This window comes from Ochotona princeps, chromosome 33, assembly GCF_030435755.1.
Source record: "Ochotona princeps isolate mOchPri1 chromosome 33, mOchPri1.hap1, whole genome shotgun sequence".
In the NCBI taxonomy this organism is placed as follows: Eukaryota; Metazoa; Chordata; class Mammalia; order Lagomorpha; family Ochotonidae; genus Ochotona; species Ochotona princeps.
In genome coordinates, this window is record NC_080864.1 from 2,504,911 (window position 1) to 2,639,687 (window position 134,777).

Genomic DNA, 134,777 nt, shown 5'->3' on the forward strand with positions numbered 1-134,777 from the left:
CTGTTGGGCAGCGGTTAATCTGGGTGGAGTTCCCTGGGTGTGTTCATTTTATGAAAGTGTTTGCAGCGACAGCACGCCAAGCGGGCCTGCTTGCAGCTCATGCAAGGGCCCCAGCTCCAGTTATAATAATAATAATAATAATAATAATAATAATAATAATAATAAATGAAGTAAAGAAGAGGCCATGCATTACCAGATGATTAATAATGCTAATTGAGACACAAGTACCTTCTAGTCAACTACTTTTGGTGGTTCCTGCTAGAGTTGGTGGGAGAGCTTGTAAAAAAAAAAGTATATATATATATATATATATATATATATATATATATATATAGTGGGCTGATTTTACACACTTGATCTTAGCCAAAAGGCCGAGAAGCAATGTGGACTGATTTTGAAGGGGAAAAAAAAAAAACCAACCCAAACCTGGAAGAGCTGTGTTCCAGGAGACCCGGCAGCCCGTCCCCACGTAGCACACCCGCAGACGGAAGTGTAGCCAGAGGGGGTGCCCATCTTAGGAGGGGAGCAGGACATTCCTGGCCACTTTACACGTTGCTGTCAACATCTGGAAAGCCACATCGCAGCTGTTGTCCCGCCCCCAGCTGCCACCTCTCCCCCCCCACACACACCCTTTTCTTTTTTTTTCCTCTGACACACTTAAATTTCTTGTACTCTTGCCATCCCTAACTTCAGTTCCCTACCTTGTTCAAACTTTTTTTGTTTTTTCTTTTTGCAGCCGTGTTCAAATCGAGCTGTTGAGGAGTCAGGGATGGTGTACGTGTGTGTGTGTGTGTGTGTGAATTATGTATCTTATCATGTGACAGCGTGCATTTGCACCAGGATTGATCTGAACAGGCCCAAGGATCGTCGGTCAAGGCCCTCCTCTCCCCTTCCCTTCTCTGTCTCCCCCCACACACACACACCTCACCGCCACCCCTACACCCAGACAGCGTGCTCTCGCTGGCTCGCCTACTAGCCAGGGGAGGTGGCCGTCCCTCGGCAGCCCTCTGCCCAGCTCCCTCCTCCGCTGCTCCTGCTCTGCTCCTCCCGGGGCAGGTACCGACACAGCTTCGCTCTCCTCCTCCTGGGGCCCTTCTGCCCACGGGGCTGTTTTTGTTTTCTGTTCGCCCCCCAAAAATATTTGAACCAAAAAGCCTCTCTTTTTTTTCCTCCACCCACAGCACAGTGAAAGGGCTAGTGAACCGTAATTCAACACAGCCAGGGCGCCTCTTTTCTTCCCTGGCATTAATTAACTCAAGTTCGTTACGACGTTGGGTCTGTCCCCCACAGTTTTCCCTTGTGTGTGCTGAATCGGGTCATAGGGGGAGATTTCCCCGTGCAAACAGTTTGTGTTGGAGCCTGTAGGACGCGGGAGGGGGAGAAGAAGGAGAGAAAGAAAAGGGACCAGCCGGGAGAGCTGGGCTCGGCCCCGAGGGGTGGGCACAACCCTGGGCTGCCCAGGGTGCCCCGTGCCAGCCTCCCCTCAGCAGGGGCCAGGTACTGGAGAAATGAGGATTCTCAGGTTTCCTTGGCAATGATCCTGATAATAAAATAGTTGCAGGGAGCAAACCATTTGGAGAGTTTGGGGGAAAAAAAATAGATGTATATATGCTGCCTTCTTCCAACTTCTAGAAGCACACGTTTTTGGGGAGTGTGCTTGCCCAGGTTGGGTCCCTAGCTGCCCCTGTGCCCACCCCCCACCGAACCCTTGAACAATAAAATGATCAAATAATTTAATTTTTTTTTTTTTTTTTTTTTTTTTTTTTTTAGAAAGAAGAAGTGGCAGAAAAAAAGTAATGCAGGCCCTGGGTTCTGGCTATTGCTGTGAATATTCCAGGAACCAGGGTGTGCAGGCCTGGCTGGAGTAGAGGGGCACTGTGTGTGTGTGTGTGTGTGTGTGGGAGAGAGAGAGAGAGAGAAACACCCCCACCTCTTTCCCGAGGAGCCCAATCCAGCCCCTACTGCCTGCCTGAAAGCCTTAAGCAGGGCATTTACCTCTGGGGCCTCTGCAGTGGGCATGGGGACAACCTGATATTGGTAGAATGTGCTGGCCTCCGGGTGCCCAGGGCTTCTCCAGCAACTCTTGAAGGGAAAGTTGACCGCTCACCTGAGGGGTTCCTTCCCTCCCCTAGGCCTTAGCTGACCAGGTGGGTGAGGCTGATCCCGCTGGCACTTCCCGCGTCCTGTGTGTGTGCGTGTGTGTGTGTGTGTGTGTGTGTGTGTGTCCCATAGCAAGTCGCACCCCGCACTCTGGCCTGAGGAAGTTTCAAGCTAAATAATGATTTAAAAACTAGGGGTTTTTGGTTTCCCATTTCCCCGTAGAGGATGAGCCGAGAGCAAACAGTTTCCAGGCGCTCCGGAGAGAGAATAGCGCGCCTTCCCCTGTACCCCGGTGCCTACCCTGTTTCATTCCGTGCCAAGAGGGTGAGGGGAGATGTGCCTGGAGCAGAGGCACGTTTGGAGCCAGAACGAGGCTGCCTGTTGGCCCGGTCCCAGGCCACCACTCCCGGGGTTTTGTCGTCAGGAAGAGAAAAGGCTGAGGAAAGCCAAGGGAGGGTGGGGAGGTGGTATGGGGCCTGCCTTTCGCACAGGCCTTGTCCTAGACTCAGTGCCACTGGGGCAGGATGCGGAGGAGCGAGGACAGCCGACACCCGTCAGGCGGTAGCTGGGAAGACGACACCCGTCAGGCGGTAGCTGGGAAGACGCCGCCCTGCACGCTGGCCGCCTCTCCCTGAGCAGAGCAAACAGGCCCAAGGCAGCCAAAAACCCGCTTTGTCCAAACTCTCCGGGCCTGCCTGCAGAGTGCATTTTCCGGTTCCCATGCCTGGCATTTCCACACTCTTGGATGGTTTGACTCGAGCTGCCTGTCCTGGGAGAGAGGGGAGGCCTCACCCACCCATGGGATCAGCTGCCCGGCTCCCTCCCTGTCGCCCGGTGCTGCTCCGGCTGGCTGCGGTGTCCCTGGCCTGCCCGTGGGACCCGTGGGCTCAGATCGGAGCATGCTATCTCTCTCTCTCTCTCTCTGGGAGGCCTCATGCTGCAGCCTTTAATTTAATTTTATTATTATTTTTTTTTAATCTTAGACCAAGTCTGAATTATTAAATGCCAGGAATAAGGGGGAACCAAGGGTGGGGGGCTTGGTGGCCATTTTTACACTCTGCTTTTTTTTTTTTTAAGTTCCCCCAGTGCAATAGGGGCCTCAAATGACACAGTGTAGGCCTTAAAACCTGCAGAAGTTAATAGAGAGTTTTTTTTTTTTTCTGTTAAGGTAAAGAAAACTCCCGACAGTGTCCTAGTCTTGGAACAGCGACTCCTTGTACTTCTTAGAGATTTGGCCATTTGCAGGTACACAGGCCAGCTGCGAAACCTGTTTCGGGTTGGGACGTGGACTCTACTTCCTTGCAGGATTTGTTTCACGCTGTGCACGTGAGCAAGGAAGACCCTCTTCACGGATGTTTTCTTGTTTGCTCTCCCAAGAACTCCACGAAGGAAATGCCATGGGGGGGGGACCATGTTTCGCGCGGACTTTTGGAAAACCACACATTGCGTGTTCTCACTGTAACAGTGTTTGGTTATCTCAGCTGGAACGTGTGCGCGCGCCCCTACCCCAGGGTTCTTGCCATTCGTCTTTGCTTCCCCCTTTGCACCCCTCCCTGGCCCCCTCCTCCTCACCCCTGCATCCAGGTCCTCCTCCTTTGCAATTAACCCCCCCCTTGATGCACTTGAGATGTGGTTTTTTGCTCACTCTCTGTTTCTCTTGGGGACCTGCCTCCTGTCAGGGGCTGAGGGGCGCGGGGTGGTGGGGGGACACGTTCTTCCACAGCAGCCTGAAACCTTCACAAGTATTTATTATTTCAGAAATGTTTCAGTAAAAACTTTTTTTTTTTGAAACCAGATTTTATTCATTCTTAACAATAAAAGAAAGACCTCTTTCTTTCACAACGACTGGGGAAAAAAATTCCTTTCTGCAAATCAAAAGGCCGACTGAATTTTTAGGACTCTGGATTGGGGGGAGCACACCTTCCGACCCCCCACCCCCCTTTCCTCTGCCCTGTTCAGTTCAGCTCAGTCTGCCCCAGCCCAGACACTGGCCAACCACTCTCTCCTGCACAAGCCGGCAGAAGCCCCCCTGGGGTTGGGGTTGGGTTTCCAGTGTACCCCCCCACGCACAGCAGGGTGCAGAGCCCGGAGGTGGAGGGCAGCCTGGGACAGGTAATCTTCCAACTCATTTTAACAAAAGGGGGACAGTCCCTTTTGTCTGGGGCTCCAGGAGGGGCGTGTCTGGCCTGCAGGCTCCCACCAGTGGCATTCAGGCTGAGGGGGCCGGGGGAGCTGGCTGTGGGGTGGAGGGTGGTTCTAGTGGAACCCGGGCATTTTCTCTGTGTGAGCCCTCAAGACTTCTGCAACCCCCCACCCCCCCATTTCTTAAGGATTTAGAATACTCTGGCCGGACCTGGGCCTTACCGAATGGCCTTCTGCTGGGAGACAGCCCCCCTGCCCCAGGTAGCGGGCTGAAGGCAGAGGCCGCCTGAGGCTTCTCCACCCACCTTCAAGGCTATGGCCACAGGCCCGAGAAGGACAATTGACTGGGTGTTTGCTCTGGAGGGGAGCCCCTGAGGGCCCAAGGAGAGACACACCCTCCATCCACCCTGCCTCCCACCACTGGGTGCCGGCCTTCAGTTTTAGGTCCCCGGCCCCCCTGTACCTTCCAGCTCCACCGCCCCAGACACTGACCCCATGGGCCCTGTAGTTGAGTACCCACACCCCCTTTCTGTCCCACCCCAACAACAGCACTGCAGTTCTTGGAAGAAACCAGCCAGGATTCCCCAGGAGGCTCCCGTCGGGCGCTTCCCACTCCACGTGGGATAAATTTAGATTTAGGATAAACGTGAACACCAGAGCAACCACCCCAACACCAAGTGCAAAGTCACTCGTGGTTGGTATGGCCTCTCCTTGACTTTGGAAAGTCTGGTCGCCTCCTCGTGGGGCAGAGGGCAAGGGGCAGAGGGCAAGGGTTTGGTGGTTCAAGTTGCCAGGCCAACTGCCATCCTTGGATCCTTGGCCGACAACACCCAAGCCGATTATGAACCAGACGTGAATTATTGAACACCACCCGGAGTCCTGTCCCTGGTGACTCCCGCCTCTCGCCAGCTCGCTCTCTCTCTCTCTCTCTCTCTCTCTCTCTGTCCTCTCTTTCTCTCTGTGTCATCAGCCCTGAGCAAACTCCTTTCATTGAAGACAACCGTTCAGGGATGCTGGGCACAGACAGCAAGGGTGTGTGTGAGTGTGTGTGTGTGTGTGGTTGACTTCCTCTGTTGTCTGGTCTGTGCCAGCCCAGGGGCGGCACATCCCAGGGTCCTAAAGGCCAAGGGGCAGAGAGGGGCATGGAGACCAGCTGAGGGCTGCGCCTGGGGTGGCTACGGGAAGGCTTCCAGGCGGGACCAGGTGTGTTTCTAAACTGCCTACTGCTCCTCTAAGGCCTAAGAGGAGACGGGCTGCTCAGAGGCCATTCCTGGGGGGAGAGACCCTCCCAGGGGCTCCCCTGCAGGGACTGGATCTCCCACTCCCCACCTTCTCCCCAGGACTCTGCTGGATGCACCCCCTCCCCAACTTCCCTGATATCTCCTTTGACCCAGGTGTACTTTGCGCTGTGTGCACGCATTTTGGGCCCTCCAGTCCGAACTGATCTGGAGGGTGAGCTTAGGAAACTCAAGTGGCTCTTGAGTGGACTGGGGCATATGCCGGGAAAGTAAAGCGTCTGGCAGGTGGCGGGGGACGCGTGGGTGACACCCGTTGGCCCTGCCTGGGAGCAGTGTCCCTTCTCTCGTGGCTTCTCCCCAGAGCTGGCTGTTTGTGGTTGTGCCTTGTAGGCTTGTCAGTGGAGTGCTGTGACAAGGGGCTATTTTAATAAACTGTTGCAGTTTCCCGAGCTGCCTTGGGCTGGCATCCCTCCTCACCGCTAATGGAGCGTGCGTGGCTGGGTGTGGGCCGAGGGAGGCGGCCAGGCTTTGGGCTCAGGCTGGCTGGGGAGCTGGGGAGAGCGGGTCTAGGGTTCGAACGGTCCCCCTCCCCACAACCCCACCCTCACCGCCCTGAGCCTGCTAGTGGCCAGACCTGGGGGATGGCGCAGCAACGCTTGGGGCCCTGCCCTGGAAGTGTGGCTGGCACCAACACTTTCCAGGCTCGCTTTCTTCTTTCTATTCATAGCCCCTAGCCGATGTGTGTGTGTGTGTGCGCGCGCGCGTGGGGGGGACGGGGAGGAAGACTCGCACTCGCCGCTGTGTGTTCCTCGCGGGAAGAGCACCCGGACAAGGGAGAGTGTGCCGGCTGGAGAGAAAGACGCGCGGAGGGAAGGCGCTGCGCAGCTGCCTTCCCCAAGGCCTCTGGGCTCCCGCCCCACCAGCCCTCCCCAGTCAGGCCTTTATTGATTTATTTTTCTGGCTTGCAAAAGAAAAAAAAATAACAGATATATATATATATATATATATATATATCCATGTCTTCCTTGATCCGGGTCTCCCTCCCTCCACCCCCGCCCCTCCACCACCAAACACACACACACACACACACACAGAGCCCCCAAATTTGTTGGGTGGCTGCTGCCAAATGGACTCGAGTGGGAGCCTGGAATGAAAAATTCATAACTGCTGGACTTTGCTTGTTCATTAGACGTGAACTTGTCGATTGGGCAAATTGTTTTTGGTCTCCAACTGCCGGGGGCTCTCCCCACCCTCCCGGCTCACCCGGTCCCTCCTCCCCCGACGCAGCCATTGGCTGTCGGGAGAGCGTCTCTTTGCCAAAGAGGAGGATCTTCCTCTCCACAGGCGCGCTCTCTCTCCTCCTCCTCCTTCCTTCTCTCTGGCTCTCTCTCTCTCTCTTTCTCTCTTCTTACCTCCCTCCTTCTTTCTCTCTCCCTCTCTTCCCCTCCTTTCTACTGACTTGGCACGAGCAAGTCGACGGGGACGCAGCATGAAAGGAGAGAGAGAGTTTGAAAGAGAGAAACGAGCAACAAAACCCCCAAACCCAGCCAGCACCGAGTGCGCACGCACACACACTCACACACATGTGCACTCTCCTCCCACCCCCCCACCATCCACGTCCTCTCTGGATCTTCCCTCCCCCCCACCCCGCTCTGCCTTCCCTCCCTCCCTCGCTGGCTCGCGCTCTCTCTCTCTCTCTCTCTCTCTCTCTCTCTCTCTTTTGCACGCCTCTGCCAGCAACGGTCTGCAGCCGGTCAGAACTCGCCCTCGTCCTCTGGAACCGCGCGCTCCCCCTCTCCCCGCGATTGGGCCAAGTTCAGAGCCTGGCGGCGCGGCTGCCAAAGCCCAAAGCCTTTTTCATTCAGCTGCGCCTCTTCCCTCCCTCTCCGGGCTTTTGTTTTTGTTTTTGTTTTGTATTGGGGTGGGGTAGGGTGTCTGTTGCGGTTTGTGTGTGTGTGTGTGTGTGTGTGTGTTGGAAGGAGTGGTGGTGGGGGCCAGAGACGTGGAGAGCGGCAGCCGTGGTGGCGGGAGGTTGGCTTGCATTTTTAAATTTTTGCATTTTTTTTAAACTGGAAAAGGATGCATAGAAATTGAAAAAAAAAAGCGATTTAGGGGGTTGTTGTCTTTTGTTTACCTGGTGTCATTGGTGGCCAGCACACTCCGCTTTTCTGCTGCCCCTGACTTTTATTTTTTGCTCCTTTTCCAAAAAAAGGGGGGGTGTAGAAATATATATATTAATTTCCCCCTTCTGTGCAGTGGAGCATCGTGGGGTGGGGAGGGGAAGGGGGATGGGTTTGAGTATCCACTCAAGCCCAGCCCCTATTCCTCAGAACACCAATAATAACCCCCTTTAAAACATTTACCTTCCTCCCTGCTCCTCCTCCTCCCCTCCCCCACCCGCCCCCCAACTTACAACTCCGCTGAGAGCCGACTCTCAGAACCGGGCGTTGGGCCTTGCTGGGTGCTTCAGATCAATGGTAATTATTCCATTTTTTCCAGTTTTATTTTTTGTAAACAGAGATCAATTATTATTTTTAAAACTTCAAAGAAGCAAACAAGCCAAAAAAAAAAAAAAAAAAGGAGAGAGAAAAGAAAAGAAAAAGAAAAAAAAAAAAAAAGCTGAGAGCCCAGCCCTCCATCACCTGACTGAGTAGGAATGAGGGTGAAGGGGTCGTGGGTGGGAGGCTGGGGAAGGGGCCGCAAGACCCCCACGCTGCTTTGAAGCCCCGCTGTGGCCGAGACCACCACCTTGTTTGTGCTAACCAGAAGTGCTCAACATTTCCCTCGGCGTGGAGAGTAGAGCCGAGAGCTCATATTTAGGATTTAGATCTGATCAAGAAATACTGGGGTGGGTGTTCCAACTGGATCCGGAGAAGAGCAAAAATGCAAACAGCCTGGGGAGGAGAAAAGGCAGATCCGTTTCCTCGCTCGTTCGCTTGCTCCTTCTCGCTCACTCACTCGCTCGCTGGCTCGCGGATGTCATTTTCTGTCTTCTTGGAGGTGGCCGGTGTCGGGCCTCCAGGCGGCACCCTGCGCGCCCTGTGCGCGCGTCCGCCGGCGTCTCCAAGAGTGGACGCTGCGCCCAGGGCGAGCTGACACGAGTCCACGGCTCTGGCAGAACATGGAGATGTTATGGGCGCCACGGAGCCTGGCGGGGGATACCAGCAGCGTGTGCGTGTATGTGTGTCTGTGTGCGTGAGAGAGAGAGAGGAGAGAGAGAGAGGGGAGAGAGAGAGAGAGAATAGGTGTGTGGACAGGCTGCGGGTGGCTCTCTGTGGCTGCTGAGGCTGAGGTGGGAGCAAGTGGCTGGCGACCCCACTTTTGTAAAAACAATCGACAGAGGAAATTGTTGGGTGGGGGCGGGAGGGAGGAGGAGGAGAAGGCGGTTTTCGGCGTGCCCCCCTCTAACGCTGCCTTTCTCTGTCCTCCCCTCCTCCCGTCCTCCCGCGCCCCGCATGCTCCCGGCTTGCCGCCTGCAGGATGAGTTCCACCCGTTCATCGAGGCGCTGCTGCCGCACGTCCGCGCCTTCTCCTACACCTGGTTCAACCTGCAGGCGCGAAAGCGCAAGTACTTCAAGAAACACGAGAAGCGGATGTCCAAGGATGAAGAGCGCGCGGTGAAGGACGAGCTGCTGGGCGAGAAGCCCGAGATCAAGCAGAAGTGGGCATCCCGGCTGTTGGCCAAGCTGCGCAAGGACATCCGGCCCGAATTCCGCGAGGACTTCGTGCTGACCATCACGGGCAAGAAGCCCCCCTGCTGCGTGCTCTCCAACCCCGACCAGAAGGGCAAGATCCGGCGGATTGACTGCCTGCGTCAGGCCGACAAGGTGTGGCGGCTGGACCTGGTCATGGTGATTTTGTTTAAGGGCATCCCCCTGGAAAGTACTGACGGGGAGCGGCTCTACAAGTCGCCCCAGTGCTCGAACCCCGGCCTGTGCGTGCAGCCACATCACATTGGAGTCACAATCAAAGAACTGGATCTTTACTTGGCTTACTTTGTCCACACTCCGGGTAGGTCACTCTTCACCTCCTCCCCGCCCCGCCCCCACCCGCACCCGTCCCTCATTTTGTTTGTTTCTTTGGGCTGTTCTTTAACTCTGAAAGACATCACACCAGGGACCGAACCACCCACCGAATGTGGTCTGGGCGCCCCCTCTTCCCCCACCCCTCCCCAGCTGCGCCGGCCACGTCGCCCCCTCGGTGTGTCTCTGTGGTTTTGAAGGCCTGGTCCCATCAGCAGTGCCTGTTTCGGGTCTCGGGAGAGGCCAAGGATGTCCCCACATTCACCCTGCTGGTAGTGAGAGTTGGACAGAACCCCCCTCTCCATCCTTCACAGCTCTGACTTAAGGGCAGGGGGGTGTCTGAGGAAGTGCTGGGGCAGGCGCTGGCCACCGTCACTTGTCCTCCAGCCCCAGGAAAAAGTGGATTTGGCAGAAGGCGGGTGGGCGGGAGTGGCACAGTTTCGTTGGAGAGTGGGGTGATGTGAACCCGGAGAAGGAGATCTAGACCGAATGAATGAATGGGAGGAAGGAGTGTGTGTGTGTGTGGGGGGTGTTCCGTAGGCACCTTCTTGGGGCTCAGGTGCTCCCTGGGGGAGCCATTCTGGCTTGAGGGGGCTTGCCTGTGGTCTGAGAGTGTGCAGAAAGCACAGACAGGCAGAAAACAAATCCATCTCCTAGCGGAGAGAGTGGAAACCAGCACAGGGATTCTTTGAACTCCTGCTGGCACCTCGATTTCCCCCCACGCACCCACAGGGGAAGAAGCAAGGTCCCAGGCCTGGCCCACACAGTAAGGTTTGCCCGGCCCGGGCAAGGCCAGAGCAGGAGCGGCAGCAGCAGTTGCTGTGGAAGAGGCCTCAAACAAACAGACCAACAAACCAACTCGGAGATGGCCTTTTGTGCTCCGAGTCCGGGAAGCTTTCCCCAGCCGCAGCCTGCGTTTTTTGGGGTGAAGTTGTTTTCCTCTCGATATTTTCTTTCTTGTTCTCCCCCTCCCCTAATCCTTTCCCCTTTTCATAATTTCTTTTCCGTTTTTGTTTTCTTACAAATTGAAACAGAGATGGCTGGTTAATTTTTAGCCTCCACTCAGCTACGCCCAATTTACTGCCGCCTTTGAAACCTAACCGGGCGGGACTCTGATTAAGCAAGGCACAAGTGTGTTTACATTGCGCCTAACCAACTCGTAATGACAGGGCTACCAAACCTTTCTCTCGCCCTCGCTCTCTTTCTCTGCCTGTTGTTATTTTTTTTTTTTTTCCTTTCTCTTTCCAGTTTCCAGCTCCCCCCGCCCCCGTTCATTTCCCTTCTTCCTCTCTTTATGCGAATGTGAGAGCATGTGGCTTCATTTCCACTCTGGAGGACTTTCTGAGCGAGCCAGGGAGGGAGAGAGCTGGGTACCCGCTGTGGGTCTTCCTTCATGTTAGAAAGAAAGAAAGAAAGAAAGAGAGAGAGAGAAAGAAAGAAAAGAAAACCCTCAAGCAAATGTTGAGGTCCCCCAGCCCCCTCACCCCGCAACACGCTAGCGCTTGGCCCCTTACTGGATTGGGCAAAGTTGAGAGGGATGACATGCCTGGATCCAGACAGAAACTTCAGAGAGTGAAATCCCAGTGGGGACCGAGAGCTGCGGGCAGGAGGAGGTGTGTGGGACCTCCCTCCTGGCCCCTCATTCTCTCTGGCCTTCTCATTCTGGACTAGTTGTGCTGTCCGAGCACAAGTCCCTGGGCAGCCCCCAGCCCCCCAACCCTTGCGCTGGTTTTACTGCCCCCATGGGTCTTGCTAGGCCCTTACACCCAGCCCCAGTGTAAGGGGGGGGCATGACCATTGCAACTCTTTCAAAAGGGCCAAACGTCAGCCACTCCCCTTCCCTTGGGCTTGACTTTTTTTTTTTCTTTTGTCCCTTTCCTGTTTTAGAAGAGCCCAACTAAAATGTGTGTGTGTGTGTATATATATATATATATATTACATAATATGCACACCCCTCATTTTGTACCTAGCCGTCCGGAGTGGGGGTACACAGGCTGAGCTAGAGGGGACGGATGACCTGGGAAGATCCTGGGACCCTCCTAGCCCCTGCTAGGGGTGCTGCACCTGCTCCTTGGAGAGCGGGCAACCCAAGAACACCTAAGGCAAAAATGAACACTCCTGTTCATCTCTCTCTCTCTCTTGATCTTTGTAGTTGAGCTGTTTCCCTGGCCTCTTTTATTCGAGGTCAGATTCTTGATGGCTGCCAGCACAGGGCTAAGGTTAGGGTAAGGTGTGGTGACGAACAGTACTGTTTCCTGGCCAGCCTCCGGGCTGCCCAGCCTGCCCAGGCCCATGTCAGGGGAAGCAGGTCCCTTTGCTCCCTGCCTCCCCTGCCCCGCTCCCAGCCGATGAGGTCACTTTCCCGGGAATATGAGTGAATTGATAGCCTATCACATAGAGCTGAGGCCGAGTGTCCGCGTCATGTTCTCCGTGGTCCAGGATGTAGGCTCTGAGCATGCTTTCCTGGACAGAAATGAGCAAGAAGGTGCAGGAGTCATCTTGGAGTTGCTTCTTGCCTCTCAGAGCTGGGCCAGGATGGTGGTGGTAGGGAGCCTACTTAGAGACATGCAGGGGGCAGGTGCAACCTCCTCCCCGGGTCATCACATGGGATAGCGGGGAAGTCTCCTGTGGCATGGCCTTCCTCCAGAGCTGCCGCTGGGTGGAAGAGCTGGGAGCCAGGCTCAGTGAGGGGCTGCTTGGGCTTGCTGAGGGGTTTCTCCCTTGCCTTAGAACTGGGCTGAGCTCTTAAGTGCCAGATTTGATGACAGTCAGTTTGGCCTGTGGGTAAGCATGGGGGGTGGGCATGGCTGTGTTCCCAGGATCCAGTGCAGCCTGTGACCCCTGCGAACCCCTGTTGTATCCCAGATGCTGTAACAGCTGTGAGGGAAGGAAAGGATGTCGGGGTGCCGTGCTCCCGGAATATGGGGCTCCAGATACCGCCACCCTGCTGGCCGGAAGTCGGCCTGGATTCAGGAGTGGGGAGGAATCAGGGAAGGGCAGAGTCCTGAGCGGGGTGGCGGGCTCTGTGTCCTGACCGTGTCCCCAGGGCAGGTAGCCAGGGCCAGGGTGGATGGAGGAGGCCCCTGTCTGTGTGAGGCCCAGCTGGTACTCCCGTGTACTGCCCACCTGTCTCCATGGTGTCCACAGTTCCACAAAGACAACCCACTGCTGACACTGGCTTCCAGGAAGCCTGGCCGTAGCTGTCAGCTTCTCCTGTTCCCGTCCCCCTCCACGGTCCTGCAGTGTGGACCCACAAAGGCCAGGGGCTTGGGTGGCATCAATTCCTTTACGTAAGCTCAGCCCAAGATGGAGCTTAATGCAGAGAGGGAAGCCTGGCGGTGCACCCCTGCCAGCACCAGCCAGCCCTGACTCGGGGCTCTTGTGGCATTTCCGATCCTTCTCCACTGTCCACCCAGCTTGTTGGGTTTCCCTCCTCAAACAGTTCTGAATGCAAGGACTCTGGGAAAACTGACCCAGCACGGTGCCATCGCTCTGCTGGAAAAGTAGCCAGTGTGTTCCAGTCGGGGACCCAGGCGGGCCATCTGCGTGTCTCCTGGGCTGGCCATCTCTGCCTGGCAGTGCGATTTGTTCCCATCCTCTCGGGTCTTGGCAGTGGCTTTTTTTTTGCAGCTGTTGAAGGAATGGGTCGTCGGCCTTTGCGCGTGGACTCTGCCTGTCCAACTCGGGTCCTGGCTTTGCAGCCACGGCCCTCCCTGCCGTAGGCTTAGCACCTATGGGTGCTGTGCTTGGGCCTTTTCAAGCAGGAGGCCTTCCTGGAGCGGAAGCGCCGCCTGATTTTAAGTTTAATCTCCCTCCCAGAGTCTGGGATTTTGTGTGAATGCCGCCGGCTGTGGGGTGCCAAGGAGGGCTCCTCACCCAGGAGTTCCCAGGAACAGATCAGGGTGGTAGTGTTGCCATCACATTCCTGGATACCCAGCCTGTTGGTGGCTCTGCTGAGTGTTGGGGAGGGACCCCAGGAATGCCAGCTGGCCTCTCGGGACCCACCATGCCATATGCCCCCCTTGCCACTTAACCTTGTCATCTCATTTTCAAGGTCCTGAAATGCTACCACTGGTCCCTGTCTCTTCGGGACAGCGCCATCTGGTGCCAGGGCTGACAGAAGCCACAGGGCCCCATCGCTGGATTATCTTGTCACCCACCAGCCCTTTAGCACAGGATAGAAGTGATGGTGCTGTGCTCAAAAGTCAGCTCTGCTTGTAAGATTTCTTGCGCTTGTCCGGCTTAGAGGGGCTGCCCGAGGAGGGGCTGACATAGCATTGGCCCGCGGGGATGGCAGCTGTTGGAATGGCATGAGTATCTATTTCTCTGACACCTTTATCTCATGGTCTTGTTTCTAATCTTAGAGTTCAGCCCAGATGAAGGCTGATGTTTCTAGAACTTGGCAGTTCTGCCTCCCTGCGCCACGCATCCCACCGAGGGTGGACACACTGCCCTGCAGGCTGCCATTGCCCTCAAATGTGGTGTCTGTTGCTCCTGCCGTTTAAACTATCACTCCCTAAAGGCCCCTTGGTCCCCCATAAATTAAGCAGAGAGACCCTAAGCCTGATGGGACCCCATCAGCCCCGTGGTGACTTAGTCACGTGTGGGGTTTGGGAGAAAATGACAATGGCGGGCTCCTGGTTCCGAACTGCTGGCAATCCCAGCCCAGCAGACCAAGTGTGCGGCCACACACCCTTGTGCCACACAGGGCCATCTCTTACTGAGTTGGGGACTGCCTGGCTCTGCGTGGCATGGAAGGACAGCTGGGTTCATGTGCAGGCCTCAGGGGTGTGGCCCCAAAGAGGAGAGCAGAAATCTCCAGACCACGCTCTGAGCCTGAAGTTACTCCATCTGCTTTTGTGTGGGGCGCCATCCGTGTAGCCTGCTGCGCACAGGGTCTCAGCTGAGCGCATCCCATGTGGCTGAGGTGGAGACGGGAGCACAGGGCCCAAAAGGACTCACCCCTTCTCTGAGCTCTCCCAGAGCCAGCTGGGGGGCGGGGATCTGGACATGGGCCTGATAGCCAGCGGTGCTCAGTCCCTTGCCCGGAGCACATGGTCATTGGGCAGCCGGAGGCATGGTTTACCTTGGCATGGCCAAGGGCTGGGAGGATGGACTTGATTGCTAAGAGGCCCCGGGGTGCTTCTGGTGCAGGCCCGGGACTTCTGGAGCATCCATGCGAAGGATAGGGCTTCACATGTGCCCAGCAGGCTTTGGGCTAAGGCCTGGGGACGACCAGCCTGTGAGCCGTGCTGGGCGGGAGGGAGGGTTTGGCAGGGTTGCAGCCATGGCGGCAACTTACACCGGGGCTGGGAAAGCGGGGCAGGGCCCTGGTCAGCCTCCCCCCTAGCATGGCCAAACCCCAGGGGCCCCTCTAAGGAAGTGCAGGTCAGGGGGGCCGGCCAGGCCAGCGCCATAGTTCCCCTGCCTTCTGGCGTCCTGCAACAGCTGGACGGAGAGGGCACGGTGGAGTGTTCCCCACCCCTCTTTCTCTTTGCCCAGGCCGTCCTGCCTCCCCCCCCCCAGGAGCTGCCACGCTTCAGTTATTTTATCCTTCAGTGTCCGATTCAGAAGTCTTTTCAAAGGCCCCAGCCGTGTCAGCGCGGTGCTCACACAAAAGGCCTCTTTGATTTCTTGTTTGTTTTCATTTGCCAGCGGAGGGGGAGGGGGCAGGGGAGAAAAAGCGCCTAAGTTCTGGAAATTTGTATTTGGGTTGCTTCATTCTCAAAGGGGCTGGCCCCTGGGGTACGCCTTTCTGCCTTGGGGGCTCAGGGGGCTGCCAGGGCCTTCTAGGGGGAAAGGACCAGGATTGACTGGGATGGGGGGAGGGTGGGAAGTACCCCAGACATGACATGATGGGGCAGGGGCGGAGAGTGTGGGTATGGGATTCAGGATACAGCTCGCGAGTCACCCCTCAGTCTGCTGGGCCCCAGGGTGGGAAGGGTTAGGTTGGAGTGTAACTGCTGGGGTACAAATGTCCCGAGTGTCTGGCGCTAAGGGACGTTGCCCTGTTGGTCGTGTCCGCTGCTGACTTGGCATAGCTGAGGGTTTGAATGGTTAGTCTCTTTTCTGTCCCAGAGTCCCTGAGGGTCTTGTTAGCATCTGTGCATCTCATAGGTTTAGTGTCTCGGGATGCAGCCTGGGGCCTCCCACTCGGGGGGAAGGAGAGAGGGACCAGGCGTCCTGCTGGGGAGCCAGGTCCAGAGGGTCCAGGGAGTGGGGGAGTTGGAGCCAGAAGGAGCAGGGTGGGGCTTGCCCAGAGCAGCCCCCGAGGGGGTGTCCCCTGTGTACCAGCGAGAAGGGGGCTGCCTGCTTGGCTTGGTGCCCCCATGGCAGCCTGAAGCCTGGGCAGGTGGTTACTGGCCTCAGCCCACTGGGTGAGGGGTACTCCCAGGGCCTGCTTGGCAGACGGGAGGAGGAGGCTGGGGGCGCTGAGAGATAGATAAATATAGCTGATGGCATTTCTGATGATAGGTTTTTCTTGGCACTGAGGGCACCCTGGAACACAGTAAGACAAACGCCCGGCCCTGCAGGCCGCCGCCGCCGCCATTTTAAGCGGGTTTGAGCCGAAGGGTTTTGGCATTGGAACAGGGTCCCTGGAGGCGGAGGGGCTCCGGTGAGGAGGGTGGGTTGGACTGGTCTTGGCCCTTGGGTGCCTGGCTTACCTACTTTGTGTGGCTGTCTCACCTTGATTTTTCTGACCTCCCCGGGGATTTTTAAGGTTTTGATGACATGAGGCGGGGTGGGAGCTGCCCATGATGAGCCTGTATCCCAGTGGCTTGTCCACGCTGGCTGCCCTGGCCAGCAGGTGGGAGATGCTGTGCTGGCTTCTCATCTCCATGTCTTGGTGATGCCGTGGCACGGACAGGGCCTTCCGCGCTGCTTTTTAAGGGGACAGCCGGGAAATGAAGGCCGTACCTGCCTGTCCCAGTCCCCCGACAACTTCTCCCTGTGTTGATGGAGGAGGGAGACATTTAACCTCATTTTCCCATTGAAGGCCCAGCGGGGCTTTCACTCTGGGCTAAGCCTTCTTGTATACAAACACTGCGAGTTTTCAGGGTGTAAGCCCATGCCGTGGCCGTGTGTGGGTTTATGTTCAAGTGCCATGAGGCAGGGTCCACACGGGTGATGTGGGAAAAGTCAAATGGGATCCAGGGGCCTTCCTGGAGCACCACCTGCTGGAACTTCTGCCTTGAAAGTCAGGGTGAGGAATTCACTTTTAACCTCCCAGTGGTTCAGTAGTGGTTCAGGGGCAGGGCGGGTCTTGGGTCTTGCTGCTTCTGGCTTCCTCACCCAGACAGCAGGTCTCAGGTGGCTGGGCAGCTCAGAGGAGAGGCCTCCTGGTCCCTGCCGGAGCCAGTCCCCTCCTCTGTGCTCGCTGTCTGTAGGAGAGGTTGGAGCCTCTGGCTCAGCTCAAGGGCTCCCCCAGCCGCTGAGTGGATGGGGCGGAAACCCAGCGGGAACCTGGCCTGGCACTGGCCCTGGCTGGCCTGCCTCTCCCAGCCAGCCTCAGATCCCCAGCTCGGCTTGCAGAGGCTAGCATAGATGGGCCAGAGCTGGGTCGACTGGGCTGCAGCTGGGGCGGCTTCCTGTCGTCCCTCCCCATGGGCGCGGGCTGTGCGCGCAGGTAGATTTGGGAAGCTGGGTTTCTTCCGGGAGCCCCACCCCCACCCCAGCCCAGCCCTGCTCTGTCACGCCTTTTTCCTGGGTGTCTGCTGGGAAATGCAATTTGAAATAAAAATGAATGTAATTATCCTAATTAACCAGATGATTGCTGGAGGTTTTGCCACGAGCTGCGATTCGCCGCCTTTTGTGCTCCTTCCCGCAGTCTTTGCTCAGTTCCTTTCTTCAAGTTTGACAACTTTAGGGCTGTGTGTACAGAAACTTCTTCAGCCGGCGGGCTCAGGGAAGATGGGGTGGCTGGCAGGATGGGAGAGCCGTGGCCTCACCGCTGACACCCGGCATGCAAGGGGACGCTCCGGGCTACCGTGGGCCCATCAGCAGCGTCCCTGGCCTCCACCCAGCAGCTGCCAGTTGCAGCTCACTCCCCCAAGGTGTGCCAACCCTCCAGGTGGGCCCTAGGGGACAGCATTGCCCAGCAGCTTGGAAGCCATGGGCTGTAGACAAAAGGCCGCCTGTTCCCAGCCCTCACTGCTCCTGCAGCCTCGGAGGCCTCCCTGACTCTTCTCCTTGGGCCACAGCCTCCGAGCCCTGGCCATCCCCCTCGACAGCTGGACCCTGGGCTGCAGGAACCCAGCCCGTGCTCCTGAATCCTTGCCAGCCCGTGCTGCAAGACCCCTGGGACCTGGTCAGGCCGGCCCCAGGGCGGAGAGCTTTTGTGCCTACAGGGCGGGATGCAGAGATCAGACATACAGTGCGACTTCACTCAAAACACACACTTGATTCTTTTTCTTTTCTTTTTAAAAATTATAATAGTCGGACACACTGTTTATAGAAATTCAAATAATTTGACCAGTTCCACAGAACACCTCCCCTCCCCGCCAGCCGGAGACAGTGTCCCCTCACAGCCCCCTCACCATTTTAATCAGTCCACAAGTCCTGCTTGAAGAGCAGAGCCGCGTGCTGAGCTCATCAGATCGGCAGCATCCCGGCTGCCCACCAACCCAAGTGCAGGAATCTCCCAAGGGAATGCTTTCCACTTGTCCTTCCCGAGAGAAGATCGACCCACAGAGCGTGCATGGGCGTCCATGCAGCCAGGCCCATGCTCGAGGCATTCCTCCTGCCCGTGTGACCGGACCACAGGCAGCCACACCTGGGTCTGGCCGGAACCCTTACTGCCAAGGGGCTGATGCCACCCGGAAGTCTCAGCTTGCCTGTGCCTGGCTTGACTTAAGACACTAGCCCCTGGGACTGGCTTCCTGTCTGTCTTGGAGTGGGAGGGTGCCCTTGCAAGGTTGGGGGAGACCACAGCTCTGCTCTGTGGACGTCCCACGTCTGTGGCAGATTAAAGAGATGGCAGTGATAAGAGCTCCTTCGCTAGACGTGGGCTGGGGAAGTGAGAACCCCAGAAGGGCAAAGAGAAGGAATCCCCAAGGACTCGGCTGGCTGGGCGTGCCCAGTGGGGAGGGCTGGAACAGGGTGACACCTGGTGACTCTTTGGGACAAGGCAGAGCTGCACAGAGCAAGGTCAGGAGGTCCTCCCCCCCCAGGTGACCTGCAGGAGGTCAGGCTAGCAGAGCCCTCAGGGAGTACATCCTTGACTGTGGGTGATACCCCCATTAGCGTGTAATTATTATATAATGGGCGTTATTGCATAATGGCAGTTATATAACAGGTGGCCCAGAATACAAGACAGAGGGTGTAATAAGTGTATATCCTCTGGCTATAAATAGCCACCCGGCCCCACAGCGAATCTGTGGCCACACCAGAGCCACCTTATAAATACCCACACGGGCTATAAATTTCTGAGCAGTGACGTCGGCGGGCATGGCACCTAGTTAGGGGGTGGTGGGAGGGACTGGCGGACCCCACCCAACCACATGACATCATTGTTTCCTTAGTAACAGGAATACGCCCCAGGGGACCAGCCGAAGAGCAGACTTTCAAGGGAGGAGACACACGGATGCAAGGCCTGGAGGAGGCGGGTGGGTGCTGAGCCAGAGGTGGGGGGCTGCCAGGGGCAGGGTCCCCTGGCTGGGAAGACAAGCTATCCGTTCTCCAACTGTCCACCCACTGTCCAGCAGCCAGTGCCAGCCCTGGCTACCTCTCAGAGACAACAGGGATGCTAAATGGTCTGCCCTGTCCTCTCCGCCCCCCACATCACCACGGGGTGACTTCCCCCGGGGCCTTGGGGCCACTCGCTGAAGGGGAGTTACATGTAGACAGATCCGAACTCTGTTCCCTTTTGCTTAGGTCCTCCCCAGGGCGCGGTCACTTCCCCAAGCCAGGAGTTTGAGGCCAGTTTTATTCCGTCTTAGTAACGCAAGAAATATGTGAGCGATCCCGTGTGGGTCTCGGAGAACTGTGCCCGGGAGAGGCCGGGGAGGCATTGGTAACACGTTAAGGCCCAGAGAAGCTGCCGGGTGCACTGCTGTGGTCTTCAGGCACACGAGGGGTCGCTTTGTTTGTTTGTCTAGTCTGTACAGAAGGAAATTTGCTTTGTTGGCGGGACTTTGTTGGACATTTGAAAGGTGGCTGGGCCACTGGCTCATCCCAGTTTGTCCAGGAGTTGCCCAGTTTTTGCGCTGAAAAGTCCCTGGTCCCCCAGAAGCGGGCTCGGCTACACGCCCCTAGAATGTCGGTGAACATCCGACCGACAAAGTTCAGTTGTCACAGTAGCAGGATGCTGTTGGTGTTGCCTTGGGAGAGTTTGGTGCTCAGGACGGGCCCCCAAGGACAAGGCATGTCACCGTGGGGCAGAGGGAGAGCTGCCTGCGTGCCCTCCACAGGCACAGAGCCACCAGCCGCCTTACAGGCTTTCTCCCAGTCCTGTCCCCGACGCTTTGCCAGGTGCTGTGGTGTGATCTGGGGCCTCACGGCCTCTCATGGAAGGCTACAGGTGAGCGGGCATGGATGCAGCCTCTTCGGGGCAGCCAGACCCCACTGCAGCCTTCCACGTACTAAAAAAAAAAAAAAAATCTTACAATAGAAAAGTGATCCAACATCTGCATCATTGTCCCCAGAGAGCAGGACCTGCCGCCACCCCTGTCCTTCAGACCAGCTCCTCCCACATGGACCCCGACAAGCTGAGAGTCCCAGTCCTGGGTCACGCAGCCAGAGGGACCGCACGGGTGACCCGGACAGTGTGGGCATGGAAAGCAGCATCTGCTGGATTCTCTCTGGTGTGTGGCATCTGCCAGGTCTGGGCGCCACGCTCTGTGATGTCACTTGTGGAAGACTGTATGCTACCCAGCATCCAAGAAATGTAGTCTCAGGCATGGAGTACACATGGTTCCTTTGCCCCTGCGCTTAGCACCTCTTTAGTTTATTACCTGGCCACTGCTGACTTTGTAGCCTCTGGGCCTTACCACATGCGGACCATGGCCAACTGGGTCATGGTTCATGCTGGTTTAGGCCCGGCCCACAGAGGGTGGCCAGGGTGGTGGCGGTGCCATGAGCTGGCCTGCCCTGGGGACTGGGCAGAGGCGGTGATGGGTTCTATGAGCTGGGCTGTCGATCTGCTGCGTGTGCACTTATGTGTAGAACCGAACGTTTCAGTTTGGTTTGGGTTGCAGCTAGCTAATGAGCACGCATAGGGAGGCAGGGGCCGGGGGCCTGCAGGCAGGGCCCTGCTAGCTGTGCCAAGGGTGTTGGGGGGGGGGACTCTGTAGAGAAAAATATGACTTCAGACAGAGGGGCCGCTGCTCCCCCGGGGGCAGCCACCCAGGGAGAGAGCCTCAGGAGGGGTAGATTTGTCTTATTGATGATATTGTGGCTTATAAAGTGGGCCCGGCACACAGATCTCTGGGCGCCGTCTCAAATATCTGTATTTCTTTTAACTTTAACACCATGTGTGCATGCTTGCGTGTGCACACGTACACGGTCTGTTCAAGCCATTGTGCCGGCCATGCGGGACAGCGACGGAGAACTCCACCAAAACCACCCTCTAATGTTAGCTTTGGTAACCTAGAGTCATTAATATCATTACTCAAATGCCAGCCTGGCTTGGCAAGGCCCCTTGGATCTTGCCGCTTTCCGACAAAGCGCTCTGGCTGCAGTATGTGGCTGGGCAAGCGGGACCTGTACCGCACTGGCTGTCCCCAAGATCGGGAGGCCCCCACGTGCCCCCGGCAGCCTCCTCTGAGCTCCCTCTCCACGGGGGACACAGGACCTTCCCACAGTGGCCAGTCTTGCTTCGATGTGCCCTGTTACGACATAGCACCTCTGGTGTGTCTGCTGTAGGTGCGGGCAGTCTAACTGGGGGAGGAGGCCCCGTGTCTGGTGTCTGTGTGAGTTGGCCCTGGGCTTGGCGGGCCCCACCCCAGCGTTTGACACTAGCATCTCAGAGCAGCCAGGGTTATGTTTTATCTCACTTTGTGTCTGTCCCCTGCTCAGCTCTGTCGCCCCGTTCTGAATACTGAACTGCTTCCGATGGGAGGCAGTCGGCAGCCCGTCCCGGGCAGAATGAACAGGCCTGCAGGGTGGTGTGAAAACCACAAGAAGGTGGGCTGACGGTGTGCTCTGAGGGTGGGCGTGATGATGGGAGAATCTTGAGAGCTGAGGGGCGGTAGAAGCTTCCAGAACATGAGGAGAGCGTGGCAGGCGATGATAGGCTGTGGATTGATGGGTTGAAAGAGACTTGGTTTCTCGAAAATATATTTTTTTTCCTCCTTTACGTGAATGAGCTGTCAGGAAAATGGAAAAAGAACCGCTCTCATCTCTTCACCACACCCCCCATGCCCCTTGCCACCCACTTCTTGTGACAAGGGTGGCCACTGCTCAGCCACGCTTTGTCTCCCTGGTTTTCCCTGCCAGACGTCATCTTGGCAGGGCCTCCTCCCGTCTGGCCATGCAGTACAGTCTCGAAGGGCAACGTGCCCTGCACACGAGGCCTTGGGGGCAGCCAGGCATACAGGGACGGTCTCCTCCTATCAGGCCCTCTGGCCACTAGCCGGGGAGATACCCTGCTTCCTGGGGGCCCCCGAGACCCAGCCTCCTGGGTCGAAGGTGATACAGGTCTCTGACTGGCTGGCACGTGTGCCCCCAGCTCTGGTGGCTGGATTTGGTTATTAACAATGAGTGATTAAAGGGAGAAGATTCGCTTCTCTGATCCAACCACCAAATCGGTCCCGCCTCCCCGGTCCCCTTCGAACCCTTCAGGCTGTTCCTCTACCCTAAGACTGCCCAGCTGGGCCGCGTCTTCCCCTCCCACCTGGCCCCGCACCCTCTCCCTTTGAGATCCTATTCCCTTCCAGTGTTCCCCTCTTGTTCCCCTCAATCCTTGCTTTGGGGACCTACTTCTCAGAGGGTCGCCTGGGCTGGGAACCCTGAAGAGGTGTGTGGCCCAGGAGAGCAGGGGCCAGGACCGCGTCCCCACAGGCCCTCATCTCCCCGCTGCTTTGAAAAGGTGTCTTTCTAATCCAGAGACTTGCGTACCTGAATCCTAAAAGCATCTTATCAGTCTGAAGTCTAGAGAGGAAAACTAACATCCTGATACTAGAAATGCCATGGAACTATGGATGTTGAAGCCTGTACTGTGGTTTTACAGCTATTCATGCCTTGGGTGCCCATTTGATACTTGAAGCTAACAGGATACGGCTCTCAGGATGTCACACCGCTGTGTCGGGCCTGAAGTTTCCCAAAAGCTGGTTTTTAATGGGTTAGCATCTTTTCTTATTAGCCATATTACCCTCAATTCTCAGGGTTTTTTTTTTTTTTTTTTCTGATGCCTTTTGGAAATGAGAGATCTCCTTTGAATACAGACATGATGGGGGTATATCATGAACACAGCAGGCTTCTTAACCCGCTGCCTGAGCCTGTCGCCTGAGGTGACCGCACGCCTCCCCTCTACCTGCAATGATGCCAATGCCTCGGAGTTGCGAGTGATTCTCCCGGGGAACGCGGCCCAAGCTTCAGAGCTCCGGTTCCCATCTTGCAGTGGAGTTGTAGGTTCCAAGGATACATGTGGTGTGGAAGGCCAACACTGGGCCCTGGACCTGCCACCTCAGGACCTAGAAGGGTCTGTCATCCGTTTCTATCACCATGTTGCGGCAGGGCCTTCCCTTTCCGGGCGCAGGTGTGCGAGTCCTGTTCTCGGATAAGCGCCAGCTCCGGTGACAGAAGTGTGCTAATGACAGGCGGGCTGGCGGGCAGCTCACGCTTGCTCTCCCGCACCTTCCAAACAGGCCCTCTCCCTGGCCTCTACAAAGCCAGCCGGCTGGCTGCTAGAAGCAGGGACAGAGAGAAAGACCCTCAGGGCTTGGAGGGTGGGGGTGTGGGGGGGGAAGCTGCCCATGCCATCCAAAGAGCAACAGCGCCCCCAGCACCCTGCAAGGTGGCAGCCCAGGTGCTCTATGCCTGGGGGCTCCCGAGGAAGCAGGTGCTGCCAACCCTGCAGTCAGCCGCTGGCCCCCCGGGGCCACCTTCCAGGTCCCAAGAGGAGGCCTTGGAAGCCCCTGCTCTGGGCTGCGGACTCTGATCTTACCCACAGACACCCCTGTTCTTGCCTGTACCCAAGGCAGTGCCCCTGCAAGCCATGCAGCCCCCTTGGGCTCACACGCACACACATTATTTTGCTTCAAAATCAGGCCTCCTGCACCTTTCTTCCTACTTCTTCTTTTTTAAAAAAATTCATTATTTTTTTTTTATTGGAAAGTCAGATTTACAGAGTGAAAGAGAGAAGGAGAGACAGATCTTCCATCTACTGGTTCACTTTCCAAGTAGCTGCAAAGGCCGGAGCTGCGCCGATTTGAAGCCAGGAGCCTCTTCCGGGTCTCCTATGCGGGTGCAGGGTCCCAAGGCTTTGAGTGGTCCTTGACTGCTTACCCAGGCCACAAGCAGGGAGCTGGGAGGGAGGTAGAGTAGCCAGGACTTGAACCAGTGCCCATATGGGATCCTGGGCATGCAAGATGAGGACTTTAACTTTCTCCCTCCTCCCTAGCCTAGGCTAACTGTAAGGTGCTGGGCATCTAGCGCCTTTTGAGCCACATCTGTCTGACCCATCACTTGAATGTCCCCAAACGCCACAGGGCGGGGGCCACCACAAGACCCGAGGCCAAGCAGGAAACCCATCGCGGGCAGCATGCCTGTGCCTAGGAAGCTTTGGTGTCTTCTTTGCTCTGTGCTCACTTAGCCTGAGGCAACCCACGGGTGTCTGCGTGAGTGTCTCGGGTGTTGGCATCCAGGGGCAGGTCTGCGGTGGGGGTGCTTAGATGCCAGCGGGAGTCACACTCCGACAGGAACTCCTTGAGTCGTGAGGTTCAGATGCTTGCTTCTCTCCCGAAGACATGGAAACCCGAAACCCAGGGAGACTGGTGAGCTGCCCAGGCGCGGCTGCTCTGTCCCCCAACCCCCTGCCTCGGCAGCTGCTAGCTGCTCGCCCAGCCGGGTCCACCTCCCCTCCCTGTGCCGGCAAGTTGGTGGAGGAGAGAGGGGAGCACTTTGTGGGAAGTGTCAGGCCCTTCCCCGCCTGCCTGCTCCGCAGCTGAGCAGTTCCTCTCCCGGGTTCTTTGTGAACCTGCCTCGCTATTAATCTACCTGTTAGTAAAAGAGATTACAATTGCGGTAATTACAGGGCGCAGTGTCTCCAGTCAGGAGCTCCGCTGAGTGAGAGGCAAGAGTGGGGGGAGCCCAGCCCCGCAGGAAGCTACTATTTAAAGCTCTGTGTGACAACAGTCCTGGGTGGGGATGGGGGAATGCGGGGAGGGTGCCCGCCAGGCCTGGGGGGAGTGGGGTGAAAGAGTGGGGACCCACCAGGGACACATCTGTAGGCCTGAGGACACCTTGAAGCTGGCCGCCCTGGAGGCCCGGGGCACCGGGCTGAGGCCCTAAGAACCTCTGGCTTGCAGGTGCTGAGTGCAGACAACCTAGTGGCCCTTGTAAGAGTGGGACAGTGGCTCCCTTCTGAGGGAGCTCTGCAGCCGCTGTTGCTGTGTGTGCCCCTCACCTCACCCCCCCCATACATATACACCCTTGTAATCAGAGAACACACGGGCGGGTCTGCCCCCAGGAGACATCTGGTCTGATGGGAACCTGGTGTTTGATTGTTGCTGTGGGGTGTGGGGGGGTGCTCCTGGCACTTGGGGGATGGAAGTGGGGGAGGGGTGCGTTACACAGGGCATCCGCCCCCCACCATGTCCATGTCCTTCCGTTGGGGTGGAAAACACTGTAGCCTGCATGACGCGGGGTGTGAAGACCCCAGCTCAGGGTGCCGGGAGGTCTGTCACTGACATGGGGGATTGGGGGGTGCAGGCAAGGCGAACAGTCCCTTGGGGTGCACCCTAAAGGCTGGCCAAGACCAGGGTCACCATCCCAGCCCCACCCCAGCCCCATCACCACCTTTGCTGGCAGGTTCCTTTTATGGGTAGCGAGGGTTGAGCCCAGCACTGGAGGGCTTGCCCAGTGAGGGGCTTTGAGTCCTTCCCTGTGTTGGGGGGACGCAGCTTGGACCCTCGCGTGGGAACAACAGGGAGGAAGGGATGGGTGCAGGAATGGGAAGGACCAGTCCTTTTTGAGCCCCTCCCATAAGGGCCCAGCCACCACCGTGCTTCCACTGTGAGAAGAGGAGCTGGCTGGGGCGCAGGCCTGGCGCTGGGGAGCTCACCCCTCAGCAGCCACCATATCTCCTGTTCTGTTTCCAGCTTTGGGTACAAAGTGCCCCCATGAGAGTACTGGCCTCAGGACAGCAGGCGCGGGTGCAGGGCCAGCCTGGGGGGCCTCCTTGGGGGTCTCGGCAGCCCTGGGGCCAGGTGTCTGCCTCGTGTCTGCAGACAAAGCCCCTTGCCTTGGAGCCGGAGCCCCAGAGGTCTGTGGTTCCACACTGAGTCCCTCACAGCAGAGTCGCTTTGGGCTCTCCCTTTTTTTTGCTCTGACAGCTCCAACCTTATAATTTTACCTTCTCTCGTCTGGTATATACTTCTTTTTCTCCCCTTTTGTCTGGCTGAGGCTTTTGCTGCTCATAACTGGAGACCCCGTTTTGGAGGGATCGCACCTGACAAGGGCGGGGAGGAGTTCCTGTCAAACACGGGCAGGTTGATGTTCTGTTAGCTGAGATGTCTGCAAACAGGCTTCTCGGTGCGCCTTTCTACGTGCGTGTGTGTGCAGTGTGTGTGTGTGTGCAGTGTGTGTGTGTGAACGCGGGAGCGGAGATCAAGAGAAGAGAGGGACAGGGTAGTTTTGGGGGCCTCCGGGGACATGGCCTTAACCTCACAGCCTGTTGAGCAGAGGACCCCAGGGCCCGGAGCCTTTAAGGGGTTATGAAGCTGTTGCCCTCCCAGGCATCTTAACTGGTCAGTTCAATCCTGACCTTGACCTTGCTATGTCTAGGACTCGTGTGAAGCCCTCAGAGGGTCGGGGTCCTGCCCAGCATGGACTGGCTGGCGTTACAGTCCGTCTCTTCCAGGAGCAATGGGAGGCCCCCCGTCTCCCTCCTTAAAGATGCTCCTCGGAGAGGCCCCCCATTTTTTCGGAAAGACTCTGTTAAGCTCCTGGTGGCCCATTTACCCCAGGATTGGATCCCGCAGCAAGCTTACTAAAAACACGGTCTGTTTGATTTTTTTTTTTTTTTTTTTTTTTTTTTTTGCTTAAACTTGGCCACATCCGTTCCCCGAGCTGCTGCCGCCGCCTCCTTCCCAGGCCGTGGCATGCTCTGTCTTCGAGCTGCTCCCCCAGCCGCCGCCCACCCTGGATCCATTTTGAGCTGCTCTGCCCAGGCCCCGATAGAAAATGTCGGCTCTGACTGCACCATGCCCGCAAACAAAGGTGCAGGAGGATTTTTGGCTGCTTCGTCCAGGAAATAAATTCCTCCCCGGTGCCAGAAACCATTGAGTGGTGCCATGTGTTAAAGCTCCAGGACCCAGAGCCGCGGACGGGCAGTGTTACTGTGGGAGCGAGGGCCCTGCTTCCCGGGCACCCCGCATGCCTCTAGGGTTGGGGCACCTGAGGACCTCCCCCTGCCTACCTCTCCTTGCCCAGGCCATGACAGGTCCCTGGGGCAGGAGAGGACGGCCCCTCTGTGCCCCGCTGTGGCGTTCTTGCTTCGTTGTGTCCAGGTTGTCTTTGCTAAGTCTATCATTCGTTCTGCCTGGTGAGGTCAAGGTTGGCTTCCCTGGGACTTGCACACACACACACACACACACACACACACACACACACATCCTCTGCAGCTTATCTTCCTGTGCTCGCCCGCCATCAGCTGGGTCTCAGCGAAGCCTGGTAGCCCCACAAACTAGGCACTGTCTGTGTCCCACCTCCACCCTGGCCTCCCCCACTGGGGGACAGCAGCAGCCCCGGGGCCTGCCCCGCATCTCTTGCTACCTGTAAGAGACCTCTTCCCCGCTCTCACCCCCATCCCCGTCCCATGCTGCCTCTGCACCCCGGGCACCTGAGGGTCCCTCACAGCCGAACCACAAGTCGCAGTCCCTGCCTTGACGCCAGCCCCCATCTTTCCTGACCTATCGACGGCATTCAACTCACAGAACAAAGCCTACTCACTTGTATTTTTTTAAACCTTTATCTGTGTATTTATTTATTTCGAGAGAGAGAGAGAGATTGCATCCCCTGGTTTCACTCTGTAAATACTCGCAACAGCCAGGGCTGAGCCAGGCCCCAGCCAGAAGGCTCGAGCTCCCTCTGGGTTTCCCACGCCGGTGGCAGGGGCCCAAGCACTTGGGCCATCGCTGATTGCCACTCCAGGCACAGTAACAGCTAGCCGAGGCGGAAGTGAGGCCGCCAGGCTGGGAGTGGGTGCCCTTCTCCACACTGCCAGAGTCCCGGTAGCAGCTTAATGTGCTACGCCACCACATGTGCTCCAAATTCACTGTTTTTTTTTTTTTCAAGTGTGCAATTCAGTGGCATTTGGTGCGTTTACAATGTTGTGCAAACCTCCCCACTCTGTAGTTCCAGAATGCTTTTATCACCTCAAAAAGAAACCCCAGGCATCGCAGCGGTTCACCCCAGTTTCCCATTCTGCCCGGCTCCTGGAAGCCACTGCTCACAGCGCCTGTGGCCCCCGGAACGCAGCTGACTTGGGTTCTCCAGGCCCGAGTGGGCGCCACATTCCTCCTTGAGGCGGAGTAGCAGCATCCCGCTGCCCGCAGGGACCGCCCTGGTCTGCTGACCCACGGTCTCCCCCTTGGCTGGGCTTCTGTGCACACAGCTCTCCATTCTGTAGGGTGTCACTTCTGTCCCCCCCCATCCACCCAGGGCTTTCATGTGGTCCAGCCAGAGGCACCTGCCAGAGGTGGTACGCTCTGATCCTTCCATCCTCACATCTGTTTTCCCCACTACACCCCAGGACTGGTTGTTGTAGCAACCAGAGCCCTGGCCGCCCATGCTGCTCACGCTGTCCCTGCGATGCTAGTGCCCCCATGTCTTGCCTGCTGCCCCCTCGCTTCTCTTCCCTGGGGCAGCCTCTCGTCCCCCCAGCTGGTCCTACGCACCCAGGATCAGGCAGCTCCCCTGAGTCCATGTCTGTGTGGAGCTGACAGCCAGTAGGTGCCAGGCACCTGTCACATCAACTTGAAGGCATGTGACAGCACGCCTGTCACTGGTCTGTGTGTGACCCACCCTGGGGTCCTGCAGACACCTGCAGGGTGAGCCTGCTTTTGTGGTCGCCCCGCCCCCGGCCTGAATTCAGCTCTCAGTGAATGGGACTTGGGGGGACGGTGCTCCAGCATGATTCTGAGGTAACCCACACCCCTTTCAGCCGAGCAGGTGACCTGTGGCTACAGACAGCTGGGAGGCTCTCTGGCCTCAGGGGACACGTGGCCTGCTCCTGTGGCTGAGCAGGCAGCAGACAGAGAACCTGGCTGTTTTTCCCATCCAGACGGACCACCTGGAGGTGGCAGCAGGTGGCAGCAGGCAGGTCCCAGGGTGGCACCTCAGTGGAGAGAGACCAGACTGAGTGGTACCCTGCACAGCTCTGGGGTGGAGGGGCAGTGTGGGTGTTTGCAGTGGTGCCCCCTCCATTGGCCCTACTCATGACCATGTTCTGCCAGGTGGCCCGGGCAGGGGAGCCCGGGGAGGGGCGGCAGGGGTGCGTCCAGGAGCTGGCCAGCGTGCACTCTGGTGTGAGAGGTGGAGAGAGGATAGGGGTGTCAAGGTCGGTGTGCTGCCACAGCCCACCCTGCCCCCCAGGTTCTCCCTGCTTCTCCAGTGCAGATCCCAGCTCTAGCACAGCTCTAGCTCTGGCACAGCTGCCCACACCCAGGCCCTGAGCTTGGACAGGTTTGGGGAGAAGACAGCAGTCCCTGGCCAGGCCCTCCTCCTCTTCCTCCCTCCTCCCTCCTCCGCCCTGCCGCCTCCTCTCCCTGGGCCTCTTCCCCACGTGGCTCATTACAGCCCCAGTTGTTCAGGTCCCGACCTCAAGAGTCTTTCCTATTGACCCCTGACCAGCGATACTAATCTGTGTCAACAGGCCCCAGGGGTTAAAGAAACACAACCGGCTAGTGCCGCCTTAGCAGGTGCTTGGAGGGGGCGGGGTGGCTCCCGGAGCAGTGGCTGGCTGGCTGGCTGGCTGGGCCAGGCGGGAGGGAGTCCTCCGCTGCTGCCACCCCCTCGCCCCCGCTGCCACCAAGCCTGCCTCCCAGCTCCCCCTTCGCTGCTTGCTGGCTTCAGCCTTCCTCTGTAGAGCTCCCTGCTGCTGGCTGCTGCTGCCTGCTTCACTCCGCCACCACTTCCTCTGTTTCTCTGCTCTCTACTCTTACCTACAGGGTTGGGGACCAAATGCCACCTGGCATCCAGTAGTAGCTCCTGGCCACCCTCACGGCCCCTGAACAGCGGTCCTCACCCAACCGGAGTCCCCTGGAGGACTTGGTGCCGTAGGCAACCCCCCCACCCCACCCCAAGGATACTGATTCTCTGTCGCTTGACAACCCCACCCCCGCCACACACACACACACACACACACACACACACACACACACACACACATCGCTAGCCTCAAGGGCTGGGGAGGGCTCAGATGAGAGCCATGCAGGTGGGCACCCTAGGAGCCCCACTGTACGTCTCTGGGAATCTGAGAGGGAGTATGCTGGCCCTGGCTTGGCTGGAGCCACTTGCGTGAAAGCGTGGCCTGCAGAGGGTGACAATTGCAAGGGTTCTCTGACAAGGCCCTTTCTTGGGGTACCAGAGAGCCGCTGCCCACACCTTCAACCTCGTCGCAGCTCAGGCTGCAACTTAGCCCCACTAGGCGTGGATGACACTGGCCATGCTTGCATCCTGCTCGAAGTGGGACTGCTCACAGCACCAAGCCAGCTTCTCTCCCTACTCAGGGCTGGCCTGGGCAGCCTTCGGCTCCTTCCCGGGCCCCACGGCCACAAGCCCCCACGCCACAGGGCGCTCTCACACTTGGGGGTCAGTCGTGGCTCGGAAGGAGCTGGCTCTGGGTTGTGTTGGCGGGGGTCCTTGCAAGGCCTGGAGTCCTGGTACATCTGATAGTGCTTTAGGGGAGGGCTTCCCCCCCATAGTTCCAGGAAACCCAGTTGGGCATCAGGCCGGCTTGGGGGTGCCCTTAGGTGCGCCCGCCTTCTCCAAGTTCTCTGCTCTGGTCTGACTTTGCTCTATCCCTCCCCCCTGCAGCTCTCCGTGCCGCCCCCCCCCCCCCGTTCCTTTTTCCTTTTGGCTGCAGCTCCCTGGCAGGGTTGTGGAGCAATAGACAAACTCTCCAAAAAAAATTTTTTTCTAAGTTTCCCAAACTTTTCCAGATGCCAAGAAGGGGCCATAGAAATCCTTCCATCGCATAGCAAGTCACAGGAGGGAGGCTGTTCCAAGGCCCTTTCGGTTCAAGGCAGAGAAGGACAGCTGGCCTGGGCCCTTGGATAGCCCACCCTGGGGTGGGGGTGGGGGGGTCCAAGAGTTGGCCTCCTCACTACCCCCGCCACCACTCCCAGCCAGCAGGGGTGGGAGCAGCGGGCCGAGAGGAGTGATCGTGGGGGCTTCTGGGAGCCTCTGGGACCCCCACCCCTCCACCACCAGCTGAGCTGAGACAGTGGGGAGCCTGAGTCTAAGAGCACCCCTCCCCTAGAGCCTGGAACCTAACAGGAGACCCTCACTGGGCTGCCTGCAATGTTGGGGCTGTGGGGCTGTGGGGGGTAGGGTGGGAGAGTAGTGGGTGGGAGGTGATGGTGTGTGTGGGGGGACATGAAGGAGATGTGAGAGTGTGTGTATAGTGGGGGGATCCAGGGGGGATCCTCCCTAGCAGCCCCCAGTCCCACCTCTGTGGCTGTCCATCCACTCCCTGGACACCTCCTAAAACAAAGGCCTCTTTGTGGTCCTGCCCACTGGCCCTTTGCCAGCTGAATTCTTTGCGTGTTTCCTGAGCTCAAATCCCAGCTCCGTGGTCAGCTCCTCCCCCACCCAGCCTGCGGCAGGCCTGACTCCTGGTGGCCCAGCACAGCCCCATTTCCTACCCTGCCTGGGCTCACCCACAGTTGCCAGGTCTCTTGTGGATGGATCCTGATTTGGCGCTTACCTGTAACACCGGAGGTGGTGGTGGTGATGGGTAACAACCGCCTGATGAAGCCGTTGGGTGTGTTAGACGCACCCAGGCGCTGCGTGCCTTGCATGAGGGGGCCACCAGGGACCAGTGTGGCTCCCACACTGGAGGTGATCTCATGCATCTGAGGGGTTCAGGGGTTCTTCAGAGCCTGGGGTGGGTCATTTCCTGTCAGTGTTGTGTGTCCCAGTAATGGGGCCGGGATGGGGCCTGGGCCCGGGGACCTGGTAGCTCTGGTCCACTTGCCTGTTACTCTGTTTCTTCTGCAACAACAGCCAATTGGGGTAAGGGGTGCTGCTCTCCCAGCTAGGGCCCCCCAGGAGGGGCGAGTTCAGACTTCCAGGGGAAGAAGATTCTAGAATGTCTGCCAGCAAATGCACACCCTTTAAGAGTCCCACAATCATAGAGGCATAAGTCCTCCTGAAGCCCCAGGTCACCCCTCTGCCTGCTCCATCACCTCCCCCAACATCCTCCCCACCTCCTTGTGAAAAAATGTTCATAATTTGGAAAGAAAAGGAGCTTTTTACAAGCTGGCGGCTCCGGGGGAACTTTCCATCAGTTCTTTCTGGCCTCGTGATGGGTGGGGCCCACTTTCCCTCCCCGCTACCCCACTCCTGCTGTCCTCCTAACGTCCCTTCCCAGCCCCAGTAGACACGCACCTCCTTTTGGGAGACCTCTGGCTGGGGGGTCGCGAGGTCCTGTCTCTGGAACCCCCTCAAGCCTGCCCCTCGCATCTCCCCAACCAGGATCGCCCCGTCCAGATTGTCACTTGCACTTCCAGCTTCCCAAACTCTGAACCCAGAGCAGGCCCTGCAGGCTGTCCTCCCTGGGGCCTGCTCCGCACTCTGCTTGCTTAGTGTGGGGGGGTTCCCCAGAGCCTCAGGACCTGGGGGTGGGACAGCAGCCTCTGGGGAGGGAGCGTGAGGTGCTGAGCTCACCACCTTGGCATCTACAGCACCCCCCCTCTGGTGCAAGGGCCGGCCACACTCCTGCCAGCGCCTCACTCCCTAATAGTTTTTTAAGTCCAACCACATGTGTCTGCGGAGGATCCGCCCCTCCCGGGGCCTGGATCCCCCTCTCCACCACCCTTTCCCTTGGCTGAGACCACCCTCCACTTGGAGAGCCTTGGGGCTGGGGGAGGGGGCTGTCTCCTGAGAGCCCCATCTGTTTGCCCCAGGCTCAGCTGAACTGGAATGAAGCGGGCTTGTGCTGCGGGGCTCAGAGGGCTCCTGCACAGTGTTGTTAGAGGTTAGCCCTGACCTTGGGCTAGGCTCCCCGGCCCCCCTGGCTTCTGCCCTGCACCCCCCCACACGGTCTTCTGGGACCCTCTCTCTGGGTGTGGAGTCCTGATTACACGCCTGCCTTGCTCCCTGGCTCAGTCAGCTGGGCTCTGAACCAGCGCCTGTCTTGGTGGTGCACCTGACCTCGCCTCCACCGGGGTGACCCCAGGATTGCCCCCTGGGCTCAGTACACTTGCAACTCCCCGTGCGTGTGAGTGGTCGTGGCGAGGCCTGTGGGGTGCTTTGCAAGGGTGGGGGAGCCAGAGCTGAGACCCAATGGGCAAGCTGACTTGGGGTCCTAATGAGAAAATTGCTCCCAGCCTAGTAGCCCTGCTCTGCGGCTGAAATTGCATCCAGCCCCAGCCAGCGTGCTGCCACTGCCACCACAGGCCCCGCCCTTTAGGAGGAGGTGGGGCAGGGGTGGAGCGAGCAAGCCGGACTTGTGCAGGACTCGGTACCCCCCACACACACACATACACCTTGGAGGGCTTCTTCTGCCTCGCGGGGAGTAGGGGTATGTGTGAGCTGCAGGGTTAGGCGCAGTTCAGAACCCACTGCTGGGTCCCTGGAAGACAGAGGAGCTGGAAGCATCGCCTTCCTTGCATTTGTACCCGGCTCTGCTGCACACTTGGAGCATCCACTGCATACAGAGGGGCTGGGGCAAGCTGGGCCCACCTGCTGGGCAGCGGGAACCTGAACTGGTATTCAGCATCACAGTCCCCCTGTATGCTTGCACCCTTTGCCTATCCAGAAGCCCTATACCCTAGCCAAGCGCCCCACTGAGGCAGAGTTTGGGGGCTGGGTGGCGTGATGGATCAGGGTTGTGCCTGCCTCCACAATAGGTCAGCCCAGGACCCACACCCCTACAGAGCTGGTATCCCTTAGTCTCCCCTTTCGTGTTGCTAGCTCACTCGAGCCTCTGAGCAGAACCAAGGACAGAATTTGTGCCGCCCACGGCATACACGAAAGACGCAGGGCCTCTGGTTAGTTAAGAATTTCAGGATGACAGTGACCAAGGCTGTGAAGCTGTCCCTGCCTAGCCCTGCGCCACCCCCAGTGGGCCGGGAAGCTGGCTCCCTGTGACGGAGACCTGGAGAAACTTCTGGCTGACCTGGGACCCTGTTCTCTGGTTAGCCTGACCCTCCAAGATGACCGGAGACCACCGTGCTGGGGGTACAGGCTCCTGGGGAGGACGCAAAAGGAGAGGGCACCATTTTGTTGTTGACGACAGGACGCTACTGGTTCACTTTCCAGTGCAGGAGGAGTCCGGGCATTCAACCTGAGTCTCCCACGTGGATCTCAGGCGCCCTGTCACTTAGCCATCACGTCCCTACTGCCTCCCTGGCTCAGCGAGAGCAGCAAGTTGCCACCGCCGACAATAGCTGAAGCAGAGCAAGCAACCCAGAAGGGGTCCTGTGTTAAGTCCTTGGCGGTCTTCTCTGAACCAATGCCACCCCTGAGCCGATCTTAAGTGCATAGAGAACCCCTGGGTACCCTGAGGTGGGTGCACAGGAGGCTAGGCGGGAGGGGACAGGTTCTGCTGTCTGTGTGGAGTTGGGGCAAGCAGAGTGCTCAGAGGGAGGGGAAAAAGGCAGGGACAAGGAAAGCACCCCATTGTCATCCCCAAATTACTGCCTGGGATGGCAGCGAAGGAGGCGGAAAGCCGACATTGTTTACTTAATTAAAAGTAAACAGCAATTTGCCGCTGCCAGCCTCCCATTAGCTGTGCGCAGAGCCCTCCACGCAAGCCGGAGATTGGCTTTTTGCTCCCACGGAGCCCCACAGCCAGCTCCTGCTGCCCCAGCCCCAGCTCCCGGGGGACCTGGGCCTTCCCCGCTGCTGCCCTCCAGGCTGAGAGGCAGGCCAACGAGAGAGATAGAGAAAAAAGAAATGCCCAGTGGTGTCTCAGAGCCTCGTGGATCAGCAGAAGAGAAGCTGGCATTGGGTGGGCACCGTGAATAACAAGACAGCCCCGGGGTGGCACTGTTGGGCCTGGCGGTGGTGAGCAAGGCAGCGCAAGCAGGGCAGGGGACTTTGGCCTCTGGAGTCAGATGCCACCGAGCTGGGCTGGGGTGAGGGGGGTGGACAGCAGGAAGGCATCCTATTCCCTCCCCCACCAAGGCCACCCCTCCCCCCTCAGCACTACCTGGGGGCCCCCCTCGGCTCTCTCTCCCCACCTGTGCCTTTTTCCCTTGTAGCAGCTTATAAATGTCCTTATTCCATCTTTTTGGCCCTGCTCCCAGAAGGGGGCTTTTCAGGGCTCCTGGAGCGCCGGGGACGGAGGTGAGCTCTGAGGCCTGAGCGGGGAGGGACATGTGCTCATCCACATTGAGGTGGCTTGAGCCTGGGCTGAGCTGAGGACACCCCCCCACACACACACACATACAGCAGCCCCTTTTCCAGGCCCAGGGACCTGTCACTGTGCACCCCCCCAGCATCCCCCATACCAGGGATGGCTGCAGGCTCTGGAACATTCCAAGAGCTCAACAAGGACTGGAATTTAGGCCTGAAGGAGCAGAGGAGAGGAGAGGCCGGGCAAGGTGTACTACGCAGCTTGTCACCTGGGGCCCAGTATAGGTCTGTGTCCTTTTGGTGGAGGTGGGCAGGGTGCAGCTGGCACTATTGTGGGCCCAGTCCCGGGGTTCCACTGCCCCAGAGCCACTGGGCTCTGACTGGGCGCACCCCTGGGAGACCTAACCTCCTGCCATCCATCCTGCACTATGAGGACCCACTCGTTTGTGGCAGGCACACATGCACGCTCCCACGTCTGGCAGGTCCCAGGCCTCGGGGGTCTCACGTGCACGCGTACACAGAAAAATTGGAGCCGTCTGTCCGGCGCATAATTGAATTAAGGGCCTGGAGTTTGGCAGTACATCGCGTATCCGAGCTGCAGCTCCTCTGATAGGCTGCCTGCGATTCCAGCTGCTGCTCCTAGCTCCTCTCCTGGGGCCCTGCCCCCTTTTTCCAGCTCCAAGGCTGACCTGGGCCTGGGGGCGGGTGCCCCTGATACCTGCTCCCCCTCCCTCCCTCTCACCCCCTGGCTGACTAGCTACTGCTGGTAGCAGGCTGGGGTCCCCAGGGGGTCGGGGGGAGAAAGGCCCCCCTCTCCAGAAGACCTGGGACTGCCTGAGCCAGAGTTGGCCAGGCTTCCAGGCCAAAGCACAGACTATGAGACGATAGGGCTTGGTGGGGGGTGGGAGGTTGGGGTTCCCTACGGGTGGCAACAAGATGCCATCCCTCCCCCTTCTCCCTTAGGGCCCCGGGTATGGCACGGATGGCGGTGCCAGCCTCTGCCAGCCACCACCATCTGTTAGAAGCCCCCAACCCTTTATTCCTGGAGCCAGACAAGCAGTTCTGTCCTCCCGTCCTCGGGATCTGGAGGGGTGAGCTCAGGTCTGGTTGTCCTCTGAGGGCAGCCCCAGCTCAGAGCCCAGGGGAAGGGGGAGCAGCAGCAGGAACAGGGAGGGGTGTGCCAGCCTTGCCTGCCAGGGCACCAGCTGCCAGCACTACATGTCCTCTGACACCTACTGTGTGCAGGATCTACCCTTGTCCCTTCCCGCCTCCCCCCGCCCGCCATCCACAGCTTTGGAGAAACCTGGAAATTCTATGAATGGCTGGCAGTGTGGGCATTGTACCTACCAAGGCAGGTACCCGCAGGGGAACCTGGGGGAGGAGGGTGGAGGGTGGGAAAAGGGACTCAGCTACCCCCTTACCCTGGGGCAGAGAACTGGGGGGCCAGGAAAGCTGCCCAACCCTGTGAAACTCACTGCCCAGGGTCAGGGGAGTGGGGGGCGGGCCTCACCTCGGCTAACCTCGGGGCAGAACAAAGGGGCCTTTCTCCACACAGGCCGCAGGCCGGGGAGGGTGTGCCCGCCCGCCGGCTGCCGCTGCCCCTGCAGAGTGCAAGGGTTTTTTTTCTTCCCACCCCCCTTCCTGACTTTTCTTCATTTCTTTCTGGTTCCTAATCACTGCCTTTTAGCCTCAAGTTCTTTTGGCAGGAGGGAGAGGTAGAGGCGATCTTTCTTCTCCAGTATTTATCAAGTGCAGAAACAAAATTTGACAGCGTCCCCAGCGTGGGAAGAATATTTGTGGGGGTCTCCAGGACACGATGCCACACACTCCCCCACGCCTCGTGTGGAGGGGAGAGCTCCCTCCTAACGGGGTCTCTCTGAATTACAACCCACCCGCTCCGCGCCCCAGCTCTGCACCTGGCAGGCGCCCCACCTCTTGCTCTCTCCTCGCAAGCTGTTCCTAATCAAACCCAACGGGGAAGCTGAGCCCTCCCAGCACATCACGGGGTGTGCTTGGCAGGGGCTGCAACGGCACTCCGCTGCCTCGGGCAGCTCCTTGCCCGATGCCCAGCCCGGGGTCCAAGCCGCCAGGTCCTTGTCCTTTTTCGTGGTGGGTGTGCAGGGGTAACCCCAACCCCTTGGAGCTCCTGGGCCCGGCTGCCCGCGCGCCATGCCGCAGCCCTCCGAGGGCAGCTAGTGTTAACTCGCTGCGCCACCTAGCCGCGGCGCCGGAGAGTGCGCGCTGGCCGCTGGGCACTGGCCTCTGGCCACAGTCCGCTGGCCCCAGGCCGTCTCCCGCCCCAGCTCCTTTTGCTGGTCAGGACGTTAGGAATGGGGGAATCTGACACCTGCCAGGCAGGAGGATAGATATAATTCTGTCCATCGTGTCTGCAAATATTGGTCATCCTTATATATGCTGGGCACTTTACAGTGTGTGAAATATTCTCATCTTTTATGAAAATGTCTGAACTACCAGGTCACCTCTCACCAAGAGGTGGCAGAGACACACTGGGCTCCATTGGCAGAGGTCTACGAGGTCATGTCCAGGCCATGGTGGTTTTGTCTGGGCCCTCCAGGAGGCCATCTGTGTGACCCAGCCCTGCCCTGGCTCCCAGGGCTCCTGGTGGGAAATTTGAAGTCTAGGGTTCAAATTCCTCACGCCCCGTGTGGACAGACAGCTGTGGGTGGCGGCTGCCTCGGAGCCCGCCTTTGGAGAGAACGCTCCTGTCCCTTCCTCTGGGCGGTCCAGCACCCAGTTAGGAGGCCAGCGTGCCCGGGCCTGTGCCCCGATCCCTGTTGAGCTGGCAGGTTTAGCTGTGTGTGGGGCGTGGGTGTTGAGTGCTGGGCCTGTGACAAAGGCGTTTTCTCCTCACTGGGCAAGGTGCCAGCTAAGTGGGACTTCCCTCCGCCGGGTGGCTGGCCAGTGGATAAAAGGACGAGGCTCCGAGGTCTCTTCCTGGAGGTGACCCAGCCCCACAGAAACCTTTTTCCTCCCTGGAGATGACGACTCAGGGGGTGCTCTGGGGGTGGCCCAGCTGTGACCCTGGTAGGAGCAGGGTCTCCCTGAAGCAGTTGATTGTCCCTGGGGGGGGGTGGGGGAGGAAGCACCTTCCAGGTCAAGGGCAATTCCCTCAGGGCTGAGGGAGTTAGAGCACCTGGGGCTGGCAGGCAGGTGGCTTCTGCCTTACTCATGCAGGTGGGAGAGTCAGTGGGCTTCCTGGGCAGCGAGAGGCAGGGGCGAATGGAAACAGGTGAAGCTACAAGCGTGGCGACCGATGCTCCCGGCCAACCCTGTCCCGTCTTCACCTCTTGCCGAGGGCTGGGAGGCAGTAACCTGCTCTGAGGGGGGAGCCTCTTCCCGCCCCCCGTTTCATCTAGTCGAATGTTCCTTCCTCCTCCCTTCCCCACAAGCAGAGGGGAAGCTATGCGGGGCTCTGCTGGGCCGCCCAGGCCGTAACGCAAGCAAAGCTTTTCCAACCTTTTTTTTATTTTTAAGGAATGTTTTTCCCCCTGCCCAGTTTCTGTCCCCCCAAAAGAGAACTCCACTCCTGTGCCTTGCCGGCCCCTCTGCTCCCCTTCCTGTCTGCCCGATTCAGAGCTGTCTGTATTTGAACCACTTTGCTGTGGCCCGCAACCCCCTCCTTTGGCATGCCTCGTCTCCTTTTTGTCTATCACCCCTACTCCTTCCTTCCCCCAAACTCCTGCGTGTCCCAGGCATGCCCCCCAAGTGGCGTGGCCCCCACAGCCCCTTGTCCACCCCATCTCATACCAGGTTGGGATGGGAGCCTGGAGGAGGACTCATTAGACCAAGGGCAAGTGTATTTGGGGGCTGGGGGGTTGGGTGATGCACAGCTTTGGGAGGTGGGGATGCTATTAATAGCAGCGAAAGCAGCTGGGGGTTGGGGACGGATGTCTGGCCTGCCTGGCTGGCCTGGGCAGCTCCGCGGGCCAGAAAGGGCAGTGCTGGAAATAGAGGGAGTGGGGGTGGGGGCACCAGGAACTGAGAGGTGTCCTGTGTTGTCAGCTTGTCATCAGATTGGGGCAGGAGACAGAAGCTTCAGGAGCTGGGGCTGTGGGGAGTTGCCTGGGCCCCCCACCATCATACAACTCCTGACCCCGTTGGCTGTAGCTGCCAGCCAAGGCGCGACCCCCACCAGTGCTGCCAGGTGAAATGCCCTGCTGTAGTGGACCAGCACCTGTGTGCCTGGCATCTGCCGCAGTCCACTCCCAGGGCTGGCCTGGGCCCCTCGGGGTCCTGGGGCATAGATGCTGTCTCTCCTGTTTTTATCCCCACTCACACTCCGCTGGCCATTGCACACCCAGGCCCTAACTCCCTGTCTACTCTGTGGACCCCGAGGGTCCACCTCGGGCAAGACCCCACATTCTGCAACCACAGATGGAGAGCGCACTCCTGCCGCTAGGAAGCTGGGGAACCTCGGCCTCACTGGTGTGGGTAGGGGTATGAAGCTCACCTAGGATGGGGGATGCTGTGAGGCCCACGCCCAGCCCCAGCCTGGCCCTGATCGAGCATTCTGCATGCATTTCCAGTCTCTTCCTGCCCCTGGGATGCCGACAAGTAGTGTACTGTTCATCCGCAGGTGGTCACTGGGCCAGTGGGTTCTGAGGCACGGACATGTCAGGGTGCAGAGACCCGGGCATTGTCACTGTTGGCCACCCCCTCCTCTTTCCACCTCCTGTTTGCTTTGGAATCTCTGCAGCCCTAAGAGACACAGAGCAGGGGAGGGACCGAGGGGGGCACCCCTCCACCTCCCTGGGGCCCTGCCCCTCCTTCAGCACTGGCATGGGGTCACCTCTGGTTCCTGTCTGCTGGGCTCTGCTGGCGATTCCTAACTATAGACACCCCTGAGGCACCTGGGACAGCCCCCAGGTCCTGCTGCTAGGCCTGCACAGCTCCCAGCCTTGGGTAGGTCAGCAGGAGCCCAGAGGCCCAATGGCATAGTCTGGCACTGCTGTGGCCGGGGTCTCACCTGTGAACTGCCAGGGCAGGCTGGGAACAGACAATGGGGCCTTGCCCTCCCTCCGTCCACATGTACCAGGGACATGGCGCTCCTCTCTCCTGTTCCTGGCGGCTTCTGGTCACTCCCTGGGGAAATGGGACTGTGTGCTCAGGTCCTGCCCGCCTTCCGGCTTCTGCTGCTGCTGCTCTGGGCCCAGTTTCTATCTTCAGCCATCCTCCCTGGGTTTCAAGCAGGTGGTGGGTCACACGTGCCTGGGAGAGCTCCCTGCAGGGCCCGGCTGTGATGGGTTCAGGCACACACGCCCGTCCGTGTGTGAGGAAGGTAACCGGTGCCTGGGGACTGGACGGCATGGGCTGGGGGGGTTCCATCTACCTCCATTGCAGGGTGGGGGTGGTCTTCTCCATCCGGACACTGTCTGGGACTGAAGCTTTTAAGAAGAGACCTATACCTGGTCTTCCGCCCTCCTGGGTGCCGGGGCATCCCAAAGTGGCTGTGTAGCTCTAGTAGAGTTGCACATGGAAGATGAACTGTCACATCCCAGTGCTGGCCCTGGCTGGGTGGCGTCCCCATGACCTAATCACTGGGTCCCCTCTCTCATTGTCTGCCCTTGAGCTCGGGCCCCAGACGCCATCCGTTCCTCTTCCCCTACCGCTCAGCCCCTCTGCCAGCACTCCCTTCTCGGAGCAGGTGTCTCAAGTCCCAGCTTGCAGACTCTGGAAGGCAGGACACATGTCTTCTGGCCCATCCCACCTCCCACCCACAGCTTCAGGGCTGTGCTGTCGGGCCAGCCTCTAGCTTCCAGGCCATGCCAGTGTCGAGGGATGACAGAGGAAGGAACAAGCCTCAGGAGGTGCCCAGGGTGAGGCTGGCGGCGGCCCTGGGGCGTGGAGGGATTTACAAAGCAAGGGCCCGGAAGCCCCTGGGCCTGGGCCCAGCCCCGCCTTCCTCTGCCCTCTATATGCCCCGTGTTCCCAAGGACAGCCTCCGTCCCCCCGAGTGCCCTGCTTGCTCAGGCAAGGCGAGCCCCTCTATGAGCCCCCGTCCGTCCGTCCGTCCGTCTGCCGCTCCCCCTTTTCGGGGTGTCTCGGATTCGCAGACTTGGGTTTCAGGAGGCAACAATGGCTGTATTCTCCAGCTCTGATTGCCACAGGCCCAGCCTGTGGTTCCCTTCGAGATAGAGTTTCCTGTGCCTTGGCCGCTCCGGAATCCCAGCGGAGGGGGGCCGGTACTGGGGAGGGCCAGAGTGTCCCCTCCCAGGAGAAGACGCTGTGACTGCCACAGGCGCCCACACCTGTCTGTGGGGCTCTTGCCAACCGCCACTGCCCCTCAAGCCAGTCAGTTAAAGCCTGCAGTTAGAGGGGCTCCTCTCTGGGGGCCGCGGAGGTCCCCCCTCTCCTCCTTCTCTTCCTCCTCCTCCTCCTCGCTTCGCCTTCTCCTAGAAGGCCTGGTGACACTCCCAAGTGCTCCCAGGGCCAGGCGCCTCGCACAGCCCCCAGAGTGGGCAAAGTCGGAGGGGTTGCCCAGCTGCAGACCCTTGGCAGAGCAAGTTTATTGCGAGTGGGAGCCCGGGCAGTGTTGGCTGCAAGGAACAGACATTCCTCCCTTACCTAGTGGGAGCCATAAATTTCCCCACCTGTAACTGGGGGGGAGGAATACACACACACGCACGCACATATACATACATACACTCAAGTGTGCGCTTCACCCAGGTTTGGGTATCGTGCCAGGGGCTCGTCCTGGCAGCAGAGCGTGCCCTCCAGGATCAGAAGAGGCCGTGTCCCACACACTCATGCACGCAAACAAAGTGAGGGAGAAAAGATGGGCCAGCAGGAGCGAGGGCAGGACCGAGAGAGGGCAGCCGAGCTGCTGGAGCCAGACTCAGGGCTCTGTGCTGGGCATGGCCCAGAACCCCAGCCGAGCCAAGTCCCATGGCAAAGGCCGAGCCACAGTCCAGGTTTGCCACCTGTAGGAATCTACCCCACGGCCCGGACGCCCATGCCCAGGAGGAGTGGGTAGCTCCAGGATCCCTGGGGCCATAGGCACCACCGGCCAGACCCCAAAGCACCTAGAATGAGCCTTTCCTTCCCTGCCAACCTGGCCCAAGGAAGGACTTAGACATAAGCCCATCCAGGGCAGCCATAGGGCATGATGACTGCGCCACATGGAGACACTGTCCGGCCTCAGCTTGAGGTGACGCCACTCCCCCCTTAGTCCAGTCACCATTCACTCCAGGAACCCAGCAAAGGGGGGAGGGGATGGCAGCCTCCGGAGAGAGGTGCCAGGTAGGGGCTGCAGTTGCTTTGCCAGTTTCCATCAGGGTGGCTCTGAGCCGAGGCGGGTGCGGTTAGAGCCTCCACATCTCTGGCCATTACGCTGCAGAGAGAGGCTGCCAGGAGACGTGGCCCCAGCGGGGAGACAGGCTAGCAGGGAGACAGCCTCAGGGTGCGGGCAGGCAGCAAAAGGATAAGACACAGCCCCGCACCTGCCTGCCTGTGGCAGCCAGCGCCATCCCTGCCCCTCCACTGGCCTGCAGGCCACCAGCTGGCCCATTGTCCCCAGTGAGCGCGTACACACACACACACACACACACACGCACTGGAGCAGCTCCTTCATGCACACCGCGGCACAGCCTGCCAAGGGGGCTGGCCACACCGGGCCTTGAGGCAAGGAGGGCAGAAGGGGGTGGCCGAGAGCCGAAGCGCACAGGCCAAGCAGAGGCCCAGCCGGGTCCAGGAGGCTGCCCTCCACCTGCAGCTGGAGCAGGGAGCCCCCCACCCCATGTGCTGCCGCCGGTCCCCTCCCGTGCTGTTGGCAGTGGGCAGCGCAGGGCCTGTGAGCAGGAGATAAAGAGTTCAGGCAGAGGGGTTTTTCTCACTAACTGTGGATTTGTGTGTTTGTTCAGCTGGTGGCTGTGATAAGCCCCACTTTGCCAGATAAAAGCCAGGCAGTCACGAGGCGGGGCCTGCCGGGGTTGGGTTTCTCCCGCTGTCCCGATCCTGATCTCTGGGTGAGCCTGAGCCCCCCAGGGGGTCAAGGAGCACCCATAGAGGACCCAGCGCCTCTGCCCCCCCCACCCCAGTGGTGGCAACCCCAGAGTGTGGGCACACTGTCGCACTGCTGACCATGCCTCTGTGTGGGCAGGACATGTCCGCAGCCTCCCCCGAGGGCCTGGGTCGCGGTGGCCTGCGTGGTCCCTGCGGCCTCCAGCTTAGAACCACCAGCCTCCTTCCCAGTATGTCCACAGTCACCAGGTCCATACGGTCCCAAGGTGCCGCCTGCCCGCAGTCTGCTGGGGCAGGGGACCCACTGTCGCTGAGCTAGCCAGCTGAGATCCAGGTCCAGCCGCCTTGTCACAGAGCCGGGGTGTCCCCAGGCCCAAGGCCTCGGCCCTCCTAGGGCCTTGCTCTACCAGCAGTGTGCCGGGGACTACGGGAGATCATGCCGGCCACAGGGCTGTCCTCTGCTTCCCCACCCCTTGCCCCACGCTCCGACCCCAGCCTGGGTCCAGATTTGCAGTGTGTCTGCCTTTTGTCCTGGTGCTAAGCTGAGCACGGCGGGGGCCGCGGGTCGAGGGGGGGAGGACAGCTTTGTGGGACTGCTGGCTGCGGCCGCCAGCCATAAAATGGCTGCCAAGGTCTAAAATGGCTGCCAGCAGCGCCAGGAGCAGCGCCTGGAGGCGCGTGGCAGCGGGCCTGGCCTGCGGGAGACGCCCTCAGCTGCTCGCTCCTCTGCACCGCGCGTGCGGGGCGGCCGGCACTGTCCTTTCGGAGTGGTGGCCTGGGTGAGAAGGGGTCCTGTCCGTTGCGCCCCCCCACCCCGGAGGAGCCCCATTTGTCTCCTCTGCTTTGGCCACTGGCATATCTCCATGCCTGGCACCTTTATGGTCCTAGGCATGTGCACCTGGCTTGACTCATACACACACACACACACACACACACACACACACACACACACACTGAGCCCCCGTTCGTGGCCTTTCACAGTGGCCAGACCTCCTGCCCGCTCTCCCCAATCCCCAGCTGGCCAGGTGTGGAGAGCATGGTGGAGACTAATGCCGTCTGTAGCAGAAACTCCCACCTCCTGGGCAGCAGGACCAGGGCCAAGTCCCTGGAGACACACCAACAGGAGCTCAAATCAAACCCCGGGGGCTAGGGATGGACTGAGGCAGTATAGTGACAAGTTAGGACTGGAGAGGCCACTGTCCCAAGGTGCGCGCACACACACACACACACACACACCTGTCCCAAGGTACAGATACGCCATTCCTGAGGGTACACACACACTCACACCCGGAATCGGGATCTCCCTCAACAACACATTCTGCTTGGTCTGTTTTCTTGATTTGCTACAACTCCCTTCATTCTGTTTCTCTCACATTTATGTCATGAACGCGCCAGAGGACAGGAGAGCAAGACCCGGAACCTTTGCCTCGTGTGCCTGCCGCTCTGGGGGGCAGATCACAGCCACAGGGCCGGTACTGCCAACCTCAGACATGGCGGGCCCTCGGCTGAGCCCCTGGGTGGTGGGCAAGACCCAGGAGGCAGGGCCAGCCTGGCCAGCTAGCACTCAGGCGCCCAGGTTTTCAGAAGTCATCCCCAAAGTTGTTCCCCTACACCCCTGCGAGCAGCTGAGTCTTTACCGAGTGCAACCTTCTTCCTGCTCCACTGCCTGTCCCGGCCTCCTCCGCCTGCCCCCTCCCTACACCCGCCACCTTCTCGCCAGCTGTCGTGCCCAGGCAGGCATTCTGGAGGTCTCTGTGGTGCCCCTGGCACACAAAGCTTTGAGGACCCCCAGGGGCGGGGGCGGGGAGGGACAAGGGGGCTTTCCCAAGCTCTCGGAATGCTTCACACGGGCTCCTCCACCCTGCCCCCAGCGCTCTGCCAGCTCCTGGCGCACAATGGGCCCTTGTCTCAGGACTCCCTGCGAGTAGCTGTGCCACTAGGGCATGAGACGGCCCAGACAGGCGGGCACAGGGCGGGTGGCGGCAGCAGGGCAGGGCCCCTCCCCCTCCTCCCACCCCAGGCTTGCCAGGCGCTGCCTGCAAGCAGGAAGGTAAGGCAGGAGGAGGAGGGGCCCACGAGGTAACTTCCCACTGAAGGTGACGGAGCAGAGACGCCCCCCCGCGCCCCAGCACCCATCCCAACTGTACATGACGCTAGTCTGTTGCTGGCATCTTTGCCCGGGCATATTCATTTGCTCCTGACATTTGTGGGTCTGGAGAGATGGACTTTGGTGGTCCCAGCCCAAATCCTGGCAGGTGGCTGAGTAGCTGGGAGACCTGGTGGCCCCCAGAGCCCGGGCAGCCTTGTGGTCCATGCACATGGGAGGCCTTGATCTTGACCCAGCCTTCACTTTTGTGTCTCCTGCAGAATCCGGACAATCAGACAGTTCCAACCAGCAAGGAGACGCGGACATCAAACCACTGCCCAATGGTCAGTGCCTTTGCCCGCTACCCTCCAACCAGAGGCGGCCATGGGCATGGGATGGGATGCGGGGGGAAGGTGGAGATTAGGAGGAGCAGGTGGAAAACCCCTTCTCCTATTCATGACCCTTTTCCTTTTGCAGGGCACTTAAGTTTCCAGGACTGCTTCGTGACTTCCGGGGTCTGGAATGTGACAGAGCTGGTGAGAGTGTCACAGAGTAAGTGAGAGGCCTCCTGGCCGGCCGGGGTCCCTCAGAAGGAAGTGGGACTCAAGGGAGAGGCCTCCTGGCTGGCCGGGGTCACACGGAAGGAGGTGGGACTCAGAGCTGCTGCGCCGCCCGGGGAGGGAGCCCCCAGGGCAGACAGAATCCAGAGCTGGGTGGACTGGCCCACCTCTGAACTTCACTGTTTAAGAGGAAAGAAAGAAAAGAGAGGAGGGGGGGAAGGAGGAAGGGAAAGAAAGCAAGCAAGAAAGAACGGGAGGAAGGGAGGGAGGAAGGAAAGTCGCTGGCCATCACAGCCAGAGGTCTCCAGAGCAGCCCAGCTGCTCCCATCCCCGGGACACTTCCCCCCCATCCCCACACCCCTTCCAGACCTCACCAGCACCTCTCATTTTTCTCAGCTCCTGTTGCGACCGCATCAGGGCCCAACTTCTCGCTGGCGGACCTGGAGAGCCCCAGCTACTACAACATAAACCAGGTGACCCTGGGGCGGCGGTCCATCACCTCCCCTCCTTCCACCAGGTGAGCCTCAGCGCCGCCCCCCCAGCCCAGGCACCTGCCCCCCTCACACACACACACCTACTGGGTGGCACTGGCTCAGAGGTGGCCTGAGCCCACGGTGCACCTGCTGGGCCCAGCCACCCCTAGTGCTGCTAGCTTTGTGTGGTCACGCACACGGCTTGGCATGGGAAACAGAGGCTCTGCAAAGCTGACGGTGGGCGGGGGGAATGGGCGCTGACATCTGAGCCCAGGCACTCAGAGGGTCGTTTGGCCAGGGGTACAGGTGGCTGGAAGAGGCAAGTAGAGAGGTCTGGTGGTGAGGAAGCTCTCAGACTGCATCCTGGACCCGGTGAGGGCAGCCAAGGGTCCTGAGCAGGGCAGGGGGTTCTAGAAAGCTCCTTCCAGCAGCACCATGCACACGCACGGGCAGCTCAGGAGGGCTTTTCTCCCAGCTTGAAGGAGAGAAGGGCATGGTGCTGACATTGGTTAGGGGAGGTGTGGAGAGCGAGGGACGGAGCCGAGGGGTGCTTGGGCAGGTGGAGACGGGTCACGCCTGGTCAGGGGAGGGTCAGATCCTGTCATGTTTTCTAACCCTTGGGCATCTATGTTGACTGTGAGGTTCAGGTGGGAATTCCGCCCCACTCTTGGCCATGGGCAGTGTGGGGGACCCTGGTATCAGGGGCTGGGGGAGAAGGTGCAGCTTAGAAACCTTCTGTCTCCATGGGATGGCCTGGGCCTGGCCTCCCAGGGGTCTTCAGGGAGCTCCTGGAAGGCTGTTGTGGATAGCCCACGAAGCTTGAAGGGCTCTGGGCACCCCTGACCTCCTCTCCTTCACCTTCCCTTCCAGCACCACCAAGCGCCCCAAGTCCATCGATGACAGTGAAATGGAGAGCCCTGTCGATGACGTGTTCTATCCTGGGACAGGCCGCTCCCCGGCGGCTGGCAGCAGCCAGTCCAGTGGGTGGCCCAACGATGTGGATGCAGGTACGGCTGTTGCCACGTGCTGACCCAGGCAGTGGGGTGGCTGGAGCCTCCCACTGGCTTGCTGCTGTCGGGTGGTGCGCCCCATCTGTCCATCCGTCCATTCATCTCTCATCTCCCAATGTTCCCCATGAGTGCAGACTGAGCTGGGGGAACAGGCAGCTCAGGTGAAGGGCTGGGCCCTGGGAGTGGCCCATACGAGACAGAGGGACCAGCAAATGGCTATCTTTGCCCTGCCCTCCCGTCCTCCACTCTCCCAGTCTGGGCACCAAAGACATTTGGGGCCTCGCTCTTGGGCAAGTCCTGTCCCCTGGGGGATGCTGAGCACTCAGCCCTGGTCTCTACCTACCCCCACCAGGCGCCAGGGGCTGACCTCTCACCCTCAGCCTTGATGACCAAGGTTGACTTGGACACTGCCAAATGTTGCCAGGGAGGACCAGCCTTGGGGACTGACCCAGCTTTGAAGAAAGGCTGAGAGTCCAGTGAGGAGCGGGCATAATTGTGCCCTGACCAGGGGAGCGGGGGGCTCTTCCTAGGCCTCTCTAAACACTTCCTTTCTGCCCACCCACCCATCTCCACCTCCCACTATGACAGGTGTGGGCAGACTGGACAGCCCTGTGGGAAGAGAGTACGGGATGCGTGTGCCTGGGTGTGAGCCCGAGAGGGTGGCAGCACCAGGCTTCTGCCTGTGTGTACCCCTCAGCTATGGGGGTATTGGGCCCACGCTTGGCAGATGCGCACAGTGTGTCTGCTGGGAACAGGGAGTCAGACTTGAGGGCGCCTCATCTGACGTTTTCCAGATGTGCAGATGTCCTGTCTACGGGAAGGGCCAGGTAGACAAGCAGTGGGGGTGGGAGGAGCGCTGCATGCTCTCGCGTTACCCCAGGATGAAGGCAGGCCCTCCAGCTGCTGCTGGGAGCAGGAGGAGGACTCACCTCCAGGCCCACACTGAGGAAGTAGACCCCACAGCTCCCAGCAGAGACCCCCGCCCCCGCCAGCAGCACAATGCCTGGTGTGGCTCTGAGGCACCTCCTCTCAGGGTCTCCTCTTCGTGGCAGCAGGGACCTGGGTTGGTGTGGTCCTCAGGCCTCAGTCCGGGGGACCCCTTTCTGCAGTGACAGCCACCAGGCTGCCCCGAGGGCTGAAGCTGCCCCTGGCTAGACCTAACTGCTAAAGATCCCTCCTCGCCTGGGCGCCCGCGCACGCTCACGCTCCTCTCTTGGCTGTCTGCTCTTGCACCTGCCATCTCTGCTCCTTCCAGCAGTCCCGCCACGCACGGCCCCCACAAGTCCTCCTGCAGCTCCCCGCCCCCGCCTCCCCCTCCTCCCGGTCCCTCGCTCCCCTCCCCCCACGCTCGCCCTGTGTGCCGTTTCCCTGGGCTGCGACAAATCGCCAATTAAGCAGCCCAGCTGCAGGATGAGGAACAGCTGGGAAGGCACCGTGCGGGCCGCGGGGACAGCTGTGCACAGCTGGTGGGGCACTCCCCCCTCCCCACCGTGCCAGCTATCAGGTGGCACCCAGCTGCTGCCAGATAACACCTCTGCTGGCACGGGGAGTTCGCCATTCTCCCACCTCTTCCCTCCACCGAGAGGATGGCTCCTGTTTCTCTGCAGCCTCTCTCCCAGCCCACCCCAACACCCCCACACTGACTCCATTTGTCCCTTAAGGAGGGCTGCTCCAAGGAGGTCTGCCTTGATACCACCTCACCGTCCCTGAGGGAAGCTCACCATGGGACCTTGGGTGGGCCCAGCCTCTCGTGGACCCTGGGCCCACCAGGCCGAGGTGACTTTGGCTGGCGATGGGTCTCCTATCAGGTGTCTTCCAGGCCCCTCCCATCCCGTGGCAGCCTCCAGGACCCTGCTCTTCTTGGGCAGCCTGTCCCTGCAGCCCATGGCTGTACTGTGCTTCCCAGGAGAGCACCCTGGCTTCAGGCTGCCAGAACCTCTCACAGCAGCAGCTCAGGGCACCCAGTGCAGGCCCAGCCTGTCCCTCCAGGCATGCCCCTCCCACCCACACCATCCCATCCCCGAGCTGGCTCCCTGGTGGGGGGGAAGAGGAGACCCTTCCTGCATTGCTCCCCCTGCAAACCCCCTTCCCTACTGTACACACCTCCCCACCTCACCCCCGGGGCAGCCACTGCCCACCTGCCCACCCGCATACAGGGCCTGCGCACCAAAAGGGGGCAGGAGGGCTGGCCTGTGGAGGCAGGGGTGGCTGGGGAGGGGGGGTGCCTAGGAACTAAAGACTAAGCTGCTGGCTTCGCGCCACCACCATCACCACCCCCGTCCCACCCCTGCTACCGCCAGAGCTGGGCTAAACCCGCCCTGTGTTGCTGCTTCCACCCCCAGGCCCGGCTTCTCTTAAGAAGTCAGGAAAATTGGATTTCTGTGGCGCCCTCTCCTCTCAGGGCAACTCCCCGCGCATGGCTTTCACCCACCACCCGCTGCCTGTGCTTGCTGGCGTCAGACCAGGTGAGCCATGGGGGGCCTCCGGAGGGGGGCAGGCGGGGAGGACAGGCAGCCTGAGCTCCCCACCCCCCACAAACCCAGGAGGCCGCGCGTGCAGTAGCAGCGGCCTGGCATGGAGTGGCGCCCCCCCCACAAAAAAAAAAAAAACTTCCTGCCACACACTCACTCATGGAGGGCCAAGCCTTGCCCACACCCAACCCCAGGCTGCTCCTGGGGCACCCTGTCCACTTGCTTCTCACTCTGGATGTGCAAGTGGGCCTGGCTGCTGTGTGCAGCCCCAGGCTGGACCCCCAGGCCTCTTGCAATCTGCCCTCAGGCCGTGGAGACCTCTGGACCCCAGGCGTGGGGAGGGGACAGAGGCCTCTCTCTCCACCCAGCTTCAGCCGCTTTGTCCCAGCTGCCAGCTGAGCCCAGGCTTGAGCCAAGCTGGCGCAGAGAGTTCTTGCGGTGTGTCCCAGAGCAGGCAACCGACTTCTCTGGGCTGTCCTTTGGGGCAGGGTCCCCTCCCCTCTGCTGCCCCATCCCGTGTCTGGACTAAGGACTCCCTAGAGGTGTCTGGGAGGCCTGAGACACGAAGTGTCAAGAGGTGGGCCTGGGCCGCTCACCCCTCCATGTCAGCCTTCCCTCCCTCGCTTGGCACCCATCTGGCCACAGGAGGCCTAGTGTTTCTTTGGACACAGCCCTGCGGCGGCCTGCGGTCTCCTGGGTTCTCCCACAGAACACAGAGAACGGAGAGATTTACCTCCCCGCTTCCTTCTTGGGGCCTCTAGGCAGCTGGCTGGCCGGGGCAGGGCCCAGTGGTGGCCGCAGTCGGGCAGGGCGGGAGGGCGGGCAGGGAGCCCAGGTCCCATGTGCGCAGGCAGCAGGAGGGCTGCACGCTGCGGCTCCTGCTCAGGCCCGGGCTCCGTTTTTATGAACTCCAGAGAGAAGCCAAGTTTCCCCAGCCCCCTAATGAAACCAAGAGCCGGCTGATTGGAAACAGACAAGGGGGTGGAGGACTCAGCTCTGGGCCGGCAGCGCTGGGGCCAGTGCTGGGGTGGAAATCGCATGTGTGCGGGCCATGGGGTGGGGCGCTCGGGAATGCAGCCTGCGTGCTGGTGGCTGCGTGGGCGCCCTTGGGACACGCATGTGCATGTGGGGGGGGTGCTTCTCCTGTCCCGCTCAGCCAGAGCCCCACGGAACAGACTGCTGCGTCTCGCCATATACCCCCCAACCCCACTTCCCCAGACTCCCACCCAGGCAGAGCCCAGGCAGGCGCAGGTGCAGAGACCCAGTCTAGAACACACACACACACACACACACACACACAATGTGTGTGGGGAAAGGCCTGATGAGCGGATCGCCACTTCAAAGGATCTTACACCATGAGAGCATTTGACCCTTCACTGGTGTGACCCTGCCCGTCTGCCCCACTTGAACCCCAAGCCTGGCTCCCCTCAAACTGTCCATAGCCAAGCGACTGGTCTGCAGGTCCTAGCTCGCCACTGTGTTCTGACTCTTTAATATAGAGATAGGATCCGTGTCTTTCCGGCCTCACACCAGTTAAGCCCCGTTCTCTCTCCTCCTCTGGAGTTGCAACCCTGAGCAGCAGCGGCCCTCCTGACCTCCTCCTCCTCCGGCTCCTCCTTTAACCCAGTCACCCATTTTCCTTCTGTGCCCACAGGCAGCCCCCGGGCCACGGCATCAGCCCTACACTTCCCTTCCACGTCTATCATCCAGCAGTCGAGTCCGTATTTCACGCACCCGACCATCCGCTACCACCACCACCACGGGCAGGACTCGCTGAAGGAATTCGTGCAGTTCGTGTGCTCGGATGGCTCAGGCCAGACCACCGGACAGGTGAGTGCTGGGGACCCCAGGAGCCCTGCGCCGGCCTCGTCTCTGCGTCTCTCTGTCCGTCTCTGTCTTTGGAATCACAGCGGGGTAGGGAGAGGCGGTGGGGGAAGGCTTGAGAGCTTGGGCCCCTCGTGGGGCTGGAGTGGTGGAGAGTCTGTCTGTATAGCCTGGCCGGATTTTCGGGGTCTGCAGGTACTGCCCTCACGCCGTTGGTCCTGGCCTGTCACGGTCTGTACGGGGGGCAGTGTTAGGGGTGCACTGGCCACTGGGCCCTGCCTCCTTAATTGGACTCCTTGTCCCCTCCCCACCTCATTCGAACCAAGTCCATTACTCCGCTTAAACCTTGGGAATGCAAGGACTTAGCTGGGACTCCAGCAGGCGTGTGTTCGCTGGGGAGGGGGGGGCTGATCGTGGTCTGCGGGGCGAGACCATGCTGTGCAACATCGCCGGCCTCCATCCCTGGACCCCCCTCCCAGCACCCCTGGCCGCAGTCACTGCACATGTACCCAGACTGCCATGTGCCCGCCGGGTGTGCGGGAATGCCTCCGCGTCCTTTCCCTGGGGCTGGCCTGGAGAGTACTGTTGGCAGAGGGGTTCCAGTCCCGGTCCCTAGGAGGCAGACGGCAGCGGCGGCCAGCCCTCGGTCTAGCCTGCCTAGCCGGGCAATCTGCTAGACAAAGAAAGACTATGCATGGTGGTGGCTCTGCCGTCCTGGCTCAGTCTCTGGGGGTCTCCTGCTGTGACACAATGTTCTCTAGAGCCCTCCCCGGCTGCCACCAGCCGGCCATTGCAGCCGGGAAGCTGCGAGGGACTGGGCAGGGAGGATGCTCACATGGCCGTGCTGAGAAGAGGCGTCCCAGAAGCCCACGTCAGAGGCAGGCCGGGAAGAGCTGCCAGCTGCCTTCTGCCACTCTGCCCAGTGCTGTCTGGGCAGCCTGCACACGGCGGACATCTCCCCAGTCTGCGGCTACTTGTTGTGTCCTGGGCCCTTCTTCCTGCCTTCCCTTCACTCCCTCCTCCCCCTGCCCTCCCTCCCCGGCCCTGCAAGGGCATCTCTTTGAGGCTGCACAACTCCTTGGGGGGGCACCATAGCCTTGCCCACCTCTGTGGGGCGCGGGGCTGGGAGGATGGATGTGGCCCTGGTAACCATTGCGCTTCGTACAGCACTTCCAGAAGAGTCCAGGACAGCTGCAGACCGTGCCCTGGCCCCCAGAGCCCTGGGGTCAAGGATGTTGGAGCAAAGGGGTCAGCCATACTGCATGCTGGTGGCAGCCAGGTTTCAGAGTCAAAAGGAAATGGGGCTGCGGACCAGGGGAGCCCAGGAGTGGAGTCTAATGACTAGGGGAAATCCAGGAGGGGTCTCACCCAGGCCTCCTTTGCCTCGGCAGCAACTGTTTCCCTTCTCCAGAAAGACAGGATCTCCTCTGGCTAGGTAGGCAGAGGCCTGGCAGAATTGTGCAGCTGGGTGCAAGCTGACAGTCCCAGGAGCACAGCCTCCTCTTGCCCGCAGCAGCCTCTTCGCCCCCTGTCCCCTCATGGCCCAGGCTGGAGAGAGCAGCTGGGGGCCCCTCGGGGAGCTGTGGGGCGCCTAGCTTCTGCAAGGCACCAAGGGGCAGCACCTCCTGTGAGACAGGCCAGTGGATGGGCGCAGAGAGAGCCGTTGGCTCTGTACCTGAGCCCGTGGCCGGGAACGCTGGTCCCAGGCTCTGTTCACCCACAGCACCTGTGAGCACAGTCCTACGCCTTCAGCATTGGAGCTTCTGATCCCACAAGGCTGGGGCTGGGCCCAGGGCCACCTTGTTTCTTCCAGGCTCCCAGCTGCTGCTGCTGCTGCAGATTGGGGAACCCTGCTTTGACCTGGAGCCCAGATGAGTTAAGTCCCTAACCTCTCTAAGAATCTGAAGTCCCAGGGGAAAAAAAAATGCCGGCATAGTGAAATGTCGCAGACACGTGTGGAAAGGTCCGCAGGCAGCTCGTGGCTTGTCTTGTAGCCAGGGGTGGGTGGGGGCAGACGCTAGTTTAGAAGCCAGACAGTTGTAAGCAAGTGGATACACCACTGAGACTACGAAGGAGGAAGAGGGGAAAAGGGACAGCCATGTGAGTACCCACAGCATGGTCACAGGGCCTTCCGGCACAGTGGCCTGGGGAAGCCAGGCAGACCTTAGGGAACCAGGGGCTGTGACAGCCAGCTTCCAGGTCTCTGTCACCCTTGTCTGGTTAAGTTGGGAGACACTGTGGAATCATAGGGCCCTGACTTACTCTCAAGGCAACACAGGCTGGGATAGGAGGGCTGCCCCATGGCAGGGGCTGCTGGGAAGGCCTCTGGGTCCCAGCCCACCAGGCAGCAGGAATGAAGCCATAATCTGTGATGGAGATGAAACAGGTGCTGGCCAGGCCGTGCAGCCCCGAGGTGGGATGTCTCTTCTTGACTCACTGTCACCCCTGGAACAGAAGGATCGATTTGCAAAATGACCACCAGCCCAGGGCAGATACTCAGGAATACTCAGTGGCTTGCTTTTGTCAGGGGCCTCTGTGGGTCATCACCCCTAGTGGTCAGGAGTAGGCAAGCGGAGGGAACCCGGAAGAGGAGCGGTGGCAGGAAATTCATGGAAAACAGAACCGAAAGTACATGTTCGTTGCAGCGGGAACAGTTCCGAAACTCGGGCTTAGATGTTTGGATAAAACACCTTTTCTGTGAACGTATGGGTGTTGGTCGAGCAGAGTGTCCGCAGGGGCCACCGTGGCAGTCTGGCTTCCAAGGGACGATCGGACGGCTCCTTGAGCGTGTCAGCGAGGTTGGGCAGGCCAGGGGCTGCAGGCTGCAGTGGCTTCCATAGGGGTCATGGGTGCCAGGAAGCAGCAAGACACTGAGTGGGTCCCCAGGAGCTGCCATCTGCTGAGCAGACTCCAAGGAGCGTGGGCAAGGGTCTGCCAGGCGTGGAGGAACCTGCAGGAAGCAGGTGCACAGGGGGCATTGGCGATCTGGGTCCCGCGCACCATGGGGCGGTGAACCCGTTTGGTCTTCACCCTCTCTTGAGGCCTGTAGTATCCAAGCCCCTCGGCTGGTACATCCAGACATTGCCAGTGTTGGTGCGGTGGATGGAGTGTGTGGGCAGAGGGCCACTGCCGTGCAGGGTGGTTGCAGGGTCCGACCCTGGGTGTGGAACAGCGTGGGCACCGTGGGCATCAGGGCCGCATGCCAGAACCTCACAGCCTCATCCAGGCAGGAGCAATGGACTTGTTGGAACCGTCCTTGGCCAGAGGGACAGGGGCTCAGCCAGCCAGCACTAGCTGCCTGCCCAAACCAGAGGCAAGCTGCCTGGACACAAAGGAGCTCTTGTGTCCTCGGAGGCCTGACCGTGGAAAGCCAGGTACACGGCCCGGAGGAGGAAGCTACAGGTTGGGGCACAGAGGGCACAGAGTGGAGATGCCGTGACAGCCAACAGGCTCACACAGGAAACACTTCCTGAAGACCCTCAGTGATCCCCAGTCCAGTGCCAGCCCCCCTGGCTCCAGGCGCCCGCCCAGGCTGTGGGGCCAGGTGCATGCTGGAGTGGGGACAGGGGACCACGTGCAGGTGCGTCCCGTCACTGCAGGAGTGATAATGGTTGTAGGTGAGGCTGCGCTTACAACTCGGTGGCACATTTTTGCTATTTTTTTTTTTCTGTTTTGTTTTGTTTTGTTTTGCCTTTTTGTTTTGTTTTATTTTTGCACCTGAAGCGTTTTCCCTAAGAGACGCAACCACCCTCCTCCCCTCTGCTGGACCACCCCTTTCCTCCTCCCTCCCACAACTTCAAAAGAGGAAAAAACAAAAAAGAGAGAGACACCCGAGAGACCAAATCGAGACCTTTCCACCCCACCCGGGCCTGCTGCCCCGCATTTTGCAGCGGGAGCACCCGCGCAGGGGAGCGTGTGTCTGTGCGATATGCCTTCATGCGTCATTCTATTTATGTTGTTTGCAGCCCAACGGTAGCGGTCAGGGCAAAGTCCCGGGGTCATTTTTGCTACCGCCGCCGCCTCCAGTGGCCAGACCTGTGCCCCTTCCTATGCCTGATTCCAAATCCACCAGCAGTACCCCAGACGGCGCCGTCTTGACTCCTCCGTCGCCTTGTAAGTGGACGATGAAACCGAACCGCCACGCCCAGCCGCCCCGGCCCGCCCACGCGGTCTCCGCGGCAACGAGCCAAGCGCCCCCCATCCGCCCCCTCCAGCCAGAGCCCCCTCCAACGAGTCACCCCTCCAGGACAGAAGTCCAGCTCAGCCTCCCGGGCCTCAGTCACGGCCGGCGCCCCACCTGCCCCGATGCCCACCGCTCCCTTCCAGCCGGGAGTAGGGGGGACCCCTCCCAAGGCCCCTCTGGGGGGCGGGAGGGGGAGCGCAGTGGGGCGCCAGGCTGGGGGGGTGCTGGCATAGGGGGGTGGAGGGGTGGGGAGGCGCAGCCATGCCATCTTCATGCCTGATTGCTGTGTTTTTGCTTTTGCTTTTGCCTTTTTGTTTTTTGTTTTTGACTTTTGATTATTATTGTTCTATTTTGTTGTTTCTTCCCCCTCACCTCCCCACGCACACCAAGAGAAGGAAGTGTAACCCAAAAGGCGACGCCACCACCATTCCCTTTTTTGCCCTGTCCCCTCACCTCTGTGCCCAGGCCCTGGGGCCTCCAGGACGCAGTAGGCCACTCCTTGACCCCCCAGTCTCATATTTGGCTTGTCGTTGTATCTCTTTTTCTTTTTTTTTTTTCCTAATTATTATTTTTTTTTCTTTAACTTCCTTCCCATCCGTCTTCCTTCCTTTCTTCCTCCCAGGTTGGATGTTCCAAGGATACAGGAGGGCTCGGGCCTCTGCTTAATTCTTTTTTTTTCTCTCTCTCTCTTTTTTCTTTACAATCAATAACCAATTTTATCAAAGGAAAAGGCAGGAGAATCTTGAGTGCAGAGGCCCCAGGTAGACGCGGCACGAAGGCCTGGGTGGGAACCGAGGGCTTGTGGTATTCGGGGACAGGGTGTGGGCAGTGCTCAGGGGACTCAACGGCCCGTCCCGGCCTGGTGGGCTGCAGCAGGTGGACGGCCCATCTCGGCCCCGCTCTCTGCGCGTGAACACTCTCTCTTCTGCTCCCTCAGTTTGAATTTTTTTTCCCCTCTCCCACCCTCCTCTTCATGCCATCCTCCCACCTACATCCGCCATAAGACACGAACGAGGCCATGGTCACCATGGTCATTGGACGTGGGGCTGCGGGCAGTGGGGAGGCTTCGGGAGAGAGGTGGACAGGTCCCTGGGCGAGTCTGGGGTGAGGCAGGGAGTTGGGCCAGGCACCCCCCGGGACACCCCTTACTCCCGCCTCTGGAGGGGTTTGGATGGGGGCGTGCCTCTTCTGTGCCATGGGGCTCCAGCCCAGCAGCCCAAGAAGGGGAGGGATGTGGGGCTCCTGTATTTGTCTCCTTGAGCCACTACCACCACCACCAGCACCTAAGCTCTGGTTCTTCGGCCTCCCTCCTCCTCCTCCTCCATGGCCTTGGCCCAACTCGGGTTCTGGGACTTGGTGTATCAGTCCTCAGAAAAGGATGTCACCTCTGAGTCCGCCCCCCCCGCCCCCCGCCAAGCTGCCCCATCCCGGGGACTTGCCTGGGGAACGGGCAGTGCAGCCCCCCAGCCGAGCTGTCCAGGCTGGACAGGCACCTAGCCGAGGAGGCTTCCCAGCGGCCCGTTCTCCCAAGACCTAGGAGAGGACGGTGGGGAAGTGAGGGACCCCAGGGAGGGTGCCTGGGCACGGGCATGGGCTCAATGTGCCTCAAAGCCCCCACCCCCATCACCCTGGCTGTGCAGGGGTGCCTGGCTGAAGCTGGGAGGGAGTTGGGGTGTCTGTGTGATCCTGGCCAGTAAGGGGGTGAAGGCATGCGGGGTAGGGGTGGGCGAGGGGCCTGGTTTTCAGCACAGCCAGCCGCCCTGCGCCCGCCCTGCGCCCAGGCTGCGCGATCTAACCCTGTTTCTCCCTCTCTCAGCAGCCCCAAAGGGCAGTGCCCAGGAGGGCCCCACGGCCTGACGGGGTCTCCCCCTCTCTCCCCTGCTCTCCACAGCATTCGCAGCGACAGGCGCCTCCTCTGCCAACCGGTTTGTCAGCATCGGACCCCGGGACGGCAACTTTCTGAACATCCCACAACAGTCTCAGGTGGGAGACCTGCCAGGGTCCGGGCTGGTGTGGAGGGACAGGCAGGGCTGGGCGCGTCTTGCTGTGAGGGGGACCCTGGGGCAGGGCCAGTGAGCCCAGCTCCATTTGTAGGCCCAGCTGAGTCTGCCTCCCCAGGCAACAGCAAGGGGGGGGGCTCCCTGGCTGATCAGCTAATTGGATAATTAGCTCTGACAACACTTGGCCGGCAGGACAGGGCCAAGGACCCAGACCCAGTTGTTCTAGGCCAGGCCTGGTGCAAGCAGAGGCCCCTGAGGGGGAAGCCTGAGGCTGTCTTCTCCCCTTCTGCGTCTCCGTCTCCGCAGCCAGGGTCTTCCCTCAGCCGGCCCTAGGGCCCTAGCTTGGGGCAGGCTGTGCGATGTAGGGGCTTGGGTGGGCTGTGTGCCCAGAGGCCCAGGGCCAGGGGAAGGCGGAGCTGGCCCTGGCCAGGGGAGGCCCCTCCCCGGGGCTGGCTGAGGCCTGCAAGGGAGACCCTGCAGACTGCTGTGTCCACCAGGCTGGGAGCAGCCTGCAGTGCTGGGGTCCCCCCGGGAGGTGCAGGGCTCTCTGCCTGGTGGCCCCCCTACTCTCGTGTACTCAGCAAGGGCTTTTAGTCTCCCGTGTGCACACACTTTTCTTGCAAACCGCTTTTGGGAGGCTTCCTGGCCCCCGGCAATCCACCTTGTGTGTTGGCTTGCTGAGGCCCCATCCAGAGTTGCTGGATGGGAGTTTTGTGTGTGGTTTGAGGAATTTTTCCCCCCTCTTGCTCTTCCTTTACTTCCCTAAAAGAAAAAAAGAAAAGCCAAAAAACTTTGTCAAACTTTAACCTCCAGAGCTCCCTAGTGGCGAGGAGGGGAGGGGAAGAGGCCTTCCACCCCCTCCAGCTTCCCACCCCCTCTCCCCAGAGTCACGTCTGACCCGTCTGGTTTCCAGGAGCAACCAGACATGATGTAACACCCAGATGAACTTGAACTTGGGGGTGTTGAGAAGAAAAACAATGGCTCCGAGCAGAGGCTGGAGCCACCCCCTCTGCTCTGTGCCAGGGAGGCAGAGAGAGAGAGCCCTGCTGGCAGAGGGCAGGAGGGGGTGCCAGAGGAGGGGACAGCAAGCAGCCTCCCCTCCTGGCTGTGGGCTGGCACCAACCCGGACTCCACCACTCCCTCCCTCCCTCCCTCCCTCCCTCCTACCCTTCCTCCCTGCAGGGCCTCTAACGCTTCCCTGGGCCTGCGGCACTGCTACTATCCCTCCCGGCTCAACGCTTTCTCTCTCTCTCTCTCTCTCTCTCTCTCTCTCTCTCTCTCCCTGCACTTTGGGCTTGGACATTTTTTGGGGGGAGCCAAGTCAGAGTTTGAGGCAAGTTGGGGAAACAGCTCCCCATCACCCCATCACCACCATCCCACGGCTGCCATGCTGCTCGCCTGCTGCCCGCACCCCCTGCCCCTTGCCAGTCACAGGCTCCTGGGCAGAGAGGGGCACCCCAGGCCCAGGGCCAGGACCCCTGAGCGGGCAGGTGCGCCTGGGAGCCAACAGTGGGGGGAGCCCTCGGGCTGGGGGGGAGCAGGCGGACGCCTTGTGGGCACAGGGTTACGGTGTGTGTATGTGGGGGGGGTGGTTTCCACAGTAACCAGTGACTTCTGAGCTGATCTCTGCAGTGCCAGATGGAAAGAGAACAATAGAATGAGGGAAGAAAAGAGAATTTTAGCAATTTTGTCATTCCCTGTGCAGTGCTTTTTACTTACTTGTAATCAGTTTTGGAGCTGGCTCAGGAGGTGGGGGAGGGTGGCGAGAACAGAAAAGACAGCCCGAGGCTTGGCAGTCGCTCCGATTCCGGAGACCCGAGGGGGGTGTCGGGGAGCCCCCTCAGAGCTGCTTTTGTCCTTGACTCCAGCCCTTGGAACCAGGGTCCCCCCTCTCCCGTCTGCACGCTGGCACGGCCCCCGCAGCACGCAGCTCAGGGGACCCCGAAGACGGCCCACTCGGGGCTTGGGGCTCAGGGCTCAGGCCTGAGTTGCCAACAGCTGGCGGTGCGGGCGGGGACCCTGCCTGTCCCCAGCTTCCATGCCCTGGTAGCCAGACGCATGATGGGCCGTCAGCCAGAGCCAGCCTCCCCGCACCTGGGGACGGTGGCGCCAGACCCCCTAGGCAGTGTCCCGAGTCCCAGAAAGCAGCAAGTGCATGGTGAGGGTAGGGGGATGCTTACCCAGACAGGTTCCTGGCCTCTCAAGCTGGACCAGCTGTCCTGGAGCTGTTAGCTGCTAAGGGTGGCCTTAAAGATGCTGGAGGGGACCCATCGAGGGAAGGCCGGTCTACAGGTTGTCAGGAAGTCAAGCACCCAGTCACCTTTGCAATCCCAGCCACCCCCCAACTCGCCGGATGCCCTCGGATGTGTGCCGTCCAGTGGGGCCACCCCCTGCCCCACCTGGATGTATACCATCCGGTGGGGTGGCCACTGACACCAGACCCTGGAGTCCCGGCCTTCGTATAGAGCGTCTCACCACTTGGCCCCTGGCGGGTCGCAAACCCAGCATCCCTGGGCTGCAGCTGGGGTCCCAGGCCAGGACCGGAGGGGCAGGTCCCCTCTTTGGATATCCCCCAGTTAACAGTGTCCTGAAGATGGCAAATTTTCCATGCAATTCTGCCTGGACTTTTGGTTTCGTTTCTTGGGAAGCTTGGTGGCACTTCTTGTCGCAGCCTGGACCCCAGGCAGAGCCTTGAGGTGTTAGCAGTGGTGAACTCGGGCACCGCCCCTGGCCCTTGGGCTGTGTGGCCTCAGGCCTGTCACCCACCCTCTTTGAGCCCTGTTTCTGTGTGGGTTGGAAACCGAGGGAGGGGAGCGGAGAGGCGGAGGCCTGCAGGTGCAGCTTCAGGAATCCCATAGTGTCCTAAGCGGATTGCCAGCTGCACCTGCTTAGAGAGGGACCCCTGAACAGCCTGTAGGCATGTGGTGGGGCAGGAGCCAAACAGCCCAGCCCCTCAGCACCCCCTAATCCTGCGCGTGCTGTGCCCCGAGCCGAGGCCTCGTCTGTGGGAGTGTGGTGCGCCCTGCTGGCGGACTAGGGGAAGAGACGCTCCAGCGACTGCGCCCACCCCCCCAGTAGAGGATTGCCGGAGGTGGGCAGCTGCCCCTCCCCCAGGCCTGGCGCTGCCGAGATTGCAGCCCTGTGGCCCCCCCACCGCACGCACCCCACCCCCGCCTTTCAGCCTGTGGGACTTTGGCGGGATGCACAGACGGGGAATTTCTGCCTTTAATCCAAAGAGACAGAAAGAAAACTCAGCAAGAAGCTGGGACACCCCCACCCCCACCCCATCCCACTCCCCAAACCCCTCTGGGTACAAAAGCCCCAGCCTGGCATCGTCCCTACTCTCCAGGACCCACACAGAACCCCAACAATTGGAGACCCGGCCAAGGTCTCAGGTCTGTGCCAGCGACAGCCGTGGGGGTCCCACCCGCTGGGCACAGTGCCCGCGGGAAGGCCAGCTGGACTCGGGCACGGGGAGGGGGGATTACCACAGGAGAGAATGGGGGTGTACCTTCTCCTCCTCCTCCTTCTCAAGGGGGGGGTGGCTGCCCATAGCCTGGCTTTTCGGGGGGCTGGACCTGAGGGGCCGGTAGGAGTGGGCGGGGCTTGCCCGCTATTCTCAATATTGCTTTTTTTTTCCCCTTTTGATCTTGTAGTCTTGGTTCCTCTGATAAGATCGCTAAAAAGAAACAACAAAATGTAAAGAAGAGGTTCCTCAAAAGGGGGAGGAGAAGAAATTTTGACACATGGAAAAATCCCCCAACCCAGCCCAGTCCAGTCCAGTCCAGTCCCACCGAAACAAACAGCAAAACATCAAACATCAGAGTCTTCAGCCATCCAGCCAGCCCTCCCTCCTCCAGCCCAGGACCCCCCCCGCAGCCCCCGAAGCACCCCAGTCCTCGGAGAACCCCCCGGGGAAGGGGTCTCGGTTGGAGCTGTACCGCGGCTGCCACGCAGACAGAAACGTGCGCACGGACTCTGCCCGCGGGACACCAGACAGCGAGGCCGTCCAGGGCGCACGGGCACCCCGCGAGCAGCAGCGGGGCGCGGCCCCCCATCCTACCCCCAGGCCTCCCACACCCCAGCAGGGAGCCCGGAGGACTGTCAACCTGCGGGCTCATCCTTCTCATCACCTCTGCCCTCTGTCCCCCAACCTTTTCCCTGGCGGCGGGTCTGGGCTGCAGGACCAGGCCTGGGAGGCACCGGAGCAGGCAGAGGCATCCCTTGGAGCCAGTTGTACGAGCCCAGAACCGAGGGGATAGGGGTGGGGATGGAAGTAGAGCAGGGTGGGGTGGGGTGGGCAGCAGTTCCTAGGACAAAGTCCGAATGCCCTCCCCGGTCCGTCCTTCGGCCCACGCGCGCAGCGAGGGAGGGCAGTTGGGCCCCAGGTCACCACCTCTCCAAGCCCTGTATGCAGGTGCCCTTGCCCCGCTGGCCCCTGCCTCTGGCGCAGACAGCCCTGCTGGGGCCGGGCCCAGGACAGGACGGGCGCAGACGGGGGAGCCGGGATCCGAACTCGGAGGACGAGGCTAAGACGCTACCTGCGCGCCTAGGTAGGCGTCCCGCTCACCGACTTTCAGTGCCCCTTGCGAGGGTGTGGGGTCGTTCCTTTTCGAAAGTGTTTCGCAGCTTTCTGTCTCCCTCCCCACTTTTTCCCACCCCCGCACCCCTCTCTGGATGTTACCTGTACCGTCTGTCCTCTTTATTTAGGGGTGGGGGGCATTCATTGTTGGGGTGTTTCGCTGTGATGATTGGGAACTCCTCCATTTGGGAACAATTTGGTAACACACCACAGGAAGTAGCTCTCACCCCCAGCCCCTGCCTATCACCGCCCCCCCACCCCAACAAGGGCTGGGAGGGGTGCCTGTCCAGAGGGTCTTCACACACACCATCACCACCCCCACCCCCGGAGGGAGGGGAGCAGGAGCACTCCCAGCGTGCCCCCCCCCCCCCCGGGTGTGGTTCGCGCCCCTGGCTTTCTGTGCCTTACTGCCTCCTCCGAGTCTCCCTCCGACCCCTCCCCGGCCTCCCCCCCCCCCCGTGCCTGCCTCTCTCTCTCTCTCTCTCTCTCTCTCTCTCCACTGTTTGGAAACACACAGCGCAGGTCAGGGTCCCCTGGACGTCAGCTCGGCAGTCTGACGCTGCACGCGGAGGGCGGCTGGCCTCTGGCCTTTATTTATTGTGAATCTGGCTGGTGGGGGTGGGGAGGGCGGGGAGGGGGGATGGGAGGGAGAGGGTTAGGGAGGGAGGGGGACCCTCACCTGGGGCTCCATCTACCCCGAAGCCACCCCGAGGTGGCCGTCCCCAGGGGCCCGCTTTGGATGGGAGTGGAGGGTGGTGGGGGTCCCTCGGGAGTCTTCCAGGGGAGCGGAGTGGGGGGTGGGGGGCCGGGCGTGACGCGCGGTCGGTCGAAGTGCAATGATTTTTTCAGTTCGGTTGGCTAAACAGGGTCAGAGCTGAGAGCGGAAGGAGGGTGGGGGGGCCCTACCCGGCCGCGTGCGCCCCCTTTCCCTCAAGGACAATCGGGGCCCTCCCGGGGGACGCTGTGAGCCTGCGGAGGGGAGCCGGGGGTGTGGGGGCACCCGCCCCGGTGGGGTCGGAAGCTGCAGGCCAGCTGGGCCCGGGCGGGGGGACCCCCCCCCCCACCACCCACCCCGTCCTTCCCCAGTGCGCGGGCGAGGGCCGCGAGGGCGCCAGAAGTGGGGGAAGGTCGTTAGGAAAGGAAAAAAAAGAAAATACAAAAAAAAAAAAAAAAAGTAAAAAACCCACAAAGTGTATATTGGGGGGAAATGAACTTTTTGTTTTCATTGTATCAAGTGCAATGCATCAGAGTTCTCCTATCTTTGTATGTTAAGAGATTAAGAAAAAAAAAACATTCTATTTTTGTTGTAACGTCCTCACGGCTCTGGGGACTCTAAAAGAACCGGGCCTGCCCCGCCCTGCGCGGGGACAACGAAAACTGAGTGTTTGTTCCTTTTTTTTTTTGTTCGTTTTCACTTTTTTTTTTTTTAAAGTCGTTTTCCTGCGTTGACGAGGATGGTCTGGGGTTTTTATTTGTTCATCGTTGGTTCTCGGTTTCGGTGGGAGGGCTGAGGAAATGTACAACATTTCAGAGCTAACAACAACAACACGTGTTGAGAAAGGGAAAGAACAAGAGAAAAAAATTATTCTAAAACTATTAAACCCTGGTGCTTCTTACATGATAAGGTATGTTTTTAAAGAAGAAGAAAAAAACCCCACAAACTATTATACCTAAGTTTATGACTCCACTATCCTGCGCTTGTTCGGAACAAACATTACCTTCTTGTTGAGTTTAACGGAACGGGACAGCGGCACGCGCCCGGCGGCTGGGCTGCTCTGGCCGCGGGTCTCCCCGGGCGCCCCCTCTTCCCGAGGGGGGCCCAGCGCCCCCTTCCCGCCCCCACGGAGACGGGGGAGGGGTGCGGCGGGGGGCCCGACCCCTCCTCCACTCCCCCCCAGAGGTCCATGCCAACGAACAAACGTCCCCTCCCTCCCCTCGTCCCCGAGCGCCCTTCTTTGAGCCAGACGCCAACTTGAGCCTCACCAGCATTATCAGGAGCGCGCTCTGCAAGTTGGTCGTTTCCCCCACACCCCGACCCCTCCCACAGCACCCTCTCCCCGTCCCCACCCGGGGGAGCACCTGCTAGGCTCGACGCTCCAGCACAGCCCCTGCCACCACCAACGCCGGAGACCAACAAACAGGTCGATTCGCCCAGGCCCGCGCCCGCCCGCACGCACGCACACGGCCCTCCCCTGCACCCCGCGCACACGGCCCCCCGACGACTGCCTTACACACCCGACCCCCTCGCGCTGGCCGGCCGACCTAGTGCCTTGTTCTCACCCCCGTGCTGGCGGAGCGGACGCCGCGCTCTGGGTCCCACAGGGGGCCGGGTGGCTTCAGACGACCCAAGTCCCCCCCAACCCCGACCAACCAACCGTGCTGGACGGACCCTCATCCCCTGGCAACACACACACACACACACACACACACACACACACACACGAGAGAAAAAAATAAAGGAGCAATAAAGTAACGAGAACTTTTTCTTCCCCCCAATCGAGAGCCCACAGGGCACCCCAGCTCCCTGCCTCTCTGCTCCCGCACCGTCGGGGCGCGCCCCCACCCCGCTCTCCACCCTTTTCCTCTCCATAAGCCAGCCTGGGCCAGCCTCCCCCCGACTCCCCAACCTCCCTCGCCTCGGCCCCTCCCGGGAGATCCGTGCGCCCGACCAGCACCAGCATTGCGGACCCGCCAAGGCCGCCCGTCCCGTCAAACAAGTTTCTTCTTAGGCTAAGAAACGCAGTATATACGAGTATCTCTATATATAGTAACTAATGGATTTGGTGTGCTTTTCCCCCTTTAGCGTCCCGTCCCCTCTCCTCTCCTCCCTCTCCATCAGCCTGGTCCCCCCACCCCCTCTCCCATCCCCTCTTCTCGGCCTTCGGCCCCCACCCCTCCCCCGTCTCTGCACTGACATACATAAGAAACAAGGGTAGTTTACTGTCTGTTTTGTTTTCTGGGTTTTTCAGTGTCCTAGCGGAATGCAACTAGACAGCCAAACCTCTCTGTTCCCTCCCGCCCCGCCCCGCCCCCGTCACTGCGCTTCTGTTATACCATCTTTGCCTGACTTTCTCCGGCTTCTCCATTGAATGGCTAATGTGTATGTGAAATAAAGAAATAAAAGACAAACAAAAGCCACAGCGTCTGATCTTTGGCTAACGCAACCGGTGGAGTCGGGGTTGCGGGGGTTCCTTCCCTTTCCCGCGTTCACCCTTGGGGGCGAACGGGAGGGCGCACCCCCTCCTCGGCCCTGCGTCCCCCTCCCCGAAGACCCCAGCTCCGGGTGGGGTGGGGGAGAAAAGAGAAGTACCACTTAGGTCCAACGATTGCTCTGCCGTGTTGAGACGGGGACACTTCCAGCGCGCAGTGGGTAATTTTGAGTCTGCAGGGGCGGGGGCGGAGCCATCCAGGACCCCCGCCCCCAACTCCCAGTGGAGGGACGTCCTCACCTGCCCCCTTCTGTCTATTGCGGGGAGGGGAGGTGTGCGTTGCTGAGCAGGTGCAGCGCATCTTTGGCCCTAGGCTCGACGGCCGTCCTCGGGCTGGGTTCCTCCCCCTTGTCCCGGTGGTGCCCACAGGCTCAGAGCTGCCGCCGGCCCCGCAGGGTCACCGCACCTCCGGACTCAGAGCCGCCTGTTCCATCTTGATGGCCCGGGCTCCCGCACCGGGGCTGTCGTCGAGGTCCGCGGGGGGCGCGGGCTGCGTGCGCGCAGCCACCACCGTGGCCTCCTCCGCTCTGCGTCCCGAGCCTCCTCGAGGCGCAGCCCGTTTGCGGGGCCCGGACGGGGCGGCCGCCAGAGAAGCCGCCTGGTCGCGCAGCAGCCGCACCAGGAAGCCAATGTATTTCATGGCCAGGCGGAGCACCTCGTTCTTGCTCAGCTTCCGGTCGGGCGGGTGAGTGGGCAGGAGCTTCCTGAGCTCAGCAAAGGCGCCGTTCACGTTCTGCTGTCGCCAGCGCTCCCGGCTGTTGGTGAACACCCGCCGGGCCACCTTGTGGGGCTGGTGCCCTGCGGACAGGAGGGGCGGGAGGGATCTTAGCACCGTTTGTGTGCTGGAGAGGAGGGGTGGAGGGCTCCGCCTGCATTGGGGACAGGTACCCGGCTCTTTGGGGTGGGGACCCCCAGTAACAATCGCTAGCAGTGCGCTGCGGACTCCACTCCAGCCCACGGGATCCACATGGACTGCCCACCTGTCGCCTCTGCCTCTGGCGTTGACCCTGAACCACTAGGGGGATGTGGCTGCGTGTGGCCCTCGTGGTCTGTCACCACTGCACTGTGGTGGGCTGTGACTTGGGCCGTGGGCTGGTGCTGGGGGTGTTGGTGGTCTCAGGAGTGACTTTGGTCCTGAGACGGGCTGTTCTGTGCACCCCCCAACCCAGTCATGTTAAGTCCCTGGCCTGCCCACCTGCGACTTCCTGGCCGCTACTCCCCTTCCCTGTCCAGGGGTCAGGCTGACCTCAATGTGTGCTGCTAGCTGTGTGTCACTTGGACATCTGCACGTGGGTCTGTTCTCTGTGCAGGGCACACACGTGTATGGCAGGTGTGGGGAGGCTTACGGTACCTTCCCCCCACCCACACACCCACACAGGTATGCCCGCCACACTCACCGTCTGCCAGGTCCAGCTCACCGTGGCTGGGTCTCCGCTTCAGCCTGCTGTTGGGCAACAGAGTGAATGCTCCTGCCGGCCCAATGTAGACGCTGTAAGCAGTTGGGGGTCACTCACGCCTCGTGGGCCCCGGTGCACCCTGATCCCCTCAAGTCCCGCACCCCCACCCCAGGGCACTGACCTGTTAAGGAAGGGATGAGGGTGGTAATGCAGGGACAGGGCAGGAGGGGCCGCGCCCAGGGTGGAGAGCTGTAGCAGGGGCAGTGGGAAGGCGCTTAGTTCCGTGGGGGGCATGGCTGCCCCTGGCGGCAGCGGCAGTGGTGGCGGCGGGGGCCTAGTGTGACCTAGGCTGATGACAGGCACGCCAGGGGGCAGCCTGGGGGATGAGCAGGGGTCTCGGTGGCCCCCCTCCTCCACCACTGTTGCCTGCAGGGGCCCAGGAGAGGGGTTCTTGGGGGGCAGGCTGGGCGCCTCCGGGCTGGGGGCACATGCCATTATCTGTGCCTTCTCGGTCATGGTGGGGCCCACCTCCGCCTGGGCCTGGGGCGGGCACATGGACCCGGAGGCAGGGTGTGCACCTGCAGGGAGGGGAGAAAACCACTGCGAGGGGGAGGGAGGAGGTGCACCCCCCAGCACCCACCTGCTGTTGCTTGGAGGACAGCGGGCAGGGAGGTGCCCCCTGAGAGGCTTGGTCACCCAGCCATGGGGCAAATCTTTCCACCTGCAGCCCGGAGTAGGGACCAGCACCCCCCCCCCCCCCGCCCCTCAGATTTCACTGACGGCCCAACATGGTGGCCATGTGACCTCACTCTTCACTGTCCCCTGGGGGCCCTGGTTGACCCTGCAGACCTCAGGAATGACCCCGAAATGCTTGGCTGTTCTGAGAGCCAGCCAGCCCCCCAAACAGTGATCCCCCAACCCCTGCAGAAAATGTCCCCCACCTCTCTCTACTGATACTCTGATCCCGGGAAAATCCCTTTCAACCTGCCTCCTCCCTCTGGCTCTGAGAATGGTCCACCGTAGTATTGCCTTCCCTCCCCTCTCCCCCCCACACTCTTGGGGCCGATATCCTGGTGGGGTGTCCACCCTGGGAGGTGTGGGGCTGGGGTCCTGTCTGCCCAGCTGGACCCCTTATTTAAGTGCCCGCTCCTTGCTGGTGAATGCATGGGTGAATGAATGAATGAGTGAAGGAGGGTGGAACAGAATGCTAGCACAGGCAGACGCCCCTCTCTTACCCCAGCGCAGGTCCTGCTGTGGAGTGTCCCAAGGCCGCTGCTCGATCAGGGATGTAGCTTGGGCCAAGATGGGGTTTCCAGCTGCAGAGGGCCGCCCCGACAGGGCCGGGCCCACCCCAACCCCCACGCCCAGCCCAAGGCCCCGCTGCACCTCCTTCTGGGAGCAGCGGCTGCTGCCTGCTGCGTTGTCAGCGTGGATTCCCCCCAAGGGAAAGTGAAGGGCCTTGCCTGGCCAGGCCCGGCCCGCCCTCTGCCCGCCCCCTCTGCCTGCTGCAGTGGCCGCCGGGTTTCCTCCCTCTCAGCCCCTGAGCCCGGAGGCCAGAGGATGCAGGGTGGGGGCAGATAAGGGCCTGCTGGCCTGGCTGCGCCTGATAAGGAGCCGGGCTGGCTCCGGAGGAAGCCGATGGGTGGGAATGTCCGTGGGCATGCGGGGCCGGCATCCCTCACAGCCTTGCCTTCCGCTCCCTGCAGCGCCAACACCCCCCGCCCGGCCGACACTCGGATGCACAAGGGGGGGTAAACTGAGGCAGAGGCTGTCGCCTGCTTTGGGGAGTCTCTGCTGATGAGGGTGGGGAGGGGTCCTTTCCCGCCATGCTGGGCGCCCCGTGACCCAGGGGCACCCACCTCCCCCAGCCTGGTTCCTCTTTTTGCTGGCCTCCAGCCTCCTCCCCTCCCCCATCTTGCAATGAGTGGGGCACCCAAGCAGGCAAATGATTTGTGCAGCACGGTCTTGGGTGTCCAGCCTTGGACAAGTTGCTGGGTGGGCTTTCCTAGTCCCTAGGATCACAGCCCCTCACCCCCAGCTTGGTGGTCCCCTTGGCTTTCACCCCACAGCGCAGGGCCACTTCATGAATGGGAGGTGGGTGCAGGTGTCCTGCGGGAGGCCTGGGACACCCCCTCCTCCATCGCACTGCCCCAGGGGATGGGGGGCTGAACCTGGTGGCCTGTAGTATTGGGGACAGCCATATGTGTGGATGTAGGAGGCTCTGGGACCCCCCTCACTGGGATCACACTCTTATTACAGGTGGAGGCGTGCACGTGGCCCACCCAGCAGGCCAGGGGTTCTGTCTGTCCCCCCTGGAGAGGCAGGAGGCGGCTTGGTCTCCGCCATGGGTTGCAGGACAGGAAGCACCTGGTCCACAGCCGGATACCCAGGGCGCCTGGTTCCGGTCTGGCTTCCGCTGCTGCCGTCCCCAGGGAGGGCAGGGCTGCAGAATCCAGGCAGGCGGTGCATACGCGTGCGTGCCCGTGCGCGTGCCCGGCTAGGGCTATAGGGTAGGATGCCAGGTGGTGGGGCAGGGCACTGGGTGGAGGGCACATTCAGCTCGTGGGGCAGGGCACCAGGTGGAGTGCATGTCCACCGTGTGGAACAGGACACAGGGTGGTGGGCACGTCCAGTTCGGAGGCAGGACACTGGGTGGCGGGCACGTCCAGTTTGGGGGCAGGACACTGGGTGGCGGGCACGTCCAGCCCGTGGGCAGTCCCTCGACTGCCGCCTGGTGGTCATGCTGAGAACTACAGGCGCTGGCCCTGGCCAGGGTGGCCCAGCACGGGGAGGGGGCCGGTCGGATGGTCCCCCAGGCAGGACAGGAGCGCCCCCCTGCCCTGCCGAGGCTGTGCAACCTCGGCAACCTCCCCCAATCAGAGCAATGCAGCACAGCGGCCAGCCTGGAGGTGGTGACATCTCTTTTATTATCAGCTCAGCTGACCCCCAGCCCCATGGCTGCCCCAGCCCCAGGGGGATCATGGTTGGGGGTTTCTGGATAGTCCTGGGGGGTGGCATCAGCGGCAGCTCCAGAATCTGGGGGGCTGTGAGAGTAGCAGCACTGGTCCCCGCGTGAACAGGTGCCCTGGAGGGAAGACGGTGGATGGATGATACAGGTGGGTGCATCTGCCCAGCCCCGCTGCCCAGGGGTGTGGGAAAGAGGGAGTGGGAGGACGGGCCTCACCTCCTTAAACCTCTTGCAAGGGAACGTCTTGAGGCGGGCGGCGCGCTGCGCTGGGTCCTCGGCTAGCTCCTTGCGCTTGTTCTGGCACAGCCGTCTTTTCTCCTCCATGGCTTCACCTGCTGCCTTGCCCCTGTGCCAAGAGGGCGACCCCTGGCCGGTGGCCTTCACTGCCCAGCCACACAGAGCCCCTGCCGCCTGGCCCCAGCCCAGCCACCCCCTCTCCTTCCCCACCCCCCACACCCATGGCAGGGGCAGGCTGCTCACCCTGGCCGGGCGCGGGGCCGGGGACCCCAGTTGGCCTCTGGGTTGGCCTGGAAGCGCTTGAGTCCCCGCTGGCGGGAGCTGGGGTTGGCGTCTTCCCGGACAGTGAAGTTAGCCTGAAGCCTAGGCCGGGTGGGGTTGGGAGGGTGAGGGGGCAGGATCTGTCCCCCCACCACACACACACCAGGCACGCATGCCTACCTCCTACCCTACCCCCACAATGAGCCCATGTCGCGGGATCCCCTCCCTCCCCCTGGCCCTGGGCAGGCAGCAGGGTCTAAGTTAGGAGTGGACGGATTCCATCAGGGGTATCTGAGGGGGAGGTGTGCTTGAGGGGGTCCGTGCATTTGGGAGGAAATCTAGGCAGGCTTCCCAGAAGAGGCAGGAGGGGTAGGAGGGGTGGGAGCTGGCAGGTGTGAAGGCCTGCAGGCAGGACCGTGCCCAGTGGGGGACCCGACTCAGGTCTCCTCGGGGCCGTCAGGGCTAGGTGGGAGGGCTTCTGCACCCAAGGCCTCCCCGCATGTTCATACTTGGGTTCTAAGCTGAGGATGCGCCAAGCAGGGCTGGTCTCCGACAACCGCTCCCATTTCACAGGGCACCCCTTCTCCTGGGGGCAGAGGTTAGGGGTCAGGGTTTGTGGTGAGGAGCCATCTCCTCCTTTGCCTCCTGGGGGCCGGCCCTCACCCAGCAGCGCATGATGTCCCAGAGGGCTGTGGCTGGAGCGTCCGTCTTCACAGCGTTCTTACACGCGTGGGACAGGGAGACCCGGAAGCCAGCGTGGAGGAGGGCGGACCTAGGGGGGGTGGGAGGAGAGGGGAAAGCTGCCTGTGCGTGGCCGACGCCCACCCTGCGGGCCGCCTCCCTGAGGGTGGACGCCCACCCTGCGGGCCCCCGGGGGTGTGGGGGGCCCTCACCGCAGCTGCAGGAGGCTGGGCGTGCTACAGTGGATCGTGCTGCTCAGCTGGTCCAGCGTGTAGTACAGAGGCATGTCCGGGAGCTCCTGTGGAGGGGCGGGGCCAGAGGCTGGGCGTGGCTACGACCTGGGCGGGGCCGGGGTGTGCCCTGGACTGGGTCAGCCCTCACCTCGCTGACCACACTCAGGACGCCCTGGATGCGCTCCGAAGTGTGGAAGCGGCCCGGGTTGGCGCTCACAGCTTCCAGGACACGACTCACGAACTCCAAGTCGTGGATGGGCTCTGCCCAGAGAGGGCCCCCGAGCTGCAGGTGGGACACAGAGTGTGTGTGTGGGGGGAGACTGCTCACGCTGGCCCCTCCCTGCCACCTTCCTTCCCCTGACCCAGCCCTGCCTACCTGGTATTTCTGTCCACAGTGCTCACACTCGGGGGACACGGGGGGCCCGCAGGCTGCAGAGAACTTGACCCTAGAAGGAGGAAAGAGGACAGTGAGGAGCGACGGAGGTGGCTCTGGTGGGCTCTGGCTCCCCATGGCTTCCCTGCCTGGCGTGCCAGGCCTTACCGGCCACCAGCGGCTCCTGTAGCTTTGCCGAGGCGCTGAAGGTGGAAGGCCCCGCAGCCCACGCACTGGAACACCAGGGCCTGCTTGCTGGGGTGGGAGTGAAGGGGGGAGGTGAGGGGCGGTCGCAGGAGCAGTGTGACTCTCCTGCCCCAACCAGCTAATGCTCCTAGCAGCCAGGCCTGCCGTCCCCTCCTCGCCCACTGCCCAGGCTGACCTGGCCGAGGCTTTGACCTTGGCCTGGCCGGTGAAGATACGCACGAACACGCGTATGTAGAAGTCGGCACTTATGCTGAGCAGGGGTACCACGTAGCGCTGGTAGCAGTTGGCCCGGAGGTCCAGGCTGTGCAGGACGATCCTCAGGGCCTGCGGGAGTGGACGGGGAGGGTCACTGAGTGATCAGAGGATGGAAACCACTTCAGTGGACCTTGGGGTAGGGGACAGATACCCCCCAGGCCCCCCACACTACCCCTTGTAAGAAGGGAGAACGGTTGGGAGCTGCCCACACCGGTAGAGAGGCCATGCCATCCCAGGTAACTGACAGGCACATGTCCACTGTGCAGATGCAAGCGTGGAGGCCTGGAGCCCGACCCCAGCCAAGCTAGACATCGCATCCCAGGCCTTTCAAAACATCCCAGTGACCAAGCATCTCTGATGGGGGGGAACTGCATTCGGCCACATGGGGGAGGCTGAGCAGGCCTGGGGCGGGTGTCCTGGAAGGGGAGGTGGGTGCTGTGGGGGCACAGCGGGGGCGCCCCCTTACCATCTCGTGGCAGGCCCGGCTCTTGAGGGCCATGGCCCCATACTTGCTGTAGCAGGTCTCCCCACTGTTGCCCGCCAGCACCGCCATGTCCGTGCAGGTCACACACAGCAGCCCTGTGGAGGGCGGGCCAGGTGGTGAGGCACCAGGAGGGAGGGGACACAGGCCCGGGGCGCAGGCACAGCCCGGCCTCACCTCCTTCACTCACAGCCCGGCCTCACCTCCTTCACTCACAGCCTGTACTGCGGCATCCAGGAAGGCCGCCGGGCTGCCGTAGGGGTCCAAGTCGATGACGTCAAAGCGCTCGGAGACCCTTTGGTGTTGGTACATCAGCATCCTGGGGGTGGGGGGATGAGGGAAGGGGACGAGAGTGCCAGGTCCTTAGCTTCCTGCACTGCTCTGGCCCCGCCAAGTGGTCAGCTGCCCAAGTTCGGGTCCTGGCTCTGCTGGTTAAGTGCAAGGGCTGGTGACTAGGGGTGGGTCTCAGTCTACCTGTCTGTAGCAATGACACTGACAACAGCTGGTGTGGACACAGGGTAAACAGTCGGCCCCCTCCAGCCAACCCATGCGTGTCGTCTGCTGAACGGGTCAGTGTGGGCCAAACAGTACAGCAGCACTGGGCATGCGCAGAGTCCCACTTCCTCCTTTTCCCCCGAAACACTGAAGGTAACTGCTTGGAGAACATTTACATTGTATCAGCAGTTTGCAGTTTCCTACAGAGGAAGTAGCATGCAGGAAGGGCTTTTTTTACTTGTTGAATGAAGGTCGCTTACAAAGACAGAGAGACCTTCTATCTGTGGGTTCACTCCCTAAATGGCCACAGTGGCCAGGCTCAAGCCAGGAGCCAGGAACTCCATTTGGTTCTCCCACGCAGGCGCAGGGTCCCAAGCACTTGGGTCATCTTCTGCTGCTTTCCTAGGAGTTGGATGGAAAGTGAAGAAGCTGGGACTTGAACCGGCGTCCCTATGGGATGCAGGGGCTGCTTCGCTTACTAAACCAAAACCTTTTTTTTTTTTAACCCTTCTTTGCCTTACACATGCCAGGATCCCATATACGCACCAGTTAGTATTCTGGTTGCTCTACTTCCCATCCAGCTCCCTGCCTGTGGCCTGGGAAAGCAGTAGAAGACGGCCTTGGGACCCTGCATGGGAGACCTCGAAGGAGGCTCCTGGCTTCAGATCTGCTCAGCTCCGGCCGTTGCGGCCCCTTGGGGAGTGGGTCAGGAGGAGGAGGATTTTTCTCTGTGTATTTTCTTCCCTTCTCTTTGTAGATCTGACTTGCCAATAAAAATAAATACATCATGTTAAAGTCTACAGTGGAGAGTGTAATGAATGGTACAGTCCAGCACACTCGTCCAACCACACTTGCGTCAACAGTGCCCTGCACACACGACCTCCATGCTGGTCCCACCGAGACCCTTCTGCATACCCACGTGAGCACTATCTTCATCCATAATGATGCTTGCACAATGCTGAAATTGATGACAGACACACCTCCCAGCATGTGTCTCCAGGGGCGAGTGTTGTGGCTGGGCTGGTTCAAGTCCAGCCTGCGTCCCCCCGTCTAGCACCCGGTCTATCCTGGCTGCCTCACTGCAGGTCCAGCTCCCTATTCAAGTGCTTGGAAAAGCAGTAGAGGATGGCCCGAGGGCTTGGGCCCCTGGATCCATGTGGGGAGACCCAGATGGAGCTCCTGGCTTCAGCCTAGTCATTATAGATGTTTGAGGGAGGGAACCAGCAGGTGGAAGATTTCCTGTCTCTCTCTCCCCCAGCTCTCTGTCTCCCATCACAGGAGAGAATCTGATTACTGAACAGACAAGAACACGGGCCTGGGACCACAGAGCAGACCCTCGCAGAGGTCCACTCAATTCTAGAGCAGATGTCCTAGCTGCTTGGCCACCCCTGCTCCCCACGACCTACCGGGCATCAGCGTGGCTGGGTTGTACCAGGTGGGCCACATCGTTAAGCTGCACGTTGCGGCGTATGAGCTCCACAGCCCGGGCTGAAGCATCATTGGCGACCACACAGTGGAGCCCAGGCACCTCACGGGCGAAGCGGATGGAGCGGAGGCCGGAAGCTGCAAGCCCCTCGAGTACCCGCAGGCCTCCCTGTGGAAGGAAGCCGATGGCTCCATGGACATAAGCTGGTCTTGGGTCTCATCTAGGTCCCAGAGAGGGCCTCCCCACCCCCATCCCCTTTGGGTTCCAGGGTGCTTGGACGTACCTCACAGATCTCCCCCACAACAGCTGTCCGAGGCTGGCCACCTGGCGCCGAATCTTCCCTGTCTTTCAATTCAGCCTGTCCCTCCTCTGGCTCTGACAAGTCGACAACTACCTCCTGCAGGTCCTTCTCACCTGGCACCTTGACTGTCATCACCCAAAGGCACCAGTGAAGGACTCTCCAAGCCCTATTCCTGCTCCCATTCCCACCCGACCTGGAGAAATCTCACAGGGGACAGTGCGGTGGTGTAGCAAGCTAATCCTCTGCCTGCTCTACTAGCATCCAATATGGGTGCTGGGTCACGTCCTGGCTGCCCCACTTCCCATTCAGCTCCCTGCCTGTGGCCTGGGAAAGCAGCGGAGGACGGCCCAAAGCCTTGGGACCCTGCACCCGCTTGGGAGACCTGGAAGAAGCTCTTGGCTTCGCATCGGCTCAGCAATGGCCACTGCTGGCATTTACGGAACCAGCAGACAGGTGATCTCTCTCTGAAACACTATCTTTCAAGTATAAACAAATAAGCTTTACTTCCTAAAGTGTCCTGGGCGGGGACAGGGATGGGGAGGGGAGGCTTGGGGTGTGACAGCCTCCTTATGTGACCTCTCCCAGGAGTCTGGACTGGACTCACTCTGGATTCCTTTGGCCCGAAGCTGAAGGCGGGCGAACTCGGTGATCACCGCACACCTGGCAGGAGATGGAGGGTGAGCTCAGGGCCCCTCCCAGCCCCCCCCCCCACCATCCGCCCTGCGACCCCCCACCCGCTCACGTCAGGTCCCGGTTGAACTCCTGGACAGGGTTGTAGAAGACCTCGTTGGCGCTGGGGAAGGCGATCCTGGCGGTACCCTCGGTGACGATGGTTTCCTGGGCCTGGGGGCAGGGCTGGGGACCGTCATCCATCGCGGGATCCCGCGGTCCCTGAGGGGGACGCCCCTCCCAGAAGCGGGCTCTACAGAGGCGACGAACCGAAAAGAGAGCGAGGCTTAGCTGGCGGACGAGCCTCCCATGGGACATCGGACGCCCAGCCTGATCGGAGGGAGCGGGAGAGGTACAGAGTCAGCGGCCTTTGGGGACGGGAGGAGGCCTGCGCTTCGGGAAAGTACGGGACGACGGTCCCCGCGGAGGCAGAAGCCCAAACAGGGTCCGTCCTCCGTCCCGATCCTTCCCCGCCCTCCTCACCCGCGCAGAGAAACCGACTTCGAGTCGATCCACGTTCCTCAGATTAGGACCTGGGCGCCGCCATGTTGGCTCGGTGGGAGGGCGAGTCACATGATCGGGTTTAGCCAATCCGCGAGGCGGCCTACGGTGGGCAGCCGGGGTCAAGCGGCTTTGTAGTCCAGTGTGTTCGGTGCGGGTCCCTTAGTTAACACGGATGCTTCCCGGGCGTGAGAGCGGGTTCCAGACGGGCACAGGGGCGATCGCGGAGCCCCCGACAGCTGCTGCCCGTCCCGTGTGTGCCGGGTGCTGCCCAGAGCCTCGGGGAGTCACTTAGACATCAGATGTAGTGGGTTCGAATCCCAGTGTCACCGCAGGTCCTAGATGGGTGGCCAATGACTTAACTCTCTGGGCCTCCCCTTTCGAGCTGTTTACTAAGAATGTGCGGTTCCCCGACGCAGAACCAAGACGGAAAGACACAGTGTCTTGGATGAATGAGAGCTTAGGAAGTTCCCACCGCGGGTGTGGGAGCAGCGAGGACCGAGCCGAGTGCGTTCCCGCTCCCCGGGCAACGTGTCCGAACAGCAAAACAAAACCGGGCAGAAGTTTTTCCCGCTCCTGATGGGGCTCTGGTGAGGGCGAGAGGAGTGGACATGGTGTACAACATTACACAAAATGAGCTTTGCTACCCCACATTTATTTTTATTAGGAAGTTAGAAGAGATAGAAAAAAGATCTTCCATGCACTGGTTCACTCCCCCAAGTGGCTGTAATGGGCTTTGGAGCTGAGCCCCTCCGAAGCCAGGAGCCAGGAGCTTTCTCCAGGTCTCCCAGACGGGTTCAGGGTCCCAAGGCTTTGGGCCGTCCTCCACTGTTTTCCAAGGCCACAAGCAGGGAGCTGGATGGGAAGTGGGGCAGCCGGGACGTGACCCAAAGCGGGTGTCCGTACTTGCAGGGGGAGGATTCTCCCATAGAGCCATCGCACCCGCTTCCCGCGGCCGGAACCTTCTGGAAGGGCAATGCAATTTGCACATGAAAAGCCGGGTGACTTGGAACTTGATGGCAGCCGGGGGAGGCGGGACCGCGGCGCGCTCGGGGCTCGTCTGGCCTGGCCTAGGGGAGGGCGTGGCGTGGGCGTGTCCGCGGCGACCCCGCCCTCCCCCACCGGAGCCGGGCCCTGCGCTGGCTCGCTCGCTCGCTCGCTCGGCGCTCGGCTGGGCCGGCCTGGCCCACAATGAATGGCCGCCGCGGCTGCCGCTGCTGCTGAGGCGGAGGCCGCGGAGGCCGCGGAGGCGGAGGCCGAGGCCCCGGCGCAGGGGGGCGCGCCCCGGGCCCAGGCCGGGCCTCAGCCGCCGCTGCGGAGCGCGGCCAGGGCGCAGGTGAGACGGGCCAGGCCCGAGGGCTCGGGGCGCCGGGCGTGTGTGTGTTGGGGGGGGGTGCGCTCCTGCAGCGGCCTTGGCCGGTTTGGGGGGCGCGCGGGGCCGCCGGCTGCAGGGCCAAGGCTCGGTCCTCCCTTCTTGCACCGTGGAGGGCGGGCGGGCCTCAGCTCGGACCTTCTTTCCTTCACCTCCCCACACCCTCCGAGGCTCTCGTCCTTCCCGGCGGGAGCTGGGGTGGTGGCGCCGGTGGGGAGGGCACCGGATCGAGCCGGTGGGCAGGTGGTTCCCGGGAAGTTAGGAGGAGGAGGAGGAGGAGGAAGAAGGGACACGCGGTGGGGTGGGGGGTGGGGTGGGGGAGGAAGCAGGCCCGAGGGGGAGGGGAGGCCCGGCGTGGGGGAGGGGGTGGCGAGGCGGGGCCGGGCCTGGCAGGTACGGTCCGGGCTCCCGGAGGAGGTGAGTGGGTCAAGTTACAGGCCTGGGGGCGGCTGCGGGAGAAGCCCAGGAAGTGGGGCGGGCTTGGTGGGTGTGGGCGGAGTTGTTGGTTGGTTGGTTGGTTGCTTGGGGTGCAGGCGGAGAGCCCGGAGATGTTGGCTGGCTGTGTTGGGGGGGGTGGGCTGGGTCATGTGAGGTCAGGGCTCTGCCCACCCGAGGTGGAGGGGTGATCGCCCTAGGAAGGGTGGGGGGGCAGGCCGAGGCTTAGGGCTCTAGGCTGGATGTGGGGGCGGGTCAGGAAAAACTAGTGTGACCAGAAGGGAGGTGGCAGTCTGTGTGTGAGTGTGTCCCGCACCCCCGCCGTGCTCACCGTGGGGGTGGGGGCTCCGCCAAAGTGTTGCAAGCTCTGGCCACCCCTGGGGTGGGTATTTGTGTAGGTAGGGGGTACAGCCATGCAAAGCCTACTTACCTGGGACATCCTTTTCACCCCACTTCCGGTTGCCCTGGCCCACGTAGCACCCTGTTTGTCTGTAGGGGGCGGGGCACCCCAGCCCAGCAAGCAACCCCCCGAGTGTCTTAGGGGCCCGTTTTTTGCACCCTGGAACCTGCCAGAAGGGCGCCTCCCCAGGTCTGTGTGAAAGCACACATCTCCCTGCCTCCAGGCTTCCCTGAAGGGGTAAGAAGAGCTTAAGGTGGTCTCCTGGGGGTCCACACTGGGCGCTCTTTGTCCTCTCCCTGTGGTCCAGCCCAGGAGGGGGCATGTGAGGCCAGGGTTTGTTTCCGGAGGGTCAGCCTGCCGCTGCCGCCCCAGATCTGCTGGCAAGGATACTCCTTGGCCACTGTTCCAGCCCCCCCAGGGGAGGCTGGGTTCTGAGTGTCCCCTGGGGACTGCAACAGTAGCACCTTCTTTCTCGGAGGGCCTGGTGACTCCCGCCTCGCCGGCTCTCCGGAGCCCAGGGGAGGGCAGGGGCTCTGGGAGGAGTGGGTAGCAATGAGCAGGAAGGGGATTTTAAATGCACGCTTCCTCCCCTTCCAGCTGCGGCTGCCGCAGTGTGTCCCTCTGGCTTTGGTCTTGGGTCAGGCTGTCTCTGCTCTTGTTCTTTCTGGGGTAACTGTCAGGCTGTTGTCCAGGGGTGCCTTGTGGTCAGGATGTACCCACGTGGCAGGAGCCACAAACTAGTGCTGGGTGAAGGAGGGCGCCCACCCCTCAGTTCTGGGGAAGGGTAGGAATTGGGCTGCTGCGCCGCACGTGCCTCCCCACCTGATGGGGACCTGGTTGTGGGGGGGGTACAACTGAGTACCAAGGAGGAAAGTGGGGTGCCACGTGCTTGTAGCCACGGGTAGGGGTGGGGGATGGCACACAAGGCCGGCTCCAGTTGGCACCTTGTGGGGGGCAGTGCAGTCAGTTGTGCGGTTCCCTGCACCTCCCCCACCCAGGATAGCTTTCCCTGTGGGGGAGGGGGCTGGAGGGGAAGCTGCCCCCAGTAACAGATCCCAGAGCAACTTTTGTCTGAGGACGGGCTAGGCGCACCTGAGTGCTGGAAGGGCGGAGAAGTTACCTTGGGGGCAGGGTTGGTGCGGGCTCCTGGAGGGGGCGGCTTTGTCTTCCACCCCCTGGAGGAGGGCAGTCGAGCTCTCCTCCCCTCCCCCTCCCAGACTGGGCAGGTCCTGTTTGTGGAGAGCTGGAACCCAGGTTCATTGGTTCGCTCCCCTGAAGCCATCGGCACAGGGGGCGGGGTCTAGGGCAGGTAGGCGGAGTCCGCCTGAATGTCCCAGGTTTGGCCAGGGTCTTCCCCCAACCCCCAACCCTTCGTGCTCATCTGGAGTTCTCCACCGCCCACGTGGCAGGGGACAGATACCCCCAGGAGGCCGCTCCTATGGCTCAGGGCTCCTAAGGCCCTGAGCACTTTTCTGGACTTGAACTCTTGGCTACAGGTTTCTAATGCCTCGGGCGTCTTTGACGAAGGTTTTGGGGTTCCTAAGACGCCATGGTGGGGGGTGAGTGATGTCTGGATTAAACACTGCAAAGCCATGAGGGCTGCAAGTCCAGCCAGTGGAGAGTTGGACATAACCCCTGCCTGTCTAATCCTGGCCGATGGTCTTGACCTTCTCCGCTGGTGAGGACAAGGAAGACACGCCTGTCCCTGGGTTCTGGAGAGAGATCCCGAGGAGGTGGCCCGGGCTGCAGCTTCTGGTGACCATGCCGCCCGCATCACCCAGCACCCACTGAGGGAGGGTGAGCGGCGGCCTGCCACCGTCCTTTAGTTATCATGTCCTTGAAACGGCCTTGTGAGGCGGCGGCTCCTGCTGCCTGTATGAGCCCAGTGTGCAGCCGGAGAGAGTGGCAGTGCTGGGGCTTCCGGGTCAGCGTGAGTGAGAGGCCTCTCCAAGCATCTGGATCAGGTGCCCAGATCCTGGGAGTGTTGGCGACAGAGGTGGCTTCCATCCTGAGACAGGGCACCGTTGTTGTGTTGTTTAAAACTTTGCTGTTGATTGGAAGGGCAGATAGATTTTGTATCTGCTGGTTCACATCAGGCCAGGCTGTAGCCGGGAGCTCCATCCAGGTCTCCCACAAGGGTTCAGGGGCCCAGGCACTGTGGCCATCCTCTACTGCTTTTCCCAGTGCTGTTAGCAGGGAGCCGGCTCAGAAGCAGAGTAGCCGGGACTTGAACTGGTGCTGCGGTATGGGATGCTGGTGCTGCAAACGGCGGCTTAACACACTGCGCCATGACGCCAGCCAGCAAGGTTCAACCTCTTGTACACCCCCAGGTTACCACAGGGCCTTTGCACTTGTTGACACCCCCCCCCCCCCGCAATCCTGTGCATCTTGTCTTCCCATGGTGGGATCGGGCTTCTGAGCCCAGCAGGCAGGAGCTAAGACGGAAACAACCCAGCAGCCGTTTGTCTGAGACCAGATTGCCGAGACTGCGAGTGGGAGGGAGGGGGCGGGAGAGGCGGCAGCTGGAGGGCTGCTCATTCCTGGAGACGGCAGCAGTTGGGGGGGGTGGGAAGAGCTGCACCCCCCTCAGCCCCTGCCCAAGTCCCCAGGCAGGCAGTGCACCCCAGCTCTGGAGGGCAGGGCTGGGCCTCTCCCAGGAGAGTTTTTGCCCCCATCAGCTTTGGGTCTCGGCACCTGTGCCCCACTACACCCAATTCCCAGACAGGAGCCAGAAGGCCCCCGCGACGGCCCAGGCTCATCCTGGTGAGCAGAGCCATGGGGGCAGGCCCATTAGCTCCCTGCTGGTGCACCTGCTGGAAGAGCCAGCCAATCCGTCAAGTGAACCTGGCCAGACCTCGCGGGGTGCAGGTGCACAGGAGGCCCCGGGCGTCAGCTCCAGTCGGCTAATTCTTTTGTCGTGTCCAGATTGAATTTAACCACAGCAGCTATGCAGGGTAGCAAAATACACCGCAACCGTTGCTCCTACTGCTTAAAAAAAAGATACATTTGGCTGTCAGCTGCCCTGTGCTGTTCCTGGTGTTACAGCCAAACCCTAGGCGGAGTCTGGGCAGGCGTGCTGGTCACTGCTGGGTTTCCGGTCCTTTTTTTTGTTTCCTGCTAAACTTGGGAGTGCAGGAATGGTCCTGGAGGTGTCCCTGCAGGTCCAAGGATCTGCACCTGCGGAGTATGGGTGGTACTGCGCCTTGGTTGGGAACCCAAGGAAGGTTCCAGCAGTAGGAGAGCCTGGGGTGGGGTGGCTGGTGTCTTCATCATGCGCCAGTGGGCTCAGACAGAGTGGCGTGATGTGGGGGTGTTGCGTGGTCAGCTTCCGGTGGGGCGCTGCCCTTCTGAGGTCCACGCATCTGATCTCATCTAGCCTGAACCCTGCCTAAGAAAGAACCACCCCCTCCCAGTACCAGGCTGCTGCCACCACCTTTTCCTGGGTCTGGGCTTACCTCCTCAGGCGAAGTGGTGTGCTGGCTGGGACCCTTAATCCATGGCCTCTTGCTCATGCCTGAGGCGGGGTCATCCCCCCAGCTGCCACGCAGGCCCTTGGAAGGTACCTACCCCAGGACTATTGCAACGTCCTGGGAGCTGCGTGCCTCCCGTGGCCTGGCATCTGGAAGTGCGTCCCCCACTGGGACCAGGACTAGCAATGCTGGAAGTTCCCCGGCCACCCTGTGGTCCCCTTCCTGTACCTTCCCCCAGCAGGGGACTGTTTCACTGAGTGTTGAGGCAGGAGGATCTCGGATCTGGCTCTCTGCTTCCTTGGGAGTTGACAGCCAAGTGGGACGTGATAGTCTAGGTCAAGCAGGTGGGGTGGGATGCTCAGCTGGGGGCACAGTTTGGACCCCGTACAAGGGGCCTGAGCCCCAGAGAGGTGCATGCATGGGGCGTTTGGGTGCCAGGCCCAAGGATGCCCTGGGAGAGGGCAGAGCCAGTCGTTGTGGGGAGGAGAGGAAAGACAAGAGGGTCTCTGCCAGCTGTTTCCCGATCTCCCCACCCAGCTGTTTGTTCTGGGAACGTAGCCCTGGCTGCCCCGCAGTGGCCGTGCAGGTGCAGGGGCTGCCAGCAGGGCCCAAGACAAGTGTCCCAGCTCAGTAGACAGGGTAGGGGAAGTGGCCAGGGCATGGTACCCGGGACCCGTCTCCCGTGGCCTCCTTGCTGTAATTACTGGGCTCTCCTCACCATCGCCTTCCCTGCACCGTCACCTGTAGAGGCAGTGGCCAGCAACCTGGAGCCCCCTCTCCCCGTATGATGGAGTCAGGTGCTCCTGCCCCAGGTGCCAGGGTACCCTGGTAGCAGGCCTGTGCTGTCCTGTCTCCTGGTGCCTCGCTGCCCTCACCCCCTGGCAGCTTCCTCCAAACTGCAACACTGCCTTCCCACCAGGGGCCTTTCTCTTCTTATTTCTCGAATTTCTTCGTTTCTCTCTCTCTCACTCTCTAGGCAAAGGACCTTCTGTCCTCTGGTTCACTTCCCAGGCAGTGACCACAGCCTGAGCTAGGCTGGAGCACCAGCAGGACTTTTCTCCTGGGACTCCATGTAGGCGCCAGGGGCCCAGCCACTTGGGCCACCTCCCACTGCTTTCCCGGGTGCATTAGCAGGGAGTTGCATCAGAAGTGGAGCAGCTGGGACAGAACCAGTGCCCACATGGGATGTAGGCACTGCAAGTGCCAGCCCTTTCTCCCACTGCACCCTCTGCTTTTTTTTTTTTTAACCAAAAATGTAGAGAGAGAGAGAGAGAGATCTTCCATCCACTGGTTCACTCACATGGCTGCAGTGATCGGTGCTGGGGCAAGCCAAAGGCAGTAGCCAGGATCCCCTACAGCAGCTCGGTCCCCCTGGGTGAGTGCTACGGGTGAGCCAGCCCCGTTGCCTCTCCCGGGGGCACAGGTACAGAGATTCGAGCTCTGAACCCAGGCGCTGATGTCCGATAGGGTGAAGGCCGAAGGCCTCCCAAGCGGCATTTTAGCCAGCCAGCCATGAGCAGCTGATCCCAAAAAGGATCAGCCAAGATGCCTGCACCCATGGCGTTGCCCATCTCCTCAGAGCAGCTCCCAGTCAGCCCTCTGGTGGCAGGTCCCACATCCCAACATTGTCCCAATAGCACACGGGAAGTGCTGTGGGCAGCATTGTGCCCAGGGTGTCTTTTCCCCGCCCCCCCCAGCCAAAGTGATACAGTGTAACGGGGTTCCTGCAAGGGTTACATGACAGTCATGGAGCTGGGTTGCAGAGGCTCCTACCTGCTCCAGAATGGACCTGCACATCCTCTACCGATGTCAGAGGCTGGTGCGCGATGAGACACCAAGTGGCCTCATCTCCAGCCAGGGTTTTTTGGTTTTTCGGATTTATTTGAGGTGCCAGGGTTGTTTTCCTAGCAGGTTGGGTGGCTCCGTCCAGCTGCTCCATCCCTGCTCACGTACCCGGGAGCGCAGCAGCTTGCGCCCCTGCTGCCCCGCGTGGGAGACCTGGAGGAGCCGCTGGCTTCAGCTCGGCTCAGCTCCGGCCACTGCAGCCACTTGGGGAGTGAACCAGCGGGTGGAAGATTTTTCTCTCCTTGTAAATCTGTCTTTCCAAGAAACACGAGTAAGTCTTGAAATAAGAATAGCTTAAGCGAAAGAGTGGAGCGGCCAGGACTCGGAGCCGGCGCTCAGATGGGACCCCTTCTGGGCCACCCCGCCCTGCCCTGTCATCCTCCCGCCGAGGGCAGGTGGCCCCCAACACCTGCTCTCTGTCCCTGTCGCCCCCCTCACAGCCTTCGCCATGGCGCAGATCCTGCAGATGGAGATCCCGAACTTCGGCAATAGTATCCTCGAGTGCCTCAACGAGCAGCGGCTGCAGGGCCTGTACTGCGACGTGTCGGTGGTGGTCAAGGGGCACGCCTTCAAGGCGCACCGCGCCGTGCTGGCGGCCAGCAGCTCCTACTTCCGGGACCTGTTCAACAGCAGCCGCAGCGCCGTGGTGGAGCTGCCGGCCGCCGTGCAGCCACAATCCTTCCAGCAGATCCTGAGCTTCTGCTACACGGGCCGCCTGAGCATGAACGTGGGCGACCAGTTCCTGCTCATGTACACGGCCGGCTTCCTGCAGATCCAGGAGATCATGGAGAAGGGCACCGAGTTCTTCCTCAAGGTCAGCTCGCCCAGCTGCGACTCGCAGGGCCTGCACACGGAGGAGGCGCCCTCGTCCGAGCCCCAGAGCCCCGTGGCGCAGACGTCCGGCTGGCCGGCCTGCAGCACGCCGCTGCCCCTCGTGTCCCGGGTCAAGACGGAGCAGCAGGAGTCGGACTCGGTGCAGTGCACGCCGGTGGCCAAGCGCCTGTGGGACGGTGGCCCCAAGGAGCTTGGGGGCGGCGGCAGCAATGGCAGCGGCAGCCGCAAGATGGCCAAATTCTCCGTGCCGGACCTGGCCGCCAACCGGCAGCCGCAGCAGGCGCCCGTGGTGGCGGCGGCCCAGCCGGCCGGGGTGGCCGTGGCCGCGGTGGTGGGAGCTGGGCAGCCGGCCAGCGGGGCAGCGGCAGCCGCGGCCGCCGGGGGCATGGTGAGCGGGCCCAGCACGTCGGAGAGGACCAGCCCGGGCACCTCCAGCGCCTACACCAGTGACAGCCCCGGTTCCTACCACAACGAGGAGGACGAGGAGGAGGACGGCGGGGAGGAAGGCTCGGACGAGCAGTACCGCCAGATCTGCAACATGTACACCATGTACAGCATGATGAACGTGGGTCCCGCAGGTGAGGCGCCGGCCCCGCCCACGCGCTGCCCAGCCTGCCCAGCGCCCCTGCGCCCACTCGCCACTCTGCCTCTCCCCGTAGCCGAGAAGGTGGAGGCCCTGCCCGAGCCCGTGACCCCAGAGTCCCGCAGTCGCATCCGCGTACGGCAAGACCTGGCGTCGCTTCCGGCCGAGCTCATCAACCAGATCGGCAACCGCTGCCACCCCAAGCTCTACGACGAGGGCGACCCCTCGGAGAAGCTGGAGCTGGTGACAGGTGGGCCGCCTTGCACACCCCGTTCCCCTCCACCTGGGCACATGCCTTCTCGTGGGGAGGGTGGACTCGGGAGCCCCTGGCACCCAGACTCGTGGCCTGTGGGGTGGCAAGGCTCATCCTGCCACACTGATGGGGAGGGTGTCATCCTGGCACCTTCCCTCGCTCTGCCCCGTGGGTCCCCGAGCCCTGCCCGCTGCAGCCCAGCCATCCCCGGTCCCGCCCTGCAATTCCGGCCCTCACCAGGTACCAACGTGTACATCACGAGGGCGCAGCTCATGAACTGCCACGTGAGCGCCGGCACACGGCACAAGGTGCTGCTGCGGCGCCTCCTCGCCTCCTTCTTCGACAGGTGAGGCCCTGATGGGAGCCCACTGCGTCTCCCTGGGTGCGCGGGAGGTCGGGGTACAGGGGACCCAGCACCCTCCTGCCGCCCGCCCGCTGGCTGAGCGCGCTGAGCGCCGTGCCGCCTCCCCTCGCCCCAGGAACACGTTGGCCAACAGCTGCGGCACGGGTATCCGTTCCTCCAGCAACGACCCCAGCCGCAAACCACTGGACAGCCGCGTCCTGCACGCCGTCAAGTGTGAGTCCGTGGGCCTTGGCGCGGGGAGGGAGGGCCCCGCGTCAGCCGGGAGGATGCTCTCCAGGTGGCTGGGACTGGGAGCGCTGCCCAGACTACGTGGGCAGTGGCTGGCACTCCACACCTGGGCAGTTCCCACCAGGTTCTGGGGTCCCAAGTCTCCCAAATGACAGCAAGACTGCCAGGCCATCGAGTCATGGGGGTGGGCCCTTGCAGGGGGCGGGGCTTGTGTGAGCAGGTGCATGTAGGCGGGGTCCGGTAGGGCAGGGCAGGGAGGCATGGGGAGTGGGACCCCCGGGACCTGAACCTCCGCCCCTTCCCGACCCCCGCTGGCCACAGACTACTGCCAGAACTTCGCCCCCAACTTCAAGGAGAGCGAGATGAACGCCATCGCGGCTGACATGTGCACCAACGCGCGCCGCGTGGTGCGGAAGAGCTGGATCCCCAAGCTGAAGCTGCTCACGGCCGAGGGCGACGCCTACACTACCTTCATCAGCGACACGGGCAAGATCGAGCCCGACGTGATGGGCGTGGAGCACGGCTTCGAGCCGGCCAGCCACGAGAGCGAGGCGGGGCCCTCGGCCGAGGCCCTCCAGTGACCCGCCGTGGGCCAGGGGGTGGGGGGCCGCCACACTTCTGCCCCCACGCACCCCCGCCCCACCCAGTCCTGTCACACACACCTACACACACACACACACACACACACACACACACACACATCTTGGTCACGAGCTACTGTCTGTCCCCCTCCCCAGGCCCCACAGGGGTGCTGCATGCTCCGTCCCCTCCCTGCCCCCTTCCCCCAGTGTGAGCCGGGTGGGGCAGGGCCAAGTGCGGAGTGGCCTTCTATAACTCTGCTCTCCTGTCCTCACCCCCACCATCGGCTCCCCCCCACACCTGTCAGGGCCTGGCCCCTCACTACAGCCAGCTCCCGGGGACTGGTGGTGGGCGGAGGTGGGGGTTCAGAGGGTCTCAGGACCCTCTCCCCCGCCAGCCCGCTCACCCCCTGCCCCCCCAGTGCTTCCATGGCTCCAAAAGCGCCTTCCTGACCCCCTCCGGGTGCCCGCGCCCCAGGGGCTGGGTGGGCGGTGAGGCCGTGGGGTGTGCAACCTAGGGTGGCTGCATGGGGATGGCAGGGCCAGCGCCTTCCCTGGCCTTCACCCCCTCGCCTCCGCTCAGCCTCTCACACACATGCTCTTGGTCCCCCTGGAGCCTGGGGGAGGGCGATCCTAGGACAGGAGGGCCCTTCGGGGCACGCGGAGGGTCTGGATCTGGGTGTGCAGTGTGCGTGTGCCCGAGTGTGTGCGTGCGCGCCTTTTTTTTCTTTTTCTTTCCAAGCGAATGAAGGTACCAGAGGCAGTTGGACCAGGGTTGGAACCTAGGGGGAGCAGGCTTGGAGGGGGGCTACTGCCCTCTTCCGTGCTCCATCCTGCCCCTGCCCTGCCCCCACCCCCCACCCACCCTGAATACACCGGGGCAGGGCCCCCTGAGCCCCACCCATGTACATACTTTTTAAGACATTTTTTTAGCGAATGAAATATTGAAGTATAAGATTTCCTTTTATTTTTCAAACCAAGGGGATGGCAACTCCTGCCCCCCACCTCCTCTCCACTCCAGGTTGGGGGGAGGCTGTGGAAGGCAGGATGGGGGGGCAGGCTGAAAGCGTGTGTGGGTGTTGGGGTGTGTGCGTGTTTCTGCCTGGCTCTGGGGGCGGGGGTCTGAGCCTCTCCCCTCCCGCCTCGCCCTCCGCAAGCCACACAGCTTCGTCTTAGGGGAGGCCACTGGCCTAGGCCGTTGGTTTGGGGCCGGAGCAGAACTTCTGCTCTTGGCGCTTGGGGGCAGTATTTTTCTCTCTCTCACCATTCCTGTTTCTTACCCAGGGCAAGTGTGTGTGTGTGTGTGTGTGTGTGTGTGTATGAACTTGGAAATTTCTTCCTCCACCCCTCTCTTTCCCCCAACTCCCAGCCTCTGCACCCCCACCCCCCCGCCCTCTGGCTACCAGCAGCCAGGTTTCCCAGGCAAGGGGTTTGGTGGGGGGTGCAGGGGGCACCCTGCAGAGAACCACCAGCCAGCTAGGGGCCCCTCCCAACACCTGCTTCCCCTTGCGAGGGTGGGCGCGGCGGCCCAGCACCTTAGCTCCCAGGCAGCCCAAGTGTGTGTGTGGGGGGAGGGGACCCCCCTCCCGCTGAAGCACAAGCACCTTAGTCTCCCACCCGGCCCTCCCCGCCCCCGCCCAGCACCAATCCCAAAGCACAATATCCTGGTCACTTGGCACGCAGCTGGGGCCTGGGGGGGTTCCCAGGTGCGCCCCTCCTCTGGGGCCTGAGCGTGAGGGGCAGGGAGTGTGACCAGCTGTCCAGGACCAGGGGTTCTTCTCCCTCCCCACTTTTCCTGGGGTGGGGGGCTTCCTGCTGTGCCTCCCTAAGCTCCTGCTGTGCTGGGCCTGGTGGCGGAGCCCATCTGTTCAGGGACCCCAGGAGTTGCCCCCACCCCGCCCCATCCCAGGCTTCCAGAACTCCCAGTGATGTGGGGGGGAGGGGGAGGGCAGTGGGGCTGGGCAGGGAGGGGCAGGGGAGAATACTCCCCACCAGGAGAGCCAAAGACAGGGTTGTGCCTTAGCCCAGGAGCCGCCCCTGTGCACCCCGCCCCCGGGGCGGCCCGCTGCATGCCCCCCCATGTCCCTACCCCCACCCTGGGGAGCCAGGAAGGATTGCAGGTGAAGAGTCACTCACGGACATTAAAAATTATTGAGGGGAATAATAATTAAAAAGACTGTAGGGCCCCTCCACACCCCATCCCTCCCTGCCCCTTTCACGCGGGGCCCCACTGCCCCCTGCCTCTGCCCCCCGCGTGAAGTGCCAAGGCCCTCCCCGCCCTCCCCCGGGCCTGTGAGATTGCACATAAACTACTGTAAGGAGGAGGGGCGCTGGGAAATGTGAACCGCGAGAGAGTATCAGTGATGCGAGAATAAACTAAACGCCTTTGTAACACCCTGGACGCCCCAGACTGCTCTCTGCGGGGAGGGGAGGGGAGGGGGGCCGGGCTGGCACCTGCAGCTCCCAAGTGTGCCCCTCCACATCCCTGCTCCTCTTCCCCAGGTGGAAGGGGGCTGCACCAACGAGGGGGTCCCTGAAGCTGCAGGTCCCACCCACAGGAGGCAATAAGCCAGGGCCCCTCCGACATTGATCCAGGTAGGGTAACTCCGAGGGTGGGCCTTTGCCGGGGTCAGGGCCTCCCTCGCCCTTCCCTGCGAGTCCAGACCACAAGGGCATGTACGGGAGCAAAGGCATCTCCAACTGGACGCACTCCAAGTTCAGGTTCGGGGGTGGGGGGGAGAGGATGGTAAAAGGGCCCATTTCAGCAAGACCAGGCCCATCTAGCTGGTTTATTTCCCTAGAGATCGTATTTTGGGAAGGGTGCTGTGGCTTAGCCGGGAACCTCGCTGTTCAGTGCTGGGCACTCCCATAAATATTAGTGCCACTTCCTGTTCCTGGCTGTTCTACTTCTTTTTAAAGATTTCTTCATGTTCATTGGGAAGACATTTACAGAAAGATCCATGCGCTGACTCACTCCCCAAGTGGCTATCATGGCTGGAGCTGAGCCCGCCTAAAGCCAGGCGCCTCCTGCGGGTCACCCACAGCTGCCCAAGGCCTGCACCATCCCCTGCTTTCCCAGGTGGCTGCTCCACTTCTGGTCCAGCGCCCTGTCCGTGCGCCTGGGAAAACGACGCAGGATGGCTCAAGTGCTTGGGCTCCTGCACCCACGTGGGAGACCCAAACTGAGCTGCCGATTCCCAGCTTCCCCGCTCGCTGGCCGTTGTGGCTGTTTGGAGAGTGACCCAAATGGAAGATCTTTCTCTGTTTTTCCTCTCTTTCTATCTTTCCAATAAAAATAATGTTACTTGGAACACATGCAGCCTGTACGGGGAGTGCTTGGGACAGGCCCAGCTCCCTGCGCATGCGCACAATGGGAGGCAGCAGAAATGACTCCGGTGTTGGGGTCCCTGCCGCCACCCACGTGGGAGACCTGGCTCTGATGCAGACTCCTGGCCAGTCCTGGCTGTGGCAACCAACTGATGACAGATGGCACCCATGTCACGGGCAGGAGGGACTCTGCACGCACTAGGGTTCTGCAGGCATTTCTTCTTCCGGCCAGACACAGGGATTCACACCCGGCAATCCCCTCACGCACGGCGCTTTGCGGCTGTTCACGGGCGCAGGAGAAACGCCTGCGTGCGTCTGCTGCCCGATGGAAGCATGCCTGCAACGTGTAGGAAACTCGGATAATCGTGTCTGCATCCAACACTGGCCCTTGAAATCCAAGACACGCACACACACGCTCCCGTGGAAGCCGGGAGCACAGAGCTGGAAGGCGGGTCTGGACAGGGTCACACATTCATGGTCAACACAGAGTACAAAACCAAAGGACTGTGGATTTATTTCCAGGTTGGAAGGCATGAAGGCACAGTGGGCCCAGGGCCGTGGTGGGACCCTGGGTGTTGACACAGGTTGGTGGGTTAGGGGTAGGGGGGTGGTGGGGCGGGGCAAGAGTGTGTTGGGTCTCCCCACCTCCACCCCCTAAGTGCACTTGAGAAGGCAGGCGTGCGGCCCCCCGGCCAGGCACCCTGGGAATCCCACAGGCTCCGAGGGAGAGCCTGGCGGGGCAGGGCGGGGGCAGGCCCAGCTGGCATGGCAGCTGCTTGGTGTCAAGGTCAGAGCAGGACAAGCAGGAGAAGAACTAGGAGCAGCACCCCCAGAAGCACCAGGATGGCACACCACTGCTGCCGGTCTGTGGGGTTGGGAGGGAGGGCAGAGTCAACGCGGAGCTGCCTCCCCCGACCTGCCGCCGCCCCGCCACCGCCCTGCTCACTCACCGCTGGTCATGTGGGAGACCTTGGCCAACCTCCTGAGGACGCCATCCATGCGGGACTGGGTATGTTCCATCTCATGGCCAAAGGCATCCAGCATACTGTGGAGACCACCACGACGAGAAGGTGTTCCTGGGGCTCAAGCACGTGAGCACAGGCCACCCGCCTCCCCAGAGTCCCAGCCTTACACGCCCTGCTCGTCCAGCTCCTCCCCGACGCGGCCTGACATGTGTTTCAGGACCCGGATGCTCCCCGACACCATGTCCAGCTGGTGGTCTTGTTGGTCCAGGATCAGCTGCCAGGAGGAAGGGACGCAAGGTTGGCAAGGACAGCCCCTCCCAGAGGGCCCCCTTCCCCGCACCTTCCACGCACCTGCTGTGTGGCCTGCTGCTCTTCGAGGTAGCGGGAAGAGGCCGAGACCATGCTGGCATCCAGCAAGTCGCTGGGGGACTTCTGGGCCGCTGATGTGCCGGCCAGCACCTGCAGGGAACACGGACCACGGACCACGGGCTCAGGGCGGGACAGCCACGGCGTAGCAGACAGCATCTGAGGCGTGACAGCCTCGGTCCGCCTGGAGCCACTAGGCAAAGCTGCAGCCCAGACGCTGGCATCCTATAAGGGAGTTGGAGTCCTGGCTGGTCAAGCTGGGCAGGCAGTGGGGACAGCGCGACTGCTTGGGCTCCTGCACCCACACGCAAGACCACACCGGAGTCCTGGGCTCTTCAGCCTGGCCCCATGCAGGGCCATTTGGGTACTACTCCCAGTCGATGGAAAATGAACCATTCTCTTTCCAAATAGATTAAGTAAATATTTTCTTTTTAAAGATTTATTTATTTTTAATACAAAGTCAGATATACAGAGAGGAGGAGAGACAGAGAGGAAGATCTTCTGTCTGATGATTCACTCCCCAAGTGACCGCAACGGCAGGTGCTGTGCCAATCCAAAGCCAGGAGCCAGGAACCTCTTCTGGGTCTCCCACACGGGTGCAGGGTCCCAAAGCATTGGGCCATCCTCGACTGCTTTCCCAGGCCACAAGCAGGGAGCTGGATGGGAAGTGGAGCAGCTGGGATTAGAACCGGCGCCCATATGGGATCCCAGCGCGTTCAAGGTGAGGACTTTAGCCGCTAGGCCACACCACCAGGCCCAGATTAAGTAAATCTTAAAAAAAAAAAAAATTATTTTGATTCAAACCTTTCTGGTTTTGAATTTTTAGTTGAAAGGCAGCCAGAGAAAGAGACAGTGGGGTTTCTGTCCACTGGTTCACTGTTTAAATGCTCACAACAGCCCAGGCTAGGGCCAGACGGAATCAGAGGTCAACCTAGAACTCCATGCGGGTCTCTAACCTGGGCAGAAGGCCAAGGCACAGGTGTCCAGGCTGGCAGATTTAGCCTTGGTTGCCTCCCAATTTTGTTACTTTCTAGCCGTCGGCAGGCACATGGTGCACCCAGAGGGAGTAGGGCTGACTCCTTCCTGAGCTCCCTGTGGGATCCGGTCCCTGCAGCTGGCAGCTGGCCCTCTTGCCTGACCAGGGTGTCCCTGCACAGAGGGACTAGCAACTTAGGATTCGGGCACTGCTTCCTGCCTCTCCAAAGTGGCACATGGGTGCTGGGCCTGGAAGCCAGGCTCACCCTATCACCTCCCAGACCCCATGTCCAGGGGCTCCAAGGAGAGAAGACAGAGCTGTTGTTCTTGACCCGAGGTCAAAGACAGATGGCGAGAGGAGGCAGAGAGACAAGCACACCCAGGGCACGGACCTAGTCGCTTCAGCTTCTGCCATTCATAGGGGCGCCAGTTCGAGTCCTGGCTGCTCCACTTCCCATCCAGCTCCCTGCCTGTGGCCTGGGAAAGCAGTGGAGGACAGCCCAATGCCTTGGGACCCTGCATCTGCGTGGGAGACCCAGAAGAAGCTCCTGACTTTGGATCGGCTCAGCTCCGGGCCATCGCAGCCACTTGGGGGAGGGAACCAATGGATGGAAGATCTTCCTTTCTGTCTCTCCTTCCTCTCTGTAAACCTGCCTTTCTATAAAAATAAGTAAATCTTAAAAAAAAAAAAATGGATCAGCTGAGAACTGAATCCGTGCCATATCCCTTAATAAAGAAATGTTTAAGAAAGAAAGAAAAAGAATGGCAAACGGAGTTCGTCATTAAACTGGGTTAACTACAGATTTTTGGTGGGACATGGGGTGGGGATGGGCTAAGTCAAGTCTAAGCCTGCGGCTCAGGTGTGCCCCCCAGGATACAGCACGCGGGGGTCAGCGTGGGTGGATGGCGGGCGTCAGGACCCCTCACCTCACTGTTATTCCTCTCCATGAAGGCCAAGGCCGTCGGGCTCGCCATATGGTCCTTCATTTCCTGGGCAAGGAGGCAAGCAGGATGTGACAGAGGAAACACGGCCCCCAGCCCACGCTGGCTCAGCCCCCTGCCCGAGGTCCCCCCGCAGCTTGGCCACCCTCACCTGCACCGCCTCCCGCATCCGCTCCACAAACGCCCGCCTCTCCTGCAGATCCCCGGCCGGGAGCTTGAACTTGCCGGGGTTGGCTTCCACGATGCGTGGGGGGGCTTGTCAGTCAAGGCTGAGGGGGTCTTGCAGACCAAGGGCCGTTCCCCTACCACCCCGACCCTGCCGCCTCGCCCCCATACAATGCCACCACCCCATGCAATGCCACCACCACCACCACCACCACCAGGATATCGATGGTCTCCTCCAGGTCCTCCAAGTCCCACTCGATGCTGCGCAGCCCGTTGCGCAGCTCATTGGCCGTCCAGTCCAGCTCCTCGCGGCCGCCCGCCGAGCCGGCTTGCAGCAGCTCGCTCCAGCGCTGGTGCAGCCCCCGGGCCGTGTTCACCGCCTTCTGCACCTCGCTGCGGGCGGAGCGAGGGGTCTCCAGGGCTGAGCGCCCCTGCACCCCTCCAGACCACCCACCCCATGTATCACGCCCCGCGGGCTCTCGGGCCGGGGTCGGGGATGCCGATCGCCGCCGCTGCCCACCCCCCACCCAAACACCCGCGTCGCTGTCACTTACCCTCGCACTACAAAGAAAGGGTCTTCGAGAGACATGGCTCACCCCCCCACCGCCTGACTCCCCCACCCCAGGAGGCCGAAGCCCCGCTGGGCTGGGGCAGGGGCTGCGGTGGCGAGCGACCCTGTGCCTTGGAAAACCAGGAAAAAACAGCAAAGAAAGAGGGAGCCGCCACCCCCGGCCCCCGGTTCGCCCACCATCGAGAGCGGGGCCTCCGGTGCGGAGAGAGAGGCCCCGAAGAGAGGGCACTTCCGTCCTCCGAGCGGCCATCTTGGTTGTGGGCAGCAGAGGCGACTTCCGGCCCCCCACGTCCTCTCCGCCTCAGCATGGTGGGCACTCCACCTGAGAAAGTGGGGCGCCCCGAGTGGGGGAGGCTCAGACTTTATTTGGGGGGAAACCCGCGCCGTGGGTGACGGCTGGAGTCTGTCAGAGTCGCTGTGTGTGCGTGGAGGGAAAGCGGGGCCTGTGGCTTTTGGGGTTCCCGGTCTGGGGGCGTCCTGTGGCGGGGAAGGCACAGCATGGACGCCACAAGGAGAGTTTGGGGTTTTGTTTGGAGGCGCGGAGCTCGTTGCTTTCCGCCCACGTGCGAGGGCGGCCCTGGCGTGGCCACGGGGTCCTCCCGGGCGCCCCTCGACGCGAAGCCGGCCCCGCGAGGAGGGAAGAAGGGAAGGAGGCGCCATTCCCGGCCCCCCACCCCAGCCTCGATCCGGAAGCCGCCGGCTCCAGCCGGCTCGGGCCGCCGCGCCCAGCGGGAGGAGGGAGGCGGGGCCTCCGGCATGGCCACGCCCACGCCGGAAGCGCGCCCCGCCCCCCAGGCCGAGGCGGGATCCCGCCTCCACGAAGCCAGGCCCTTATTTGGGCAGCCGGAAGTAGCTGGCGCGTTCGCCCGACGTCACCGCTTCCAAATTTAGTCGGGGAAGTCAGCGCGGGGTGGGGCCTGGGTGGCGGGAAGGCCGCGGCGGGCCTCTCTTAAAGGGCCCGCGCCGCCCACGCACGCGCGGCACCCAGGAGCACCCAACCTTTTAACCATTTTATGGTTTTTGGTGTTTGCAGCCGCGGGAGTTTTCTTAGCTGGACGGTGCGTGGTCCGGGGAGGTGGGGCCTGTGTTTGTGTGTGTGTGCTCGCTCCGCCTCCCGGGGGTTGGGGGTGCAGATGCGGCAGCCACGTGGTGCGCCTGCCAGCCCACGCCGGGTGGGCCTGCCAGCCTGGGAGGCTGCGGGTGGCTCGCCCTGGCAGCAGCGTCGGCTGCGAGCTTCCCGCTGGCTCGCGCAAGCCAACGAGAGGCGGGAGAGCGCGCCCCGCTTCCCGCCCCTACGGCGGGGGGCAGCTGCACCATCCGCGGGGCGAGCACCGTGCGCCCTGCCCCTGGCCCCCCAAGGAGGGCAGAGCTCCGGCGGCTGCTGTGGGTCGGGGGGCTGCAGACGCGCGCACGTGGGTGGGCGCACTCCCCGCACGACCCTCCCAGCCATCCCCAGGGCTTGCATCTCCCGCGTGGGTGCCTGGGGGTTGCAGCGGCGTGCACCGCACGAGGACCCCCGCCAAGGGGGCGCAGCGGGACGGAGACCCCACACACACACACACCCCCACCCACCATCACCGCGGGCCGCCCCCTGCACGCACTTCCTCCCGCCGAGCGTAAATAACCACCTTGCCCCTTTAAGGAGGCTCCGGCGGAAAGCCCGGATGCGGCCTTTGGGACGGGGCGGGGCGTCCCCGTGACGTCATACGGGGTACAAAAGGGCTCCGGGTGGCGGGCGCGGGGCAGACCGTCCGAGCGCCGTGTCCGCGTGGCTCGTCCCGCTCGTCCCCGCGTGCGCACGCACACACACGCACCTGCCCTTCGCCTTCGCGCACCATCAGCCAGCCCGGCTCCCCGCGTCCTCCCTCGCTCCCGACCCCGAGCCGTCGAGCCAAGGCGCCATGGAGGTGCAGAAGGAAGCGCAGCGCATCATGACCCTGTCGGTGTGGAAGATGTACCACTCGCGCCTGCAGCGCGGCGGCCTGCGGCTGCACCGCAGCCTCCAGCTGTCCCTGGTCATGCGCAGCGCCCGCGAGCTCTACCTCTCGGCCAAGGTGGAGGCCCAGGAGCCCGAGGTGGCCGGCCGCCCCTCCGACCCGCGCCTGCTGCTTCTCGCCTCGCCTCCAGCAGCAGCAGGCACGGCCGACGCGGCGCCCCCCGACGGAGAGCCGCCGTCCCCCGAGCCCATGGACACCGAGGACAAGGAGGAGGAGGCCCCTCGCCCCGCCCAGGCCAGCCGCAAGAGACGGAGTAGCAGCCGCCCGAACGACGGAGGACTGGTTCCCAGCAAGAAAGCCCGCCTGGAGGAGGAAGAGGAGGAGGAGGCGGAGGAAGGCATGGTGGTGGCGGCGACCGCCGAGGAGGAGGAAGAAGAGACGGCCGCGCGTCTCCAGCCCGCCGCCCGGCCGAGGGCGCCTTCCCCAACCTGGCGCGCGTCCTGCAGCGCAGCTTCTCCGGCCTCCTGCACCGCAGCCCCGGCGGCCCCCCCGACGGCCGTCCCCGCCCCGTGCGAGGCCACGCCGGCCTGCCGCCCTCCGGACTCGATGCTCAACGTGCTGGTGCGCGCCGTGGTGGCCTTCTGAGGGACCCGAGCCGCCGCCGCCGCTGCTGCTGCTGCTGCTGCTTCCACCGGAGCCCGTGGGGACCCGTGTCGTCGGGGGGTCCGCTCCCCTGAGAGCGCGCGCGCCGCCGGCGCCCCCCACCCCACCACCAGCACACATCCCCCCGGGGTGCGGGGCAGGGGGGACCCCGCGTGAGGAGCCGCCGGCCGGAGCGCAGAGGGGAGAACCGGGCCGCCTCCCGACCGAGCCGGGCGCGGGCGCTTTGCGCCGTCACAGGTGCTACCTTTTCAAAGACTGGGCCGCGGGCCCGAACCTCCTGGATCCCGAGATAGACCGCAGGACTTGGTTCCGGATTGTGTTTTTTATATATGTATATGTATACTTGTGTATTTTCTCAGGGCCGGACTTGATCACGTTTCATTTTTCAAGGAGGCGGGAGGCTGTGTCGCCGTCCCCTCCCAAGGCTTCTTGTGCAAGAGTTGGTGCGTGTGAGGCCGGAGCGGAGGTGGGGACCCCCTCCCTTCCTCCACCAGTCCGGCGACCGAACTTTTGTGCAACCGGTCATCGTTGCGTCATGGGGCGCTTCCTGTGGCTCGGCGTGGGCGTGGGGCCTGGAGGGGAGGAGGCTTCTGTCGGGTGTGTGAGCAGGGACCCGCCCTGGTGGCCGGGGTCGGGGACGAGGGTCGCTGAGCCCCCAGCCCCGCGCGAGTGCCCCGTACTGCCTCTTGGGGCGCAGGCCACAGGGTCGACCTTGGGGAACCCCTAGTTTGCTCGCCAGGCTGGACCGGTTGTGGGATTCGGAAGGGGGGAGGGTGGAGGACAGAAGGCGGGGACGCGGGAGTTTCCAAGTGTCTGTTTACTTTTTTTTTTCCCCCTCCCGCTGTTGGTGGGTTTGGTTTTTCATACCGTCTTAGAGACTTGATGTTTTGTGAACAAGAAAAATAAAAGCTGATTATTGGAGTCGAGCGCACTCTCGCCTGGTTTTTTTTGGAGGAGGAGGAGGGGCGGGTGAGGAGTCGGGAGCCCTCCGGTGGGGACCACGTGGGCAGGGGGCGCGCGCAGCAGTCCCGGAGCTCGCCTCCCCAAATGGGAGAGAATGTCCTCCCAATTCCCCGATCACACAGCTCTGGGGGCGCGGGGCCAAGTCCGGCCCACAGCCTGCCGCCGGAGGCCTTGGGTGCGAGCCCCGCTTGGCCGGGCGCGAGGTGTGGCGGTGACCTCATGCCTGGACCCAGGCGGGCTGGACTTTGGAGCGCCGCCGCCCGCCCCACTTCGTCGGGCACAGAGCTGTGGTTCAGGCAGGAGGAAGCGGGAGTTTCCAAGCCTTAAGTTCCGCATCCGTGAAATGGGTGTCGGGCAGCTTTCAGCCACCCCTGAAGGTGGAAGAAAAGACCCCAGAACATCCAATCTAAATCCCAATTAAGCTATTCCCCCGGGAGCAGGGAAAAACAACATTCTTGAGTTTCTCCCTGCCCCTCGGGGGCTGAGGGGGAGGAGGGACCGTGACTAGCGAGAAGGACAAAGAAGCCGCAGGTGCAGGCTGTAGGGGCGCCGGAGCGCGCCAACCACGCCTCCCGCACCCCTCCCCTGGCCTCCGGTGACCTCTGGAGACCAGACCGGGGGCCGGGAGGGGCCGGGGGAGCTGCTGAGCCCCAGGCTCCCTGCCCCTTTCCTCTACGTGGGGACTTGGGGAGCGAGGCCCCAGGGTGCTCATTAACCTCGCGCGCCGCTGCCGCTGCTGCCACCGCCGCCTCCCTCCGGACGCCCGGCGGGAAAAGGGGTCAGGGGAGGGGGATCTGTGCACCCCTCTCCGCCCACTGCGAGACCAGACTCACGACTCGGGGTGAGCGGAAGCCCCACACCCCGCAGGCTCCCACGAGCGGCTCCCTGCGCCTCGCCCCGCCGCCTGCGCAGCGCCGGCCCCGGGAAGTCCCCGGTGGTGGCTTGGGGAGGGGGCCGCGCCCCGCATCCTGTGGCAGGAACCGCCGGGCCCTTCCTTCCGCGGGAAGTGGCCTGGCCGACCCCCGCCCACCCTGCCGCCGCCGCCGGGGCCTGAGCTGCCTGCAGGGGTTGTGTCCGAGGCCACCTTGGAGGAGGGAAGGGGAGAGCTGGGGGGTCTTGGAGACGCCCGGACTGACAGGCGTGCACAGCTCTGGACACGCCCCTCCCTGGGAGACCCCATTTTAGCTTCCCCCTCTCCTCCAGCCCTCCCCCAGGGAGCCATTGAACAATAGCTATAACAACACAAAAAAAGTCACACATCCTGTGACCCCGTGGCTTCCCAGGCACGCGCAGCAGGCCCTTCTTGCAGCACGGAACGGAACGCCGTGGTTACTTGTTCCCCAACTAGGACAAGATCCAGGTCCCCGGATAGACATGCTTCTCCTGGCCTCGGTTTGCCAGGCTGTATACTGGGCACAATCGCAGTCCCCACCCCCACCCCAGCATCACTGTGACTGCATAGGCAAGGCGAAGCACCTGTCAGAGCGTGGGCTGGCAGGTCTAGACGCTGTGCCCTTCATTCAGGGTGATGTGATGGGAAAAAGTGCTAGCTCGCTTGTTCTACACCCTTTGGGAGGCCTCACTCAGCCGGAAGACCTTACAGGCCATTATTTACACAGGCACCTGATGAAGCTCTCAGAAAGTGGACAGAAAAGGTACATTTAGGTAGAGTCCAAATTTCCCGAAATCCATACAGATGCAGTGGGTCCTTATCTGTTTGGAAGGTCAGAGATACAGAAAAAAGACAGAGAGGAAGCCAATCCGAAGCCAGGAGCTCTTCCTCCAGGTCTCCCACACGGGTGCAGGGTCCCAAGGCTTTGGGCCATCCTCCACTGCTTTCCCAGGCCACAGGCAGGGAGCTGGATGGGAAGCGGCGTTGCCGGGATTAGAACTGTCACTTGTATGGGATTCAGGGTCTTGCAACGCTGAGCACTTTAGCCGTGAGGCTACTGCACCCGACCCAGACACAGAGAGGGGGTCCTTAAAATGGTTCCTGGTTAGAGACACCTGCCTTTCATCTCTCTGGAAGCTGGGGTGTGGGGGTCCCTGCACCCTGGCGAGGCAGCAGCAGCTGAGGTGGCTCAGATCGTCCGATCTGTGAACCCCCAGTTCCCAGTCCTCAGCCGTTGCCAGCCTGAGCTGTGTGGCCAGGCCCAATCTGGGAGAGAAAAGATCTCTAACCTGGCTCTCTCTCTGCCCTCCCCTTTTAAGAAAGAGTTACAGTGAAAACAAAAAAAAAGTTACAATGAAAACAAAATATCCTGAAGCTCCGTTTTTGAAACAGTAGCCAGAGTCCAGTTGCCAAGGGGGAAATCTCACTAAGTGTGAAAGGCAACATTAGTCGCAGACGGAGACTTTGTGGGTTTAAGGATTCTCATTGGCAACATGGAGTCGTTCTTCTGGACTTGGCGCCCCAAAGTTTTCCAACTCCTGCGCCTGCTTTGGCTTGCCTTTGCATCCGCCAGGACGGAGCCTTGAGCAGGTGCCTTGGGGGACACACGAGGTCTCTGCAACCTTCCTCCAACCTCGGAAATGCAGGCCTGTAGCAAGACAGCAAGCCTGGGAACCACGCTAGTCTGTCCCCACCTCCCTCGACTCCCCCAGGCTGTGGGGGAGCTGAGAAAGGGGCAGGGCAGCAGGTGTTGGGGGGGCGATCCAGCCCGACACCGGTTTATCCGGTTCCAGGACCCAGGGCGAGGCCTGCCCGCCTGCCCGGGGCAGGAAGGACGCAGGTCTTGGCGCAGTTGCTCTCCAGGCGTGACCAGGACAAGTCTGGGCAAGGAAACTTGAGCTGGTGGCCCGGCGCAGGGGGCGGAGCCACCCGCTGTCACTCACCCGCGGTCAGCGGGGGCAGGGCGGAGGCATGGCATGCAAATAAAGCCACGCCCACGTAGTGGCTTCCCAGAACGGTCGCGCGGGCGGGACACGCCCCCTCCTGGCGCCACGCCCCTTCCGGACTCCCCGCCCGCCCGCGCTCCAGTGGACGTCAAGGGCTGCCCACGCTGTCCTGGTCCTGCTCAGGGACCCCACGCCTGGGGCTGGGGACCCCCACGCCTGAGCCCGGGGACAGCCAGGGACCCCCACGCCTGAGCCCGGGGACAGCCAGGGACCCCCCACGCCTGAGCCCGGGGAAAGCCTGGGACCCCCATGCCTGAGCCCAGAGAGAGCCTGGAACCCCCACTCATGAACCCAGAGGACAGCCAGGGACCCCCACGTCTGAGCCCGGGGACAGCCAGGGACCCCCACGCCTGAGCCCGGGGACAGCCAGGGACCCCCATGCCTGAGCCCAGAGAGAGCCTGGAACCCCCACTCATGAACCCAGAGGACAGCCAGGGACCCCCACGTCTGAGCCCGGGGACAGCCAGGGAAATGGGATAAGTTGACTGCTAGTTACGAAGAAGCCTCACCCCCCCACCCTCTTGTTACCCTCCCTACCCACCTGTCAGTCAAAGGACCCACGACCTGAGAAGGGGGTGTGGTGGGTGAGTGGTGTCACCAAGCCAGGCGGCTCTTGAACCCTGTAAGAGCCCATCAGGAGGAGGGCCTCTCCCCACTGATGGATGAGAGGGCCTAGCAACACTCTCCCTTCCCGGCCCACCTAGAGAAAGTGAACCTGTTTGATTCTTGCATCATTTCCCGATTCGGGTGTGTGCCTGGTGGAGACTGTCTCCAACAGCTGGAACCCTCAAACCTCAGTCGGTGGGGGACCCGGCTTGGGACCCCAAAAGTGTCACTCATCTCTGGTGCCAGGGGTCGGGGGCTCCCCAAGCTTCTCAAGAACTACCTCCTACCCCATTCCTGCAGCCAGCCTGGAAGAGGCGGCCGTCTGGGTCGTGAGGGCGTGGGATTGCCTCTCCTCCACCCCTTCCTCATAGGTTGTGGATCCACAGGTAAAAATGAAATCAAAGTTTGAGAACACCCTCCCCCCACCAGACCTTCCAGAACCTCCTGGTGGGGGGTACCCCTGGGGGTCCTGTCTGTCCCAGCCAGGCCCCTCCCCTTTGCTGGCCATCCGTGAACTCTTCCCACCCCCTCCAGCGAGTCCACCCACATCTGGCCGCCAGCTGGGCCTGCCTGCTCTCCAGGTTGGTGGGGTGGAAGTGGGGGCCTCCCAGAAAATATTTGTCCTTCTGGTGCTCACCCCTCCACCCCCCAAATCCCACCACCCCACACGAAGCTCCTAATCAGAAACAGCTGGGGGGGTGGAGAGGGACTTTCTGACCCCTAGACGCTTGGGAGGGGAGAGGGAGCGGGCAGGTGTCCAACTTGTACCTATGGAGATCAAAGCTTTCAGACAGAGCCCCTTCCTCAGGCCTCACCCCGCCCCAGCCCACACCCGCACCCCGCTGCCCATGCTGCCCACTTTCTTTTATTCCCCTAGGTTGGCCTGCAGCCTGGACAAGATCCCACACCCGCCACCCCCCCCTCCTTTGAAGGAGCTCCCCTGAGGGGCTTCCTGGACCTGGGGGGATGGGGACCCGTGAAGAACAATGGGACTTTTGTGGCAGCTGGACGCCAGGCGCTTCCTGTTAACCCCAACCTGGGTGGGGGCTGGGCCACTCCCACTCCCCCTCCCAAGCCCAGTCCTGTCTGACCCGAGGCACGGGTTACAAAAGTAAATACATACATAAATAAATACATGGAGGAACTAAAAGAGAAGTTGATTTTAGTGCCTGATGAGTTTTGAAATTGTGCGCATCCCAGAGAAATGGGTGGGGGAAAAAAATGCATGGCAAAAAATCTTTGCAGCCTGGCCCCAGCTGCTAAAGTCCTCGCCTAGAATGTGCCCAGGTCCCATCTGGATGTCGGTTCTAATCCCGGCAGCTCCAACTTCCCATCCAGCTCCCTGCTTGCGGCCCGGGAAAGCAGTCGAGGACAGCCCAATGCCTTGGGACCCTGCACTCACATGGGAGACCCCAAGGAAGCTCCTGGCTTCTGGTTTCAGATCAGCTCAATTCCAGCCATTGCGGCCAGATGGGGAGGGAACCATTGGACGGAAGATCTTCCTCTCTGTCTTTTCTCTCTGTATATCTGACTTTGCAATAGATAATTAAGTCTTTTTTAAAAAGTCTTTGCAGCAAAACTTCACCTTTTTTCTTTTAATTCGGAAGAGAGAGAGAGAGGGATTCCATCCACTGGTTTGTGTCCCAAATGCCTGGGGGCAAATTCGGGAGTGTGGATGGGTGGCCAGGAACCCACCACCCCTGCCTCTCCCAGGGTGCTCAGCAGCTGGAGACTGGGTTTGGCCCCCCCAGGTGTCCCACCCCTAAGCTAAATGTTTGCTGTAGTTTGAGTCCCCACTGCTCTACCTCTCCTCCAGCTCCCTGGGATAGGAACCAAAGATGGCCCAAGTGTTTGGTCCCTGCCTCCATGTGGGAGACCTGGAAGAAGCCGCTGGCTCCTGGCTTCACCTGACCCTGCCCCAGCCACCTGGGAGAGTGAACCAGTGGATGGGGAAAAAAATATACACTAACTCTAAAATTGAATTATCCTGTTACAGACTGGGCCCAGGTTCTCTGCTCACTGTGAAGTGTTGGAATGGCAAACGTCCCCTCCCACCTGCCCCAGAGGCACACTAGCCCTCAGGCCCCAGGGCTAAGATGCCAGAAGACAGCCCAGCCCCTAGCTGCCCGTGCCATGACAACCTGAACCCTGCAAGGTCACCTTAGGATTATCGCCTGTCCCCTGGGTTTCCAAAGCCAGGCCGGAGTGTGTCCCTAGAAGTTTCCAGAAGCCCAAGAGGGCCCTCCTGGCTGGCGTCTTCTGTTAACCTTGTCCCTGTTAGTTATTTAAAAAGATTGGAGAGAGTTCTAGTTCACACAATATTACGATATTATTACACGCAGCTAATTCCCACAACCTGGTTCTTTACCGTGAGCTGAAACACACCAGATGCAACGAGGTATCTTAGGAGGTTTATTCCAACGGAGCAGGAACAGCAAGAAAGAGAGGGAGAAAGGAGAGGGGGGTGAGAGAGATAAGAGCGGGATAAGAGAGCGAGCCGCACCTGGGGGGGCCTTTTTGTCAGCCAGGTGTAGGGGGTGGGGATTGGGAGGGATTGAGGCCAGGCCCCCAGGGGATTGGTGCCTGCAGGTGAATGCCTAGGGATGATTGGCGAGTGGGCGGAGTTGGGGAGGGGGCTGGAAGATTGGGAGGTGGGATTCAGGTGGATGCCAGGTTACATCTGATTGGTGGACGGCTGGGCCGGCGCGAACTGTGAGCTGTGAGGAAGAAGGAACGGCGCTGGGTCTAGGGAAGGATATTGGAATAACTCCTTACAGTCCCTCTATCTAGACGGTTCGGGGGCAAAAGGAACGAGATTCGTTAGCCCCATTTTACAGACTGGGAAAACGGAGGCACAGCAAGATACATCCTGGTCAGTCACCACTCTAGTGGTTGTTTTTCTTTCCTTGTTGGATTTGGGGTGGGGACATGGACTTCGGCCCTCCCCAGTGGAGTTTGGCCAAAGGATTATCTCAGTGTCTTAGATAATGAAAGAGAACTTGGGTGGTTTGGCTGTGTCTCTTTCCTCCCCCCTCCCCCCCAAAAGGCTGAAAAAAAAAACCACTCCAATTACCCTGTTTAGGTTCAGTCAGCATAGGCCTTGTGGAAGACAAGCTGTTGGTTGAGCGATCATTCTTATTTGAGCGGACAGACAGAGCCCTTGCACCTGCTGGTTCATTCCGCAAAGGTCAGAGTTAGGCCACGGCGAAGAAGCCAGGAGCGGGGAATTCCATCCGAGTCTCCCACCATATGGGGTGACAGGGGCCCAAATGCCTAGAGCCCTCACGCTGCTGCCTCCATGGGTACCCATTCTCCTAACAGGAGGCCGGGACTCGAACCAGGCCCTCTGGGATTCAGGCCTCCCCCTGAGCAGTGGCTGAGTCCCTGGTGTGCCTTGGGCCCTCCTGGTCTGCCCCTAAGCTAAGGTTATTTCCTGAGCCACACACACACACACACACACACACACACACACACACAAATGCAACCAAAAAACCCCAAACCTCTACACTGGAAAACCCGCCGCCCCCACGGGCCCCCGCCCTGGGCCTCCCTACCGCCCACCACGCTCCCTGCTGGTGTCTGGGGGTGGGGTGGGGGAAGGCAGGACCCCCCCCCCAGGGCTGCTTGAGCTCACAGGAAATGAAACAGCTCCTGGCTAACGCCCTTCAGTCCCGGGTGTGTCACGGGCCCCAGGGGCTCCCCCGCCTGCACCTTGGCCCTGCAGCTGGGCCCCAGGCCAGCGGTGCGCCCTCCCCCTGCACCTGGGGCCCCCTCCGCCTGCTGGGTCCGCCTGCACCCGAAGGGATCTCGCCCCGAGGTCTCCCCCGGGGGCCATCAGAGCTGCTGGGTCCCAGCTGGCGGTTTCTCCCAGACTTGTGTGGGCTGGGCTGGGCTGGGCTGGGCTTGGGGAGTGGAATCTGCCTCTCCGCCAGCCTCCCTTTCTCTGTCTCCACCGCCGCACCGTAGGGGACCCTCCATCCCCCTGGGGCGGTGCACCTGGAGATGCAGCCTGGGCGATTCCCTGGCTCCCCGAGGACTCGGCCTCCTTAACAGCTTCTGGAATTTTCCAGGGTGCTTTCATCACAGAGGGGGTGAGGTGGTGCTGGTGGTGATGTGCTGGTTTGAGTTCTGAGACCACCACCTGGCCTGGTGGCGGCGTGGGGATGGTGCGGGTGTCTGTTTGCTTTGTTCTGCCCTTGCCTGCTGGTGCTTGCAGACCACCTCGCCTTGCTGGCTAGTGTCCACCCCACCGCACCCAAAGCCAGGAGCCTGCAACACAGCAAAAGAGGGGGGCACCCCCTACATTTCTGGAGGTGGGAGGGGGTCTGGCGGGACTCCAATCATTGGAGCCCACACCTGCTGCCTCTCTTGTGCATAATCAGAGAGCTGCACTTAGAAACTGAGGTGACCGCCCCCCTCCCCCGTACCCGCGTGGAAGACCCAGAAGAGGCTCCTGGCTGCTGATTCAGCTCAGCTCAGCTCAGCTCTGGCCATTGTGGTCACTTGGGGAGTAAACCAGTGGATGGGAGATCTTTGTGTCTCTCCTTCTCTCTGTAAATCTGATCTGCCTTTCCAATCAAAATAATTCTAGAAGGAGCAGGAGTGGGATTTGAACCCAGGTCGCTAAGATATGGGGTGCGGTGTTCCAAAGGGCAACTTGGCGACTGCTCCCACCACCACCCCTTCTCCTCGGGAGAGTCCTGTTCCCAAGCTCTGTGGCCTCCTGCTCCAGAGGAAAGAGGAATGTGGCTCCACAAGCCGTGCCTGTCCCTCCCGCCACCCCAGTCAGCACTCTTAGGGTCACACCCTTTTACACAACCGCATTTGCACATCTGCCATCCATTCCTGCAACGAGGCACTTTGCTCTGTGTGTCTGGGCCCCTGTGTCATGGAAACAGGTTTGTTTTTTTTTTAATTATTTATTTGAAAGAGAAAGGGAGAGACAGAGCAATCTTCCATCTGCCAGTTCATTCATCAAGTGGCCACAAGGGCCAGAGCTGGGCTGTGCTAAAGCCAGGAGCCAGGAGCTTCCTCTGGGTCTCCCACCACGAGGGTGCAGGGTCCCAAGCACTTGAACCATCCTTCATTGCTTTCCCAGGTGATGAGCAGGGAGCTGGATGGGAAGTGGAGCTTCCAGGACTCGAACCAGCACCTGTGATGGGATGGCAATATATTAACAGGTTTATCTGCTATGTCATAATGCTGGCTCCTAAATTCTTTTGTTTTTAAAAGATTTTTTTTATATTGGAAAGTTGAATGTACAGAGAGGAGGACAGAGAAGAGAGACAGATCTTTGGTCCATTGATTCACTTCACAAGCGGCTGCAATGGCCAGTGCTGCACCAATCCAAAGCCAGGAGCCAGGAGCTTCTTCCGGGTCTCCCACGTGGGTGCAGGGTCCCAAAGCTTTGGGCCGTCCTCAGCTGCACTCAGGCCACAGGCAGGGAGCTGGATGGGAAGTGGAGCTGCCGGGACTAGAACCAGCGGCCATAGGGGATCCTGGCTAGTGCAAGGCAAGGATTTTAGCCACCAGGCTACTGCACCGGGAGGCTCCCCAATTCTTTATTTAAAAGACAGTAAGACACACTCCTTGTCTGTCATAGCTCTCAGAGTGTGTTGCGTAAGTGTGTGGTCTGGTTAATGATCTGTGCCTGGTCTCTGTGTGTGTGTGTGTGCGTATCATACATGTTAGCCAGTCTTCCAGCTGTTTTCTTCTTAGGTCAGTCCAGGGTCCCTGTAGGCCAAGCCTTCTGCAGCCAAGTTCCACCCCTCTGGCCGCATCCCTGGCTCTCAGCCGGCTTCCACCCAGGAGTGCCTCCTGAGAGATTTTATGCTCTGTCCCTGGACCGGCTGCTGCCCTCCGGCTGTCCACCAGCATGCCAGCTCGCAGCCACTCCCATGCAGGATGCGCCAGCCACCTGTCTCCATTCTCTGCCTGGGTCAAACTTGGGCTCACTTCCTCCCTAAAACCTCCTCTTCCAGCTCCCCTCCCAGGCCAGGACCATCCCTCACTGGGGCAGGCCTGGCGCCCAGAAGCCAGCTGATTTTATTTTTCTTTCTGCAAAGATATTTATTTTTATTGGAAAGGCAGATACACAGAGAGGAGGAGAGAAAGAGGAAGATCTTCCGTCCAATGGTTCACTCTCCAAGCAACCACAACAGCTGGAATTGAGCCAATCCCAAGCCATGAGCCTCTTCCGGGTCTCCCACGCGGGTGCAGGGTCCCAAGGCTTTGGGCCGTCCTCCACTGCCTTCCCAGGCCACAGGCAGGGAGCTGGATGGGAAGTGGAGCAGCCAGGACTAGAACCAGCGGCCATATGGGATCCGGGCGCATTCAAGGTAAGGACTTTAACTGCTATGCTATCACACCGGCCCCCCTTTTTATAGACAAAGTTATAGAGAGAGATTTTCCCCTTGTGGTGACATCAGCTGGAGCCGGGCCACAGGGCTGCATCAGGCTGTCCCACGTGGGAGGCAGGGAGGCAGGGAGGCAAGCCGTGTGCCATCACCTACTCCTGCCTTGCTGTTTCTAGGAAGCTGGATCAGATAGCTAAGGTTCTCCCGGGGGCTGCCAGTGGCACAGCGGGCAGCGTAATCCGCAATCCACAGTACCCACCCTGGATTCCTCAACTGTTGACAGCAGGTTCCAAAACATTCCCTGGGCATCTCAGTGTGCAGAATAGAATTCCTGGCCTCTCCCCACCACCAGGGGTTGGCACCTCCAGTCCCACCAGACAGCGCCAGCTGCTGTGAGATGCCGTGGAAGGGGAGGGTCTGACCTCCTCCTGCCTTCGCCTTCTCTGCTGCTAAATTGTATTGATTTATTTTTAAAAATTGTGGCTGGTGCTGGGTGGCACAGCAGGTAAAGCCACTGCTGGCAGCACTGCCCTCCTATATGGGCACCAGTTCGAGTCCTGGCTGCTTTACTTCCTATTCGGCTCCTTGCTTAGTTCCTGGGAAGGCAGTGGAAGATGGCCCAAGTCCTTGGGCCGCTGCACCCACATGGGAGACCCAGATGAAGCTCCTGTCATCAGCCTGGCCTAGTCCTGGTTGTTGAAGCCATTTAGGAAATGGACCCGTGGATGGAAGATCTCTATCTTTCTCTCTCTCCCTGTCTTTCTTTGTAATTCGTACTTTTAAATAAATAACCCTTTGGGCCCAGCGCGATAGAGTAGTGGTTAAAGTCCTCGCCCTGAATGTACCAGGATTTCATGGGCACCGGGTGTAATCCTGACAGCCCCGCTTCCCACCCAGCTCCCTGCTTGTGTCCTGGGAAAGCAGTTGAGGACGGCCCAAAGCCTGGGACCCTGCATCCACATGGGAGACCTGGAAGAGGCTCCTGGCTCCTGGCTCCTGGCTTCGGATTGGCTCAATGCGAGCTGTTGCGGTCGCTTGGGGAGTGAATTATTGGACGGAAGATCTTCCTCTCTGTCTCTCCTCCTCTCTGTATATCTGACTTTGTAATAAGAATAATCTAAAAAAAGTCATAATGCAAAAAATAGTAATAAATAAATAAACCTTTAAAACATATATATATATATATACACACACATTTGGATAGCAGAGACACAATCATGGCTCTCCTATCCGCTGACTCATTCCCCGAAAGCCAGGGCTGAATCGGAAGTCAGTTGCTCCATTTGGGTCTGCCACATGGCAGGCAGAGACTAAAGTCACTGAGCTGTCCCCTGCTGCCTCCCCAGGGTGCACACTGGCAGGGAGCTGGAATTAGGACCAGAACTTGGACTTGAACTCACAGCCTTGGCCTTTGGATGTGTGCACGAACACACAGAGGAGGCCTCTCTCCTAGGCGGGGGAGAGCTGGGTTTCTCGGCACTGCCCTTGGACAGAGGTGGGGCTGGAGCAAGGCTCCCCCGCCCCTAGGAAGACCAGGTCATTTCCTGGTTCCCAGCAGTGCGCCTGCCCCTGGGGGTGGGGGAGAAGGGCTGGCAAGGTCCCAGTGTGGGGAGCTAGTCACCTGTTTCCGCCTTGCTGGTTCTCAGGGGTGCATGGCAGAGTGCCCCAATGGGGAGCCACGGCCGAGCCAGCTTCCAGGTTGACTGAGCGGCTGCTGGGTGTGAACCTCCATCCACCCACCCCCCAAAGCCCCAGGGGAGAAATCAGACAGGTCCCACCCAACCTTGGCTTTGGGCCAGCGACTGCCGGGATGTGGTGACTCATAGCGCTGGGGATCTGGGCAGGGCAAGCGGCAGGATGTGTGTGTGTGGCGGTGGGGGTGGGGTGGGGTCCCAGGTCCTCCTGGGCTGGCTTCCCTAGGGTGTCCGTAAAGCTGCCTCTGGGATCTGTAGCCTCTCCCTCTTCCCCTCCTCTCTGGCTGCTCTAAGTACCCCACAGATTCCCCTCTGCCGGCCTGCCTCCCCCCCCCCCCCAGCTCCTGCAGGGAGGCGGAAATGAGCTGTGTGTGTGTGTGTGTGAGCGCGCACACGCAAGGTCAGGACCCTGGCTGCTGCCAGCTGGGCTACAGCAGTCACGCCAGGAGCTCCCAGAGCCGAGGCTGTAGGAACAGGGTTTGGTGGTGTTGGTGGGGTGTAGGACATAGTGACCCCAGAAGGTCAGGGAGCACAGGAATTACAATTGATTGGATAATATTTGTGTGATAAAATAACCGAATGGATGCATTTTGTAAAAATGATTGGATATCATTTGTGTGACAACAGTTGAGTGGAAAGTTTGTGAATGAGAACACAGCGTAGAATATATAAGACAAAAGGAATTCCAAACAAGTGCAGAAACAGTTGATGGGTTTTGTTGATAAGCTCAATACCTCCACCCTTATCTCCTATGACCCTCAGTGTATAACTCGGGCTTTCTGAGCATCAGTCAGAGTGGGCAGCGGGAGCGTGGCTGTCAGAATTGCTCCTGAGATCTGGCCAAGTCTCAGGCGCAGGGAGGTGAAGGTACGGCCCTGCGGTGGCTCCGGACATGCGACGTGAGGGCTCCAGGGTCGTGGGCTGCTGCTGTCGGTGCCTGCAGCTTCCTGTATGCTTTGCTCATGCCTGTCCCTGCGACACCTTGTGGCGTGGGCGAGTCTGTGCCCGACCCCAGGCTGCCAGGGACCACTAGGGGCAAAGTCAGCTGCTAGGGCTCGGACCTGCGGGGTGGATTAGTAGGTTGTTTATTAGTGTTGTCTTATTATTTTATGGTACATTTCCATAGACCATGGGATTTCCTTTCCCTTCCACTGACTTTATTATTACGGTAGTATAGTCCTTGATAAGCAGTCATAAATCCATCACTCTGTGAAGTGTATCCTGACATTGCAGGCGTGGACAATGGCGGAACATCCTGCATCCCAGTGCTAGGCATATTTAGCAGTTTCGCTGGGAGTCCGTCTTGGATTTGGAAGCACAGATGCACTCCGCATTGTATCTCCACATCTGGACAAGATAGTCTCTGTTACATTGTTATTACACATGCCCTTAGATGGAAAGCCATAAAACAAAATCAACAGCAGAAAGGAAAGTAGAAAATTTACAGTAACATGAAGTTAAATAGCATGCTACTGAATGACTAATGTGTCACTGAAGAAATTAATTAAGGAAGAAAAAACATTTTTGAAAAAAATGAAAATAAAATTATCAAAACCCATAACATGAAGCCCGGCACCGTAGCCCAGAGGGTAAAGTCCTTGCCATGCACAAGCTAGGATCCCAATGGGCGCCAGTTCTAATCCCGGCTGCTCCACTTCCCATCCAGCTCCCTGCCTGTGGCCTGGGAAAGCAGTGGAGGACGGCCCAGAGCCTTGGGACCCTGCACCCGCGTGGGAGACCCGGAAGAGGCTCGTGGTTCCTGGCTTGGGATCAGCGCAGCTCCAGGATTAAAACTAGTGCTTGTATGGGATCCTGGCACGTGCAAAGCGAGGGCTTTAGCCACTAGGCTATCATGCCGCCCCCCAAAAAAAATAATAAAAGAAAAAAAATGACCTCCCCCATATGACACATCAGTCCCATTGGTGGGTGTGATAAAAAAAAAAGTTGTCCTACCAACACCTGGTGTTTCCTGCTGAACATAGCTGGAATTTTGCTAAGGTCTATTTATTTGAAAGGCAGATTTATATAGAGAGATCTCCATCTGCTGGTTCACTCTTTGAATGGTTACAATGGCCAGATCAAAGCTTGAAGCCAGGGGCTTCTTCCAGCTTCTGGGTACAGGCGCCCACACACTCCATTGCTTTCCCAGGGAACTATGTCAGACGTGGAGCAGCCGGGATTTGAACCAGCATCATGTGGGTTGCGGGCACCACCAACAGCAGCTTAACATGCTATGCCAATCACACTGACCCCTGCATATGCTTTTTTTTTTTTTTTTTTTTTGATGAGTCTGGCCTGATTTCCTAAACCCTGTTTTTGCCCAGTTTTGCAATCAGATTCCTGCTGTGTCCCAGACTGCGTGGCCCTTGGGTGGAGATCTCTGGTATGTGGCCTTATGAATAAAGTGAACCAGCAGGTTTACTCCTTCAAGCACTGTCACAGTGTCCCCAGGGCTTCTCAGAGGGGAGGGGGTGCTGAGGCGGACGCTGGCTGTGTCTGCGGAGGGTGCAAGCTCCGCCCAAGTTGACACTTGGAACTTCGGCAGCATGGGAAACTCCCCGGAGGCTAAGGCAGGCAGGGAACTGGTCATGTCCCAGCTTGGGACACCGCAATGCCTGGGTGGCCGTCCCAGATTCCAGCTCCTTGCTGTCCTGGATTGGGGTGCAGAGACTGACATGGAACAGCTCAGGGACCTGGACCCTTGCCACCCACGTGGGGCACCTGCATGGCTTGGCAGGCTCCTGGCTTCAGCCTGGGCCAACCCTGGCTGTTACACGCTGTTGCTTGGGGTGGGGGATAGTAATACAGCAGATGATGAAGGATCTTGCTATTTATCTCTGGGTGTTTAAAAAATAATAATAAAAGGGGCCCGGCACCGTGGCCTAGCGGCTAAAGTCCTCGCCTTCAACGCGCCAGGATCCCATATGGTCACCAGTTCTAATCCCGGCGGCCCTGCTTCTCATCCAGCTCCCTGCCTGTGGCCTGGGACAGCAGTGGAGGGCAGCCCAAAGCCTTGGGACCCTGCACCTGTGTGGGAGACCTGGAAGAGGTTCCTGGTTGCCAGCTTCGGATCGGCGCAGCACTGGCTGTTGCGGTCGCTTGGAGAGTGAATCATCAGATGGAAGATCTTCCTCTCTGTATATCTAACTTTGTAATAAAAATAAATACATCTTTAAAATAATAATAATAATAATAATAAAAGACCCACAAAGTTTCAAAACAGAATGGGGTTGGTGTTGCAGTGCGGTGGGTGAAGCTGAACCCGAGATGCCGGCATCCGCTGGGGATGCTGGTTGGAGTCCTGGCTCACCCACACGTGCCCCAGCTCCCAGGTAGTACCAGGTGGTAGCCCACTTCCTTGAAGGGTGGGGAATTCCTTCTAGATCCTAAGCGGGTGCCTACAATCCCATGGATGGTACCGAACGCCATGCTTTGAATATATTTCTTTGAATGTATTTCTTTCTAATATATGAAAAATTTAAGTTAATAAAAGCTAAACTTTTAAAAATCAATTTTTTTAAAGATTTATTTATTTTTATAACAAAGTCAGATATACAGAGAGGAGGAGAGACAGAGAGGGAGATCTTCCATCCGATGATTCACTCCCGTAGTGAGCCGCAATGGCCGGTGCTGCGCTGATCCTAAGCTGGGAACCAGGAAGCTCTTTCGGGTCTCCCACATGGGCGCAGGGTCCCAAGGCTTTGGGCCGTCCTCCACTGCTTTCCCAGGCCACAGGCAGGGAGCTGGATGGGAAGTGGAGCAGCCGGGACAGGAACCAACACCCTTCTTTGGGATTTACAAGGTGGGGATTTAGCAGCTGCCCCTGGGGATTCCCTTTTCCCCCTCTCCTAAAGTCAAATTTGCAAATTAGGCCCAGTGGGAGCCTCACCAGCTTCAGTGATAAGCAAACGGCCCTGAGAGAAGGTTTCAGACCTGTGTGTGTCTGCTGTGTGACCCGGGTTGACTGGATTCCCCTGGAAACACAGGAACGGTGGTTCAGAGGAGCGGGAATTTCCGAATGATTCCGGGCTAGGGAGAGTTCTGTTGTCCTTTAATGAATTCATTTATTTATTTTAGATTTGTTTCTTTTCACTGCAAAGGCCAATTGACAAAAAGGAGAGACAGAGAGAAAGTTCTTCCACCTGCTGGTTCACTTTCCAGGTGGCCGCACAACCTGTGGACTGGGCCAGGCTGAAGCTTAGCAACCGGAAGCTTCATCCAAATGTCGCTTAGTGAGTGGCAGGAACCTGGGCTATCACCTGCTCCTGCCCTCCCGGGGTGCCCGTGTGCAGGGAGCTGACAGGAGAAACACATCCAGAAATCGGATGCAGGCACAAGGCAGGCATCCCAAACAGTGTCTGAGCCAAACGCCCGCCCCGTAATATTTTTAAAACTGGGAACTTCTCCCAGGCTGCTGTCTGAGTGGGGACCAGAAGGGATGCGTGTTTTTGGTCACAGTGGCCTTGGAATTCTCCAGAACTGGGCTGGCTAAATGCAGCCACTGCCTTTCTCAGTCCCAGCCAGCCCAGCCTGCGAGTTAAGAATGGCTGTTTTGTTTTTAGATGGCTGGGGAGACAAAGAATGGAGAGACAGATTCCACCGAGTGGGAAAAGCATATGCGATGAATGCAAATTTCCCTGTCTTTAAATAAAGTCTTTTTTTGTTTTTTCTTTTTCAGTATTGCATGGGGCCAGCTCCTGTGGTGTGGTGCCTTATGCTAGATCTGTAACAACAGCATCCCATTTAAGCACTGGTTCGAGTCCCGGCTGCTCCACTTCCCACCCAGCTCCCTGCCTGTGGCCTGGGAAAGCAGTGGAGGATGAGTAAGTGAGAGACTCGGGTGGTGTTCCTGGCCCCCGGCTTTGACCTGGCCCGGCCCTGGCTGTTGCAGACACGTTGTCTCTCTTCTTTTTCAAAGAAAATAGAAATACATTCAAATGAAAGAGAACATTGAAACAAAATGCACGTAGCACAAAGGACCCGGCTGAAAGGGACCGTGACGTCAGAGCCTCAATACGATTGTGCAACCATGGCCACCATCAGTCTCTAGAACTTTCTCTTCTTGCAAAACCGAAACTCGGTGCCCAGGTAAACAGCTTCTGTCCCCTTCCCCAACTTATGCCCCCGGCACCTGTCAACCTGCTTCTTGTCTCTCCATAGCTGCCTGTTCTAGATGCTTCTCTGTCTTTCTGCACTCTGAGGGTCTCCCACTTGTAGCCTGTATTAGAGCTGTGTGTGTTCCTTCTCCTTTTTTTTTTTAATATTTATTTTATTTATTTGAAAGAGAGAGGGGGAAAAGGGAGAGAGAGATGGAAAGAGAGGGAGGGAGAAAGAGAGGGAAAGAGAGAAAGAGAAGAGAGAGAGGGAGAGAGAGAGGGAGAGAGAGAGGGAGAGAGAGAGAGAGAGAGAGAGAGAGAGAGAGAGAGATATCTTCCATCCACTGGTTGCTTCCCTAGATGGCCACAACAACCAGAGCCAATCCAATCTGAAGCCAAGACGCAGGAGCTTCTTCTAGTCTCCCACGTGCGTTCAGGGGCCCAAGGACTTCCGCCGTTCTCTAGGCGATAAGAAGGAAAATATAATATCCTATAATACCATCCGGTCTCCATGTGGGTCCAGGAATCCAAGCCCTTGGGCTGTCACCTGTTGACTTCCTGTTGCCTTAGCAGACAACTGAGTAGGAAGCTACCCAGCAGGTAGATGCTTAACTCAGCTACCTCACAATGCCAGCCCCCAAACTGACCAAATCCCACCCCCCCCTCCAGGAATATGGAACTGTGATTTTCTGGTGAATGGTTGTGGTTTAAATAACAGTGCCTCAGGCCTGGTGGCATGGCCTAGCGGCCAAAGTCCTTGCCTTCAACGCACCAGGATCCCATATGGGCACCGGTTCTAATCCCGGCTGCTCCACTTCCCATCCAGCTCCCTGCTTGTGGCCTGGGACAGCAGTCAAGGAAGGAGCAAAGCTTTGGGACCCTGCATCCATGTGGGAGACCCGGAAGAGGTTCCTGGTTCCCAGCTTCAGATTGGCACAGCACCGGCCGTTATGGTCACTTGGGGAGTGAATCATCGGATGAAAGATCTTCCTCTCTGTCTCTCCTCCTCTCTGTATATCTGACTTTGTAATAAAAATAAATAAATCTTAAAAAAAAAAATAACTGTGCCTCTAGGGGTCGCGGTACACACCTGTTTTCTCTGTTTTGCGGTGAGAACTAGGCCGCTGATGCTGAGCCAGGGAGGCACAGGAAGGAGGTTGGAGCAGGTCTGTGGGTTGCGACCTGGACTTTTGATTTGTGGCCAGTGCCCAAGATAGCAGGACTTTGTTTTCTGGCTGTCAGGGAGGGGTGGGGTGGGGGCGGAGCATGGTGCAATATCTGTAACCATCCTAAACCTTTGGCCTTTCGGAGGAGTTCAAGGTTCCTCCTGGGACCTGCACCAAGCCCATCCTCCCAGCAGGGAGGCAGTAGGTGCCTGGGAACATGAGAAGCACAGATGTTAGCGTCACCTTCTGTGACAGCCACAGAGAGAACGGCCTGAGCTGGGGTGGTCTGAAACCAGCAACCAGGAACTCCATCCGGGTTTTCGGCATGGCTGCAGGCACCCAACACTTGGGCCATCTTCTACCGCCTCTCCTAGGTGCCTGAGCAGGGAGCTGGATGGGAAGTGGAGCAGCCAGGACTCAAAGCGGTTGTGCATATGGGATTCTGGCACTGCAGGCTTTACGTGGTATGCCACACACTAGCCTCAACTTGTTCTAATTTATTTGAAAGGCGGACACACACACACACACACACACACACACACACGGAGAGAGAGCAAGAAGGAGAGAGAGAGAACGAGAGAGAGAGAGAGGAGATTCATCTGCTGGTTTACTCCCAAAATGCTGCAATAGCTAGGGCTGGAACTCCATCTGCAGCCCCCACGCCATGGGCGGCAGGGACCCGTGCCCTTGAACCTGCTGCCTCCCGGGGTCTGCATCGTCAGGAAGCTGGATAGAAGGGGGGGGGGGGGTCAGGACTTGCACCTAGGGATTCCCAGAGCATCCCAGGTGGCAGAAGCCCTTACCCTGTGCCCACCGGGACTCAGTCCTGGGGTCTCTCTCAGGACCCATCCAGTTACTTGTCGGATGCTGTAATTGAGTTCACTCTTACCTCGTCTCCTCCCCAGCAGCATAGAATTTGTATACAGGGCCCGGCACCTTGGCCTAGCAGCTAAAGTCCTCTCCTTAAACGTGCCAGGATCTCATATGGGCACCGGTTCTAATCCCGGCGGCCCTGCTTCCCATCCAGCTCCCTGCTTGTGGCCTGGGAAAGCAGTCGAGGACAGTCCAAAGCCTTGGGACCCTGCACCCTTGTGGGAGATCCAGAAGAGGTTCCTGGTTCCCGGCTTCGGATCGGCGCAGCACCGGCCGTTACAGCCACTTGGGGAGTGAATCATCGGATGAAAGATCTTCCTCTCTGTCTCTCCTCCTCTCTGTATATCTGACTTTGTAATAAAAATTATTAATTTTTTTTATAAGAGAGAATTTGTATACAAGGGTCTTTGGGTGGCATGAACCACCCAAACTCGTGTCTAAGCCCAAACAGGCGGACATACGGCAGGGCAGGAGGTGATGGCATGTCAGCCAGCAGGACCAAGTCCACGTGCTCAGGGAAGCAGCAGGGATGACTGGGGCAAACCCAACTGGGTGCGCAAAGTCCAGTTTCTGCATGCCCTGTGGCCTTTGGTCAAATAATAGAGCTTGGCTGATGTTTAGCTTTCTCTCTCTCTCTCATTCCTTCCCTCTTTTTAAAATAAAAAAATCCTGCCATTATAAACCTTTTTTTGAAACTTTGGCGAGACAGAGAAATAGACACAAATCTTCCATCCACTGCTTCATTCCCTCCAAATGACAGCTGCAGCCAGGGCAGGGCCATGAGAGTCAGAAGCTGGCCGCTCAGTTCAGGTGTCCAGCACCACCTGTTGCCTCCCAGGGAGCTGGATTCAGGAGCCAGAGCTGGGGCTTGAACCCAGGTCCTGAGAGAAGGGGAGACGGAGAGGAAGATGCACTGATTCAGAGCTGAGCTGATCCAAAGCCAGGAGCCAGGAGCCTTCTCTGGGTCTCCCACACGGGTGCAGGGCCCCAAGGCTTTGGGCTCTCTGACTGTTTTCTTAGGCTATAAGCAGGGAGCTGGATGGAAAGCAGGGCCCCTGGGATTAGAATTGGCACAAATATGGGATCCCGGCATGTGCAAGGTGAGGACTTTCGTCACTAGGCTGTCACACCGGGCCTGAGTTTTAGCTTTCTAAACATTCCTGTTTCACTCACAGTGGATTTTTGTCTTCACCTGCAGTCTCTCCTGCATTAGGAATGGCTGGCTCTCATTTTGTGTAGAGCAGCTGGGGACGCTGCTTCCACATGATGGCCACGGGTCATGCATCTGTCCCTGGAGCTGGGAGTTGAGATGGTCTTGTGCCTCCTGCTCCCAGTCTCCTGAATACAAATTCTGGGCTCCAATTCAGCCAGTTCCATGGCGACACCTCCCTTGGCTGTTGAAAGTCAAGCCTTTAGGTGGCACTGTAATCACTGGCTATGTGTCTGCTGGGGTGGTATGCTGGCCTGGGCCTCTGCCCGCCCATTACGTATGCTGGCACTTATGCTGCCTGGCACCTTGCCCTTCTACAGGCCCAAGAGCAAGATCTATTCAAAGTTCCCCAAGCCCAGTCCACCACCGCACCAGGTGAGCATAATAACCTTGGACTCTACTCTCCCTTCCTCCCACCCTGCCCAGCAGCCTGGAAATCCCCAGGCTTGCTCCACCTGCCTGGACACGAGCCCTCGAGTCCCTACCGGATTCATCCCCCTGGCTCCCTGCCAGCCACTCATCGCAAGGCACAAAGGTGCTCCATTTGCCCATGAACTTCTGGAAGTTCTCTCCTGTCCTTGCTTCCATTTTGCAAAAGGGAAGACACTAGCATGGAGAGGTTCGGTTGCTCCCTTAAGGTCACAGAGGCAGGAGAGCTTGATGCTAGGGGACGTGGTGGTGGTGGTACCAGGTTCACTGGTGGGTTCTCCGAACGCATGCACAAGCCAGCCTGTGAGACGCATCAGGGAGCCACACGCCTGGCCCCTCATGTGTCGCTTCCTCTGGTTTTCATTTATTATCATTTTAAAAGATTTTTTTTTTTTTAATTGAAAAGGCAGGTCAGATTTACAGAAAGATCTTCTGTCCGTTGGTTAGTTCTCCAAATGGCCCAATGGCTGGAGCTGAACTGATCTGAAGCCAGGACCCAGGAGCTTCTTCCAGGTCCCCTGCATGGGTGCAGAGTCCCAGGGCTTTGGGCCGTCCTTTGCTGCTTTCCCAGGCCACAAGCAGGGAGCTGGATGGAAAGGGGGGCAGCTGGGATTAGAACCAGCGCCCATAAGAGATCCCAGTGCTTGCAAGATGAGAATTTAGCTATTGAGCTATTGGGCTGGGCTCTATTTTTCACATACTTTTTTAAAAAGCAATTATTTTCATTTTTGTAAGGGAGTAAGAGAGAGAGAGAAATTTCTGTCTTCTAGCTTGTACCCGATTGCCTGATACAGCCAGACAAGAGTCAACAGCCAGGAGCCGTATCTGGTTCTCCCTGGTGGGCAGAGGGGAATCCAGCAGGTGACCATCTCCTGCTGTTTCCAGAGTACGCATGTGCAGGGAGCTGAACTCCACATCGGTTACAGGGATCCTAGCACTCCCTGAGAATCATTCACGAGTCCCTCAGGATCTTTCTGGAAAGCGGTAGAAGTTTTCTTTATTGGGCCTCAGCCAAAGCAGGTGGAATAGCAAGTCACTTGGGGGGACCACTATCTGCCTCTGTTGGGATGGGGCGAATGGTGAGTGGTTAAGTCTATCCCAGCAAGGGCGTTGGGCCAGGCTGAACACCAGTCGCCCCACCTCTGGCCTTCTCCACTTCCTGGCACCTGTTTGGACTTCTGACCCCAAGAATGGCCCAGCCCTGAGGGTTGGGGATAGGGGTGGGAGAATTGGTACTACAGGACACCTGGCTGGGAGTATAGGGGTGGAGAGGGAGAGAGTAGGATGGGAAAATTCGTGTGTCCCAGCAGATCCGAGAGCATGCTGGGTCGTATTTGGGATTCAGGGGTGCTTCCTTGCTCAGTCTTCTTGGCTTTGGTGCTGAGGGGGGCTTGGGAGCAGGCAGGGGAAGAGGGTCAGCTTTCTCTTCTACACTTGAGCTTAGTCCAAGTCCGCCACGTCCCCTGCCCCCTCTCAGCATCCCCTGTACAAGGGGACACAAAGAGCCCTGCGATTCCAACTTTTTTTTATTATTCTTATTTTTTTGTTCTTTTTGCTTTTGCTTTTTCAATATCATGCAATAGTTCACAGTCTCAAGCCCACAGTTTTCAAACAAGGTAGGAAAGAAGAAAAAGAAAGAGAGAGAGGAAGAAGGAAGGAAGACGAACACACCGCAAAATGAACAAAAGAAGCTTAGGAATCCGTAGTGGTGGTGGTGGCTGATAATTCTTTTTTTGTTAATTTTTTTCTTTTATTTCAAGCAAGATCAAATATCAGAAAAACAATGCTTTGTCACTGACTTGTTTGTCTTTTTGAAAATTTATTGTCGTTATTAGTATTAGTGTTTTTCTTTTTTTTTTTTTAAGTTGATTCCTGCAGGCAGTAATAGTAGGGTGTGGAGGATATCCAACAAGCACTCCTGTGTGTGTGTGTGTGGTGTGTGGGTGTGAGCACGCGCGCACGTGTGTGGGTGTGTTGAGGGAGCGTCGGGGGCAGCGCCCCCAGACCCCCCAAGCTTGCCATCAGCAAGGACAGGAAAAAGATTCAGTTCAGATGATAAAACTCATCAATAGAAAGGATTGTTCACTCCCCGTCGTGCTCTTCCTTTTTAAAAACGTCACCACATGTGTGTGCGTGCGTGCATGTGTGTGTGTGCGCACGCGCGCGCGTGTGCTGCGGGCAGGTGCGTTTCTGGTATCCCCGAGATGTCCGCACATGCCTGCGTGAATTCCAATCCCTTGGCTGCGTGCGTTTGCTTTGGGTTTCTTCCCGTGCGGCCCACGCCCCACCCCCCAGCCCTGCCCGTGTGGGGTGCTGGGGAGGGGGTTGGCTCGGGGACCCCTCCTCGCCCCCCACCTCTGGCCCTTGGAGTCCGCGTGGGCGAGGGCGGTTACGCACGCGTGCGCGCTCTCTCCTGAGCCCAGGTGCAGGGTGTGTGTGCATGTGTGCGCGCGCGCGCGCGAGCTTGTGTGTGCAGGGTGGGCCGCCTCGCCCGGGGCGCGGGGGGCGCAGGGGGCGCGGGAAGTCTTAGCACCAATCCTCGTCGCTCTCGCTGTACGCTTCGTGCAGGCTTTTCCGGGAGCCCGGCCCACGGACCGGGTAGTAGCCGTTGGGCAGCCGCCGGCCATGACCGTGGCCGTGACTGTGGCCGTGACCGTGGCCATGGCCGTGGCGGGCGGGCGAGGCACACGCTGGGCCCGCGGCGGCCCGAGGAGTCCTGGACGATCGGCCTGCGGGGCCCGGGGCGGCGGAGGCAACGTGGCGCGCGTCGTATGGCCCACCCACGCCCAAGGCCAAGGCCTCCTCCTCGTCCTCGTCCTCGTCCTCCTCCTCTTCTTCTTCTTCGTCCTCATCGCCGAGGCCGCTGCCCGGGCCATCAGGCTCCTCGTAGTCGGAGCCCCGGTAGTAACCGCGGTGCGCTGTGTGCGGGCCGGCCGCGGGCCACCGGGCCCCACCGTGGTGGCGACAGGCCCGAGGGGACTCGCTCCGGACCGGCGTCGGGGCCGGGACGCGCCTCTCCAGGGCCGGTGCTGGAGGCTCGGCCGTGGGGCCCGGGTACCTCCGAGGGCCGCTGCCGCCTGGGGCCGCCCGGCCGGGCCTGGCCACCACCTGCTGCTGCTGCTGCTGCTGCGGGGGCCCCGCACCTCCGACCTTACGGATCACGGGGGAGTAGGACACGTGCGGCCTGGGGGTGCAGGGGGTCTGGGGGAGTTGGCGGCGTCCCCGCTGCGGAGTGCTTGTACCGGATGTAGAAGGGACTGGACTTCCACTTACTGAACTACTGCCCTACACGAAAATTGAAACAAAGGAAATCAAAAGAAAAGATAACAACAAAACCCACCAGAAGATGGGGTGGGGGAGACACACGGGGGGGGGGTAGGGGGAGGGCCAGGGAGGTGGAAGAGGAGAGACGCGGATGGGAAAGGGGTGGAGGCCAAGAGGGGTGCGGGGACACCAGAAGGGGACGGGGCAGGGGCCACAGGACGTTTGAACAGAAACCACAGGAGAAAGCCACAGCCACATAGGGGAGAATGGGGGGTAGGGGTGTGTGTGTGTGGGGTGGAGAGGTGGGGTTTGTGGGAGGGAAGGGGGGAGGGAGAGTAAAAAAAAAAAAAACCAACATAACAAAGTGAAAAGAGAAATGAGAAACGGAGTCTTGTAAGTTTTGGGGTTCAACAGAGCAAAGTTTCCAACAAATCACTCGCAGCCGGGGAGAAATTGTAATAATAACAAACCAATAAAAAAAAATAGGGGAGCTGGGGAGGGGGCCGGGTGGGGGGAGCGAGCGAGAGGCTGCAGCGGCGGGCAGGGGGCGTGCGGCTGGGACAGGGCGAAGGGCGCGTCCTGCGGGTTTCGGGGTATGGGGGGTACCCCGGGATCCTAGCTAGTCCACGGCCCCTCCCGGCTCCGCCCCAGGGCGCACCCACCTGCCGGTGCGTCGTGTGCTCGCGGCCCTCGCTGGGCGAGCGGGACCAGCGCTGGTCCCGGGCGCGGGCGCGGCTGTGCTCGGGCCGCTCGTGCGCGCCGTAGCGCTCCTTGTCCGGGGCTGGCGGCGGGTGGTGGTGATGGTGGTGGTGGTGATGGTGCTGTCGGTGCTTCCGGTCCTTGGGCCGGCCCCGCTCCGGGTCTCTCTCTTTGGAGGGCAGGTCTCCCGACTGGGTGGTCATGCTGAGGTCCGTCCCCAGGCCTGGGCCGGTGGGGGGAACAGAGGAGGGCAGGGGTGGGTGGGAGAGAAGAGGACAGGATGGACACGCATGGCGGTGAGGGGGTGGGTGTGTGCGCAGGGTGGAGGCGGCTGGGCTGGGCTGGGTTGGGGGGTATTCCCAGGTGCAGCTCACCTGTGTCCACGTCCGTGTAGCGGCCCAGGGAGCGCTCGGAGGTGCGGGGGGCCCGCTCGCGCCGCCGCGGGTGGTACCGCTGGTGGTCCTCCGGAGGGACGCGCTCCAGGGAGTAATCGTCCAGTCGCCGAGGCTTGGGGCCCAGCACAGAGGCTGAGCGCTTCATGGGGCTGGTGTCTGAGATGGTCTGGGGGGGAGGGGGACACGGCAGGGAGGGGCAGAGGGTTGGGGGTCAGAGACCTCCCTCCTGCCTGCCTGCCCAGCGCAGCCCTGAGGCCTCCTGCTGCTTGGAGGGAAGGACCGAGGGGGTCGTTCCTGATTGCCCCCCCCACCCCATCCCATCTGCCCATCGTCTGAGGGCTGCTCCAGGGTCCAGGGTCATACTTGCATGAAGTCCCCCCAGCCCAGCCCAGCATCCCCTGCCCCCTTCTCTCTCAGGGAAGCTGAGACACCTGCCAGATTTCCCCAGGCGCTGGGAGGCTCAGCCTCAGCCCCAGCTTCCTCAGCCTGCAGGCTGCCTGCTCTTGTCTTTGACCTTGGCTCTGGACACCCCTGCCTCTATGGCTCAGGTTTTGGGGTGGTGCTCCCCTATTTTCATCCCTGGCCTGTGTGTGCTTGCAGCTGCCCTAGGGAGGAGCCTGAATGGGTTCAGCTCCAGCAATGAGGGGACAGCTGCCGATGGGCCTGCCCAGGCCTGTCTGGAAGAGATAGGCTACAGGCTAGGGTTGGTGGAGGTGGCTGGAGAATGAGTCCCACCGCTGAGAAGGATGGAGGGGAGAGAAAGAGGGGGAGAGAGAGAGAGAGAGACAGAGAGAGAGAGAGATGGAGGCCAACGGGCTGGCAGATCCTTGAGTTGGAGGGAAAAAAGGTGTGTGTGGAGGGCCTTGGCTCCAGTGGACAGAGGACTACACCAGGAGGGCGCTCCTTAGGCTGGGTGAAGGGGTGTGAGGAAGGGGTGGGCGTGAGCTGCAAAGAAAGGGGGAGGGGGCAGAAGGAGGCGGGGGGAGGGGGCAGAAGGAGGCAGGGTGGGGGGACAGAGATGGGGAGGAGGGAGTCCCCCGAGGGGGGGTGGGGAGGAGGAGGGGGCCGGAGCCGAGTGAGCGCTGAGCCGGGTAGGATACATACAGTGAGGTCACTCCCACGTGGCCGGCCCCTTCTCCTCTGTCACAGCCCCACGGGATGGTGCACACAGGAAAAACAGAAAGAAGAAAATAAATATAAAAGGCAGGAGGGGCCAGGGTGGGGCCAGGCAGGTGGTGGCGGATGGAGGGAGAGCAAAGAGGAGGAAAAAGAGAGACGAGGCGGGCAGAGGCAGATGGCAGAGGCACAAGGCTGACGCGGCGGGTGGCGTGGCCACAGGCCCTTGGCTCATGCCATACCTGAGGGCTCCTTGGGCTCCGGCTTGGCTTGTTCCAACCATCCCTCCTCCCCTCCTCCTTGGGGAGGGGGCGAGGCAGCCGCATGCACACCCACTGCAGGGGTGGGGGCCCCCCGAAAGGGCAGTCCCCTCCACTCGGCCCTGCCCACAGGTAACACAGCAGCATGGGCGCAGGCCCAAGGGCAACCATGGCCCAGCCAGGCAATGCTTCCGCTCAGCTTGATACAGCCAGACATGCCGACCCCTGCGCACAAAGTCCTTCCTCCCTGTTTTCAGGGCTCCCCAAGGATCCCCCCATCCCCCCCTCAGGCCAGCCATGCCTCTGACTGGACAGCCCACCACCTTCCCTCCATGCCAGGTGGGTTGTGGTAGCCAGCCAAGCAGCCAATCAGCCACATACGGCTAGGCAGGTAGACACACACACACACACACACACACACACACACTCTGGCACCCCTCCAGCCCCCCCCCCCCCCCGCAAGACCAGACAGGAAGTCCGGCGCCCCAGCTGGCCCCAGCCCCACCCACCACTCAGCCCCTGGGTCCCAGAACTCAGCCAGGTTCCTGTGTGCATGCGTGTGTGTGCACATGTGTGCACAGGTGCGTTGTGTGTGTCACATGTGTCTCTACGACCTTTGATTACAGCTCTCTCACCTGGGCCTGATGCCCCCTCCCCGCCACAGCCCCAAGTCATTCACATCCTCTCCCTTCCGCACCCACCCCCAACAGGCCCAGGGGGGAAGCCATGTGGGTTGCTGTTCCATGTAGGGCCACGAGGAGGGGCAGGGCCTGTATCTGCTACTGAGCCTACAGGTGCAGGCCTGGGTTAAGGGGCAGTGTGAGTGGTGGGGAGGAACCACCAGCACCCCGACCCCACCAGGCAGGGGCTGTGGGGTGCAGCCCCAGGGGGCGCTGGGTAAAAGCTCTCACCTGGTTCTCGGCCGGGAGGCGGGGCATGGAGGCGGCGCGGGCCTGGCCTTCCATGGGGAGGTAATGCTCACTGTCTGAGTAGCCATCACGGCCCATCTCTCGCATCTCCACGGACTGCAGAGGGCAGGGCAGGGCAGGGGACGTGGCCCGGTGAGGTGCCGCCCTCTGGACCTCTCGCTCCTGGACCCCCTCCCCTCCCTGCACCTGGGCAGGTGTGCAAGGGTGGACAGACACCTGAGTCTTGGGTTGGCTGTCGGGCACATCAGCAGGGGGCCCACGCTCCGGGCTCCATGTGCCCGTCCTCTGGAACATTTCCTGTGCCCGCTGCGTCACCCAGGACGGGCTATCCTTGAGGCCACCTTCGTGGGCCATCCTGCATGGGCAACACAAGCCAGGGGTCAGGGTGGAGGTGGGGGCTTCGGGACGCGCTGCCGGTCCCCCTCCCTCCTGCCTTTGTGTGGCTACAGCAGCACTCACAGGCCGCCTGCAGGGTCCAGCTGTGTGGAGGGGAGTGCATTCTGACCAGACCCTCCATCGTCTGGTGGGGGCTCCATGCGCTGGAACATGAGCGGGGTCCGGTTCTGTGCATAGGGGTGGGAGTCAGGAGTGGGTAGGGGAACAGACGAGGCAGGGGGGAGAGGTAAGAGCCAGGGTCAGGCTCTGGCTGCAGCCCACCTGACCAACCCCCATCTGGCTCTCCAGTTCCTGCCTGTAACCCTCCCGACAGCCACTGGAGGGTGCCTGCAAGCGCCTGAGTTCCTCTCTGGAACCTGCTTAACATAGGGGCAAATGAGGTGAGCTGAAGCTTTGGGGGTGGGGATGTGTCGGGGTAACCCCCGAAGTCCCTAACGCCTTGGACAGCCTGGTGCCTCACCACCTTGCCCTCCTCTGCCCTCACTCCTCTCTCTGCTGGCTCGGTTCGACTGTCTCCTGCTGGCCACCTTCACCAGGTGTCCCCAGCTTGTCCTCCCCACACCTGGATAAATGCTCGGTCCTGTCCGTCCACTCCTCCTTCAAGCCTCTGTTGAGCCCCTCTCTCATGCTTACCCACCACCCCAAACTCCCAAAACCTGCTGAACGAGGTCCCAAATACCCCCCTCTGACCCCCAAGTCCCAGCACCCAGCAACGTGCACCCAGCAACCTACTCCAGGTTACACTTGGTGTACCCAGCCCTAAGGTGGCACAGAGATGGACCCCCAAGCCCAGCCACACCCACCCGCTCCTGCTTTGACTGGCCCCCACAAGCGGGGCATCCCCGGGGACGTACCTGTTCCTCACGCATGGCCTGCAGCTTCTTGGCTTTGCTCTGGCGGTAATACTCCATGATCATCATGGCCGCATAGATCTTCCCCACCGTCAGATCTGTGGCTGCGGGCACGCACAGGGCAAGGTCATTGTGTGCCCCGCCTCAGCGCCCCCTCCTCACCTCCACCATGCCGCCTCCTCCATCCAACCTGATGGTTCCTGGGCTAAAGCGCTTACACTTGTGGGGCGTGACCAACAGGTCCAAGGTCTTCTGTGACAGGTTGGGCCAAATGGCTATCATCTCCTTCCTTAGCTCTGCGTCCATCTGCTGTTTGTCGGCTCCACCTGAGGAGTAAGCACATGGAGAGCCTAACCACCTGCTGCTGTGCCAGCAGCTCCCCTCGAAGGGGGCAGGACGGGGTCTCTCCTAGGGTTAGATGGAAGCCAAGAACTCCATCCAGGTCTTCCATACAGGTGCACGCGCCCAAACGCCCAGGCCAGCCTCTGCTGCTTTCCCAAGTGCATGAGCAGAGAGCTGGATGGAAAGTGGAGCAGCTGGGGCTCGAACCTGTGCTGCTGTGGGATATCAACGTTATAGGCGTCAGCTTTGATGGCTGTGCCACGGCTCCGGCCCCTGTGCCCACAGGTCTCCAGCGTACTCCCTGCCTGCACAGTGTAGATCAGCCCCACCTGCTGGTGTGATGACCCACATGGCCAAAGTGCAGCTATACCGTGGCTTCACTGTCATCAACCCACACGAGGGGCTTCTGTCTCAGCTGGGAGATGCTGAGAGAAGCTGCTGGCTTGGGGTCTGGAGACCTCAGGGGCTGCCAGGTTCATCCCAGGGACTCCAATTCTGGGGTAAATCTCAAAAGTGGAACAGTGGGGGTGGTGCCCAGACACCCTGCTGAGCGAGATGGCATCTTGTTCTGGATACAGTTGCTGGGACCTGGAGCTCTCTTGAGTTCTGTCCCAGCTGCAGCCACCAGGAGGCACCTGTGAGCTCCTGCGTCAGGTCCCGGCCCTCTGCTCTGCCCTTCAATCGCTCTGTTTTTAGCCACACCCACTTTGTCCCAGTCCAGGACCTTTGCACAGTCTTCTACCAATATCTATGTGGCACCCATCCTATATGTTTCAAAAACAAATTTATTTCCAGCTTCTTTGAAAGAAAGAGAGGATAGAGATATGTTCCATCCACTGGTTCTCTCCTCCAAGGGCCATTATAGCCAGGGCTGGGCTAGACTGAAGCCAGGAGCCTGGAACTCTTTCCAGCTCTCCCACATGGGTGGAAGGGGCTCAAGAGACCCAGCGTGTGCATTAATAGGAATGCTGGAATCTGTCATGGGAGTGGGACTGGAACCCCGGTGCTGTGGGATGCGGGTGTCCCATATGACATCATTAACGGCCGCCTCAATTACCTGCCCCCTTCCCTTCCCACCTATTCCTGTTCCAAAGCTTTCCGTGTGCAACAGAATTTTCTCAAATCTTCTCTCCCTGCCTTGCCCTGCGACCTCACATTCTTTGTTGGTAGCTGCAGGGTTGGGGGCTGAGGTGTCTGGGTTGAGCAGTTGCCCTTGAGGCTGCTGGGTGGGTCTGGGGTAGGCTCAGAGGTCAAGATTATCCTGCAAGACCCTTGGGGAAAAATTCTCCTTGGAGTTGGATTGGACTCAATTGTTTCTCTTTTTTTGGGGGGGGTCCCAGGTGCAACGAATGGCTGTCGCTGCTGTCCCCTGTGGCTCAACCCTCAGCTGCCTTCTTAGCAGGCGATTGTAATCCTTGAACTTTTACGTGTTTAAAAGTCATTTGTGAGGTGGGCATTTGGGCCTGTGGTTAAGACATTTGTGCCACGTGTCAGAGTGTGTGGGTTTGAATCCCATCTCTGGCTCCAGTTCTTTGACGCTGCACACCCTGGGGAGGGTTCAAATGCTTGGAGCCCTGCCACCCACATGGGAGACTCGGATGCAGTCCTTGGCTCCTGGCTTGGGTCTGACCCGGCCCCGGCTGTTGTGGTCATTTGGGGGAGGGAATCAGAAGATGGAAGATCTTTCGTTGTGTCTCACTTTTCTACTCTTTCAAGTAGATCCATAAGTTTAAGGATCGTCCAAATGTTGTCTATCGATGTTAGGGTCCTGTGCGCCTGCCGAAGCTGGAATTCCAGTGTGGAGCCGGGGGTGGAGATCGGGGCTCTGGGTTTCTATGTGAGTTGGGCACAGAGATCTGTTTGTTTATACCGAAGGCGGCATGACATAGAGAGATTGCTCTTGCGGCCACTGGTTCACTCCCCCCAAATCCTTGTAACAGCCAGGACTGGGCCTGCTGAAGCCAAGAGGCAGGCGCTTCACCCAGGTCTCCCATGGAGGGTGGCAGAGGCTCAAACATTGGGCCCACCATCTGCTGCTGACCCTGGACGAATGATCAGGGAAGTGCATTAGCCGGGTCTTGAACCTGTGCTGATATGGGAGGTTGGTGTCACAAGTGGAGATGTAACCCACTGTGCCACAACTCCCACCCCAGGCTGGTGGTTCTGGTCTCATTGTCTGGGGTCGGGGGAAAGGGGCAGGCACTCCAGCGAGAGGGAGGCTTTGGGGTGGTGGGAGGTCCAGCTACGTGTCAATAAGAAAACAATGAAGACGGTCTCCAGTCTCTTTGGGTTGAGACCCACAGAGAAGCGGAGGATCCTGCCTCTCTCCAGCCAAGAATGGTGGCAGAATGTTCCAGAACCTGAAGGGTGACTGGAGTGTGTCCATCCGTCTCCCCTGTGCTGTACCCATGCCTGCTAGACAGAAAGCTCAACGGTGGGTGTTTGGCAGCCCTCCTGGAAGGTGGCAGCTGCATGCTGACTCAAATGCTTGGGCCCCCGTCCACCACGAGGGAGACCCGGATGGATCTGTGGTGCTGCTGGCTCTGGCCTCAGCTGCTATGGCTATGTGGGGTGTGAACCAGCAGATGGGATCCTGCTGTCTTCCACGTCCTCTCTTATACGCTCACAAATCTACCACATTGTGTTAGCGCGGCCAAGTCCATGGCCACACACGTCACTGTTGTTCCAACGGACCCCGGTGCATGGTGTTGGAACAGCAGGAGTGGGAGCCTTCACCGTGTTGCCAGGGCTGCCCCACCCTCTGCTGGTCTCCTCCCCAATGCCCCCTCTCCCACAGCTGGCTCCTGTCCCAGCTTCTCTCTGGTCCCTGTAGTAGCCACTTCTCTCTCTTTCTCTGCCTGGCCATTCCATCAGCTGTTGGAAGTCAAAGTGAAGTCCAAGCATCTCATCAGGCCCCTGACGCCCCTTCTTCTGCCCTCATCGGCCCTGAGCGAACCTGGACCAGGCGGCCAGGCCCTCCAAGGCCATGGGGCAGCAGCGGTCATATGGTTCCTTCCTGCTAGTGCGCCCTCTAGGTCACTGCAGTCCTTGTGTGTGTGTCCGTGTGCATGTATGTCTGAGTATGTGTGCACAAGGGTCTGTTTGCACATGTGTCTGTGTGTGTCTCTGCATTGGCGTGTGCATGTGTCTGTATGCGGGTGCATGTCTCCATGTGTGCCTGTGCACACACGTCTGTGTCTGCATGCGTGTGTATGTGTCCGTGTATGTCTGCACACACGCGCATGTGTTAGTGTGTGTGTGTGTGTCTGTGTATCCACTTTCCTGGCCATCCCTTTTCAATCCCCTCTGGGATTGAGGAGTGAGCCTGGCTGGGTCTTTGGTGGGGGTCTTCTCCTTGCTACCCTCCTTCCACCGGGGGAACTCGTTGTGTTTAGAAAAGAATTCAGCTCCCGGGAGTCACAGTCGTGGGACAGTCAGCTGTCCCTTCAGCCTTGGTGTCGAGGTGGGAAGCCTGGAGGAGGTGCTGGGTCACCGGGGACCTGTCCTCCAGAGGGAGGTGGTTTTTTATCTGTTTGTTTTGAAAACAGAGAGAGCAAGAGAGAGAGAAGGCACTTTTTAACCTGCTACTTCACCCCCCCCTGCCGTGAGCCATGGGAAGCAGCCAATGATGATTCAAGTCCTTGGACCCCTGCACTCATGTGGGAGGCTGGGATGGAGTCCCTGGGCTACGGGGCTGACTCCTCAAAGGGTCTGTCATTCGTTTTGCCACCCTGCCCCCTTCCAGCTCCTGGCCCCGTTCCTCACCCTTGGCAATCTTGATGTCCAGGGCCGTGCGGATCAAGGCCATGAGCGTGGAGTTGAAGTGGACGGTGTTGTCATCTGCTACGGGCAGGTCCATCCGCAAGAGCCTCTACAGAGAGCCAGTCCTGCCCTGAGTACCCCGACCTTGGCCCCGTTCCCTCGGTCCCAGGAGCCCCTGGGAGCCCCACCCCCCTGTCACCCCACCAGAAGAACTCAGAGAGGCTGAAATGCGCAGTGACACTGGTTCCCCTTACCCTGAGTGTCCAGCAGGGGGCACCCTGGGACCCACCCTCCCTGGCTAGCATTCCCCAGGCTTTTAATGATTAATTTAATAAATTATTTTTGCCAGCTGCACCCCCACACGGGCATTGCCCTGCCCTGCCCTGCAGTGCCCCAGAGTTCTCCTGGATGGCTCCACTTGGTACTGACCCCTCCCACCTCCAATGCCCAGAGAAAAACAGATTTCACGCAATGCGTGCAGCAGCCAGTAGAGGGTGCCACAGCCACAGCCACGGCCGCTTGGGGCTTGGTGGTGGGGGTGATCCTGGCACCCCACTCCCATTCCTGGCTCTGCCAGGCCCAGGACAGACACCAAGGACACAGTTCACACCCCTCCCTGCACCACCAGGAGAAGCAGCAGGCAAAGCACGTGGGCAGGCGGGCAGGCGGGCAGGCATGCGAGACACAGAGTGGCACCGACATGGGGGCATGCAGACGGAATCTCGAGACTCATTCATAGCTCCGTGGAAAGTGGGTCTCGGGGGGTGTATCCGGATCCTGGTTGGTTGTGCCATGGCAGGGGTGGGAGGTAGGGGGAGGAAGGGACTCTGTCCCCATCCCTCCCAGCTCAACCCCCTGCATTTTGCGTCATGGAAAGGGACTGTTGTGGCTGGGTGGGTGCACAACCCAGCCCAGGCTGGATATGGGGATGGAGAGCACGTCTGGGGGTTCACCAGGGTGGGATTCAGACACATGTGGGCTGGAAGCAGAATGGGAATCAAGGTCAAGCCAGAGGAGGGAGGTGGGGCAAGGTGAAAGGGGGGCAGGGGGGAAGGAAGACACACACAGAGAAGGGGCTGCTGTGCGCAGTTGCACAGGTTGAACACTGCTCAAAGGGCCTCTCCCTTTAAGGAAGGCACATGTTCAATGCTGGTCAGTGCCACAGGCCTCCCATAGATGGCAAGTCCAAATGGGCACAAAGGTGTGTGATGGTCCTTTACAGACAGGGAGGAAAGGAAACACTTAGCCACAGAGACCCAGAGAAGGGCTGTGGGGAAGAGGTGACAGGGGAGAGACAGGGACTCTGAGGGGTGTCCATGGAGGAGGAGCAGGAGGAGGATGGGAGGCAGACAGACGGGCAGAGAGAAGGAACAGGACGATGTGGGATGGTGTCTGGGGCAGAGCCAGAGGCAGGTTCATGGGTCATCTCTAGACTTTCCAAGGAGTGGTAGGAGGGTTAGGGGTGGGCATGGGAATAATGTCTGTCCTTGGAGGCCAAGGGAGATTCCAGTACTGGGGAGTGGGGCAGGGAGGAGGAGGTCCGGAGGAGTGGGCCGGCCTTGCCGCCTGGCGGCAGGACACTCGCTCCTTCAGCCAACATGCAGCCCCCCTCCCCGGCCCCTGTCGGCCATGGTGCCTGCCCGCCCCAGGCTTCCCCCACCCCCTTGCCAAGGCAGCGTGCATGGCCTGCATGAGTATGCCACCGTCCAGGGGTCCAGCTGCGGCCCGTCTGCCCATTCTGAAACAGTGGACAGTTGTGTTGTAGTGGTGGTGGCTGTGGCAGCGGTGGGGAGAGGGAGGTTGGGGAGAGGGGCCGCGGAGAAGAGAGGAAGTAATTGAGAGGGAAGAGAGGGTGGGGAGGGGAGGCTGTTGGGATCTTGAAGATTCCAAGGCCCTAAGTCAGAGATCAGCTTCAGGGGTCTGCGTGTGTGTGTGTGTGTGTGTGTGTGTGTGGTGGGGCCTGGGTAGAGGTGGATGTGGGATCAGACTCCTGGAGATCTGGGCTTCGCTTTTCTCTTACGCCCTCCACCAGCCCACCCCAGGCCCACCGCCACCCACCCCCGGCGTGTCGCCATAATGGAGTCTCAAAACACGAAGACACGATCAGAAAGACGGACACGTGTCAAGGGAGTTTATGAGCCACTGACTCAAGGAGCAAAGAAAAAAGGGGAAAAAAAAAAGAAGAGGAAATGTTGTAAAAAAAAAACAATCATCATCATCATCATAATTAAAAAAAAAAAAACTTAGCCGGTGTGTTCCAGTCAGCACCGGTGGCTTGGAGTTGGTAGTCTACCTTGTACGCCACTCTGGCGGGACACTTCTTTCCCAGCCCCAGGGGTGGGGACATGTGCCTCAGCATCTCATACATGTCCCGGTAAAGCATGCGGCCCCTGGCAGCACCGGAAACAAAACAAAATGGGCCGTGAGGTGGGCTGGGGAGGGTGAGGTGTGGAAAGTGACAGAAGCCAAAAACAAAGGAAAAAAACCAACAACCCCCCCCCCAGAAAACAACAAAACAAATGAAACAAACAAAAAAAAACCAAACAACTGAAACTAACCAAAACCCAAAAAAACAAAACCACAAGAGTTGAAAAATAGAGAAAAAAAAAAGAATATAGAGTGAAAAGGAGAGAAATAAATGAATAAAGAGGAACAGAGTAGGGGTGGGAAAAATGGAAGAAAAGCACATTTTAAAAAAGCAAAAAAAAAAAAAGAAAAAAGGGATTATTTCACTGCTCATGAGCAGGGACAGAGAGAGAAAGAAAGAGAAAGAATACAAAAGTCAGAATCAATGTGTGTGGGGACCTTCGAGAGTTAAGAACCCCTGTGGGAGGCAGAGGGGGGATGGGGTCCTGGGCTTGTGTCTGGGTCCACTGTCATTGCCAGACGTGGCTCGAGGTCTCTGAGGCTGCTCTCTGAGGTCAGGGAGCCTGGGTGGGAAGATGGAGAGGTCCAGGGTGAGGGGGAGTGAAGGGGCAGAGACGATGGTGGGTGGGGGACAGCTGGGACAATGTGTAATCAGTTCCAACCCACTCTGCCACTGCCCCAGGACAGTGTGTGGTTGGGGCATGTGTGTGTGGGGGTGCCGTTGAGACCCCGGGATGGACAGCTCGAGCCAGGAGCAAGCACAGATGGCCAAGAAAAGGAACTGAGAAAATTCTGTTCCATGCTCTATCCAAAAGTCTACAAGGCCTGCATTCTATTGGCTAAAGAGAGTTTTCTAGTTCGATGCAAAAAGGAGAGAGAGAGAGAAAGAGAGAGAGAGAGAGAAGACAGAAATGTCTCTCTTTTTAGATATATATATATATATATATGAAATATATATATTGAGAATCCCCAAAGCCACACTCATTCCATGGACGCTAGCAGGTTTTAGTGGAATCCAAACCTTGCAGGCAACCCTATGAGGACATTTCTTGCCTAAGCCGAGAGGGGGAGAGATTACTCGTAATAAACTGTACATATCCTTATAATGGATGCGACCGCTGAAAGGGAGAAAACAGGGGTTAGTGGAGGCGGGAGAGGACATGGGGACAGGCCATGTCTACACTGGCTCCCCCCAGGAGGAGGGGCACACATGGAGGCGGTGACACCAAGGAGGGGGTGGTCTGCATGGAAGGCATGGGGCAGATCTGAGAGAGTTCCCAGATGCTTGCAGACCCCTCGATTTTGACCAGGGGGACATCTCTGCCTCGGGCTCTTTCTCTGCACCTTGTTCCCCCACAATCTACTTGGACTACTACTGCGGGTATATGTGGGAGAATGGGAGGTACAGCATCCGACTTTGCTGTGACCTAAAATCAAAAAAGGAAGAGTTAGAGGAATCGTGACAAGCCATATCCCAGGTCTGCGGCTTGGGTTGGCCTCTGGGGCTGGGCTCACAGTGCAGGGCTGGGAAATGGGCACAGGTTGAGTTCTCAACCCTCCCAGGGCTGAGGTCAGAGGAAGTCAGGACTCAGGAGCCATGTACACCCTGATCCAGATTTTTGAGCATTGTTCTCAATCTGGTTTGGTGCTGAGCTCATGCTCCTTAACAGGACTGTACTGTGCTTGACCACCAGAGGGAGCCCATGTGCTTCACAACAGGATTGTACTGTGCTTGACCACAAGAGGGGGCCCAAGGGCTCCTTAACAGGCCTATACTGTTCTTGACCACCAGAGGGAGCCCATGTGCTCCACAACAGGACTGTACTGTGCTTGGCCGGCAGAGGGAGAGCATAAGCTCCTCAACAGTTGCATGACACGTACTGTAGTTGCCCAGAAGGAGGCGCTCCCACAGGAAATCTGCAGAGCTGGTCAGGAGCTCCCTCCCTTGGCAGCACTGAGTCCACCTCTGGCCTGTCTGTGGGCACCCACTTCTGGGGAGCTAGCTTCCTCCTGGGGGCCCGACTCTTTCCAATCGCCAACCTCACACATGGAGAAAGGGGATCGGGTAGCAGGCACCATCATCAATGACTCTTTTAGAAAGGAGGCACCCCAAGCCTTTCACCTGGGGTGCCTGAGAACTGTGGTTTCCATTTCTTTCCTTTGGAATGATTCCGTAACATGAGATCTGGGAGGCCCCCACCATGTGCTCTGGGGTCAGAAAGAGGTGGGGTGGGGGAAATGGGGCAGGAGGACTTGTGGTCACAACTTACCAAGCTGCGGGGTCATACTCAGCCCAGACCCGCACGTACTCATCCAGGTGGTGGGGGCCCAGGATGGAGGAGTCCCTAGTGAGGTACTCGAAGTTGTCCATGATGACAGCCACAAACAGGTTCAGCATCTGCCGAGAGGGAGGAGACAGAGGGCGATGGACATCACTGGGGAAGGCAATTGCCGGGTCCTCTCCCACTCGCCCTGGCTCCCCCGTAACAGGCTCATGTGTGATCCGCCACTGGGGATCCCCAGCAGTGGAAGAGACAATTGGCCCACGTGGGGGCTGGGTGGGGGAATGGTCCCTACCACAGGAGACCCCCGCCCACTTCTGCTGGCCGTTCTGAAACTGAGAAATATTTTTTGCTTCACCTCAAGGGTCCCCTGCCTCACACCCCACCCCCACTCAGTCCTGGACTCACCAAGAAGGAGCAGAGGAAGATGAAGGACACAAAATAAAAATATGCAAACTCGTTGCCACACTCGGGGGTGAGGATGCCCGAGTTCTTGTCA

At 60.0% G+C, this 134,777-nt stretch overlaps 7 protein-coding genes and 1 pseudogene across 16 annotated transcripts in view; 3 read left to right on the forward strand and 5 right to left on the reverse strand.

The window, feature by feature from the left end:
* Positions 1-247: 247 nt before the first annotated feature.
* LOC131478474 (U2 spliceosomal RNA) lies at positions 248-383 on the reverse strand (annotated as a pseudogene).
* Positions 384-8,329: 7,946 nt separating this feature from the next.
* NFIX (nuclear factor I X) lies at positions 8,330-61,850 on the forward strand. 3 transcript variants are annotated; one of them, XM_058657704.1, is made up of 10 exons: positions 8,330-8,657; positions 8,960-9,491; positions 45,536-45,598; positions 45,732-45,806; positions 46,211-46,331; positions 47,158-47,294; positions 49,640-49,762; positions 51,423-51,598; positions 57,592-57,758; positions 61,432-61,850. In XM_058657704.1, exons 1-9 carry the CDS (start codon positions 8,613-8,615, stop codon positions 57,736-57,738), a joined length of 1,419 nt encoding a protein of 472 aa, XP_058513687.1. In that variant the 5' UTR covers positions 8,330-8,612; the 3' UTR covers positions 57,739-57,758; positions 61,432-61,850. The 3 variants fall into 3 exon arrangements, with proteins under 3 accessions (XP_058513687.1, XP_058513689.1, XP_058513688.1); XM_058657705.1 differs by having other exon boundaries at positions 8,337-8,657; positions 57,667-57,758; positions 61,432-61,849; XM_058657706.1 differs by lacking the exon at positions 49,640-49,762 and having other exon boundaries at positions 8,336-8,657; positions 57,667-57,758; positions 61,432-61,849.
* A 3,962-nt stretch (positions 61,851-65,812) lies between these two features.
* LYL1 (LYL1 basic helix-loop-helix family member) lies at positions 65,813-68,329 on the reverse strand. Its single transcript, XM_058657742.1, has 4 exons — positions 68,199-68,329; positions 67,145-67,541; positions 66,964-67,055; positions 65,813-66,364 (listed from the first exon to the last, which is right to left on the reverse strand). Exons 2-4 carry the CDS (start codon positions 67,516-67,518, stop codon positions 65,964-65,966), a joined length of 867 nt encoding a protein of 288 aa, XP_058513725.1. The 5' UTR covers positions 67,519-67,541; positions 68,199-68,329; the 3' UTR covers positions 65,813-65,963.
* Positions 68,330-69,869: 1,540 nt separating this feature from the next.
* On the reverse strand, positions 69,870-76,137 carry TRMT1 (tRNA methyltransferase 1). 3 transcript variants are annotated; one of them, XM_058657763.1, is made up of 17 exons: positions 76,034-76,137; positions 75,624-75,803; positions 75,486-75,541; positions 74,864-75,006; positions 74,561-74,748; positions 72,863-72,978; positions 72,645-72,757; positions 72,099-72,247; positions 71,885-71,971; positions 71,720-71,789; positions 71,492-71,626; positions 71,323-71,408; positions 71,093-71,201; positions 70,939-71,015; positions 70,412-70,531; positions 70,148-70,277; positions 69,870-70,048 (listed from the first exon to the last, which is right to left on the reverse strand). In XM_058657763.1, exons 2-17 carry the CDS (start codon positions 75,752-75,754, stop codon positions 69,899-69,901), a joined length of 1,860 nt encoding a protein of 619 aa, XP_058513746.1. In that variant the 5' UTR covers positions 75,755-75,803; positions 76,034-76,137; the 3' UTR covers positions 69,870-69,898. The 3 variants fall into 3 exon arrangements, with proteins under 3 accessions (XP_058513746.1, XP_058513745.1, XP_058513747.1); XM_058657762.1 differs by having other exon boundaries at positions 75,624-75,880; positions 76,034-76,126; XM_058657764.1 differs by lacking the exons at positions 74,561-74,748; positions 74,864-75,006; positions 75,486-75,541; positions 75,624-75,803; positions 76,034-76,137 and having other exon boundaries at positions 72,876-72,984.
* A 1,073-nt stretch (positions 76,138-77,210) lies between these two features.
* NACC1 (nucleus accumbens associated 1) lies at positions 77,211-86,491 on the forward strand. Its single transcript, XM_058658063.1, has 6 exons — positions 77,211-77,387; positions 84,014-84,985; positions 85,067-85,240; positions 85,484-85,589; positions 85,723-85,820; positions 86,157-86,491. The coding sequence occupies exons 2-6, from the start codon at positions 84,022-84,024 to the stop codon at positions 86,414-86,416; spliced, it is 1,602 nt and encodes a 533-aa protein (XP_058514046.1). The 5' UTR covers positions 77,211-77,387; positions 84,014-84,021; the 3' UTR covers positions 86,417-86,491.
* A 3,743-nt stretch (positions 86,492-90,234) lies between these two features.
* On the reverse strand, positions 90,235-93,951 carry STX10 (syntaxin 10). 2 transcript variants are annotated; one of them, XM_004595573.2, is made up of 8 exons: positions 93,708-93,949; positions 93,377-93,546; positions 93,140-93,234; positions 92,974-93,036; positions 91,057-91,164; positions 90,873-90,979; positions 90,691-90,785; positions 90,235-90,605 (listed from the first exon to the last, which is right to left on the reverse strand). In XM_004595573.2, exons 1-8 carry the CDS (start codon positions 93,740-93,742, stop codon positions 90,529-90,531), a joined length of 750 nt encoding a protein of 249 aa, XP_004595630.1. In that variant the 5' UTR covers positions 93,743-93,949; the 3' UTR covers positions 90,235-90,528. The 2 variants fall into 2 exon arrangements, with proteins under 2 accessions (XP_004595630.1, XP_004595631.2); XM_004595574.2 differs by lacking the exon at positions 90,235-90,605 and having other exon boundaries at positions 90,697-90,785; positions 90,877-90,979; positions 93,708-93,951.
* Positions 93,952-95,540: 1,589 nt separating this feature from the next.
* Positions 95,541-96,384, forward strand: IER2 (immediate early response 2). The gene is given in 3 exon segments (XM_058657857.1): positions 95,541-96,058; positions 96,091-96,191; positions 96,193-96,384. Coding segments are annotated over 3 exon segments (648 nt in total). The 5' UTR covers positions 95,541-95,625; the 3' UTR covers positions 96,307-96,384.
* Positions 96,385-119,528: 23,144 nt separating this feature from the next.
* Positions 119,529-134,777, reverse strand: part of CACNA1A (calcium voltage-gated channel subunit alpha1 A) — a 158,169-nt gene continuing 142,920 nt past the window's right edge. For 3 of the 5 annotated variants that reach the window (XM_058657747.1, XM_058657748.1, XM_058657749.1), the window contains 12 exons: positions 134,687-134,777; positions 134,267-134,394; positions 131,923-132,019; positions 129,633-129,738; positions 125,744-125,851; positions 125,529-125,629; positions 124,738-124,841; positions 124,495-124,633; positions 124,261-124,374; positions 121,953-122,139; positions 121,542-121,801; positions 119,531-120,900 (listed from right to left, as the gene is read on the reverse strand). The exon at positions 134,687-134,777 is cut by the window's right edge and continues 60 nt beyond it. In XM_058657747.1, the coding sequence (XP_058513730.1) occupies positions 120,142-120,900; positions 121,542-121,801; positions 121,953-122,139; positions 124,261-124,374; positions 124,495-124,633; positions 124,738-124,841; positions 125,529-125,629; positions 125,744-125,851; positions 129,633-129,738; positions 131,923-132,019; positions 134,267-134,394; positions 134,687-134,777 (2,194 nt within the window). In that variant the 3' untranslated portion in view covers positions 119,531-120,141. Of the gene's footprint in view, positions 120,901-121,541; positions 121,802-121,952; positions 122,140-124,260; positions 124,375-124,494; positions 124,634-124,737; positions 124,842-125,528; positions 125,630-125,743; positions 125,852-129,632; positions 129,739-131,922; positions 132,020-134,266; positions 134,395-134,686 lie in introns of all 5 variants that reach the window. The other 2 variants (XM_058657746.1, XM_058657750.1) reach the window with 2 other exon arrangements.

Bases quoted from the DNA above. Each gene is read 5' to 3' on its own strand.
- STX10 (XM_004595573.2), bottom strand. From the start codon at position 93,742: ATGTCTCTCGAAGACCCTTTCTTTGTAGTGCGAGG. The intron at 93,235-93,376 runs ATATCCTGGTGG...AAGCCCCCCCAC, and splicing joins GGACCTGGAGGAGACCATCG to GCATCGTGGAAGCCAACCCC. The intron at 91,165-92,973 runs GTGAGGGGTCCT...TGTTCCCTGCAG, and splicing joins TGGAGAGGAATAACAGTGAG to GTGCTGGCCGGCACATCAGC.
- TRMT1 (XM_058657762.1), bottom strand. From the start codon at position 75,868: ATGTCCCATGGGAGGCTCGTCCGCCAGCTAAGCCTCGCTCTCTTTTCG. The intron at 71,202-71,322 runs GTGAGGGCCCCC...CACCCCCCCTAG, and splicing joins CCCAGCCTCCTGCAGCTGCG to GTCCGCCCTCCTCCACGCTG. The intron at 70,278-70,411 runs GTGAGCAGCCTG...CTCTTGGCACAG, and splicing joins CGGCCCCGCGCCCGGCCAGG to GGGCAAGGCAGCAGGTGAAG.
- NFIX (XM_058657704.1), top strand. From the start codon at position 8,613: ATGGGCGCCACGGAGCCTGGCGGGGGATACCAGCAGCGTGTGCGT. The intron at 49,763-51,422 runs GTGAGCCATGGG...CTGTGCCCACAG, and splicing joins GCTTGCTGGCGTCAGACCAG to GCAGCCCCCGGGCCACGGCA. The intron at 51,599-57,591 runs GTGAGTGCTGGG...TCCCTCTCTCAG, and splicing joins CAGGCCAGACCACCGGACAG to CAGCCCCAAAGGGCAGTGCC.
- NACC1 (XM_058658063.1), top strand. From the start codon at position 84,022: ATGGCGCAGATCCTGCAGATGGAGATCCCGAACTTCGGCAATAGTATC. The intron at 85,241-85,483 runs GTGGGCCGCCTT...GGCCCTCACCAG, and splicing joins GAAGCTGGAGCTGGTGACAG to GTACCAACGTGTACATCACG. The intron at 85,590-85,722 runs GTGAGGCCCTGA...CCCTCGCCCCAG, and splicing joins CTCGCCTCCTTCTTCGACAG to GAACACGTTGGCCAACAGCT.
- LYL1 (XM_058657742.1), bottom strand. From the start codon at position 67,518: ATGTGCCCGCCCCAGGCCCAGGCGGAGGTGGGCCCCACCATGACCGAG. The intron at 67,056-67,144 runs GTCAGTGCCCTG...AACTGCTTACAG, and splicing joins CCTCATCCCTTCCTTAACAG to CGTCTACATTGGGCCGGCAG. The intron at 66,365-66,963 runs GTGAGTGTGGCG...TCCTGTCCGCAG, and splicing joins TGAGCTGGACCTGGCAGACG to GGCACCAGCCCCACAAGGTG.